This window comes from Myotis nattereri (assembly GCF_964212035.1).
Source record: "Myotis nattereri genome assembly, chromosome: 1".
Taxonomy (NCBI): Eukaryota; Metazoa; Chordata; class Mammalia; order Chiroptera; family Vespertilionidae; genus Myotis; species Myotis nattereri.
Window position 1 is genome coordinate 31,347,110 of NC_138075.1, and position 131,904 is coordinate 31,479,013.

The window sequence follows — 131,904 nt, forward strand, 5'->3', positions numbered from 1 at the left end:
TTCTGATACACACTGAAACCTTCTAACATACCGCTTCTTTTAATGTATTGTCAACTAGAGATATGTATTTTTTAATTTATTTTTTTAGAGAAGAGAGGAAGGGAGAGGGAGAGAGAGAAAGAAGCATCGATGTGAGAGCAAACATTGATCGGTTGTCTCCTGTAGGCCTCCTAGTAGGAATTGGGCCCAAAACCTGGTCATGTGCCCTGACCAGGGTATAGTGCATGATCTTTAAAATAAAAAAGACCTCAACCTGGCCGGTGTGGCTCAGTTGGCTGGGTATAGTCCCATGCACTGAAAGGTTGCCGGTTTGATTCCTGATCAGGGCACATGCCCGATCCCCAGTAGGAGCACGCAGGACGCTGCAAATTGATGTTTCCTTCTCACGTCGATGTTTTTCTCTATCCCCCTCTCCCTTCCTCTCTCTCTAAAATGCAATAAAAAATCTTTAAAAAATAAAACATAAAGAGCATGGACTTTGGAGTCAACCAAACCTGCATTTGAAATTAGGTTCTGCCACTAACTGTGACCTTTGTTAATTAATCTCTACAGGATTCAATTTCCCCATTTGTAACATTGGGCTGATCATGACTACTTTTGAGAGTGCAATGAGAAGCAAATGAAAAATTATTACAGTATCTAGAATAGGTCCAGAACATAACTGTTTCTTTAATGTTACGTCTTTTCATTTTGCTTGCTGGCTTTCTACATAGTTCTGTTTCTAAAAGAGCTTTTGGCACTACCAAGGAGGCACATGACTGGCCTACTTACCACCATCTGTACCTACCTTCCTTTCAGAGCCTGGCAGGCTGTTTAAATTAACTTAGAATAAAAACAAAACATTAACTTAGATAAACTCTTTTTTTCCTTCCTTCCTTCCTTTTTTTTTATGTATAATCTTTCTCAGTGAAGATGGGCCAAAATATAAAATCTAGGGAGCAATAAAATCACCAGGGACTAACACATCAACCCTACTGAAAGTCTTTTTAATACAGTCATTATTTTAATCGGGTTAAATGACCCTCTTCCTCTAACAACTTCTTACTTGTTCATTTATTTATCATACTTTCCCTGAAGGTACTGCAGAGGAAACTTCAGTTTGTTCAGCGCTGTTGATCCCACACGCTGAATCAGTGAGGTGTAGGGTTTTTTGGCATCTGTGAAACCAGACACCAGAGAAGAGAAGGGGGGGAGAGTAGTTGTTGGCCAGAGGTCAGGGGCAGGGCCGCTGGGCCAGCTCGTCGTGGCTCAGTTTAGAGACTGACACAGGCATGTGATGAGGGTGCGGTGTCTCGTGACGGGCACCAACGATTGCTGCTGGGGCCTCGGGTGGCACTGAGCGAGAATGGACAAAGGACGATCTGTTGGCTGCTTTGAAAAAAGCCTTGACCTAGTGCCATAGGAAAGCACTGAACACTCCTCACTCAGCTGCTTCTCCCCAGCTCGGCCCTGAAAGTCGAGACGTCCCATCAGGGGTGCCGAGGCCGTTCGCTATGCCCAGAGTTGGTGCCCAGGAACACACAGGCAACTCTGTCCCCTCGGGATCCCGAGCCTGCTGGGCAGGGGTGGCTTGGTCAATGGTGCCAGCGCTGCCTTCCCTGTAAACCCAGGGGTGGGGGTGATTTATAACAGAATTCTGCTTCTTATTATTTAGAAAAACAGAGAGAACAGTTCTGCTGCCAAAAGAGAGATTAAAAGAGAGCCCTTCACCGGCGCTGGGCCGGAATCTGCAGGGACACTGCGTCCTCCTCCCGGCCGCCCTTGTTCGTTTCTCCTCCTTGTTCCTGTCTTGGAAACCGTCACGGCAGCATTCAGGGGGTGGGATCCCTTGAACTCTCCCACAGCACTTGTGGAGTATTGCACACTTCCAGCATTTTGGAACAGAGACATAAAGTGGGATGAGTGCCTCCTTCTCACATATGTCTGTGATTTGGGCGGATAAGACCAGAATCCCTAGACACAGATGGGAGGAAAGAGTCCTTTCTATTCCACTGCTCACAGATAGGACATCTTGTTCTGGCATTTACTGTTTTACTATTTAGATGATGTTTAAGAATTATTGAAAATAGATAGATACTTCCCCCCCCACACACACACACACATACACATACATAGGATTCTTACTGAGTTGTCAGTGGTGCTTTGGAAATCTCTCTGTAAGGCAGAGGTGCAGTTCAAACCCACGGCTTCTGACTTCTTGTTGCCTCCAATACTGCTTCATGTTCGTGTTCGCCTAGCATGTCACAGCTCCATGCCAACACGCCTAGGCAAAATCATAATGCTAACAATAACATAGACCCCTCAAACATTATTGGAGCCTCTACTCTAAGCTAGCTGCTTTCGTATGCAATCTCTCATTTCATCCTTACCAGGGTCCTCTGAACTGGGCCTATGAAGCCCTTGGCCGGAAAAACTGAGCACCAGTGAGCAGCCACCCAGAGTAACGTAGCTCGTAAGCGGCAGAGCTGAAACTGGAACCCAGGCCTAGAACGTGACTCTAAATCCAGTGCCCGTTCAACCCTTCCTGCTACATAAGGAGGTGCATTACTTCCCTAAGACAACTATGAAGTGTGGGATTTTTCCTCTTGGGGAAGATGGAGTCCCTGTAGCTGACACGACTCTACAGGGAGGGCGGGAGAGGAGCTGGGAGAGACCACCTCGTTCCTTCCCACAATTGCCTACAATAGACATCGAGCTGGGACAGGGCTCTGGCAGCGCCAGGAAGTCACCCAACACTGTCAGCCCCTGGAATCAACAGCCCCATCCCTCCCTGTGCCTCCTCTTCCCTATACCACCATGCTCCTCACTCCGCCACACTGACGCCAGGCCCTGGACCCCGCAGAGTCACTCCCTACTCTCAGCTTCGCCTCAAGGAACGCTCTGCCTTCCCCACTTTCTTCCAGGGCGATGCACGCGTCTGGGCTTCTGTGAGCTCTTGGTGATTCCCAGGCAAAAATCATCAACCAGGCTCTATGCTTCCATGTCAAATTGCACCTGAAATGTGTCATCTGTCACCTGATAGTAAAATGAGCTATTTTTGTTTCTTCTTTTTCTTGTTACGCCTTGAGGCCACTAAAGGCAGGGGACAAGAGTTATTTGTCTTTCTAAGGGCCTAGCAGGAGTACTCAATAACTGTCAGTTGAATTGAGTGGAATTTATTTGAATCCAATGAAATGAGCACACTGACACAAAATTCAGGAATGAATCTATTCCATGGTGAGTTATGAAAATTGTTTGACAATGTCTCTGTAATATCAAATGGCGAAGGAGCAAATATTCTCATCAGCCACATTCAGGCTCACAATCCATGTGATTGCAAGTACATACTGTGTGCAGGGCAGCCACAGCTGGGCGCACAAGATTTATAATTTTCTGACATATGAATGTGATAGGATGAGGCAATTTTGAAATTATGACTACAATGTTGTGTGAGATAGTTAGCATACACATCATGTGTTATTGAAAGAGTTGACTCCAATTAGAACTACGAATTGAACCATAAATTTGAGAGTCTTTTAAATATCTAGGAATAGACTCAAGATCCCACCCAGGAGCCCATTCCAGAAGTTTTACCATCTTTAGTGATCAGCCAATAACCACACACTTCTTGGGGCTTTGCACACGTCATCACATACTCTCCTCCCCATAACCTTATGAGGCAGACACCATTGACCTCTCACTTACATGGGGACAGGGGAATCAGCTTGAGGGTAAGTAACGCACACAAGGCCTCACAGGGCGCAAGTGGGGGAGCTGGGATTAACCCGAGGCAATCTGCTCCGGAGTCCACGCTCTGTACTCCAGGCACTGCACACTAAGTGCCCGGGACATGAGCCTGCCCCAAGCAAACACATCTTTAGACCTAGCTTAATCTGAATTATTACCTACTTACCTCTAGATTTCCAGTTGTGTCCTCTACGGAAGAGAAAAAGAAAAGATATTCAGCACTCTGTCATCACACCATGAATCTTTGAAGACAGTTGTTTCTGAGGGTTTTTTTTTTTCTCTGCAGTTTAAATAATCCCAATTAGGGCCCTGACCAGGTAGCTCAGTTTGTTAGAGCATCATCCCAATACACCAAGGCTGTATCCCAATACACGAAGGCTGAGGGTTTGATCCCCAGTCAGAATCAATTAGTACACAAATAAGTGAAGCAAGAAATCTCTCTCTCTCTCTCTCTCTCTCTCTCTCTCTCTCTCTCTCTCTCAAGTCAATTAAAAAATAATAATTCCAATTAGTTAAAAATTTTCCCCCCAGATATTCCTCCCATCTCATAAGCCACCCGCATTTTTCAGGGCACAGTTTATTTTTTCAGATAGAGTTCGCAAATGATGACGGCCCATTCTGGACAGGCATGTTCTCCAGGGAAGGCCTGCCCAACACCATATGTGGGAAAAGTATTCAGGAGTTTTATTTATCTTTCACTCATTAACGTTCCAGCATCGTGTTCTTGTGTTCTCTCAATCATTTCTCTATTGCTGACTAATTGTGTACTGTCACACAGTTGCTCTTATGAGTCATTTCTCATCTTGTATTTGTGGTATAAATCATCTTTTAAAAATTTGTCAAGGCCAATCTGAAAGGGTCACATTGAGTTTAGTTCTCACAGAGGGGGCTGTTAGCAACTCCCCCTAATCTGGTACCATCCATCAAACACAAGATGCTTATTTTCAACTCTAGCATGTGGGTCACTGAGGAGAGCATTAATATAAACCTCTTTACCTGTAAATACAGTTTTCTGGCTTCCAGATAGCCCTGGAGTGGTGAGCTGAGTTCACATTTTAATCCTCCCCAAGAGCTGCAGTTGACTATCTGAGCTCTATGGCGACTTATGAAGAAACAATCAAGATTCGTTTCCAAATCTGAAGAAATACTGATGTTTGGCCACTGCCCAGTTCCTGGAGAACAACCAAAATGGAACTGATTCTAAATATAGAAGGGACAGCAATGTTCTTTGGAAGCAAAAGCTTGGCCTGGATATCTGGAATCTGCTGAGAGGGCTCTGCCCCTCATCTTGCTTCTAGACTGGCGTGCCTTTTAGTTATTGCTAAACAGAAAATTTGCAGTCTGGTAGCAAGCCAGGGCAACTATAAACTGAAGTATTGGAAGTCCTTAAGCACAGGTTTTTATATCGTTTATTTTATATCTGGTGTCCTAGAAAGGAGAAGTTGGGCCTTTTTAAAAAACAGAAGTTTTGTGGCTTTTTGTTTGCTTTTATATTTGTAGGGTGAACCAATGCATTGCTTACGCCAATAAATTCCAGACCTGGCCAATAATCAGAACCACCTGGAGGGTTTGGAAAATCCATATGGTCAAACTCTCCCTAAACTCCTGCATCTTCATCTTGTAGGTGGTGTTGACACATGGGGGCAAGGCATCTCTATTTTTTAAAACCTCCCTAAATTGGTTACATCATTTATGGTTAAATCCATGGAATGGGACACCAAGCAGCCACTTGTCAGGGGAAGTAAATCTACATGTGCTAACATGGGAGGATCTCACATTAGCCATACAGAATGTGTAGTAAGTTCCCATTTGTGAAGAAGTTGTCATAAATACAGTGGAACCTTGGTTCTTGGACTTAATTCATTCCACAAGGCTGTTTGAGAAGTGATTTGTTTGAAAACCAAAACACTTTCTCCCGTTAGAAATAATGTAAATTGAATTAATCCATTCCAGACCCCAAAATGATTCCTTGTTTTAACCTTTCTTATATACAGTACATGTCTAATGCACTATTTAATCTATAAATAAACACTTTAAAACATATATTTTTTAAAATTAATTTCATGAACATAGGGGTGCATATATCCTTTCTGATTGATGTTTCTAGTTTCTTGGGAAATATTCCTAGAAGTGGATCATTGGGTCAAATGGGAGTTCCAGTTTTGGTTTTTTGAGGAAACTCCATACTGTTCTCCACAGTGGCTGCATCAGTCTGCATTCCCACCAGCAGTGCAGAAGGGTTCCTTTTTCTCTGCATCCTCGCCAGCACTTGTCGTTTGTTGATAATAGTCATTCTGACAGATGTGAGATGGTACCGCATTGTCATTTTGATTGCACCACTGAGATGATTAGTGACTTTGAACATGTTTTCATATGTCTCTTGGCCTTCCTTATGTCCTTTTTCAAAAAGTATCTTTTTAGGTCCGTTGACCATTTTTTGATTGGGTGGTTTATCTTCCTTTTGTTAAGTTGTATGAGTTCCCTGTAAATGTTGGAGATTAAATCCTTATCAGTGATATCATTGGCAAATATGTTCTCCCATGCAATGGGCTTTCTTGTTGTTTTATTGATGGTTTCTTTTGCTGTGCAGAAGCTTTTTAAAAATATATATATATTATTGATTTTTTACAGAGAGGAAGGGAGAGGGATAGAGAGTTAGAAATATCGATCAGCTGCCTCCTGCACACCCCCCCAACTGGGGATGTGCCCACAACCAAGGTGCATGCCCTTGACTGGAATCGAACCCGGGACCCTTCAGTCCACAGGCCAATGCTCTATCCACTGAGCCAAACCAGTCAGGGCTGTGCAGAAGCTTTTTATTTTGGTGTAGTCCCATTTGTTTATTTTCTCTTTAGTTTCCAATGCCCCAGGAGCTGTATTGGTGAAGAAATTGCTTCAGCATATGTCTGGGATTTTGCTGCCTATGGATTCCTCTAATATTTTTACGGTTGCCCATCTTACATTTAAGTCCTTTATCCATTTTGAGTTTATTTTTGTGTATGGTGTAAGTTGGTGGTCTAGTTTTCATTTTTTGTATCTGTCCAATTTTCCCAACACCATTTATTGAAGAGACTATCTTCTCTCCATTGTATGTTCTTGCCTCCTTTGTCAAATATTAATTGAGCATAATGGTTTGGGTCAATTTCTAGGTTCTCTATTCTATTTCATTGGTCTATATGTCTGTTCTTGTGCCAGTACCAGGCAGTTTTGAGAACAGTGGCTTTGTAATACAGCTTGATATCTGGTATTGAGATCCCTCTTACTTTGTTCTTCTTTCTCAGGATTGCTGTGGCTATTTGTTTTTTGTTTTTATTCCAGATGAGTTTTTAGAGAGTTTGTTCTAGGTCTGTGAAATATGCCGTTGATATTTTAATGGTAAGTGCATTGAATTATAGATTGCTTTGGGTAGTATGGACATTTTAATGATGTTGAGTCTACCAATCATGAACACGGTATGTTCTTCCTTCTGTTTATGTCTTCCTCTATCTCTTTTTTCAGTGTCCTATAGTTTTCCGAGTACAGATCTTTTATGTCCTTAGTTAAGTTTATTCCTAGGTATTTTATTTTTTTGGTGCAATGGTAAATGGGATTGTTTTCTTTTTTTAATCTCCCTTTCTCTTACCTCCACTTATATATGTATACTGTATACATTTAGATGCATCATGAGAGGCACCCAACAATCAGAAAGAATGTCACCTTTAGTACCAGAGCACCTGTGCCTAATCCCTCAAGATGACAGATTATAGGGGAGAGGGTCTGAGGGTAGGGACTAAAAAGGATGGGCAGTGTCTAATTGCCAACTGACATGAAGTATTTCAACATTTTTACAACTGAGTGAGGCTTAGTCCCACATTCTCATGAATCAAACTATTCTGGAATGTTTCCTAAGAACCTGACACTAGTGGCCTATCAATAAACATTCAGTGATTTAAGCAGAAAGAGAGTTTACTGAGATTATATGGGGTAGAAACGCCAGGAAGGCTTAGGAAATAGATAAGAATAAAGGGAGAAATGGACAACCAGCCATAACCAAAGGCTAGGCCACACCACTGATCCCATCCTGTGAGACCCCTGCTGCCACCACCTCTGGTCACTGGAGGTTGGTGCTGGCACCACTGACATGAGCAGATTTGGAATGGCATTTAGTGCATTGTCTCATGACTATTTAGACATTCATACGCCTCTCCCACTGGACTGTGAGCCACTTGGGCACAGGAACAGCATCTTATTAATGTAGTGGTTTTCGTAAGAGCCACATAAAAGCAAGGAATTGAAAACATATATCAGAATTCAGGCTCCTCCGGACCCACAAACAATTGGTGTTCATCTGCATTTCCCCTAGGATCCCTCGATCACGTCGTGGATCATCAAGCATTAAAATTAATAGCACCTGATCTCCGAGCCCACTTCCCCTCTGTAGAACTTTTGTGCCCAGTTCATCTGCTTCCCCCGACCCGCCCCCCCCAGGCCACAAGAGGCATTAGAGACTGGGAAGCTGTGAAGATGAAGGAGAATAGCATGCTAACAATAATCACAATACAGAGAAAGTAGATTGTCTTTGTTTATTTAGGGATTATATACTATCCACTCACAGAAAAAGATGTAATATAATCCTATCTAATAAAAGAGAAACATGGTAATTAGCGTACGACCGCTACTCTTCCCATTGGCTAATCAGGGCAATATGCAAATTAACTGCCAGCCAAGATGGCGGCCGGCAGCCAGGCAGCTTAAAGTGAACATGAGGCTTGCTTGCTTCAGTGATGGAGGACTCCAACGTTCCCTGCCTGCTGTTGCCGGCCTCTGAGCTGTAACTCTAAGCAACTATGTTACAAATATAGAAGCTAAACAAATCCCCAGAAACCTGCTTTAGTCCGCCGGGCTTCAGCCAGCAGGATTGCAACATTATTTCAAATACAGAAGGTAAACAAAGGCCAGAAACCTGCTTTCTGCAGTGGAGGCCTAAGAGCTGGAGCCAGAGCTAAAGCTGGCCCAGAATAAAAAAAAAAGAAAAAAAGGAGCGGTTGGGAGCTTCAGTCACCTGCCAGCCTGAAAACAGTCCTCAGCCCCTCACCCAGACTGGCCAGGCACCCCAGTGGGGACCCCCACCCTGAAGGGTGTGTGACCAGCTGCAAACAGCCATCAGCCCCTCACCCAGGCTGGCCAGGCACCCAAGCGGGACCCCCACCCTGATCCAGGACACCCTTCAGGGCAAACCAGCCGGCCCCCACCCATGCACCAGGCCTCTATTCTATATAGTAAAAGGGTAATATGCCTCCCAGCACCAGGATCAGCGTGACAGGGGGCAGTGCCCAAACCCCCTGATCGCCCTGCAGCTCTGTGTGTGACAGGGGGCGGGGCCACAACCTCCCTGTCGGCCCTGTTCTGTTCGTGACAGGAGAAGGCACCCCAACCCCCTTATCAGCCCTGCTCTGTGCCTGATAGGGGGGAGCTCCCCAACCCCCTGATCGCCCTGCGGCTCTGTGTATGACAGGGTGCAGCACCCCAACCCCCCCCCCACCATGGGCCCTGCTCTGTGTGTGACGGGGTAGAGCCATAACCTCCCCATCGGCCCTGCCCTGAGTGTGACCGTGGCGGCGCCCCAACCCCCTGATCGGCCCTGCTCTGTGTGTGACAGGGGTCGGTGCCCCAACTCCCCTATCGGCCCTACTCTGTGAGTGACAGGGGGGAGCTCCCCAACCCCTGATCGACCCTGCTCTGTGCATGACAGGGTACGGAGCCCCAACCCCCCTGATGGGCCCTGCTTTGTGAGTGACGGGGGAAGCTCCCCAACCCCCTGATTGGCCCTGCTCTGTGTGTGACAGGGGGTGGCGCCGCAACCTGCCCATCGACCCTGCCTTGAGTGTGACATGGGGCGGTGCCCCAACCCCCCAATTGGCCCTACCCTGAGCATGACTGAGGGTGGCATCACAACCTCCTGATCCGCCCTGCTCTGTGCAGGACAGGGGGGAGCTCCCCAACCCCCCCGATTGGCCCTGCTCTGTGCATGACAGGGGGCAGCGCCCCAACTCCCCAATCGGCCCTGCTCTGAGCCCGACCAGGGGCTGCACCTAGGGATTGGGCCTGCCCTCTGCCACCCGGGAGCAGGCCTAAGCCAGCAGGTCGTTATCTCCCGAGGGGTCCCAGACTGCGAGAGGGCACAGGCCGGGCTGAGGGACCCCCCCTTCCCCCCGAGTGCACAAATTTTTGTGCACCCGGCCTCTAGTCTATACCAATAATAGAGAAATATGCAAATTATCTGTTACAGTGTCACATCATGACCAGATCAGCAGGCTGTGTCCCCGCCCTCTGCTCAGGCAGCTGCAAGGCCTGGGGTAGGACAGGATATGATAGGAGGGAATAAGAAAGGAGAGGGAGAAGAATGCAGATAGGCCAAGAGGAGAAACAGAAATACAGAAAGGGAACAAGAAAAAGACACAGGAATGGAAAAAGGAAGGAAATGTGGGGCTGCACATGGGAGGGGGTGGTGACCGCGGGGGGTTGGGGGGGAGCAGGTGCACCCAGCGAGGAAAGAAAAGCTTATAAACGATGAATCAGTAGGAAAAAGTGTTACATAAAGGAGAGAGAAAAATTGTGTGTGAGAGAGAAGCCAATAAGGAAATCAAATACAATTGTATGTGAAGGGGATAAGATTTTAAAAAAAATAGGGGCAACCAGGCCAGCAGGGGAGGGCAGTTGGGGTGACCAGGCCGGCAGGGCAGGGCAGTTAGGGGGATCAGGCAGGTAGGCAGAGTGGTTAGGGCAGGCAGGCAGGTGAGCAGTTAGGAGCCAGAGATCCCAGATTGTGAGAGGGATGTCCAACTGCCAGTTTAGGGGATCGGACATCCCCTGAAGGCTCCTGGATTGGAGAGGGTGCAGGTTGGGCTGAGAGACCTCCCCCGACATGAATTTTGTGCACCAGGCCTCTAGTTCACTATAAAAGGAAAGAAATATATATATAGATAGATGATAGATAGATAGATAGATAGATAGATAGATAGATAGATAGAGATAGAGATATGGATAGATAGATAATATGAAAAGTATCCCCTCAGGAGTTCAACTGGAAGACAGGGAGTTTGATCGCTCACTATGACACATGCTGACCACCAGGGGGCGGTATGGAACGAAGGAAGGCCCTGGCTGGCAGCCGGAAGGCCCCAATAGGCTCTGATCGCCGGCCAGGTGTAGGGACCCTACCCGTGCACAAATTTCATGCGCTAGACCCCTAGTGTGGCTATAAAAGTGCAACATGAGGGATTCTTTTTTTTATATATATATATATTTTATTGATTTTTTACAGAGAGGAAGGGAGAGAGATAGAGAGTTAGAAACATCGATCAGCTGCCTCCTGCACACCTCCCACTGGGGATGTGCCCGCAACCAAGGTACATGCCCTTGACCGGAATTGAACCTGGGACCCTTCAGTCTGCAGGCTGACGCTCTATCCACTGAGCCAAACCGGTTTCGGCAACATGAGGGATTCTTGTGGGAATGAAATTATTGTGGCTGACTCATCCCTACTTGGATGACTATTGGCATTTCTAACTTAACAGTCTAAAACAGAACTCAGCTAGAGATGTTGACTGGATTAATATAAAATCCTGGTTGTGGGGAGAAACTAAGATGGCGGCATAGATAAACACTGGGAAATTGCCGCCTCCCACAACAATTGAAAAATACCGCAAAGGACAGAGCAGACATCATCCAGAACAACAGGAAGCCTGGCTGAGTGTAAATTCTACAACTAGAAGGAAATAAAAGCACGCTGAGAGCCAGAGGAGCTGCTGAGGTGAAGTGCAGAGGTACGGCGGCTCGCGCGTGCGCAGAAAGGGGGTGGCACCTGAAGACGCTGCTGTTTTTTTTTGAATCACAAGCTCCCGACTGCTCTGAACTCCGGTTCCGGGAAGTCTCTGAGGACCCAGGACTCATACGGGGAGAAGCTGGACTGTCGGGCAGCGGGCGAACTTGAGTGCGGCTTTCCCTCAGAGGTGCTTGCAGCAATTACCGGGTCACTGAGACGCGCGACTCCTTAGGAGAATCAGCCATAGCTGCTTTCTCCGCCCTTTGACTCCCTGAGACCCTGCCCCACCCAGGCTGCGGCAGAGGCTTTTGCATGTGAATGTACCTAACTGCAGCCGAGCCAGGCAGACCCGGAACTTCCAAGAGAAGGCCCAAGGCCCCGCAGCGGCTTGCATTGCTTCACAGCTGAGCCTCTTCGTGGCTCCTGCTGTGTGGCCTCACCCAGAGGCTGAATTAGCACCTCCTTAGATCCAGGAGCCACTGTACCCAGTGGTCAGAGGGGGACCATCCAGATTGCAACTCCTCAGAACCATAAGGGACACACTCAGGGAGCAGACTCAGTGAGCACCAAAGCCCCACTGAAGCAAGTCTTGCCCCAGAAGGGTGTCTTCAGCACAGAAGTTCTCCCACTTCAGACACAGCTGATTCTCACAGCCAACTGGCCTGGAGGTCAATTCCTCCCAGTGATCCTACAACAACCAAGGCACCAAGAGTGCACCAAGAGTGTCCACCCCAGGTAACTGGGGAGGCTGAGCCACTGGGCCCTACAGGACACCTGGCGCGCAGGGCCACTCTATCAACACAGGGAAGCAGCCAAAATGCGGAGACAAAGAAACAGGTCACAAATGGCAGAAATGGAGGAAAGCAAATGACTGGATATAGAGTTCAAGGCCACGTTTATAAGGTTTGTCAAGAATTTTATGGAAACCGCCGATAAATTTAATGAATCCCTCAAGGAGTATAGTGAGACCATGGAGGATATGAAAAAGGACCAACTAGAAATTAAGCATACACTGACTGAAATAAAGAATAATTTACAGCCGAAACCAGTTTGGCTCAGTGGATAGAGCATCGGCCTGCGGACTGAAAGGTCCCAGGTTCGATTCCGGTCAAGGGCATGTACCTGGGTTGCGGGCACATCCCCAGCAGGAGATGTGCAGGAGGCAGCTGATCGATGTTCCTCTCTCATCGATGTTTCTAAACTCTCTATCTCTCTCCCTTCCTCTCTGTAAAAAATCAATAAAATATATTTAAAAAAAAAAAAAGAATAATTTACAGAGATCCAACAGCAGACAAGAGGATCCCAAGAATCAAGTCAAAGATTTGAAATACAAAGAAACAAAAAATACCCAACCGAAAAAGAAAAAAGAAAAGAGATTCCAAAAATATGAAGACAGTGTAAGGAACCTCTGGGACAACTTCAAGCGTACCAACATCAGAATTATAGGGGTACCAGAAGGAGAGAGGGGACAAGATATTGAAAACCTTTTTGAAGAAATAATGACAGAAAACTTCCCCTACCTGGTGAAAGAAATGGACTTACAAGTCCAGGAAGCGCAGAGAACCCCAAACAAAAGGAATCCAAAGAGGACCACACCAAGACACATCATAATTAAAATGCCAAGAGCAAAAGATAAAGAGAGAATCTTAAAAGCAGCAAGAGAAAGAGAGTCAGTTACCTACAAGGGAGTACCCATACGACTGTCAGCTGATTTCTCAACAGAAACCATGCAGGCCAGAAGAGAGTGGCAAGAAATATTCAAAGAGATGAATAGCAAGAACCTGCAACCAAGATTACTTTATCCAGCAAAGCTATCATTCAGAATAGAAGGTCAGATAAAGAGCTTCACGGATAAGAAAAAGCTAAAGGAGTTCATCACCACCAAACCAGCATTATATGAAATGCTGAAAGGTATTCTTTAAGAAGAGGAAGAAGAAAAAGGAACTCTTACCATTTGCCACAGCATGGATGGAACTGGAGAGCGGATAAATACCACAGGATCTCACTCATTTGTGGAATATAATGAACAACATAAACTGATGAACAAGGACTGATCCAGAGACGGAGAGGCATTGATTGGACTGTCGGGCTTTGGAGGGAGGGTAGGGGAGGGTAGGGGTAAGGGGGCAAGATCAACCAAAGGACTTATATGCAAGCATATAGGCCTAACCAATGGACACGGACAACGGGGGGGTGAGGGCATGAGCGGGGGTGGGGGTGGGGGATAGAGGGTAACGTGGGGACAAGGACACATATGTAATATCTTAATCAATAAAAAATATATTAAAAAAGAAAGAAAGAAAAAAAAATCCTGGTTGTGAAACTGTGCTATAATTTTGTAAGATGTTACCACTGGGAGAAAATGGGTAAAGGTTTGCAGGATTTCTCTGTGTTCTTTCTTTCCACTGCATGCCAATCTGACATTGTTTCAAAAAATAATAATGATAATAATTTTTAAAAAAGTATTAAAAAAACACAAAGCTGTAAAAATAGAAAGTGAAAGCCTAAGAGGCCAAAGCTCCGAGTTCTCGTGATAGAGCATTAAATGTACTTCTGTGCTTCCCTGCAGCAAACGACAAAGAGGACCATGATAGGTCATATATTCGTGTTCTGTGATTAAAGTCATTACAGTAAATTTTAGGAGAGTCAGTATTTCCCATGGAAGTCAATTCTTTTTTTTTTTTTTTTTAATTAAATCTTTATTGTTCAGATTATTACATTTGTTCCTCTTTTTTCCCCCCCATAACTCCCCTCCTCCCAGTTCCCACCCCACCCTCCGCCCTCACTCCCCACCCACTGTCCTCATCCATAGGTGTACGATTTTTGTCCAGTCTCTTCCCGCATCTCCCACACCCCTTTCCCCCCCAAGAATAGTCAGTCCATTCCCTTTCTATGTCCCTGATTCTATTATAATCAACAGTTCATTCTGTTCATCAGATTATTTATTCACTTGATTCTTAGATTCACTTGTTGATAGATGCATATTTGTTGTTCATAATTTGTATCTTTACCTTTTTCTTCCTCTTACTCTTCTTAAAGGATACCTTTCAGCATTTCATATAATCCTGGTTTGGTGGTGATGAACTCCTTTAGCTTTTCCTTATCTGTGAAGCACTTTATCTGACCTTCAATTCTGAATGATAGCTTTGCTGGATAAAGTAATCTTGGTTGTAGGTTCTTGGTATTCATCACTTTGAATATTTCTTGCCACTCCCTTCTGGCCTGCAAAGTTTCTGTTGAGAAATCAGCTGACAGTCGTATGGGTATTCCCTTGTAGGTAACTGAGTTTCTTTCTCTTGCTGTTTTTAAGATTCTCTCTTTGTCTTTTGCTCTTGGCATTTTAATTATGATGTGTCTTGGTGTGGTCCTCTTTGGATTCCTTTTGTTTGGGGTTCTCCGCGCTTCTTGGACCTGTAAGTCCATTTCTTTCACCAGGTGGGGGAAGTTTTCTGTCATTATTTCTTCAAATAGGTTTTCAATATCTTGCTCTCTCTCATCTTCTGGCACCCCTATAATTCTGATGTTGGTACGCTTGAAGCTGTCCCAGAGGCTCCTTACACTATCCTCGCATTTTTGGATTCTTTTTTCATTTTGCTTTTCCGGTTGGGTGTTTTTTGCTTCCTCGCATTTCAAATCATTGACTTGATTCTTGCGCTCCTCTGGTCTGCTGTCGGGAGTCTGTATAATATTCGTTATTTCAGTCCGTGTATGCTTAATTTCTAGGTGGTTCCCCAATATACGATCGAGGGTCTCATTAGTTTTCTTGTAGATCTCATTAAGTTTATCGGCGGCTTCTAAACAGTTCTTGAGAGACCTTAAAAGTGTGGTTCTGAACTCTATATCTTCCATTGACAATTTTGTCCTGTTTCTTTGTCTCCGCATTTTGTTATGCTTCCTTGGTGCACCCCCTAGTGGTCTTTGTGCGCAGTCTTATAAACCTTGATTGTTGTAGCTAATACCAGGGAGGGTTTGACCTCCAGGCCAAGTGGCTATGAGAATCAGCTGTGCCTGCAGTGAGAGAACGTCTGTCCTCTAGGGAGGTGCTAATCTAGCCTTTGCCTGAGGCTATCCGGCAAATGCCTCTGTGCAGGGCTTGGGCGGGGCAGGTCGCACAGTATCAATAGGGTGGGCCGGAGAGAGCAGTGATGGCGGCTCTCAGTCCTGTCCCCAGGGGCTCTGCCTCTCTGAGTCCCAGCAATGGCTGCAAACCTCGGAGAGAAAGCTGCACTCGCTCTGACCGAAGCCAGACAGTCCCACTTCTCCCGTTTGAGTCCGGGTCCCTAAAGACTCGCCGGGATCTGGAGCTCAGAGTCTGCGACTCCCTCCCGATTGAAAACGCCAACCGCGCCCTCCGCCGCCAGCCCGCTCGGCGCACTCCGCACCTCAGAATTTGACTTCAGCACTGCGCCTCCTCTGAGTGTCCGTATGCGTTTCTCTTTCCTCCTAGTTGTAGGACTTCCACTCAGCCAGCGTTCCTGTGGTTCTGGGTGATGTCCCTTCCGTTTTTTCGTTTCACTTTTGAAGTAGTTGTTCAAGGCAGCAAACTCCGGCGTTAACCTATGCCGCCATCTTGGTTCCCTCTCTCGGAAGTCAATTCTGAAAGAGAAAATACCTTCCTCTTAAAATGTGACCCATAGGGCACAAAACTTCTACAGAGGAAAAGTGAGCTCAAAGATCAGGTGCTATTAATTTTAATGCTTGATGATCCACGACTTGGTTGAGGGATCCTAGGGGAAAAAAACAATACAACTTTCATGGCTGTACTTATACGTGGAGCAGATGACCACCCCCAAAAATGTGGTTTCCAGAAAACCAAAGAACACTTCACAACACAGCTATGTCTTTCCCACGTGGTGCTGAGGGCCCACCGTTAGGAATGCACTTGTTTGGGCTATGCTTTTTGCTATCTGGAATTCTACTGAAAATTCAGAGACTGAGCCTGGTTCAAATGATGCACACTGAGGGGGCCTCTTGGTATCTAAGAGACGCAGAAGAACATCTAAGAGAAAATGGAAAAACTATGACACTCAGGAGAGAAAGAGTGCCATACCCTCTGCTTTCCCTCCGGTAACTGCAGATGCCTTTCCCCATTAAGGGCAACCCCCAACCTGTGCTTCTGGTCCCAGCCCTCTAGCTCTCAGCTCCTACAAGTATCCCTGTTCACCCTACCCACTCACTCCTAGATCCCTGCATACAAGCTCTATTCTAGTAACTCCTGTCTCTAAAAAGCCCCAAACCAAAACAACCCAACCTAGTAGACCCTTGACCCTACATCACCCCCTAGCTACTGCCTTGGACTGATCTCCCAGCCTCCATTCTCCAATCCCCCAACCCCACTTTCCACATAGCAGCCAGAGTAATCCTTTCAAACATAAATTAGATCATGTCACACCTAAAACCCTCCATCTGAATCCAGTCACAATTAGATAAAATCTCAACATTTTACCACCACCTACAAAGCACAAACCATCTGGCCTTCTTTTAAAATTTTTTTATTTTATTTATTTATTTATTTTTCTTTTATTTCAGAGAGAAAGGGAGAGGGAGCAAGAGATAGAAATATCAGTGGTGAGAGAGAATCTTTGATTGGCTGCTTCTGCATGCCCCACACTAGGGATCAAGCCCACAACCTAGACAACTGGGAATCGAACCGTGACCTACTGGCTCATAGGTTGACACTTAAGCACCAAGCCACGCCAGCCAGGCATCTGGCCCCTCTTAATTCCCTCTCATTCCCCCCTCTGCAAGGAGGGGCTCCAGCCATGTGTCTGACTGCATTGTCATGGGGTATTCTCAGGGCCCAGTGCAGCAGGTACACAATAAATATTAGTTTGTGAATCAATAAACCAATGATTTAGTAAGACAAACTTACAATTCTGGACTGGTAACCACAGCTCTGTACCTCAGGGTTCTGACTTGAAAAGCCAGCAACTATAACCACCACTCTTCCTGGTTTGCTCTGAGAACTAGTAGAAAAAAGTTTCTAGTTCTGAAAACCCACCCAATTGCTCTTTAATGGGTACATGTTGTAGTGTGAGTCTTGTGATGACATTTGAGCTCCTCCTCGCTTTATTCTTTGGGGGCAATGACTTAGACTCGTGTCCTCAAGCAAATGCTCATTTTGGGCCTTGTAGGGCTGCATCACTGTGTAATTATCAGCTCAGGATAAAGGGTTTGTGTGCAGGGAGACGGGCATGTGTGGGGAGAGAAGATAATTATTCCCAAATTAAGCAACAGTGTTTGGGGAGGAACCAGCACATTATTCATAGTCAGTGGGCCCAGAGAAGCCACGCAAAAGCACACACTCCCCTGAAGCAGGAATTGTGCCGTAAATCCTCTGCAGGATCCATCTGAGGCCAGACGGCCCTGCTGCTGGCACAGCCTGACCTTGAGTCCAGCTGTCTCAGCATGCGGTGGATTTACTGCATTTTTTTACTGTTTTCTTTCTCTTGCGGGCATGTCCTGTTTGTTTGACATTCTCACGCATGCTCTGGTCTGTGCTTGTTGCAAAGCAAAAGGATTAGAGAAGAGGGTGTGATACATCCGATAGTTTATGGAGAGTTGATAGCTGCTCATTTTTTCTCATTTTCCTTTCGATTGCCTGCCTTTTATTCCCCCTTTTGTAAATATTTACATTTGTGCCTCTAAAGGGGTGGGGGTACAAAACAATAACATTATTACATCTAATAATTTACCAATAATTCTTCATTATCAAATATCCACTTAGTAGTAAATTTTCCTGATATTACCTATGTACATGCTATTATATATATAAAACTATATATATACATATGTATATATGTGTGTGTGTGTGTATATATATATATATATATATATATATATATATACACACACACATATATATATATATTTAACTCTTGAACACAGGATTGAACTGCATGGGTCCACTTATACCTGTATTTTTCTCAATAAATACATAGTCAGCCTTCAATATTCCTGGGTTTCGCATTAGTGGATCCAACAGACCTCAAACCAAAAACAGTATTTTCTATCCATAGTTGGGATTGTGGCTGCAGAGTTATACGGGGATTTTTGACTGCAGGAGGTCAATGCTGTTCAAGGGTCAAATGTATATATCAGGATCCAAGTAAGGCCCACACATTGCATTTGACTGATACGTCCTTTAAGTTTCTCTCTTAACCTGAAGGTTTCCCTTCCCTGTTCCCACCCCCTTATTTTTTGAAGAGTAGGATAATTTTTTTCTTCAGAGTTCTCCCCATTTTGAAATTTCTGATTGAATCCCTGTAGTATTACGTAACGTGTTCCTTCTTCCCTGAATTGCCTACAAATCCAATGTTAGATTTAGAATCGCGATCTGATTTGGGTGTCATTGCTTTTTCCAGGAACACACCATTGGTGTATATTTCCACTGGGGGCACATTATGACTAGATGTCTCTCGCTGCCACCAATGAGCAATACCTAGACCCATTATTCCATTAAGGTTTTGCTAGATGGTAATATCCTAACTCTGCTATTCCTTCTCCATTTATTTATTTTTTAGTATAAAGATAATAAAAAATATTTCCCTGAGGAAACCATGTCTGAATTTGTACACACATACTTGTGACTCAGAATGTATAATGATTAAATGGAAAAAATGACAAATTGATTTGAAAATACATAATTACTATGGGATAATTAAATACATCCTCAGGAAATGACAAAACACCATAACATTTCTTAGCATAAGAGTGGTTGGGACCTTCTACATTTATTACCTGGCATATTTCTACATAGAGAAATTTTCCTTCATCAACTATTTGGGTTCCCCCGAGATACACTTTGAAGGAGAAATCACTGCCTGCCAGGAAAAAGAGGCAAACTCAGATGCACCAGCTGTGCTGCGCAGTAGGTGTTCATCAGAGCGTTGGTGCAGGAGGAGGATGGAGTGACCACTGGAAATGAGATGTGAGCTCCTCCTATCTGGGGAGCTCATTACTTCTGCCTCGATAATTCTGAGCTGGTTGATTGCTGAGCCCTTAGACTCTACTTCACGGAACAGTCTTACCTGCTTGCTCCCTCATTCTGTTACTGAGCTTTGTCCTGACTCCGTAGTTCAGCTCTGAGGGCAGGAACTCCACCTTATACTTCTTGAGTCCGGCATAGACCTAGCAAGGCACTGAGCACGGAGCAGACTATCAATAAATGACTGATGGCTACTTACAAATTCAAGATGATGCATATATATTATTTATTTATCACTCTCATCATCCTCCTCCAAAGCACTTCTGAAATGTCTAGCGGGTCGCAGAGCTGGGTGGAATGACATAGTTTCACCCCTCAATAAGTCTTAAATCAGTAAGTCTAAAATCAATAATGGATAACACCCTTACAGATCAGCATCAAAGAGCCAGATATTTGAACCAGCCCTAAATGAATACACAAATAAGTTCAAAAGGTCATGTGTCACTGCCAAATTGCCTTCCACAAGACTCAAACCAGACCACACTCTCCCATCAGTGTATGAGAATGCCTGCTCCTCACCCACTTGCCCACATTAGACATCATTGTTTCTTGGAATCTTTGCAACTCCACAGGTGAAAATGGAATTGTATGTTCTCATTTATACTTCCAACTAGTAATGACCATGAAAACCTCTTCACATGAGCCATCTGTGTTTCTCCTGTTGTGGCTAATTACCTATTTGCATCTTTTGTTCATAGGCATGAGGTACCTGTGTACTGCTGGGTGGGAGTGGGTACTAGATGTCACCACTATGCAGGAAATCAGGGACACTTAAAAATATGTATATTGTAAAAAAAAATATGTAGGCAAATAAATGTTTTTAAAAATCATTCATAATCCTACTTCTCAGAAAGAAGCATTGTTAATAATTTAGTTATCTCCTTCCAGACTTATTACCCATATATGTGTTTTTACACACATGGGATTTTATTATATTCAACTTTTCTGTAACCTGTTTTTCTCATAGAAACCTTTGCAATTTCTTCAAAGAATGACAAAGCAATAAAAAAAGATAAATATAGAGTATATTACTTGGAAAATAAACAAAGGGTATGAATAAGTTATGCCATTCACAAAAGAAGAACACAAATGGCCAATATAAAGAAGTATTCATCCTTTCTGTTAATTGGAAGTATAAAGTAGAACAAGCATTCGATTCCATTTTTCACTACCATAGAATTGGCAAAGACTCAAAGAAATGATAACGCCCAGGTGAGGAAGCGAGCATTCTCACACACAGGTGGAGGTGGTGTGCCTTGGGGCCAGCCTTCTGGGAGGAAACTGGGCAATAGTAAGCTCTTGAGAATGAGTGTGCTCTGTGACCCAGGCATATTATTTGCAGGGCTTTATCCTAAGAAAATGACCAGTAGTATGAGTGACAATATGTGTGTGACAAGAAAGTAGAGATTGGGCAAGGACACTAATATATTCATACCCTAAATACCACAGAGCAGTTAAAATCATGTTTCAGATGAAGGAGAATGTTCACAACATATTACTATGTGAAGGAGGGAGGCTGCAAACAAGGATACGCGCATGACCCATTTATGTTTGGATGAATATGCACACGAATGACTGAAAGAAGGCTCACAAAACATTAACAATTATAAGTTAGCCTGGTGGTGAGATTGAGCTTTTTTTTCTTCTTCTTCTTTGTACTTTCCTAAGGGTTTTTTACACTGAACAAGGATTACTATATTCAGCTTTTCTGTAACCTGTTTTTTCTCATAGAAACCTTTGCAATTTCTTCAAAGAATGACAAAGCAATAAAAGAAAGAGAAATATAGAGTATATTAATAGGAAAATAAGCAAAGGATATGAATAAGAAACATAAACTGAGAAACTTCGAAACTGTCTTCTAAGGCGGCTGCATCATTTTGATTCTCACCAGTTATGAGTTCCTGTTGCTCAGCATCCTCACTAGCATTTCGTATTGTCAGTTGTTGTTGTTTTTTAAAATAAGTATGTAATATTATCTCATGCTTTTAAAACTTGCATTCCCTGATTACAAAGAATGTTGAACATTTTTTATATGCATATTTGTTATGTGTGTATCTTCTTTGGTAAGGTGTCTGTTCATATCGTTTGCCCATTTTCCATTGGATTGTTTGAATGTTAAGAGTACTTTTTATATTTTTTCATACAAGTTTTCTATCAGCTATGTTTTGTTGAATGTTAAGAGTACTTTTTATATTTTTTCATACAAGTTTTCTATCAGCTATGTTTTGCAAATATTTTCTCCAGCCTGTAGCTTATCTTTTCATTCTCTTAATTGCTGAATATTCTAAATAAAAAGAGAACCCCCCCCCCATAAGCTTTAATGATGCACCTACTTAAAAACCATCAAAGGGTTCCCATTTAAGGCTGTTGATTTGGGAGTTACAAATAGGGACTCCCTCTGAAGAGAACTAGAATCAGGCCGAGATATGGGTTTGGATTTCACCCCATCCATGCCCTTCACTGATGCCTTTGTGCAAGGCACGAACCAAACAATCAAATTGCAGCAAGCCTCATGGATCTATAAATCCTTACTGCATTTATAGAACCTTCCAGGACAGGGCTCTTGCCTATTCTCCAGCCACATGTCCTCCTTCCATCCTTCCTCTCTGCATCACAAAAGCCTTATCCGCAACCTGAAGGAGCTTTGTTTCCAGCCTCAAGATTGCCATGTTTCCTCTGCCAGTGTGGCAGGCTGGCTTTTAGGATGGACCCCAATGATCCTCACTCCTGCTATTCTCAGCCTTGTGTGGTCCCCTCCCCTGGAGGTATGCTTGTGACTTGCTTCTAATGAATAGGACAGAGCAAAAGTGATGGCATCAGTTCTAACATTAGGTTGTGATTGTAACTTCTGTCTTGCTTGCACTCTCTCTCTCCCTCTCGTGTTCCTTCACTCTAATGAAACCAACTGACATGTTATAAGCTCCTTACAGAGAGGCTCCTATGGAAGGAACTGAGGGAGGCCTTGGGCCAATAGCTTATGAGGAGCCAAGGCCTCAGGCCAACAGCCTGCAAGGAACTTAATCCTGCCAACAGCCTCTTCAGTCATGTTGGAAGCAGATCAACCCCAGTTGAGCCTTTAGATGACTTCAGACTGAGTTGACACTTTGAAAGCTTTTGAGAGATGATGAGTCAGAGGATTCAGCTAAGCTGTACCCAGATATCTGATCCCTAGAAACTGTGAGATAACAAATAAATGTTACTGTTTTAAACCACTGTGTTTTGGGGTTATTTGTTATGCAGCAATAGATAGCTAATGCAGTCAGGAATATTCCCCTACTCACTTTCCACCTCTTTAATTGCTGTGTGTCTTCAAGTCTCAGATTTCAATGTCACTTCCTCAGGGATGACTCCCTTTTTCTGACAACCCCCCACATACGAGCAAGTCTTTGGTTATATACTCTCACAGCATTCTCTTCTCTTTTGCCACACTCATCACCACTACAATTAATTCATTATCTGAATATTTGTTTCCTGTTTGTCTTCCCCCAAGACTTGTCCGTTCCAAGTCAGAGCTGACTATATTTTTTCCACAGAGTTCCCAGCACCAAACATGGTGTGTAGCACAGAGTGGGGATATAGTAATTGTAGAGTGAAATAATGAATAAACAAATGAAGGCATTAATAAATGAGGTACACCAAAGTCTTGCAGTTTAGAAAGGAGTCAGAGAAAGCTCAGTGCCCTAGTAAAGACAGCATAAAGTCTCACAATTTCCAGGCTCTATTTGTTAAGATAGCAAAAACAAGAAACAAAAATGAAACCATGTCAACATGTTGTAGATAAAAATGTGTTATGACAGAGTGCCTTATAACCAAATTCTCTACATAAATAAAAACTCCAGCAAGGGTTAACTTATAATCCAGGATTTTGATTAAAACTTGGCAGTTTTAACAGGAGTAACAGAAACTAACCTGGATAATAAAGGATGAGAGAGCGAAGACAGAGTAGGTTTCACAGAAGCTGCCCCACGTGACCAACAGGCTGGAGCTGGTGTTCCTCCGCTCCAGGTATCAAATCTGGGAAAGGTATCAGCTTTTTCTATGAAATGAATGAATTTTTAGCTGAATGCTAAAAGAAGGACTTTAAAGTTGTGGCACAGAAAGGTAAATTCAGTCCAGTTGTTTTACTTGGCTAAACTCCTACAGGACTTTTAAAAGGATAACATTATATAATCAGCAGCTCTGTATTCCACCTAGTGAACTGGTTTCACTAGAGATGCCTAATCTTCACTGCCTACCAAACAGCACCCCTCCTCTCCCTCAGCTGAACCTTCCAGCCTGTTCTTCCACCACACCCTTTCACATACTTCATCCCCGTGCCATTCCTCGGCCACAGGGCACACTCGTCCATCTCTGCCTCTGCATGCATTCTTCCTCTGTGTGGAAGCCCCTCGTTAGTGCCACCTGCTCCTTGCAACACCAAATTCCAACCAGAACACTCGTGGTCCCCCCGGAAGTGATTGCTCTTCTGCTCTGTCCTCTCAGGGCACCAGTGTTGACCTCTTTTCTGGCCTCTGTCATCTTCAATATTGTTTTGTGAACAGGTACGGATTTTACTCACCCTTTCTACTGCCCAGACCTGGAGGATATGGTCTCCGTCTTGATGATCTGCTCTCTCTACATAACCCAACACAAGGCTTTGAATGGCACATGGGCTTAATCCCTATTTGTTGTTAAATGAATAAATAAATTAATGAAACATATATGTTAAAAGGCTTTTAAATGAATCAGATATGCTTTTTATTTTAATGCCAGTAATAATATAGCCATACAAAGAGATTTAATGTTTAAAATATTTAATTTGCCTTTTTATAAAATTTTTTACAAACATACCAAAGACACTTTGTCATAAAGCAAAAATGAACTTAGAAATTAACAAAAAGAATATTTCTTCACTAGTCCACTAGAACACTGGCTAAATGTCCTGATATGTTACTCTAGTCACATAGAAGCCAGGGAGGTAAATAAATGACAAAGCAAACTTAATTACAGAAACGGAATGTACCAGATTATTTAGGGAATGTTGTTGTAGAGGACAGTGTTTTCGTGACCAAGTCCAGTGAATCCCGAATCCTTACGTTATTTTTTTCTATCAGGAAAGACTGTCTCCTGGGCGATTTCATGTTTTCTTCTGGTTCAAGGGGGAGAAGAGTATGGGGGTTGAACAGACATCGAGGCTGCCCCAAGATGCCAACTCTGTGAAAAGAATTATTGGTATAGCTGAAGCAGTAAGGCCAAAGACTAAGGTGTATGGCTCTGTGTGTGTGTGTGTGTGTGTGTGTGTGTGTGTGTGTACACAGAGCTTTTTTTTTTTTGCTTTTTTTTTTATTCCGTTTCCCTGAACCACTGTGGTCTTAAATATGGGTCAAAAACTCAGCCCCAAACCAGATTTTGTACCGGTCCTTCCCACATTTCCCAAAGATGAGTCTTCTAATGGAAAAACCTCAGCCTTATAAAGTCTGCTACTCATGTGTCCAAACTAGAACTAGCTAATGTTCTAGCAACCTTTTCTAGTCTAGATGGGTGTTCCAAGAGCTACTTGGAGAGGAAACAGGGGGAAAGGAGCAGGGGTGGGCAGGAAGATGGTGCTTTCATCTGTGCTCAGCTTTCTGGCAGAGGCATGGTGTCTGAGGCCCTGTCCCTCCTGGCCCAACCTAGGAAATGATACACGGGCCCTCTCTTCTCTTTCCGTGGGCCCTTACATTGGCATGGACACAGACTCCAGGTTTTCCATGTGCTTTTTCATCTGGGCTGGGGATCTCGAACCGACTTGATTCTTTCTCTCAGAGACATTCTGAGCTTTTTCTCTGAGAGACGGCAGCAGAGTAGACATGACTGGAGAGCGCATGTGAATGGCTGTTTTAATTGCTGGGCGTTTTGCCATCATTCTCCTATGAGGAAAAAGGTGACATTTAGTTCATATCATCCTATTTTCTAGAAATATTCTTGAGCTTAGGAATGTCAGAAGGCCATACCTGAACTCTACAAATGTCATGTGTTTCTTTTCCCCTCCTGATTCTTCATCCTCACGCTTCCTTCGTGGAATATTGAACATATTGGTACGAAAGAGCCTCCCTATTTCTTCCTCAATCTCTTGGAAATGTTGACGTCGGAAAACAATCCAAGCTACATATGCACAGAAAGTAAAAAAGGACTACAACGGAAAACAGGCAAGAATCACAACCCACAGCTATGATACGAAAAACTCCCACCTGTCTATATAAAACTGCTAAGTAGATGTAAAACTAGACGATCCAATTTTTCAACATTCCTAAAAAGCTGTGGGAAATTACACATGTACTTTGTAGAAGGAAAATCAGACCAAAAATATATAGTTAGCATCCTTTTGAAAAAGGGCATTCACTATAAATAAGCACCTGGAAAATGGCTATTAGTTACTGCTATACTTCATATTTCACAGCCAAGAGAAAAGCCCCCGAACATAAATGACTCACCTCAAAGAATTTCCAGTCTTTTTGTGTATTTGATATTTTCTCCCTGGAATATAACAGATCACAACTCTAGGTTGAGAGGAAAGTTCAAATATTCAGTGATCTACGCAAACCCTTATCTTCAAAAGGTCCCTTTGCAGGATCAATACCTGTGGCCCCAAGACTATTTAGGCACATAAATGCTAGCAAGATGCATCGGTAATGAGTCCCAATGAGTTTTTCTCCAACTTCTTAGGTTACGTAGATAAAAATCCCTGGAGTGTTCTATCAAAGGTTAATTACTATAAATTCAGGATAAATAAGCCAAGAAATGTATTCTTCCAAATGCTATGGGTGATGTGAGTGTTGGGGAGGTGGGGGGAGTGGAAAGATGATGAAGAAGCAACATGAGGTGTTAGTAGGAACAGAAATAAAGCAACTAGAGGGTAAGTCTAAAATGAAAAAGGAAAAAATTATAAACAATGGTTATGGTGATGGGGTGCAAAAAGAAGTGGAAATATATCATTATGCCATGCAAATATAATCTATGCCATGCAATCAATACCCTGGGGACAGTAGTGTGCTCTTCCTCCTGAATGAGGCACTGGTGACTAATGGGCAGGGAGCACGTACAGTGTGGAGGTGATGGACAAAGGGACGACTGACATCCCAGGATGGAGCAGGATGGCATGAGATTTCATCACAATACTCAGAACAGAGTGCGACTTAACTTATGAATTGTTTATTTCTTGAATTTTCCATTTAATATTTTCAGACCACAGTTGACCATGGTAATGAAAACCTCAGAAAGTAAAACTGCAGGTAAACTAATGTATAAACAAACAAACAAACAAAAAAACAAAGAAAATGAGCCTGACCTGAAAATATATCAATAAAAACAACAATAAACCCAAGTCCTATTTGAGGAAACCCTCACAGCTGGTGGCAGAAGGAGATTTGACTTTGGGTGGTGGGCGGTGCAATATACAGATCTTGTAACATAGAAACCCACACCTGAAACCTATACGTTCATGTCACCCCAATAAATTTAAATAAATAAATAAATAAGCATAGCTAAAGCAAAAAAAATAATTTAAAACATTTTAATATATTTTTATTGATTTCAGAGAGACGAAGGGAGAGGGAGAGATAGAAACCTCAATGATGAGAGAAAATCACCCATTGGCTGCCTCCTGCACACTCCCTACTGGGCATCGAGGCTGAAATCCTGGCATGTGTTCTGACTGGGAATAGAACTTCGACCTCCTAATTCATGGGTGGATAATGAGCGACACCCGCCAGGCAAGACGCTTTTACATTTTAATTACTGTAGTGTATGAACTGTCATCCTTAGGTAAAAATTGCCTTCCCACAAACAGGATCACCTCACTAGCTTGTACCCACAACTGCTGTTGCATCAAAACAAAACAGGGGACACACCCAATACACTCATCAAACACTGGCCCATCACTCCGTCTCCCTCATAAGGCAGCCAAGTGACCTTTGTGTGGCAGCAAGAAGCCTTCCTGGTTGAGAGCAAGATTCCATTAATCTGATATACGCTGAGAGAAAAGACTTTTTTTTGTTGTTGTTAATCCTCACCTGAGGATATTTTTTCCATTGATTTCTTTTAGAGAAGGGAAAGGGGAAGAAAAGGAGAGGAAGGGGAGCAAGAGAGAAACACTAACGTGAGAGAGAAACATTGATTGACAAACCTGCAACCAAGGTACATGCCCTTGGCTGGGAATCAAACCCAAGACCCTTTGGTCCGCAGGTTGATGCTCTAACTGGAGCAAACCAGTCAGGACTGAGAGAAAAGATATTTAAACCCAAGCAGTTGAGCAGTAGGGAGAAACCAAGATGGCGTCATAGGTAAACACCGGAGTTTGCTGCCTCGAACAACCACTTCAAAAATACAATTAAAAGACGGAACGGACATCATCCGGAACCACAGGAAGGCTGGCTGAGTGGAAATTCTACAACTAGAAGGAAAGAGAAAAGCATACTGAGAGTCAGGAGGCGCAGTGCGGAAGTAAAATACTAAGGTACAGAGGCACACACGGAGCGGGCTGGCGGCTGAGGGCACGGTTGTCGTTTTCAATCAGGAGGGAGTCTCAGGCTCTGAGCTCCAGTTCTGGGTGAGTCTCTGGGGACCCAGACTCATATGGGAGAAGCGAGACTGTCTGGCATCAGTCGGAACTCGAGGGCAGCTTTCTCTCGGAGGGGCTTGCAGCGATTGCCGAGACACTGAGAAGCAGCAGGGCCGCTGAGAGCAGCCATAACTGCTAGCCCCGCCCTGTTGATCCCATGGGACCCGCCCCGCCCAAGCCCGGCAGGGAGTCTTTTGCTGGATAGCCTCAGGCAGAGGCTAGATTAGCACCTCCCTAGAGATCTAGGAGCCAGTGTACCCAGAGGTCAGAGTGGGAGCATCCAGTTTGCAGCTCCGTGGAACCATAAAGGACACACTCAGGGGGCAGACTCAGTGAGCACCAAAGCCCCATTGAAGCAAGTCTTGCCCCGGAGGGGTGTCTCCAGCACAGAAGTTCTCCCGCTGCAGACACAGCTGATTCTCACAGACAATTGGCCTAGAGGTCAATTCCTCCCAGTGATACCTACAACAATCAAGGCTTAACTACAACAAGACTGTGCACAAAGACCACAAGGGGGTGCACCAAGAGTGTCCTCCTCAGGTAATTGGGGAGGCTGAATCACTGGGCCCTAGAGGACACTTAGCACAGAAAACCACTTTATCAACACAGGGAAGCATAAAAAAATGCGGATACAAAGAAACAGGACACAAATGACAGAAATGGAGGAAAGCAAACTACTGGATATAGAGTTCAAAACCACACTTTTAAGGTTTTTAAAGAACTTTCTAGAAACTGCCGATAAACTTAATGAGACCTACAAGAAATCTAATGAGACCCTCGAGGTTGTGATAAAAGACCAACTAGAGCCGAAACTGGTTTGGCTCAGTGGATAGAGTGTCGGCCTGCGGACTGGAGGGTCCCAGGTTCGATTCCGGTCAAGGGCATATACCTAGGTTGCGGGCATATCCCCAGTAGGAGATGTGCAGGAGGCAGCTGATTGATGTTTCTCTCTCATCGATATTTCTAACTCTCTATCTCTCTCCCTTCCTCTCTGTAAAAAATCAATAAAATATATATTTAAAAAAAAAAAAAGACCAACTAGAAATTAAGCATACACTGACTGAAATAAAGAATATTATACAGACTCCCAACAGCAGACTAGAGGATCACAAGAATCAAGTCAACGATTTGATTTGAAATACGAAGAATCAAAAAACACCCAACCGGAAAAGCAAAATGAAAAAAGAATCCAAAAATATGAAGATAGTGTAAGGAGCCTCTGGGACAGCTTCAAGCTTACCACCATCCAAATTATAGGGGTGCCAGAAGAAGAGAGAGAGCAAGATATTGAAAACCTATTTGAAGAAATAATGACAGAAAACTTCCCCTACCTGGTGAAATAAATAGATTTACAAGTCCAGAAAGCACTGAGAACCCCAAACAAAAGGAATCCAAAGAGGACCACACCAAGACACATCATAATTAAAATGCCAAGAGAAAAGACAAAGAGAGAATCCTAAAAGCAGCAAGAGAAAAGAAGTCAGTTACCTACAAGGGAATACCCATACGACTGTCAGCTGATTTCTCAACAGAAACTTTGCAGGCCAGAAGGGAGTGGCAAGAAATATTCAAAGTGATGAATAGCAAGAACCTGCAACCAAGATTACTTTATCCAGCAAAGCTATCATTCAGAATTGAAGGTCAGATAAAGAGCTTCACAGATAAGGAAAAGCTAAAGGAGTTCATCACCACCAAACCAGGATTATATGAAATGCTGAAAGGTATCCTTTAAGAAGAGGAAGAAGAAGAAAAAGGTAAAGATACAAATTATGAATAACAAATACACATCTATCAACAAGTGAATCTGAAAATCAAGTGAATAAATAATCTGATGAACAGAATGAACTGGTGATTATAATAGAATCAGGGGCATAGAAAGGGAGTGGACTGACTATTCTTGGGGGGGAAAGGGGTGAGGGGGATGCGTGAAGAGACTGGACAAAAATCGTGCACCTATGGATGAGGACAGTGGGTGGGGAGTGAGGGAGGAGGGTGGGGTGGGAGCTGGGTAGAGGGGAGTTATGGGGGGGAAAAAGAGGAACAAATGTAATAATCTGAACAATGAAGATTTAATAATCAAAAAATAAAAAATTTAAAAAAAAAAACCCAAGCAGTAGATGGTTGTTAAAATATCAGCAAAGATTCTGGGATTCTTCCCATACTTTCTTGGCTTTCTCAAAAGAAATATCACATGTTTTGGGGACAGAGCCTCAGATGATTTCAATTATTCTGTACAACAAAAAAAGGAACCTTTCTCCAGGGCACCAAAAGTCAAATTTAAGAGTCTCGAGCATGAGGATATACAAACAAATGAAGATGGAATGAAATCCTAGGTGTGCACTTACTTCCCGCAGGACATGTGATGCTTATCGGGCATTCCCAAGCCCAGGACAAGGACACAGTACTTCTGCGCCAAGTATTTCTGTGCTGCTTCTAACTTACTTAAAACCAGCTCCATCTCTTTTTTCTCCACAAGTCCCCTGAAAAGAAAAACGATAATTTGGATTAATTTTGGAAAATGCCTATATTAATTATTGAAAGCCAGAAGTATAAACTATTTTTAAGGAAATACAAGTGAGTCCACATATCCTTTCATCTGTTTTATTCAAGCTGTGGCAGAGGTCCTCAAAGTCCTTTGATATTTATCATTGTCACCATCATCTCAAGTTGATGGTGAATTTTCACTTTTTTAAAATATATTTTTATTTATTTCAGAGAGGAGAGAGAGAGAGAGGGAGAGAGAAAGAGAGAGAAACATCAATAATGAGAGAGAATCATTGATCAGCTGCCTTCTACACACCCCACACTGGGGATCGAGCCTGCAACGCAGGCATGTGCCCTGATAGGGAATCAAACCATGACCTCCTAGTTCATAGGTCGATTTTCAACCATTAAACCATGTCAGCTAGTTTCACTTTTTTTATAGATTCTTTATACTTTATGCCACATAACCTTAATTTTATATACAGGCAGTCCTAATTTATTACCTATCTTGGTTTCTGAGGCAGCTAGCAGCCCACTTCCCTGCTGTTTTGCTAAAACCCCCACCTGAGCTTTCCCTGGGTTCCTGATGTTACTACTAAGGGCTGGGGCTCAATGTGTGCCGATTCGCACCTCTGTGTTTGCTAAGCAGGCATCCATGGACTACTACTCTCGACACTTTGGCATTAATTACAATAATCTTTCTTCCCCTTGAAAACATACCCCAGTTTGAACTGAATTGCAAATGAACTTTAAGACAGCCTGTTCTTAGGCTACACCAGCGGTTCTCAACCTATGGTTCATGACCCCTTTGGCAGTCGAACGACCCTTTCACAGGGGTTGCCTAAGACCATCCTGCATATCAGATATTTACATTACAATTCATAACAGTAGCAACATTACAGTTATAAAGTAGCAATGAAAATCATTTTATGGTTGGGTCACAACATGAGGAACTGTATTTAAAGGGCCAGAAGGTTGAGAACCACTGGGTTATAGCATGTCTGAAGCCTAATTTTAGAAGTTTTTGCAATGGATGGACCTTCAGAAATTATGCTAAATAAATAAGTCAGTCAGAAACAGCTAAGAACCATATGATTTCATTTATACCTGGGATATAAAATTGAAACTCATGAACATAAACAGCGGTATGGTGGCTGCCAGGGGGGTGGGGGTGGGGGGAGATGGGGGACCTAAAATAAGGTGACAGGAGAAGACTTGACTTTGGGTGGTGGACACACAGTGCAATATACAGATCTTGTAACACAGAAACCCACACCTGAAACCTATATGTTCATGTTGTCTACTGTCACCCCAATCAACTTTAAAATAAAATAAAATAAAATAAAATAAAATAAAATAAAATAAAATAAAATAAAATGTTTTTGCAGTATAGAAGGGAACAATATTGCCCACAATACATTCCAATGACTGCTATGGAAAAGGTGTCACTAACTTTTTTCTTTAAAAAAAATGTTTTTAATTGATTTCAGAGAGGAAGGAAGAGGGAAAGAGAGAAACATCAATGATAAGAGAGAATCATCTATCGGATGCCTCCTGCATGGCCCCTATTAGAGATTGAGCCTGAAACCGGGCATGTGCCCTGACCGGGAATCGAACCAGTGACCTCTTGGTTCATGGGTGGATGCTCAACCATTGAGCCATACCAGCCGGGCAGCATTTTTCTTGCCTTTTAATTTTCAGAAAGATTTAAACCAAAGAAATGCACTCTAAACAACAGGGAAAAATTATTGCCTCTTCTGACATTAGCCACTAGATTAACTACATGAGGATATGCTGTGGGGGGTTGAGAATAATGATAGTTCAAAGCACAAATCATTATCATATGTGATGAGAAGGCTTGTGAGTGGCTGAAAAAATAAGTTTCTGGAATAGACAAATTGGGCTCCAACTTTAAATGCCCAAATTTTGCATAACCCAATACATATCCCCACAAGCACCCCGATGGCCATCACTGGCCTGCCTCCCTGTGTCCTTTATTCTTTTGTTGTTGTAAACAAAACAAAGCAAAGTTGAGAAAAACCTTGAGACTTTTAGGCCAATGGTTCTCAAGTTTTAATATATGTAAGAATCGCCTGAGGTTACTTACTAAAAGAGCAGATTCCCAATGCCACCCCCTCTCAAAGACTCTGGTTCAGTAGGTCGGGGTAGGGTAGAACCTGGCATTTAAAACAAGCCCAGGTATAATTCTCTGGAAAAAAAATTGATAATAATTTCAAGTGCCATACAATTGATCATAAACTTTGATCCAATAATCTCTTCCAGAATTTTTTTTAATCTTCCAAAATTAGGAAAAAATCTAATGCATAAAGATATTCAATACAATCATTATTTACCTTTTATCTATCAGAAAAACTAGAAGTTCCAAAAATATATGTAGCCAGGTACTTAATATAGCATTTAACTTAATGTATGACTCCTGTGGGATTTAAGCCAAGCACCAAAGTCTATACCCTTAACCACTATACTATACTGTCTCTTAATAGGTAAATCAGTAAGTCAATAACATACATTGAATTGATGAAATGTTATGTCACCATTAAAAATTGTAATTATGGCCCAGCCGGAGTGGCTCAGTGGTTGAGCATCGACCCATGAACCAGGGGGTCACTGGTTTGCTTCCCAGTCAGGGCACATGCCCAGGTTTCAGGCACAATCTCCAGTAGGGGGCATGGAGGAGGCAGCCAATCGATGATTCTCTCTCTTCATTGATGTTTATATATCTCTCTCTCCTTCTCCCTTTCTTGCTGAAATCAATAATAATGTATTTTTAAAATTATAATTATAAAGACTGTAATAACAAAAAAGACTTGTGACATGATGTTTCAAATTGCATACATTAAAATAACTGCATACATAAGTGTGCCTTTGTTCAGAAACTGTATGTCTGACAGAGGAGTAGAGGTTCAGTAACCATTGAACCAAAGAGGTATCTTAAGACTAAAAAATGAAGCAGGCAAGTCCATCCACTATAATATAATTTACTATAAGCTAAGTTACTTACAAGGGGCAAAATTGGGGCAGACAGGCAATCCAGTGGTCTAGGTTTGCATAGCAAACCTCTGCCACCAGACAGCTATTACAGCTGAACTCCTAATGACTGACAAGACAAAGAATGTAGTATAAGCCAGGAACCATATCTCCTGGTGGATACTTGCTTAGAATTGATGCCAACACCTAGTTTGATATTTATCTGGGTTGCTATGCCATTCTGGCCATTTACTGACAGGAATCTTTATAATTACACTAGAGGCCCGGTGCACAAAAATTTGTGCACTCGGGGGGCGGGGGGGTCCCTCAGCCCGGCCTATGCCCTCTTGCAGTCTGGGACCCCTCGGAGGATGTCCACCTGCTGGCTTAGGCCCGCTCCCTGGGGGATCGGCCCAAGCTGGCAGTCAGACATCCCTCTGGCAGCCCGGCAGCCCTTGGGGGATGTCCACTTACCAGCAGGGAGCAGACCTAAGCTGCAGTCGGACATCCTTAGTGCTGCTGAGGAGGTGAGAGAGGCTCCCACCACCACCGCTGTACTGGCAGCCATCAGCCTGGCTTGTGGCTGAGCAGGGCTCCCGCTGTGGGAGCGCACTGACTACCAGGGGACATCTCCTGCATTGAGCATCTAACCCCCTGGTGGTCAGTGTGTGTCATAGTGACCAGTCATTCCCAGTCGTTCTGCTGTTAGAGTCAGTTTGCATATTACCCTTTTATTATATAGGATAGAGGCCTAGTGCATGGGTGGGGGTCCCGCTGGGGTGCCTGGCCAGCCTGGGTGAGGGGCTGATGGCTGTTTGCAGGCTGGTCAAGCCCCCCCTACCAGTGGGGACCCTCACCCCATGGAGGTTTGGCCAGTCTGGGTGAGGGGCTGATGGCTGTTTGCAGGCTGGCCACACTCCCTTTAGGGTGGGGGGGTCCCCACTGGGGTTCCTAGCCAGTCTGGGTGAGGCGCTGAGGGCTGTTTTCAGGCTGTCAAGACCCCCGGGCAACGGAAGCTCCCAGCCTCTCCTTTTTTTCTTTTTCTTTTTTTCTTCTGGGATTTATTTACCTTCTATAATTGAAACTTTGTAGCCTTGACAGGAGCTCAGAGCTGGCCAGGGCGGGTGGGAGGGAAGCTTGGCTTCCTCCATCATTGGGGCAACCAAGCCTTCTGCTTGCTCCAGCTCTGTGGCTGCCATCTTGGTTGGGTTAATTTGCATATAGTCACTCTGATTGGCTGGTGGCGTGGCTTAAGGCATAGTGAAGGTACAGTCAATTTGCATGTTTGTCTTTTATTAGTGTAGATTGTGTAAGTTTACAGGACACAGCTAATCATTAACTGAGGCTTTGGTGCTGGTGGAGATTAGTTAGGTCAGAGTTCTCAGCATGGAAACTTAAAGAGAAACAAAAGCAGGGATACAGAGATGGAGTCAGTTTTGTTCACATCAACATCTATAGACTGTAGTTCCTGATTATAAATGGTTGAACTGTGGGAGAGTGAGCAGAGGTGATTGGTAGCAGGTGGTGGGCACCACGCGCAGTGGTTTGGGCACAGACTTTGGAGTCAGACAGACCTGGGTTCTAATGTCAGGGCCAGCAACTGCAGGGTATGCCATCTCCAGCCCACTGTTTGGCCTCTCTGAGCCTTAGTTTCTTCTTCTGTAAAATGGGGATAAGGCTTCTTCTGCTGGAAATAGGGGTTTAATCATCTAAAACCAACAAATGTATCTTTGCTATCCTCCCACCTCCCGTTCTGCTCTTCTCTCACAGTTTGTAGGCCTTCCTCCCAAGTGCCAAGCACTGGGTTAGGTTAATATGCATTATTACTCTGTGAAGCAGGTACTATTATTATGACTATGTTATACCTCACTAGTTCGATTAAAATCAATTTTTTTCCTTAAAGTTATTTATGTCCACATATCTCAATGCAATCTATATTTATTTCTATTATAATAAGTAAACCAACAGACTATTGGAAGCCTGAAAATGAAGTTACCATAATTTTGTTTAGAACCACACCATAGAATCAATGATTTTACGTCTTATTTATTTATTTATTTATTTATTTATTTATTTATGAGTATGTTTATTAAAGCTGGGGACAGTAAAACAGAGGAAAATCTTAAGCTAGAAGAGGCAAGATCATAGCAACAGGAGAAGCCTAGTGGAGCGGCCCTGACCCTTTGGAAACATGAGGAAGGTCGAGCGAGGCGAGGCTGCCTTGGACTTTTGGAAGGAAAGTCACGGAGGCGAAAGAAGTGAGCCAGCTGGGCTGTATGGACTCGGGAAACAAGTTATAGAGGCAAAAGAAGGGCCCTTGGAGACAGGTTCAGGGGGTCAGACCCGGTGAGTTGTCACTGCTTGCTGCTCCCCTGCTTACAAGTCTCCTGAGAACCCTTGGGCTTAGGAGAAAGAAAGCAAAAATACACGCCTGAGAAAAGAAGGTTGGGGGAGGGCACGGGCGTGCTCAAAAGAGAATGCACTTGTTTTTTTCTTTATCATCTGTAACTGATTCCTTCTAAGAAAGCCTACCTTATACCACTGTGTTCTAATAAGTTTTAAAATAACTATGAAACCTTTCTTCTGTTATCTCCTTCCATAAATTAAGAAATGAAACAAATATCTCTGCTAGATTAACAATATTCCTCAGAATTAGGAGAGAAAACACCTTACAACATATAAGCTAACATGCCACCAAAGTCCAATGAGTTTCTTTTTGGGACTAATAAGACTCCTCAACCATTCTGAGCTCACAGTCGACTTGAGCCCCTTTGCTTGCTCCCACAGCAGCACTTTATGATCTCTGGATGCCCTGCTCTGAAATGCAGACCTGAAATAACATGGATGTTGCATATTATGATGGCTTAAATGGAGCAGCAGTGTATGAATTATTTATTTGGTTCTTTACAAAACTGCTGTCCAGATATATTTATCTATCCATAAAATCAGACTGCTTGGTTGTGTACAAGGATTTTGCATTTTGAAAACATTCTGCAGCAGGAGGTTAATGACTCTACCAGCATTCCTAACAGCTAAATCACTGGGGTGGTTCCACATGTACTGGCAAAGGGCAGGCTGGGCACTTGGAAAGTTCCATGGCTTTTGAAAGGTCACCAAGCCTGAGAGGCATTGTTCTGCTCTGGATTTTGAGTTCCAGATTCTTTCCCTGTGTGTTGCTCTGAGTCACCTTTGTCTAAAGCAGTTAAATTCTTCACAAGCAGCCTAAGAAATTTTGTGGGGTTTCTTTTCCTGTGATATGAAATACTATTTTGGTTAAATCTGTTAAACTTTTTAATGCTTAGTTTTTTACTAGACACTTACAAACCTTTTAGCAAGAACTTTGTAAGCACAAAAAAGCATACAAACAATATCTATGTCTTTACTGTCCAATAGGGTATCCATGAAGCTACATGTGGCTAGAGAAAACTTACTGTGGTTAATCTAAATTGAGATATGTTGTAAGTATAAAATAGATAGCAAATTTCAAAGACTTACCAAAAAAAAGTAAATTATTTCACCAATAACTACCTAATGTTGACTGTATATATTATAATGATACTATTTTTGGGTCATTGGGTTCAAAAAATATATTAAAATTAATTTCACTTGTATGTTTTTACATTTTAAAAATATGGCTATTAGAGCCCTAGCCTGTTTGGCTCAGTGGATAGAGTGTCGGGCCTGGGGACTGAAGGGTCCCGGGTTCAATTCCGGTCAAGGGCACATTCAATTCTGGATTGTGGGCTTGCTCACCAGTGGGGGGCATGCAGGAGGCAGCTGACCAATGATTCTCTCTCATCATTGATGTTTCTATCTCTCTCTCCCTCTCTCTTCCTCTCTGAAATCAATAAAAATTTTTATTTATTTAAAAATATAAAAATATGGCTACTAGAAACTTTTAATTACATATATGGCTCTAACTATATTCCTATTGGGCAGTGCTGATCTATATTATTTGGATTTTTTTTTTTTTTACCAGAATACTCATCTGAGTTATTCAGTGAACTTTAAAAACTGGTGAACTCCTCCCATGTAAAAAGTTTTTGTTTGCCGAAACCGGTTTGGCTCAGTGGATAGAGCGTCGGCCTGCGGACTGAAAGGTCCCGGGTTCGATTCCGGTCAAGGGCATGTACCTGGGTTGCGGGCATATCCCCAGTAGGAGATGTGCAGGAGGCAGCTGATCGATGTTTCTCTCTCATGGATGTTTCTAACTCTCTATCTCTCTCCCTTCCTCTCTGTAAAAAATCAATAAAATATATTTTTAAAAAAAAAGTTTTTGTTTACTACAAAGATTTAAAATTTTCCATCATCTCTTCACCACAGACAAAAGTTCATTTTAAACTCTAAAGCATATTACAAAATCCCACTTACACCATATAGCTTTTGGGCTTCTTTTCCAGTGAGCTTTTTTCCAAGTAATGAGATAAATAGTACAACAATGCCATGAGGAAATGATCAAGATTCTTATTCCTTTGGGAGAAGAAAATAAAAGATATTAACACTAACATATTTCAAACCTAAGTTTCTCAAAAACATATATGAACACAACATAATAAGTAGAAATGCATGTCATCATATCTATCATACAATTAATTTCCCATTTAAAATTCTATTAACTGTAAGAAATCTATTGAAGGTGTAAGAAATCTGATTTTTTCAAACAAGACTTTTTGGAAGGTCAGACATGAAATTATAATTCTGCTAATTGATAACTTAAATTGATGCTTTACTTTTCAATTATTTTTAAATTTTAAAAAGTTTTTATTATACAAATAATATTTTCCCATTATTTAAAAAAGATACACAAATGTAGCAAGTAAAAATTTCTCTCCTCTCCTCTTACCCCTCTGTCACCATCCTATTCAAGTTTGTTATGAATCCTTCCCTAACTTCCTACAACGAGCATGTCAAACTCAAAGGCTAACATGGGCCAAATAAACAAGGTTTAAGTTTATGTGGGCCGCAAAAAAACCAAAAGCTTCAATTTTCATAGAAACGTAGGTTTATTTCTATAGAGGCATGCTGAATACAAAGGGCTGAAATAAATGAGTAATCGTTAACATAAAATAATAGAACATTTTAATAAAAATTAATATTTTCCTTGAACAGTAACTTACCAGACACTGAATAATTGCACAAATTAATAAACGTAACGCAAATAAACCTATTTTTCTTGTTCTCCGAAAGCGAAATATTTCCTGTTGTGCACACCAAACAAGTCAGTACAAGACTAATGACGTGGCAATCAGCTGCTAAAATATTCGCTGCTAGTGTTAGTGGGGAGAAATGGTGCGCCTGCGCATACAGCGCGTAAGGGAAATGAATGCAACACGATTATAGTATCAGTCACTAGCGAACATTGTAGTTATTAGTAATTATGTATAACAGGATAGTGTAAAAATTAAGTTACAAAATTTTTATTAAAATGTTTCTTACATACCATTATATTGGCTGGGCTGCAAAAATATTCAATGTGGGCTGCATACGGCCTGTGGGCCATGAGTTTGATATGCTTGTTCTAAAGCATAAACAATCACATATATACCAATACAAATACATATGCATAAATATGCCTTAATATTTTTATAACAGGATAATGCTATATACACAAATTTTTACAACTTGTTTTTGTCACTCGCATCTGTGTAGCAAGGACCTCTTTCCATAATACTATGTATAGATTTTCCTCGCTCTTTTACTTTAAATTTAATCTTTATTGTTGAAAGTATTACATATGCCTCCCTTCTCCCCCATTAGCCCCTTCTAGCCCACCCCCATCCTCACTCTTTTAAACAGCTGAATAAAGTATTCTACGTCTCATAATTTATGTAATTAGCTCTCTATTGATAGATATTTAGACATGCCCTGGGTGGGTTGCTCAGTTAGCTGGAATGTCATTCCATACACCAAAATGGTTGTGGGTTCCATTCCCAGTCAGGGCACATAGCTAGGTTGTGGGTTCAATGCCTGGTCAGGGCATGTACGAGAGGCAAGCAATCAATGTTTCTCTCACACTAATGTTTCTCTTTCTCTCTCCCTTCCTCTCTCTCTAGAAATCAATGAGAAAGCATATCCTCTGGGGAGGATTAAAAATATATATATTACAGACATTACTGCAGTGATTTTCCAAGTAACCATATCTCTGGGTAACTAGATAGGTAAAATTACTAAGGCATACTATATATACATATTAAAGTTTCACAAGTCTTGCTCTCCAAAAAGATTGCACTGATTTACAATCCTTTCTCATTTTCTTTTATACTAGAAGTCGCTGTTTTCTTTCTAAATAGTCTTACAAGACTTTTACTGCCTCCTTTCCAACCCCAAATGGGCATGTTTTCCTTAACTGTATCTTGAGAGCAGGATGAAGGTGAGCATTGCAAACGTTTCACAGGATATTAATAACTACCTGTCTTGGGTTGGGTCCTCCCGGAAACCAACCCTGAGACAGAAAGATCTGAGAGTAAGTAGTTTACTTGGGCAGAGATCTCAGGAAACATCAGCATATTCATCTACCGATATGCTCTCCGCATCCCTTGCCCTTGGACTTTATTGTGGGCTCCTGTGACTTCTGGCGTCCTCTCTTCGGCCTGGTTCCTGAGAGGATGGCATGCATAGAGCTAGCCCCATGGCCTTTCTCCAAAAATCAGATTTGTCATCATTTATCAGATATAATTACTTTACAATAAAGGATAAAAGATCTAAAATGTCTCACAAGCATTACATACCTCATAAATGCTGAAAAAGAACAGAGCCGTTGCATCTCACTCTCTTGTAACAAAAGCAAAGCAACAACTAAAAAAAAAGAAAGAAAGAAAAAAGATGGACAATTGAAAGAAGAACAAAGAGCTGCCTTAGAGGTTCACACCAGATAAGACATAAGGATGAGGAAGCAGTTACTCACATTTAACATCATTCAGTGTAACGTTGCCCTTCTGACCTCGTTTCTCTAAGGCTTGAGGTGACTTAGCCTCTCTTGAAGCAAGTCTTTTATCTGTCAACCTGTTTTAGAATATAACAGTCTCTAGTAGTGCTTTGAAAGGTTTTAGTTGATTTTAATCTATCCTGAGGTACATGAGGCTTTTACTATAAAGTAACAAGAGCTTAAGTCTCATGCTTGGGTTTTGTTTAAGGTAAGATCATTTTCAGATTTTAAAAAAGCTAAAAATTGCCCAGCCGATGTGGCTCAATGGTTGAGTGTCAACCCATGAACCAGGAGGTCACAGTTCGATTCCTGGTCAGGCACATGCCAGGCTGCAGGCTCCATTGCCAGTAGGGAGCATGCAGGAGGCAGCCAATCAATGATTCTCATTATTGCTGTTTCTATCTCTCCCTCCCTTCCTCTCTCTGAAATCAATAAAAATATATTTTTAAATAAAATAAAAAGCTAAAAATCTGCCAATAGGCAAATTATCACAGGGATACATTTATAGGGATTTGTAACTCCCACCATAACTATGAAATAGTGCATGCTCTTTACTTGCTGGGTATTTGCGTTTCAGTGTAGAAGGGGAATCATATTTTCTTCAGGTTTGTAAAGGCCTAACCCATTCTGCTGAGAGGTGCTATCATGGTTGGGAAATGAAGATACCTGTCTGAAGCATCAATTTCAGCAAAGTGAACTGCTTTGCCTCTCCTTCCTTTATCCTTGGGTTCTAAACTTGCAGGTGTAAAACTGTGATAGAAATGAGAAAATTAGGAACTTACCCTTTTCCCAGGGAAAAAAATAATCATATCATGACCATAGCTTATGTAATCTTAGGACTAGGATATGTTATGAGTGGGCCTAAAGGGAATTTGAGGCACAGCAGTACTCAACTTATGCATTTACATATGGAACAATCATCTAGAAAAATATTAAAATTTCAATCTTTATATTCAGCCTCTACGTATCTGCAGCTTCACAATACTGTAACGCGCAAAACATTTCCATATGAAAATGTAGTAACTTCACAAGGAACGAAGCTCAGGATAAGTCTGGAAGAATGTTTTAATTTATTGCGTACCCTTTCTTAGTCTCATCCCTACAATTCAAAGTTTCTTGCCTTGCTAGTTTGCTTGAGATAATTTGAGGCTAGAGAGCCCTAAAATAAGAAATTTTGAAAGAGTACATTTGGGACTATCATGTAGATCAAGCCTATGAACTAAGTCAAACAAACTTAGAATTATAAAATCAAAACTTTGGAGTTAGAGGACATCGAAAAGGTCATCTGGTACATGGCTGGCACTGATGGCGCGGTCAGAGAAGCTGACCCAAGTCTCATGGTTTGAAATGAGTGGCAGGAAGCGCCTGCCCTTAGCCAATAGTCAGCACTAACTGCTAAATCTCTAGTCATTCTCTGATCTCTGGACATGCCTTCCCCACTTCTCACCTGTCCCGAGTGGCTTGTCACCTGACCGAAGTCATTCTCTAGCTCCCCGATGAAATAGATTTCTTTGTGAGGGCCCTGTCTAGCTCTAAAGGCAGCCTCTGCTCTCAGTGCCGTTGGAATCACTAAAAAAATCACTAGTAAGAATTCGTTTTCGTCCTTTGAACTGTACCTCTGATTGACTCCTAAACCACAGTCTGGGGTAGTTCTGTACCCTCCTACGGCCTCCGCACACAGCCTCCCCCTCAGCCTGACAACCCATTTACAATCTGGTCCTTTCACAACTGCATTTTGTTCGTGTGTTTTCCTAATATTACACAATAATCATGTTTTTTCCCTTTGCCCTGAAATAAATGAGAAAAAAAAATCATATTTTCCCTGTAGAACCCGCCCCTAAAATGCAGAGGGCTCTTGGCTTCCATAGGAGTTAGAGCTCGTCAGTGATGAGTTAGCAGTCTTCTCTTAGGCCATAATGACAAACAAGAGCAGTTCGAGGCTTCTGGAGGTGCAGTCTCCTCTGCTGAATGTCCTCAGAGGAGTCAATGACTTTGGCAAAGACGCGTACAGGCTGCTGGTTCTCTCCCAGCTGGGAGTAGGGGCACTTGAGACAAGAGGGATAGGAGTGCGGACACTGTGTCAGAGAGAAGCATGCCTCACGGGCCAGCCTAGATGTGGCCTGTGAATGAAGGTATTCCCTCTTTAACAAATAAGAAATGGGCATGCATGCTGACGAATTATGCAAAGCCATCATCTATTCCTCACGAGGCATAATTATTTCATTTTATAGGTGAGAGACTGATATCAGCAGGACTAAGTAACTTGACAAATGATACTACTCACCTAGTAAGCAGGAGAGCTAGGAACTGAACCCAGGTCTCCCTTCAAACCACTCTTTACTGTCTCTTCCTTGACTGCCTGTTAAGAAATAAAGACCACTCTTTCCCTGCCTGTTTCTGTGTGTCCATTTCTTGCATGGAGGCTCTGGGTATCCTGTTGTATTCTGATAGGTATCTCCCTCAGGGTACAATCTGAAAAGGTAAGGCAAGATCTGCCTGTGAAGAGGGTGCTAGGTCTTCTCTGAAGGGTAAGATTTCCAGTGTCATTCATCCAGGAAAGAGGCCAGGAAATGCAAAGTGGGGAAGAGGATGGGGACCCTCTTCTGATTTGAACTTGAGAATACCTAGAAGTCTGCAAACTCTTGTGGGCCAGCAGGTATAAAAGGTGGCCTGCCCATGTGGAAGGAAGCTAACACCAGATAGAATGTGAATGCCCCTTAGATCAAGCTGTTACTTTGCAAAGCAAATTATCTGGATTCACGAAACTCCAAATTTTCCTCCTCGCTTCTGGCTGCTCTTTTTTAAGTCTCCGAAAGCCTCCTTTCCCAGTTATGTCCCCTGAATGAGGGCCTATCTCAGGGTTCCATTTGGTTACTCCCTTCAATTCCTCTGAGTAATTTCATCTACTCAATACCAATAACTCACAAATTTATATTTACAGTTCAGATCTTTCTGCAGACATATAACCTGATACATCTGCCTATTGCACACCTTTGCTTGGGCATCCTACAGACACCTCAAGCTCAGTATGTCCAAACTGAACTCATTCCCCTTTAACTTGTATTCACTATTGCTATTTCCCCCTTCTCAGCAAAGTGCCACCACCTGCCCAGGTGTCCAGGCAGAAAATGTGTCATTCTTAATTCCTCTATGACTCTTAAGCCCTCACAGTCTACTAATCATGCAATTCTTCAATATCTTTTCAATTTCTCTACTTCCCTCTCTTCCCTCTGCTACCATCTTAATTTTAGCCAGCATCATCTATCAACTAAGTTTCTGCAATTGCTTTTTTTTTTTTAATCCTCACCTGAGGATTTTTTAAAAATTGACTTTTAGACAGAATGAAAGGGAGAGAGACATCTATATGAGAGAGACACATGGATTGGTTGCCTCCCACATGAGCCCTAACTGTAGAGCTGAGGATCCTGAAACCCAGGTACGTGCCCTTGACCAGGAATGGAACCCGAGACCCTTCGGTGCTCAAACCGGTGCTCTGACCACTGAGAACACCAGTCAGGGCAACTGCTTCCTTTTCTAATTTTTTTTTTTAATTTTTAAAATGTTTCTACTGATTTTATTGAGGAAGGGAGAGGGAGAGAGAAACAGATGTGAAACATCAATTGGTTGCCTCCTGTACAAGCCCTGACTGGAGATGAAACCCGAAACCTGGACATGTGCCCTGACCGGGAATGGAACTAGCAACCTTTCAGTGTATGGGATGATGTTCAACCAGCTGAGCCATGCTTGCTGGGCTGCAACTGCTTCTTAATTGATCTCCCTGCCTCCAGTCTTGTCTCCCTCCAAACTATTGTCCATGCTGCAGGCAGAGTCATTTTCCTAAGATGTGGTTCTAATCACAGGCTACTTCCCTGCTTAAAACCCTTTGATGGCTCCCCTGAATCCTCTGAATAAATTTCAACTTCTTCAGGCTGGTATGCAAGACCTTTCCTGATCTTGCCTTGGTCTCCTTATCTCTTAACACTTGGAAATCTCTACCCAGCCTGCTGAACTACCTGCAGTCTCAAACATGCCCCATGCCCTCTCAAGAATGGGCTTTTGCACGTGTTCCTTCTGCCTAGAATGCACTCTCCTCCTCCCCAACCCAATCTCCCTTTGCCTTGTCAACTCCTGCCCCTTCTCAGGCCTTGGCTTGGCTAGCCCCCGCCCCCCCCCCACGCCCCCCCGCCCTGCAAGCCTTCCCTGTGTTCTTGGCTTCAGGAAATGGTCCCAGTCCCCACTTGGGTACTGGGTCAGGGTACTTGGGTGAACGTGGCTTTCCTCTGCCCTAGCCCAGACACGGTGGCAGTGGTAGCAGTCACTGGTGAAGGAGCCCCAGGGGAGCAGCAACCTCAGGGAAGAGTCAGGGTCAGCAGCGGTGCCAACAAAAGATCCTCCTCCTAAGGGCAGCCTGGAAGAGTTTGGTTTATTTTCAGTAAGGAGAGCAGCACAGATATCCCTCCTGCACTTCCAAATTCCAGGCTTTTTTGTATTACCTCCTTCCAACCAGTGGAAAAACTGCTTCTGTCTTTTCCAAGGTAACCTGTGATCTTGATCCTATTCCTACCTTCCTTCTTTTCTCCTCCATTTCTCCTTTCTCCTCCCACCCCCCCCCCCAAAAAAAAACAACAACAACAAACAAATGTCCTACCTTGAATACAAAACCAACAAAAATCCCCTACCCTTAGTACTGGACCCCCTAAAGGGCTTACCATCTCTTTCTTTCCTTTTTCACTAGTAAACATACTGATAAGAGTACTCAATTTTTGCCTTGGCTAGTGTGGCTCATTGATTAGATGTCGTCCTGCCTCCTGCACTGAGAGACAGAGAGGTTGCTGGTTCCATTCCAGTCAGGGCAGAGGAGGTTGTGGACTTGATTCCCAGTCGAGGGCATGCGGGAGCCCTGGAAGGCAGCCTATTGATGTTATACCTCCCATCCATGTTTCTCTCCTCTCCCTTCCTCTCTAAAAATCAATCAACTATTCTTTTAAAAATAAAAGAGTACTCTATTTTTGCTAGTTTCTCATCTTTATCCCAGATTCTCCCATTTAATTTCTCTCCATATCTAGTTCCCACCCTATTGCCCTCCTGAAAATGCTGCTCACCTAGATCCCTAGCAATCCCTAACTTGTTAAATCCAAAGAAAGTCCTCTTTTTAGTATCTGCCCCACCCCAAGTTTCCTTTAGCATCTAACATTGCTGACCAGCTCTCCACTCCAATCCCTTAGAAAATTTTCTTTTGCCTTTGAAGGCCTGTGTGACTCAGGGTTTTTCCTTTGATTCATTCATCTAATCATTTTTCCTCTTTGGCTAACTCTAGAGCAGTGGTTCGCAACCTTGTGGCCCTTTAAATACAGTTCCTCATGTTGTGACCCAACCATAAAATTATTTTCGTTGCTACTTCATAACTGTAATGTTGCTACTGTTATGAATCATAATGTAAATATCTGATATACAGGATGGTCTTAGGTGACCCCTGTGAAAGGGTCGTTCGACTGCCAAGGGGGTCGCGACCCACAGGTTGAGAACCGCTGCTCTAGAGGGAGTCTTTGACTCTCCATTCTCCTGCAAGTCACCCTCCTAACCCCCTCCTTGGTTTGCTGCATAACTGTCTGGTCTCCCTAGTTCTAATCTCACCCCTCCATGCTACCTGGGAGAGGGCTAGAGCATAGATGCAGTGCCGTCCCGTATGCTCAGTAGAGACTTGTGGAGCAATGCCAAACAGAACCAGGTCTGGGAGCAGTGACCTTCTGCCTCTGCAGCACCCGCCCTTGCCACTGCCCCTCTCAGCCTCCTCTGCCTCTGCCCTGTCTCATCACCATGCACTGGGGTGGCCTCTCCCTGCAGCATTGTCTCTGGAAAAAAGAGCCCTCTCATGAGTCCTCTCTAACTTCAAACCTACACTTTAACTTGTGACGGGATATGCATAGACTTTGGAAGAGAATCAGTGTCTGTATTACCATCAAATCCAAGCACTAGCCCTGGCCTAGAACACAGTGTGCTGCTGTCCTCTTCCCTCGGATTGTCACTCGCAGCTGGACTCCCAAGGTGATCCTGACACTCTGAGGTCTGCCACTCAGAGTCGCTTTAACACAAAGCAGCCTCACTACAAAGAGCTGCCCTCCCATCCATCCTTCATGGTGTTCCTTTCCCATCTCTCCTAACTGGCCCCAATTTGTATATTCCACCGAGTCCATAGTTTGGGGTGTTTTTTTTAACTTTTTAAATTGAGGTATAACTTACATGTAGTAAAGTACATCACTCTTAAGTGGACAGATTGATGAATTTTTTACTATGTATATATACCCATGTAACCATCACCCAGATCACTATATCATCCATTTCCAGCCCCTCAGAAGATTCTCTTGTACCTTCTCTCAGGCCCTTGCTAGTTGATAACTCCCCAAAGCTGACGATTATTCTGACCTCTATCATTACAGTTATTTTATTTTTTTAATTAATTTCAGAGAGGAAAGGAAAGAGAGAGAGCGATAGAAACATCAATGATGAGAGAGAATCATTGTTTAGCTGCCTCTGGCACACCCCCAACTGGGGATCCAGCCCAAAACCCTGGCATGTGCCTTGACTGGGAATCAAACCGTGACCTCCTGGTTCATAGAGCAACGCTCAACCATTGAGCCACGCCAGCTGGGCCATTACAGGTTTTTTTTGGTCTATTTTAAACTCATATATAAGTACAAGCATATTTACATTTTTGTGTCTAGCCTTTTTTGTTCAACATTGTGCATGTAATCCCCCTTTCAAAGCAACCATCTCATGTATATTCTTCAAAATTAGTGGAAATCAATCAAGCTATTTTCAAATAATAATTTGGTAATAAATAAAAAGGAACTTTCATTTATGAATATGAATATTTTATGAATAAGGAAGTCGATGTAAAATTGATATCTGTAATTTATCAGTAGGCTTGTATGGAAAATAAGATAAATTAGTTTTTAAAAATAATACTAATTCTGCCCTAGCCAGTTTGGCTCAGTGGATAGAGTGTCAGCCTGTGGACTGAAGGATCCTCGGTTTGACTCTAGTCAAGGGCATGCAACTCGATTGCAGGCTCCATCTCTGGTGCCAGTCAGGGCGCATGTGGAAGACAACAAATCGATGTGTCTCTCTCACATCAATGCTTCTCTCTCTCTCTCTCTCTCTCTCTCTCTCTCTCACTCTTTCTCTCTCACCTCCCACCTTCCCTCCCTCCCTTCCACTCTCTCTAAAATTCAATGGAAAAATATCCTCAGGTGAGGATTAATTTTAAAAAATGTTAAAAACTAATCTTATATGAGAGTTAGTTTTAAAATACTACAAATTTATTTCATTTATAAAGAAGGTAAGTAAGTAAAAAGTATGGCCCACATTTTCATCATAGAAGAGAGGATTGAGATGGCCTTTTAATATATATGAAGTTTGCCCAGCCAGGGTGGCTCAGAGGTTGAGTGTCAACCTATGAACCAGGAGGTCCCTGGTTTCTGGTCAGGGCACATGCCCTAGTTGTGAGCTGATTCCCAGTAGGGGGTGTGCAGGAGGCAGCCAATCAATGCTTCTCTCTCATCATTGATGTTTCCCCCCTCTCCCTTCTTCTCTGAAATCAATAAAAATATACATTAAAATAAATATATATATAAAGTTTGAAACAAAATGTTGGCACTTAAATATTTATATCTACATGCACTTGTGCTGTAAAAATGTATTTTGTCTGTTTAATCCCAAAGCTATCTTGCTGTTTTTCTCATTGTCTATCTCACACTCACTGAGTATGATGTTTCAGGAGCTACCCAACAAAATTTTCTGAGCTATCTGAGAACAAAAACTGAAATCACTGCTTTGGAAATGACTGATTACTCAAATCCTGAAATAAATACTCAATGAAATATAAACTTTTGATTATGATTCTAATGTACTGTTTAGCCTTTAAATTATTTAACATTAAATAGAATGTAACTATAAATTACAATCTGCTTAGCCAACTCCTTTCCTGGCCTCCAGCCTCATTTGTCCAACAGTTTAAAACACGTATCCATGTGAACATGTCATAGCACCCTCAAACACATCACAATTTTACCTTTCAGTCTGTGTGTGGGTATTGGGCAATCCCAGCCCCCAATTACTCAAACCAGATATCTGGGGGTCAGTCTAAACACCTAATTCTCCCTCTCCCTGCACACCCAGGTACCACATTCTATCAATTCTATCCAAATACATTTGAAATATCTCTTAGTCCTGCACCTTCTCTTTATTGCTACCAACATGGACTTAGTCCTGACTCTGTTTCTACCTGTGTAACTATTTGTAATCCTCCTACAACTAACCTTCTAATTGATCCCCTGCCTCTTGTCTTCCTGTGCTCGAATCTAGTTGATTTATTGAAAAATAAATATTTGGTGAATGTCTATTTTGTGAAGTTCTATAAATGGCTCCACGGTCAGGAAGATGAGTTCCTATCACTGAACGGGTTTACATTGGTGGGGTTTCAGCAGGTATTTATTTTACTCTCTATACCCTTTTGTATTGTTTGAATTTTTTTTTTTTTTACTCCAAGCACATGTAATTTTTATAAAGGCTATAATAAAATTTTATTAAAATTTACCTTCTGAATTCAAGACTTTTGGTTTCATCTCTCCAGTACCACATGCCTAATCGTAATCCCATCTGTTGTAAAATGAAATGATTGCAGCAAAAATAATTAAAAGTTCAGTTTACAATCCACATGTCCCAATCAGCATTTCACAGTAATTCCCATTAGCTGCTCTACGGAGAATCTTACAGTGGGGTGTGTGTGTGTGTGTTTTACGTGAAGTCTGGACTTTCTCCCTCCTGCGTGGTTCAATGTGGTTTCAATAGGAAGGATGGGAGTTACTATCTGCACTTTCTCAAGGCCCCTCATGCCAATTAACCGATGAACGGGGATTCGGACCACGATGCACTGATGCCCGCGCCAACCGCGAACGCGTGGAGGAGTCAGACGCACGCCGGGAGGAGCGCCTCCGGCCCGGCCCGACCGCCCCTCGGAGGCCGGCACAGCCCGGGGACCCCGCTCCTCCCCGCCCCGCCCCGCGGGAGGCGCTTCATTCTGGAGGCGGGAGGTGGGGCTTTCAGAACACCCCACATCTGCGCGGGAGCAAGACTCCCCGCTGGCCGTCGGCCGGAACTCTTAGTTTTGTTTCCGTGGGCGCCGTGCCCAGCTCTGGAGGCCGCCCGCCCGGGCCTCGGGGCGGGCCGCTGCGGGAGGGCGCCGGGGGGGAGGGCGCGGCCGCCGCGGGCCGGGAGGGGCGACCGGCCGCTCTTACTTCGTGCCGCAGGGCTCCCGGCGCGTCCAGACGCTTCTTCTTGGGCAAATCCTCCCGCACCTGAGACATGGCCGCGTTCTGTCCGCCGCAGGCGTCGCCCGGGCAACCGGCGGGAGGGCGGGCGCGGGGCCGGACCCTGCTTCCGCCGCGGGCGGGGGGGCCGCCGGGGTCCCGGGCGCCGGGGCACCGCGCCGCCGGGGCCCCTAACGTCAGCCCTTCCGGCGGAGGCTTTACCGGCGCGCCCACCGCAAAGCTGCGATGCCGGGGCGGGGGGCGGGGGGGTGATTGTGAATCCATAAAGAACTGGCTCCTTCACTTTACTGCATTATGTTTAATTGGAATAACTAGACTCACTTCCACTTCTCTTTGTTCCAAACTCTAAGTTCAAACCCGGGGGGGGGGGGAGAGGGGGGGCGGGGAGACGAGGCGGATTGGGGCGGCGGGAGAAGGGGGTGCGGGAGAAGGGGAGGGAGCTTGGGAGTAGAGTGTTCACACTTGGTTCTGCTGCCTAACCAGATGCGAAGCCCAGGGCGGCACAAACGATGACGCTGCTGCAGACACCCCAGCAGGGGTGAAGGGCTGTAAGGAGCGGTGTGTGAAGAGAGCACCGCCATTAGTAAGTACTCAAAATCCGCGTTGCTCAAAGCAACTGGCTTTGCGTCAATGGGTAGTCAACTGATACGTTTACATCTACACTTGGCACTTTTCAAATCATGTTTTTCATTTCTTCTTGCAACTGAGTGGATATGCAGACTGGAGTTCTTTCCTCCCAACACTGATGCGAGCAATGCTAAAGACACAACGTGACTGGGAATGCCTCGTATATTTTGTTTTATCCCCACAGCTTGCTTGGATGGGATGCTCCGTTAATAGTCGGTGACGGTATGCGCCATAAATTTTTAAAATACGGCACTAGACATTCCCACTACTTTCACTCCTCACTACTTGGTAAGAGAACCACTGGTTACAGTAACATAAAATCGTGGTCACTTAGATTTATGTTCCATTCACTTGCGTCCACTGCTGATAGCTGTCCTGGTTGGCTCGGGATATAGAAAAACCCACCTCGCTAGACACGGGCAGAGCTGCTTTGAGGCTGTGGCCTCCAGGCTGGCTTACTGCAGGATGACTCATTTGAAAAGGAGTAGACTATCCCAGTGGCCAAGAGTTTCTCACCAAGCTGCCATACAACTCTGGGGGAGGGGAGGAGGAGAGGAAGAAAAACCTGGAATCTATTCACAACCATTTTCGGGAAGACAGCCCAAACTTCTGTCAACCTCCAGTTTATCCCAATAAGGGAAGAAAAACAAAGATATTGGACACTTAACCATAGTTGAACTTCATGCTAATATACAAAACTAAGGTAAAAATAAGAGAACCCAAAACAATGACCTACATGAAAGATACAAGTTATTTCACATGTGCTGAGGGACATAGTATTTAAAGGAAACCTTCTAGAACTCTGAAGGACCACCTTATACTTCTGTATTAACAAACCCTCACAAAAGAGGGAAGAAAATATTGTCTTCATTGCTAAATCATTTAAAAAGTGACCCACTCATTTCTTAGGTTAGATTTTTCACCAAATAGGTTTTTTTTTTTTTAAATATATTTTATTGATTTTTTACAGAGAGGAAAGGAGAGAGACAGAGAGTCAGAAACATCGATGAGAGAGAAACATGGATCAGCCGCCTCCTGCACATCCCCCACTGGGGATGTGCCCGCAACCCAGGTACATGCCCCTGACCGGAATCGAACCTGGGACCTTTCAGTCCGCAGGCCGACGCTCTATCCACTGAGCCAAACCGGTTTCGGCCAAATAGGTTTTTTAATGCCATTAGAAATTCACAACCTAAAATGGAAATATAATTTTCTCTTTAGGAAAAAAAATTCATGATATTATAGGTAGGGATAAAGGTACTATCTAAATATTAATAATTCCAAGTGTCCTGTGAGGGAAAGGTTTTGTTTTGTATGTATGCGTAGGTTTTTTTCCTAATTAAAAGAACTTCTCAAAGTCATAAAACTAAGAGAACATAACAGAACTAAGTTGCTGGTCTCAGATTTTAGGCGCAAGACATTAAATGAATTACAATGCATGTTTATACTATGAAAAAAGTAATAATGGACAGGTTTATAGTGTTATAAATCTACCTTTAAAAATTAACATGTAAGGACATGACAATGACAGTATTTTAATTAGCAACTCCATTGTTAGTTGCTTATTTCCCCAATCTTGAATTCATAAACAACCTAATTACTTTGGAAAGTGCTGGAAGAGCCCAAACCGGTTTGGCTCAGTGGATAGAGCCTCGGCCTGCGGACTCAGGGGTCCCAGGTTCGATTCCAGTCAAGGGCATGTACCTTGGTTGCAGGCACATCCCCAGTAGGGAGTGTGCAGGAGGCAGCTGATCGATGTTTCTCTCTCATTGATGTTTCTAACTCTCTATCCCTCCCCCTTCCTCTCTGTAAAAAATCAATACAATATATTAAAATATTAAAAAAAAACAAAACAAAAAAACCCTGGGATTTAAAAAAAAAAAGTGGTGGAAGAAAGAGCCTATGGCTTCTTGATTTGTTCTAAAAGACATTTCTCCATTAAATATCACCCTATTAAGTTTCAGAAATGCATATACCCATTCCAAGAGCTATATCAAAATATACACTGGGCTCTTTTTCCAAAGACTCATACTTTTTCTTCAAGGAATGAAATTCTGTATCTAATTTTAATGCTTAAGGATAGCCTTTCAAAAATAGTTTTCACATACCTATTTATTAATTTACAGAAGCAAGTGAATATCCTTGTTGTTCCTTCATATATATATTCCTTTAGCAATTGTCTAATGTATGGGTTTGAGATTCTTTAAAACTTCAATTGCAGTGTTCAAGCAAGAAGATGCCTCACAACACAATTTTTATAAACGGCATTCAATTTAAAGTAGGTGAAGGCCTTATTATGGGCCTACTATTTAAGCTTCATAAAAAGAAATCTTTTTATCTAGATAGCAAGGTTATATTCTCATTTAAGATTATATATAAAGAAATTCTCATTAAGTCTCCCTTGATTATATGATTCATCAAATATCCTATTATGCATGTTAAGTTTAAATATATAGTATTACTATCTCCTAATGTACAATTTTTAGTGAATTTCCACTATACATATCAAATTACTACTACTATAGAAATTTAAGAGTGAGCTTGTTTTGAAATTTCACACATCTCAAATATTGTAAACAACCTATTAAGTCTGAACAGGTGTCTAGTTTTGTTGCCTCAAAACAGGGACAACTATGTTAGACATTCTGATAAGAATTTAAGTGCCTATTCTGAGAAATGTATTTTTTAAAATATATTTTTATTGATTTCAGAGAGGAAGGGAGAGAGAGGTAGAAACATCAATGATGAGAGCTGCCTCCTGCATGCCCCCCACTGGGGATGAGCCTGCAACCCAGGCATGTGCCTTTGACCCTAGTGGAACCTGGGACTCTTCAGTCCATAGGCCAACACTCTATCCACTGAGCCAAACTGGCTAGGGCTGAGAAATGTATTTTTTAATCCCTTAGTATTCTATATGTATTGCATTTGCTTTAGTCATGACCACTAGTCTCTACCATAATACACTACTTTAAAGTTCAAGTGATGCTTAATTAATTCTTAAACTGTAATTTAGCCTTATCCTAAAATCAAGTGCTTTTTCCATTGTCATTTGACTATGGCTGATCTAACATTTGCTAAAGAGTTCCCAGGAGTTACTGGGTTACTAGTTTCAACTGACCCTGGAAACACTAAATGGCTGCTTTGGAGGCTTTATCTTAATAATACTGAGAGCTAGATACATTTGAGAAGACAGGATTAAATTTTTAAAAAACACTCAAGAAGGCTAGGAGCTTTACAAATTACTTTTCAAAATTAGTTTTCAAAATAATAAAATATTAAGTATCTGCATAGATTGAAATTAGTGCTATAGGCAGTTACCAGAGGTCAGGCCACCGGATCAAAGAGACTACTAGTCATTTTTCTGATACTTTAGAAACTAATGTCTTCTAAAGTGAGGTCTAAAATGAGTCATACTAATACCAAATTGCACTCACAGAAAGACTCCATTATATTTTGACGTTAGAGCAAGGGATAAACAATTATAACAAATCAAGAACTACTAGAAGTTTAACAGCATGGGTATTACCTTGGTAAAAAATTAATGCTAAAAGTCACTCTAAGGCTATTAATGACCTGTTCTCCTAGTAACAAGGTAGTTTGTCAAATATTTATGTGATATTATCTCTAGTCATTGAAATACCCTTACTGCCTCCTTGCTAAAAACTTTCCACCAGCTTGACACCAGCATTGAAAAACCCCAAATTATCTTCAGCTTTTCAGTGTAATTTTTTTAAGTTTAATTTGAAGCAATTTCACAATTGCTTTTTTACCTTCCCCCCACCCAAATGAGACTTGCTTTGGAGGAGGAGGGGCGGGGGGTGGCGGGAGGAAATGCAGATGTACATAGGAGTCAGCTCTTGTGTGAGGGTCATTATCAAAGCCCAATATTTTTAGGCTAATTGCTCCCTAGTTTTTATATTCAAAAATTAATCTCTCTGCATGAAAAAGAAGGGTCCACTACTATATTAAAAATATAGCTTCTATAATTCACTGTTATGAACAACATGAAGCAAATCTACATCACTTGGAAAGAGATATCAAAATGTCTATGTGTGGTGAAAACATTAGGTTAACTATGCATTTTCCAATCAGCTTTACAGAATTTCTCCCAAGTTCCCCTTGAAGAGAATAAATCAGAACAAAGCAGAAGTGTAATTTCAATGAAAAATAAACATGAACCCCCTTCTCCCCAAGGTTGTGAATTTTAAGGCCCAGGATAGTAGATCCCAAAGGGTTGCAATTTTCCTATCTGTAACAACCTCAAATCAGATAAGATATATAGGAAAATGGACAAGTTGTATATTAACAAAATACAAGACTATCTTGCAGTTTGCCTTAAAAACATCTATTCTAGTGATTTAAGGCAGATATTGAGAAAGCATTATGATTCTTAAAGCAGGAAAAAATACATATCTCCTCCTATCCCCCTAGAAATTATACCTGCTCAAAACATATCCTTTTGGAATTTGCCTTAAGCTCAGAGGTTGAGCTGTTTCACTAGACAATTAAAACACAGAAAAGCAACTTGTTCCATACTAATTATCAGAACTCCTGCCCCAGCTTTTTTCAGTTTAAAGAATCATCACACTTAACCCCAGAATATAGCTTGTATTTTAATGGAATACTCAGGTGGATTTTCACTTGAACACTTAAGCCAAGCTTTAGGAGTCTGGGTACAGTGGAAGACCCCAGTTTGGTTTCTGTATTAAAAGAGGGGGAAAGGAGTTTACCCAGATCATCTCCCCTTAAGTTGTTGGTAATTAAAGCAGGAAACTCATTTGTGAATTAGACAAGATTGAGTTAGATATATTTCATCTCATATTAAAGACCAACTTGAGTAAAAGAGTACCAAGAGAAAATTGAAAACTCCAAGACAGTAATTTTCAGATCAATTTCAGCTTTACTTTGAATTTGTATGTATGCAATTGTGTGCAAAAATAATGTCTGTTCTTGACTTTACTGCAATGTTGACTTTCCTCTTGTAGTACATAAAAATAAACAATTCAAGCTTCTATGTATTTTATTGTTACCAAGCTTCCACAGAACATGTGTGCAAACTTCAGGTTTCCCATCTCAAACTAAGCTAACCAAAAATGCTCAAGTCAGCAAACAGCAAAATGCATTAAAGAGAAACCTCAAATAATCAAACTTTAGAACTAACTTTTTTATAATTAAACTAAGTTGTTGCTCCTTTCCTTTCATATGCATACACTGGGCTAAAGACTTCCAAAAATAGATCTCATACTTGGCACAGGACATTTAAAACAAGAAACAAAAACCAAGGAAACCAATTAGAGAAAGGAAAAGAGGTTTACGCTGACTGCAGTGCAAGCTTAGTCCACTTCTTCGATGGTGGGTCCCCCGGAGGCTCCGGACCCGCCGCCGCCAGGGCCGCCTTGGTAAAGTTTGCTGATGATGGGGTTGCACACTCTCTCCAGCTCTTTCTGCTTGTGTTCATACTCATCTTTCTCTGCCATCTGGTTTCGGTCGAGCCAGTTGATCACCTCCTGACACTTGTCGAGGATCTTGTTTTTGTCCTGCTCGCTGATCTTGCCCCTCAGTTTCTCGTCTTCCACCGTCTGCTTGATGTTGTAGGCATAGGACTCCACGGCGTTTTTGGCGGCGACACGGTCGCGATTGGCCTCATCTTCCGATTTGTACCGCTCCGCCTCCTGCACCATCCGGTCGATGTCGTCCTTGCTCAGGCGACCCTTGTCGTTGGTGATGGTGATTTTGTTTTCCTTACCCGTGCTCTTGTCGGCGGCGGTGACGTTGAGGATGCCGTTGGCGTCGATGTCGAAGGTGACCTCGATCTGGGGGACCCCGCGGGGCGCCGGGGGGATCCCGGTCAGGTCGAACTTGCCCAGCAGGTTATTGTCCTTGGTCATGGCCCGTTCGCCCTCGTACACCTGCACCAGCACGCTGCTCTGGTTGTCTGAGTAGGTGGTGAAGGTCTGCGTCTGCTTGGTGGGGATCGTGGTGTTCCTCTTGATGAGGGGGGTCATGACGCCGCCGGCCGTCTCGATGCCCAGCGACAGCGGGGTCACGTCGAGCAGCAGCAGGTCCTGCACGTTCTCAGACTTGTCTCCGATGAGGATGGCCGCCTGCACCGCGGCTCCGTAGGCCACCGCCTCGTCGGGGTTGATGCTCTTGTTCAGCTCCTTGCCGTTGAAGAAATCCTGCAGCAGCTTCTGGATCTTGGGGATGCGGGTGGAGCCGCCAACCAGCACAATCTCCTGGATCTGGCCCTTGTCCAGCTTGGCGTCGCGCAGCGCCTTCTCCACCGGCTCCAGGGTCCCGCGGAAGAGGTCGGCGTTGAGCTCCTCGAAGCGGGCGCGGGTGATGGACGTGTAGAAGTCCACGCCCTCGTACAGCGAGTCGATCTCGATGCTGGCCTGCGTGGACGAGCTCAGGGTGCGCTTGGCGCGCTCGCAGGCCGTGCGCAGCCGCCGCACCGCGCGCTTGTTGGGCCCGATGTCCTTCTTGTGCTTGCGCTTAAACTCCTCCGCCAGGTGGCTCACCATGCGGTTGTCGAAGTCCTCGCCGCCCAGGTGGGTGTCGCCGGCCGTGGACTTCACCTCGAAGATGCCGTCCTCGATGGTCAGGATGGACACGTCAAAGGTGCCGCCGCCCAGGTCGAAGATGAGCACGTTCTTCTCGCCGCCCGCGCAGCCCTTCTTGTCCAGGCCGTAGGCGATGGCCGCCGCCGTGGGCTCGTTGATGATGCGGAGCACGTTGAGGCCCGTGATGGTGCCCGCGTCCTTGGTGGCCTGGCGCTGCGAGTCGTTGAAATAGGCCGGCACGGTGATGACCGCGCTCTGCACCTTGCCGCCCAGGTACGCTTCGGCGATCTCCTTCATCTTGGTGAGGACCATGGAGGAGATCTCCTCCGGGAAGAAAGTCTTGATCTCGCCCTTGTACTCCACCTGCACTTTGGGCTTCCCTCCCTCGCTCACCACCCGGAACGGCCAGTGTTTCATGTCCGACTGCACCGTGGCGTCCTCGAACTTACGTCCGATCAGCCTCTTGGCGTCGAAAATGGTGTTGGTGGGGTTCATGGCCACCTGGTTCTTGGCGGCGTCGCCAATGAGGCGCTCGGTGTCGGTGAAGGCCACGTAGCTGGGGGTGGTGCGGTTGCCCTGGTCGTTGGCGATGATCTCCACCTTGCCGTGTTGGAAGACCCCCACGCACGAGTAGGTGGTCCCCAGGTCGATGCCGATAGCCGGGCCGCGGGCAGACATCCTGACTGAGAGGCGAGCGGCGTGAGGCGAGAACACCAGGGAGAGAAAACCCGCGGCGTCAACTAACGGTCGCCGTGCACCTGACCCTGGCCGAGCAGCAGCGCCTCCCGCTCCGCGCCGCTCGGGTCCCGGCTCTTATAGCCGCCGCCCTGCCGCCCTGTGGGGAATCCCAGAGCCAATCGGCTCCCAGGACCGCCCGCCGAGGCTTGCCTTGGTCGGAGTGACCCGCCCGGGGCCCAACAGCTTTCCAGTGAGTGAGGGGCGGGACCGCGGCCCGCGCCAGGCGCCGAGGGGCGGCCGTTATGCAAATGAGGCCCCGCCCTTGTCTCCTAGCGGCCGGGTCCGCGGCTGCTCTCGCGCTGCCCGGCAGCTTGGGGGCGTTAGGCTCGCACACGCCCCCCGCGCCCCCAGGTGTGTGCGCGTTTTCTAGATCTTTGCCTTCCCTAAGGCGGGATTCGTCAACGTCCTTTAGATTGGCAGGGCACGCGGCCAATGGGCAGCGCGGGCTTCCAAGTGGGGCGGGGAAGGAACGGCTGGGGCGTGGTGGGAGCGGGGCGCGGAAGGGGACCGGGAGAGGGGAGTCGCCGGGGCTGTTCGCCCAGTTTCTGGGCCCGAAGTGCAGTTCAGCACCAAGTGAACCGACTACCCGAGCACTCGGGGACAGGGCAGTTCATTGGGTGGGCTGCACCGAGGAAAGAGGGCCAGAACCTGCTTTTTTAATGTTGACGTGGCCTCGGCGTGAAGGCGACTCCCCCTAAGTCGGAGGCGAAAAGGAAATAACCCTGGTGTGCTGGGATCGGGCTGCCGGCCGCCCAACATTTTACTGGGCACTTGGCGTACTTCGCAGCGTCTCAGTAGGTGTGAGCGCTCGGTGTAAACTGCCTGGCGGGCGAGGACAGCAGGAGCCCGGGCGGGAGCCCGAGAGAGAGCCCGAAAAGGCCGACCTTCCTCCCCACGCCCCCACTCCCGCGCCGCGCGCAATAGGAACTGGGGAGTGGCTGCAACTCGCCTCCGCAGCGTTTGAACTTTCTCTACCTCGCTTTCCATTTTTCCCGCTGGCCCTGCCCCTTTAAGCTTCCTGATTTCGTCTCCCACTGCTTCTCTCCACTGCTTGTTTTATTTTGGATTTCAAGGGCTTTATCAGCCACTTTGAGTTAATCATGGGATCAATCTATAATCAGACCCTCACGTTTGCTCCCTAAAATAACCCAGCCTCACGCCCAGCCCCCCCCCCCCCGCCCGATCCTCTCATCCCCAGCCGCCGCGCACGCGCTCGTGTTTGTGACCCGAGTCGTGTTTGTGACAGCTCGCCCGAGTGAGACTTTCTTTAGCTCACGTTACATTAGAGGCATAAACCCTCAGAGAAGGTAGGTGAAAAGAACAATTCGTTTCCTAAGAGGAGCCTGAGACTAGGGTTGGAAGTCCTGCCTGGCACCCGGTGCCGGGGTAGAAGCTGACTCCGATAAATGGGCTCCTGAAGGAAACAGCAACAACATCGCTGGGCTAACACTTCGCATGGCGGGAGGAAGCTGTAGGCATTTCTTCAACAAGCTTTAAGGGGTGCCGTGTGAGAGTAAGAAGACAAATGAGACTGTCTTTGTGAGGTTGAGAGTCTAGTAAAGAGATAAACGTAATTGGAGAGCAGTGCTATGGCAACACAAAGGAGGGGCACATGCAGACGGGAAAGTGTCGGCGAGGGCTTCCTGGGAGAGGTGACATGCCGAGCCAGGCGCGGGAGTTTGCCAGCAGAGCGGGGAGGAAAGGCATTGTTTGCATGGGTTGTAGTAGCTGGGGTACGAGGAAAGCATCGTGTCCTGGGGCAACTACAAATCTTATACAGACTGGTGGTCCTACAGGAGCGGGGATGCAAGCAAGAAAGAGCGTCTTCGGGTGGACAGGATGGGTTCAGGAACTTCATCTGCCAGGATTTCCACCCCCTGGGGCTATGGGAGGTGGGGAACATCCTTTGAAAGAGGGTAGGAACGGATAGCCCATATCCAAGTTGTGTAAGACAGTGCTGGAGCAAAGTTTTTGTCTGGGAAACATAAGTAATCTGTGGCCTAGAAGTAATGTTGCTAGAACCCTATAAAGCAGCGGTTCTCAACCTGTGGGTCCCGACCCCTTTCGGGCCGAAGGACCCTTTCACAGGGGCTGCCTAAGACCATCGGAAAATACATATATAATTACATATTGGTTTTGTGATTAATCACTATGCTTTAATTATGTTCAATTTGTAACAATGAAATTGGGGTCACTACAACATGAGGAACTGTATTAAAGGGTGGCAGCATTAGGAAGGTTGAGAACCGCTGCAAAGCCTATCAATGAACATTTACCTTTCTCTTACCTAGTTGTATATGTAACCTCCAACATTTAAAAACACGTTTCCTACTAATTTGTTCACCTCATTAGTTAAATAGTATGGTTTTAACTACAATTCCCATCTCCTTTTCCATGGAAAAAAAATTAAAGAAAAATATGAACTAGGAAATCTTTTAAAGAAAATATTAGGAAGACAAAGATAAAACCAAAAGTTTTCTACTGAAGCTGCCTTAAATTGTGAGTACATATCTCTTGATTTTATTCTTGCAAATTATTGTCTTTTATGTAGTTATTTAAAAAGGGGGGATTAGAGGGCTGGAGAACCATCCAAATCTTTGTAGAACTAATATGATGTGATTTAGAAACAGACTCTCAGCTACAACTGAAAGCAGAACTGTAAGAAAAACAAACTCTTCAGATCTCTCACACATTTACCCCAGGCAAGGCAAGATTGCAAAAAGCAAACATGCCAATTGGTATACACAAACATTAAAATTAAAACTTCAGGAGGGAGAGGTTCTTAGTAACTATGTACTATCTCTATGTACAGTTATTACAAACAACTCTTGCAATCTAAACGACCACATTCATCTATAACATGGCTTTGTAAAACCACAGTAGCAATTTATCTGTATTTTCATTAGCAATATATCTTTTTTCTGCTCTTTTTACCTAGTAAACATGTTTCACACTTTAGATGGCATCCTGAGCTTTCCCTAAAAAGACGCAGTATTTGCATTTGATCTTATATGAAACTAGAGGCCAGGTGCACAAAATTTGTGCACTGGGGTGGGGGGGCGGTGTCCCTCTACCGGCCTGCACCCTCTCCAATCTGGGCCCCCTTGGGGGATGTCTGCCTGCCTGTTTAGGCCTGATCTCACAGGTCTCACAATCTGGGACCCCAGGCTCCTAACTGCTCGCCTACCTGCCTGCCTGATTGCCCCTAACTGCTCCCCTGCCAGCCTGATTACCCTCAACTGCCCTCCCCTGCTGGCCTGATTGCCCCCAACTGCCTTCCCCTGCCACGACCCGCCTCCTCCGCTGGGACCGTCCTCCTCCACAAGAGGTGGTGGAGATGCCCGGACAGGCTGCCTATGCCCTGCATAGAGCTGCGGGACCCCCAGGCCTCACCGTGTGGATCAGCTGCCGGGACCTGCCTCTGTGCATGTGGCCATCTTGTGACAAAGTCGTGCGAGGGTGTGACAGCACCTAGGCTTTTATTATATAGGATAAACTTTTTTTAGTCCTAGAACATTACCATACACTGAGCATCCTTGGAATTTTTACGTTGTTCTATATTGGTATTGATTTTTTAAAATCTTGTTCTTTTTGATGATTGTGGCTCAGAATTCATTAAAAATGTAGTCTATTAAAATTATCAACTTAGCAAATTTATGATCAAATAATATTCATCACAGCCAGCACAGTGGAGCAAAACAGGTAAACTCTACTAGTGGGAATGTAAATTAGTACAGTCTTTCTGGAAGGCAATGTGATAATATTTTTTCTTTACTTTAAATGCGATCATATCCTTTATTTAGCATTACCATGTGGGATTCATCCAGAAATAATAGAACATTCAGGTAGTATTATTTATGATAACAACATTAAAAAGGAAATGGCTTAAATATCTGACAATAAGAAAATTATTACATCAATTATAGTATATCTATATGATGAATTATTATGTAGCCATAAAAATTGTTTACAAGAATTTTAATGACACAGAAAAATGTTTTTGACATAATTAAGTGGAAAATAAGATACAAGACTTTTGTAACTTCTTATCCCATATGTAGGATAATCTTATGTATATGAAAAATGCATCAAAATTGGTTCTCTCTAGATGGTAGGATCAGTAATTTTTCTAAATACCCTTATGTTTTTACAATTCATTTTTGAAACTTGACTATTAACATTCACTCAAGACAAAGTTTACTAATCCTACTACTTACATAGAAATTACTACTGATTTTCACCAAATGAAATCTGTTTGGCAGATTATAAATATTATGTGTTTCAAAGTATTTTTAAAATCCAAAGGCTGAGGTTCAGCACAGTGTGGAAAAACCAAGAGTTTTAGTATATATCAAACCCTCTTTAATTAATCCTTAACAGCCAGAAAAGTACCTGGAACACAGTAGTGATTCACTAGTTCAATGTTTATTAAAAGTGACCAAAAAAACTGAATATTTTTCCTGTATAAGAGGAAGGTTATCTGCCTACCTCTTATATTTCTGTACTCAAACTGCAAATATCAAAAGATGAAACAAAGTCACATCTGAAAATACTTGTACTAGAGACACAAAGATGAATAAAATAAGGACTAAAACTTTGTACATGGATAGTCAGGCTTGCTCTAGGGAGACTAAGAATAAATTTTTTCCCAAATTACTAGGGGGAAAATTTTATGGATTTTTCTGGCACCCTCTCAGTCCCTACCTACCCAGGTTCAACCTTCATAAAGTTTGTGGATTGATTTGAGGAGGTAATGTTGACCTGAAGAGAAGGTGGAGTAAGTAGCAGCCTATAAGTTGAAAACCTATGAGCAAACTGGTGTCAAACTAATTATTATATTTAAGACCTCTGTACATACTGTCATTTTGTAATTCTTGGAAGTATCCTGTCCCAATATATTTATCCAATCACCTGTCATATAGGAAAAATTTCACTGTTTGCTTCTTTGAGTCTTGGAAAACGGTCTTTAAAAGTTACAATTAAATTATGGATACACGGTAGCCTGGGGTAGGACACTACCATGCCTGGCACTGCCGGCTATCAGAACCAAACCTAGAAAAAAGGTTTTTCCAGGAGAGAAATCTGTGACCACAGCAGATTATAAATACCTACTTCAGTTTTGTAGAGGGCTAACTTGGAGAATAGACTCTTGTGGAGTAGTCTGAAATAATCTGAAAGAAGTCAGACTCAATATGCCATTATTGGTGACACTTACTAAATTAAGTGAAATTAAAATTAACTGAAACGATGACAATCGTCTTTGAGAACTGATCTGAAATGAAGAGAGTACTCATTGCTGATCACTTGAAACAAAATTAATAAGCTCTTTAAGTGAAAAGAAACAAAATGAATTATACTGGTTAGGAAGTTATTTCTATAAATAAATTGTTTGTTATTCTGAAAAACGAATTAACCAACCCTTTGAAAGAGCTAAATACTATGTCAGTGGATTCTTATAAATGTTTATTTTTGTATTATAAAGAAACCTAATTAATGTGTTGCCACCTGTGTTTGCTATGAATTAGTACTTTTGCAGTCATTGTGTATTAAAAAAAAACAGGATTTGGCAGTAATCATTTTAGTAATTCTCTTTGTGTACTTCTGAAGCTTCTCAGGACTACTATAATTAGCTACGTCAGATAGTTTATTATTTTGGTATTACAGAATGGAAGGAATTGATAACATTACAGACAAATAATTTTTTAAAAGTCAGGTTGAAAAGTACAGTATAAATAAAAGTAATATACAAACAGTTTAACTTCTGAACATAGAGGAGGGAATTTTATTAGGTAAAAGCAATGGATTAGAAATGTAACAAAAATTCTCCATGTAACCCAATAAACTCCATTTTGTAGTAATATACAGAAAATAATCAAATTGTAGAATGCATTTAAATCACTTTTTATTCCTTATATTCATATTTTAGTAGTCAAAATTTAAGCATATTTATTTTGTGAATCTAATTCTACCAGTCAATTAAAAATTATTGAATCTCTACTATATTGATCTGGAACCTTTAATTATTGATAATATTTTTTATCTTTTCTGTTTCCTACTTGTTATAAGTCTGTTGTTCTGTAGGCTTTCTCATGCTCCCAAAAGAGATTAACTCTAGTTTTGTTTTTTCAAAAACTAACAGTTTTCTAAACTTATTTGTTTTATTTTAAAGCAATTGAATTCATATGATTTTGAAATCTTTAGTGGCTTTCTCTTCTCCCTTCTTGCTGCTGGACCCACACATTGTAATTAACTTTTTCTGATTTTTTAATCTAATTATTAGAATGAATATTCAAGTTATCTATCTTATAGCTAGAGAGTTTAAATTACTTAACCTCTGCATATACTATTATGAATACTCTAAGTTAGATCTCTTTGTGCAACTCCTTATTAAAATATTTGAATAGGTATGAAAACATAATAAACATTTCTGAAAATATATGACATCTTAATATTGTACAATAAAATAATAACAATAATAATAATGAATTGGGTACACAGTTAACCAAAAGTAAAACTACAAGTATACTCACAATAAGAAAATAATATGGCTAGAAATGTATTTTTTGAAAAGTATTTGTAGCCAGGTTAAAATTTCACCAAACATTTCATTTCCCCATGAAAGGACTTTTAAAATGTTAATCATTATTTTATTCGATACTTAGTTGAATTTTATCTTGAAATTTGAAAACTGAGAAACATTAATACTAAAAACAAGTGTTTAACAGAAACTCATTCTGTCCTATTAAGGTATATTGCTAAGTTCAAAAGAAAATAATGCCTTAAGATACACTCTTTTTGGTTGTCTGTGAATTGTGAAAATCTACCACTATTGAAGAAATAATACCACTTCTGTTTTTTCCTTCAAGTTAACAGACTTAAAAGGAAGCTTCATTAATATTAATAATCAAGTTTGTATCATATATACAGTAAAAAAAGGGTAAATGTTACATTACAGTAATAATGATATTATCTTTTCGTTAAAGTATTGTTCTTGCGTTTTTTTCTCTGTACCCACATTTTTATTTACATTCTACATATTTTTATGTATTTTTAACTGTCTAAAAGCATTTAATAATATGTAAACTCTGATTCAGATTAAGTTTAGAATTATATGTCTACACAGTTATGTGATTACTAGAGGCCCAATGCATGAAATTCGTGCAAGGGGCTCGGCCCTAGTGGCCGTGGTGGCTGCCTCAGCCCTCACAGCCCCAGCTTCATCCGGAAGGTCAAGGTCATCTGGAAGGTTGTTGGCTGCCTGGTCTAATTAGCATATAATGCTTTTATTACTATAGACAGATATTTACAGTAGCCTAGCAAGCCTTTTAGAAGGGACCCTTGAAGATAATCAGCATATAGTTTCATTTTAGTGTAACTTTACCCATTGAAGTCTTAGGAATATTCTACTTTTCTTTATTTAGCAGATTTTCCACAGATACTAAGAGAGTCACCGTGATTCAATTTTGTCACAACAAAGTGATTTCAAAGTGGTCTTTTCTGAGTTTTCTTGGATGCTTGTAACTGGAACATTTGGGGCTGATGAGGTTTGTCAGGAAGACAGAAAAGATGGTGTCACTTCAGATCTGATATTCCTGGGTCTGGATTTAAAGATTATCTGTTGAAGATTGATTCTTCCCCAGGTCCTCTCCAAATTCAGATCTCACTTCTCCAGAGGTTTAGAAGGCCCTATTTCACCACTGCCACACAGAAAAAGACAAAACTCAAGAAAGATAATATTACAAGTTGACTGCAAGATACATGTCTTAGGTCAGAATTTTATGGCTTTTGGCATCAGACCAGCACACTATTAATAGAACAAAGAATGGAAACAAAAGCATAGTTCCTAGAACTTGAATTTATTTAATTTCTTCCCCAGTGTAACTCATTATACCCTTCAAATATAAGGCGTTCTTATCACTCAAATAATTCTCCCAACTATAGGGACACTTTTTCACCCCTTGCATTATCTAAGCTAGAATGGGTAAAGCACATAAATATGTGACATAAAGATAGGATGTCAGCCAGGTAGATGAAAGTAGGGAGGAAGGAAACAGTAAGTGTTTTCCTTCAAATAATTTTACAGTGTACTTTAACTTATTACTGGCAAATCTGTTTGAAACATAGACCTAACAAATTTAAAAGTGAAACATCAAGTTTAACATGGTTTTCTCCAAATATTAAATACTGAATACCCTCTGTAAATGAAAATAAAGTACACACACACAGATTTTTCCTTCAGATTCCTAAATTCACAGCTTCCCTAACCTGCCCCAGTGATTGTGGGTAAAATTATATTTTTTGCAACAACACTTTGCCTTAATTTTTTAACAAAGAAATTGTTTCTTAAAATACTTCTACCCCCCACCCCCACATCAGGGAACATATAAGCATTTGAAAGAAAAGATGACTTTCATAATTTATATGCTTAGAATTATTTCATCTAAAAATGAATTCTGCTAATTCCCATTGGTATAAGCAATTGCTTTAAATAGAATAAAAACATAGTAACTTTTTAAAGTTTAACTGGGGGCTTCATAGGCTGTCTACCTAACTATTCCTTTCTGAATAGGTGAGGATATAGAAATTTTCTCACATAAAGTTAATATTCCTGACTCTGAAATGAAACCATGTCCTTTTTTTTTTGGGGGGGGGGGGAGGTCATCCTTTGATTTCCTGTGATTTCTGACTTATTATAATGCCAATTATACATTGATGCATTCAATTCAGAGCCAAGCACTGAGTTATAATCTTCACAACCATCTTTTCCTATTAACAAATGAGTAAGATAATGAGAAATCATAATGGTTTCCTGCCCCCTAGTGATCTGTGGTGGATTTTGATAGAAAGGATGAACAATTGTCACTAATGAATCTCAATGATTTGGTTTTCCTGAATATAAGGGAACAACTTAAATAGGACTTAAAGTTCTTAAAGCTAAAATCAAGTAAGCAAGTACATATAAATATGTAGGTGGTATTACATTGGTTTAAAATTAGCATGAATTTACAAGCTGCTACAGTCATTTAATTTTTACCAATACAAGTTCTAAATCCTTGCATTTTGCCTCTTGCTAGCATATAGTTTTATAAGTAGCTAGATTTCATCTGGTTTTAGTGAGACTCTTCCCATGTTACCCAGTAAATATGTCCTTGAGTTTGACAGACCATGAAAAGGAGTAACCTAAATTATATAGACATTACCCATTCTTCTAACTTAAAAAATAAAATTTGGCAGATAGATCCTTGAAGTAGTAGATTTAACACAGAAGTAAAACCTATTGTATAGGCTGTAGAAATCTGGCAATAGATGCAGGACATTAAGATCAGTTTCAGTTGGGAGGAAACTCTGACTTAAAACATTAAATAACTGTTCATTTGTTTAAACTTTGCCTCTAGGTTAGGGTGGATATACAGCTGTTTTTTCCTGAAATTATTTTTCATTTCTTTACAAGTACGACTTGTTAAAATTTACACTAGAAAGCCATAGTTGTTTTTTTGTAAATTGAATTACAAATGGCTAGAAAAAAATTTTTAATGTTTTTTATTGACTTTTTTTTTTTTTTAGAGAGGAGGGGAGAGATAGAAATATGGATGAGTAACATCTACATCCACAGGCTGCCTCCTGCACACCCCCTACTGGGGATCGAGCCCAAACCCAGGCATGTGCCTTGACCAGGAATCTAATTGTGGACCTCTTGGTGCTGGGTCAACTTTCAACCAGTGAGCCCCACCAGCTGGACGAAAAGAACAACTTTTGTTTTTAGGCAAATTTTGATTGCTCAATGAACTTTAATCAAATCAGTCACTATATGGTAATTAGGGATTTTGTCTTTTTAGCCAAAGAAATGAAAAATTTCTTATCCACATCTTTTGTTAAGGCAAAAAGAGGAAACTGTTTATTCTAGGGTCCTGATTTTTCTTGGGAATGTTTTCAAATGATTTTGAGTTATTCATCAGTTTCATAATCAGTAAAAGGAAATGAGCGTTGGTGGGGAAAATTAAAACATAAAGGTCAGGAATAAGGAAAAGAGAGGAGGATAGTTCACAAATATAGAAATATGTAAGCTGAATTCAAATTAATTTTTAATTGAGCACCTACCATGGGTCCCAAAAGTGGCTGACAATACCACTGTTTTAAATTTAAATAAAGAAAATGGAAACATATCAGTATTTAGTCTTTATTTCTAAAACATCATCCTGAATGACCCATTCAAATAAAAAGTTTTGTTTTCAACTGATTCTTTTTACATTATTCAGCATGTTCATTAGGTACCCACTATTACCAGCTATGTTACCAGGCACCTCAGCTGAGAGGTGATGAACAAGAAGGACAGTCTCATAGGAGCTTTATCACGTGTTCCTAGACTGAAAAGGCCCTTCTTTGTACTTCTTGGTAGGTGGAGTATGTAGCTTAGTGGTGAAATACAGAAATGTAGAAATCAGATAGGTCTAGGTTCAAATTCCAACACTCGTATCTAGTATTTAGTTTCTGTGTGGTCTCAGGAAAAAAGTCTCTCTGAACCTCAGTCCCCATCTGAAAAATTAGAATAATACTTACCTCATAAGGCTGTAAAGATTAGAATTACACATGTAAAGCATTTAGCAGCGTAAAAAGAGTGCTAACTAAATGGATGCGAGGATTACTAGTGAGAGCCTGGGATGGATGGATCATGGGTTTCCAAATCTGGCCTGCCACTTCAACTTCTTAACACCAAATATAACTCTACTTGCTTCAGTCCCCTGGCATTCATCTGTCACCCTGGCTACTATACCCCAAGTATTAAGGAGAACATACCACAAGGATATGTTCCCACAGAACTTTCCAGTACCTTAGGATCCTAGTAACGCTAGGGTGCCTGCAGAACAGTAGCATTTATCACTGAGAAGCATTTGATGATACACAGGAGGTGGGGATGGTGAGGAAAAATGAGGAACTGACCAAAGTAGATTAATGGAAAAAAAAAAAAAAAGAATTTTAACTCATAAAACCATTTAAAATTAAGAAAAAGAAACCAAATTTCTTTATTCTCAACTATATGTGCACTTACACATTCAGGTTATTTTTCTTTTGGTTGGTACCGATTTAGCTTTTAAAAATAATGACAAGTTTTTGTTTAGCAATTTCACTGTTTTTTTGGGGGGGGGGGATTTCCCAGAGACCTATTAAATATGGAAGTTCCTTAAGTGATTTAGGGAAACAAGTTATTGTTTTAACCAGGGAGAAAGTTGGCAAAAACCACCACCCTCACTTCCCATTCTTTTAGAATATAAAAATTGGTATATTATCTCAAGTATTTAGGCATGTCCTTGGCATGTTCATAATTGTTTTCTTGGGCATTCTATAGCTCTAACTCAATTTTTTAATCTATTCAAATTATTTTTAAAAAGTGTTTTGATTTTTAGAGAGAGGGCGAGGGAGGAAGAGAGAAACATTAATGTGGGATCGAAACATCGATTAGCTGCCTCCTGCACACCCTAAGACCAGGGATTGAGCCCACAACCCAGTCATGTGTACTGATTGGGAATCAAGCAGCAACCTTTCATCGCACAGGATGATGCCCAACCGAGCCACACTGGCCAGGGCATAATCAAATTATTTTAACCTACCAAATTACTTCAGTCTTTACTCAAATCACAGAAAATTTCAAATCTTTAATTTTTTATTCAACTTTTATGACTTGTTCATATTTTTGTCCTCAACCACATTACTTAAATGGGATTTTCCAGGTCAGTCTATTATTTTACCTTTTAATTGGTGCTCTGAGTGCCCTAGCAAACACCTTATTTTAATTCTTTTATTTTTATAACTAGCCCCCGGAATCCTTCTTCTCATTCTTGTCTGTATTCAAACTTCACACATTAAACATTAGCCATGTGCTATTTTACTTTATGTGGTAGGGCATTTCTCTGAATAAATGGGTGATTAAGAGTTCTTGTCCACTGCCCCTTGGTTGTGCTTTATTAATCTCTGAGTTTCTTAGTCGTTTACTACAGAATTATAAACATCTGAGTGGCACTGTAATTGATGGCAAGCTTTTTAGGCACTGACTCAATTACTCTAGAATTTCTTGCTAGAGAACAAAAGTCCTTTTAAGTAAGACTGTGTTTATGAGACAGAAAGAAAAACAAGATTGTGTATTTATCCAGATTTCCCTCTCATTTTTAGATTTGGAGCCCGATCATTCAAATTATAAAGGCAAGAGGAGCACACAGCTTCCATAACCTTGATTCATTGTCTTCACAGCACTAAAGGGCAAGAAGCAATAGTAAGCTCCAAAGCTGTAATTCAACCTCAGGAGAGGTAAACAATGAGGAAACTGGGCTGGTCAGAGGTGGTGGATATTTTTCATTCCTCCTAGTTTTAAAAGGCAAGAAAGTAGCCTTTAAGTGAACTCTGCCTTAACAAGGAAAACTGTACATTATACTTAAAGCCTGTGCTTCCTCTGTAGCTAGTTCCAGAACAAAAGGTGTTGTTTTCTATAACATGAGACAGAGAAAACAACATTGTTGAGGTGTGGTTTTGTGAACATCTCAGTCATGTAAAATTAGATTGTTTATATATATAAAGGCCTAATATGCTGTGTCTGACTGATCAGTCAACCGTTCAGTTGACTGCTCGACCAGTCACTATGATGCACACTGACCACCAGGGGGCAGACACTCTGCCCAGGTTAGCTTGCTGCTGGGGTCCGGCCGATCGGGACTGGGCGAGAAGGGCCGGATACACCTTGGAGCCCTCCCATGGTCCCTCCCCGGCCAGCCAGCCCCGATGGGGACTGGGCGAGATGCCCCCAATCGGGACTGGGCAACATGGGCTGGTCACGCCCTGGAGCCAACCTCACGTGGTCCCTCCCCGGCCTCTAAAATGTTTCTTCTAATTAATTTCCTTTCAATGTGCACAAACTCATGCACCGGGCCTCTAGTATTTATATATTTGGTTGCTAATTGTTGGCTATTAGTACATGTCAAAACACTTAAATTATATCTCCTTTTCTAACAGAATAGAAAATCCATTAGGAAATGGATTGGTAGTATTTAGAAAGAACCCTGTTCTTTTATGATGAAAATGCCATTGCAATACATTTTGATGAGGGTCATGTAAAACAGTGGTCCCAGAGAAAATTGTTTACTATACTAGACAGTTTAGAAATTTGGTTTAAGTTTATCTCTCTACACTATTCTGATTGTCTCTGGGTTTGTTACAGAACTTTTATCAGGTTCCTATCAGTAATGTATATGGCATATTTCATTTTAAGTTGCATTTCAGATTTAATTACTTGCTAAACTACTGTATCCAAAACGAAGATGAATCACTTTTTCTATGTAGCTTTAAAAAAAAAATCCTGATTTCTCATTTATCTTTTTGTGTATTTTCCCCATCTCTACTTTCCATTTTAATATTGCATGGCTCCTGTACTATTCCTATTAACACCTCAATGTCTCCCCACAAATCTCTGACTCACACTGTGCTCTAATACTTCTCTGTCAACTAAGTCTGTGCTAGTCAACAGATCTCTCAATTCTCCTGGCAACTTGTTCTTTAATGAAAGTTGTATTAAAAAATATGACTTGCATATCTTAAAAATCTGATGTAAAAAAAGAGCAATACTATTTATACTCACAAAATTATACTTTTAAATATAGTAGTTATTTAAAATCCCGTTCATTATAATGGTATTACAATGCAAGTAATTCACATTAAAAGGCATTCTATTCAATAATTGTGTTTATTGGCGGGTCAGTTAGCCAGTGTTTTAACTCACACGTAATTCATGTAGACCCTGTGTCAGCAATACCTAACAGTAATACTACTTTAACTAAAAAATGATAAACTATTTCCATTTATATGCTCTGTGATTATTTTATAGTCCTCAAATTTTGTAGTCCTTTACAGAAAAAAAAAAAAAAATAAAGCATGGTGATAAACTGCAATTTGCCAAAGCACATTTTCTCCAAATCTTAATAGTATGAAACACAAGACAGTTTTTTGCACACTCTCCTTTTATAGAACAACCAGATTTGTAATTTTTTTATTTTATTAATTTTATCAATATACATGGCAGCTTTCTCAAATCTCAAAGTTCCAAAAGTATGTACTTTTAAAGGTGAAAATCATTTTCTTTAGATGTCATATTCCTAGAGAACTATTAAAATCTATTTATATAAACAAAAATAACTGATAAACTAACACACTTTAGAAATCAGAATATTTTAAATTATTTTAAATGAATACAAGATATGTCTTTTTAATTAACTATCATAGTTAAATTTAATATCACAAAACAAAATGACTTGTCCTCACAAATTTCTCAAATGGAGTAAAGTCATTGGGTTTTACACTTAATATAAGTTTTAAATGTGATTATTAAATGATAATATTTTATCAATTATAGGAAAATATTCATTTATAGGAATTTTCTTAGGTCTATCAATTCTTTTGGGCCGAGTCTGAGCCCATGTCAACCTTCAAGGTTAGATTCAGTGCACCTAACCTGCCTAATAAGAATATGAATTTCATTGATAAGAAGGGGAATAAACAATGGCTCAATCACTGTTCAACTTACCAAAAAGAAAAGATAAAAAAAGCTAAAAGTGAATAGGATAGCTTCAAATAACTAATTACTTTTTAAAATTTAAATAGGAATGGCCAATGATGTTGTTTAAAATTTCACAGGATAACCGTAAAAAAAACCCAAAAAAACCCCACATAAAAATAGTGAAGTCATCACCTTATTAATAAAAAACTAAAGTTTAATAGTCATTAAAGGGGTAACAACCGCTTGTAGTCTACATTTAAAAGAAATTTTTAATCATAGCTAAAACAAACTAAAAACAAAGAATTCTATTAAGAAAAAACAAAAATGATAAACATTTAATAACACCTAAAATGTAGATACTTAAGATCCTAAACAAAAATATTTAAGGTAAAAGGGCCTTGAAATTTTTTTCCAACAATCTTAAGAAATCAATTTCTAAATAGCTCATATCCTTTGCTTTGGTGTTTTTTCTGCTATCAACTAAACATTAGAACACAGAAAGTGATTTATGTTCTTTTTAAATGCTTGGCATTATAATGTGATCTCATATCTTTTCTCAAATTGAATTTTGCTCCACATATTCCACATGTATACAGATGAACATCCATGTGCTGTTCCAACTGTTCATTATTTGGGAATATCTGAAAGCAGACCTGGCATATTGTCTCACCAGCAGATAAATGAGAAATCATATGCCGTACATGGTCATGCTTTCTGAAGTTTCCTTGATCACAAATGGAACAGACATACCTGGCCATGCCTTTGTGCATATCATTGTGCAGTCGCAACTGACGTTCTCTTAAAAACTGCTTCCCACATGTCTGACACACAAACTGTTTTTCCTTAGTATGAACAGTATAGTGTTCTCTTAGGTGACACCGCTGATAAAATCCTTTTCCACACAGATTACAAAAATGCTTTCGTCTGTGATCTCTTTCATTTTCTTCCATGATAGCATTCTTAAACATATCTTGGTCTAGGCAGCCAGACATATGTTCAACCACTAGATTTTCAGTTTCAAAACGCTGGCCACAATTAGGGCACCGAAAAGGACAGGCAGAATGTTTAAATAACTGCTTTTTTTGGATACTGTTTATCTGGAAATGACTGTCCCTAAAATCATCCAACATTTCAACAAACATATCTCTTATTTCAGACTGCTCATCAGGATTCTCTTCCATGTCCATTTTCTCCTCAGTATTTCCTAACCCATTCATTGTCAGATCTTGGGGTTCTCCACATCTTTGAGCATGTTCCTGAAGTTGTCTACCCTTCACAAGTATTTGTCCACATTTACCACATGCACAGATATTTTCAATGTGCTTGGCTAGGTAATGAGATGACAGGTCCTCCTCGGTTATTGTGAGTCCGCACAGTTCACAAGATGCATTCTCAGTATCTTCTTGTATTGGACTGCTGTTGTTAGGGGGTCGCGTATTTTCTAAACCACCTCTTTCATCAGCATTCATTGACATTCGAGGTTTTAGAGTTTTCCTACCACTTTTTTTAATATTGACGTCTTCTTCAACATAGTATCTGTAAAATGGCTCTTCAGGTTCATCTTCTAATTCATCGTTGTCAGTGGATTCATTACAATCTTTATCAGTAACTTTAATAATGTTAAAGTCTTTCAGTTCATCTGTAGGAATATCTTCTGGCTCCATCTTGATAATGATTCTTTTTCTCTCGGCAGCTCTGCTTTTTTCTTCACTGGCTAGTTCAGACTCCACTGTGCTACTCTTTCTGCTTCCAGTGGTTGAAGTCGAATCATCAGCAGGCTGACTTGTGTCTCCTCTGTATTTGTCTGTCTGTGCAGAATATGTCTTAGAAGAATCCTTTTCACCAAATTCAGCTTTGATATTACTCTCTTTTCCATCTCTAACATCTACTATTCTGTGATAGGATCTCGTGTTTTGATACGAATGTCTGTTAGTACAGGTTAGCACATGCTCATCTAATAATTTTTCACAGCTAAAGCCAAATCCACAACTATCACAGGTAAAACTTCGTCCAAAGCGTCGTGACACACGTTCTTTTGGAGTAGATAATTTGGACACAGAACTTTTTTTACACACGTCAAATAGTGGTTCAGGAAAACTACCCAATTGTAAAGACTCTTCATCAGGCTCTCTGTTATGTGGTGTATTTACTGTTGAACTTGGCTCTGCACACCACCTATTGGCTTCACTGCCATTTCTAGCCACAGTATCTTCATACATTCTCACCCCAAATATCATTTTGCTGTTCTGTTTGCTAGAAGCAGATGATGAACATTTTGAACTAGAACAATCTGCATCCTGTATGTCTTCTAAGCAGTCAGGAACATTGTACAGCTGTAGGTAATTCATGGCCACTTTAAACTGCTCAAAACTGGAGGGAGCTGTCATTATTTTTCCTAAATACATAAATTGCAAAATGAGATCAAAACACTCAGCACTAATTTTCATGTTGCTGAGATTCAGCTGTGCAGTACTATGCTGATGGTTCATGAAAAACATTCTAAAATAGGAGCTACAAGCAGCTAGAACGGCTTTGTGTGCTTGAAAGTAAATGTCATCAATTGCAATACAACAGTCACAGAGAAAACCCCATTCCCTTTGGTTGTTTAGCTGCTGAAGAACGTAGCTGCTGTGGCTGGGCTTTGCCATCTTCTATTAATTAGCGACCTATGTAAAACAAAAATATTACAGTCAGACAAGATATCACAAAAGCACTTGAACAAAAGAATAAATCTGATCATGATTTGTGACTTGTGTCACTTCGCTATTACAGTCAAGGTATGAATCAAGTCTCCCATTCTAATGTAGCAAAATTCAATAATATATATCTGAATCATGTTTTAAATTTGAACATGAAAAATACTCAGCCATTTATTCAAGCTTCTCATTTTGATTTTAAGAAATACAAGCAAAATCAAGCAAAAACCATCATTTTGGTTTCATTACAACTCTACAAGGGAAAATGTATACTAAATTTGAAAGGAAAAAGACATGAGTTTAAAGGATATAAACAATGAAAGTAAATAAATAGTAACAAGTTGAAAATTAGTAACTCAACTGCAAAATATTAAAAACTTATTGGATGGTGGACATACAGGAATTATTGCTCATTTTTAAATGTGATAAGGATATTTTAGTTTTTTTTTTTTATTGCTTAAAGTAATACAAAGGGTATTACATATGTGTCCATTTTTCCCCCCCGCCCTAGACAGTCCCCTAGCCTCCCCTAGTTTTGTTTAAAATGAGTCCTATCTTTTAGATATACATACTCATATTTTATAGATTAAATTATATATCTAAAATATACTTGAAAATAAATACAGTGGGTTGGCTGTGGGACTAGAGATGATACGAGATTGGTCATGTACTGATAACTACTAAAGTTGGGAGACAGGTATAATTCAATTTGTATGTTTGAAAATTTCCTTAGAAAAATTCTATTTCAAAAAACTTATTAAATTACATAGAAATGACACCGAGCAAATAGGTTTGATCACTGCTTTTTTCTTGATTACTGGAGAATCAATAATTCTGTAGAGTCAGAATAGCTGTCTTTTTGCCCTGACTGGTTTTCTCAGTGGTTAGAGCATTGGCCCACAGAGGAAATGGTCGTGGGTTCGATTCCTGATCAAAGGCCTGTACACCTGGGTTGCAGGCTCGATCTTAGCCCCAAGCCGATTCAACCCATCAATGTGCCTCTCTCACCTCTCTCTCTCCCCGCCCTCTCTGTGCCCCTCCTCCCTCCCTCCCACCCTTTCTCTAAAAAAAAAAAAAACAAAACAAAATCAATGGAAAAAATATCTTCATATGAGGATTAAAAAGTAAAATAAAATAGTTGTCTTTTATTGTTCGATATGCACTGTAGGGTATAAGCAGCAGTGGACCTATTTGAGAAGAGGTGTCTATCCACAGATTGTAAATTTTTCTTAATTTTTTGATTGTTTAAAAACATGTATACAAAAGTAATGCATGCTCACTGCAAATAATTCAAACATAAAAGTATATCGAATAAAAACACACTTTAGACTGTATGCCTCTTCCCAGAGGTAACCTCTCCAAACACTCTGGACTGTATCTTCAATTTCTATGGGTAAATACAGAATCAACAGATTTGAGTACCTACCATGTGCCACACATAGTTTTGCTTTTGTTGTATATTTGTTTTTTAAGCCTAATTGGGTTCATACTACATACATTACTTTCTGAAACTAGTTTTTTTCTACTTAACAACATATGGTAGATACTATAAGTGTTTTTTAAAATAATAATTTCCTTTTTAAAATATGTTTTTATTGATTTCAGAGAGAGAAAGGGAGAGGGAGAGAAATAGAGAGAGATAGAAACATCAGTGATGAGAAAGAATCATTGATCAGCTGCCTCCTGCATGTTCCCATTTGGGATCAAACCCGCAACTCAGGCATGTGCCCTGACAGGGAATAGAAAGAACCCCTGGTTCATAAGTCGACGATCAACCACAGAGCCAGGCTGGCTGGGCGACACGTAAGTATTTTTTAGAAATACTTTTTTATTGATTTCAGAGAGAAAAGGAGATGGAGAGAGAAACATCAATGATAAGAGAGAATTATCGCTAGGCCTCCCCCTGGACACTCACCACCAAGGGATTGAGCCCGCAACCTGGGCATGCGCCCTGACTGGGAATCGAATCTCAACCTCCCGTCTCATAGCTTGATGCTTAGGCAAAACTGTAAATATTAATGTAGGGAGTTGACTTTAATAAAAAAAGGAAAGGAAAATAGTAAAAGCACCAGAAGTCCTACTATTATATTACAAAGCTAAAATAAAATCCAATTTTAGCCTCAATTTCTAATCTGTATATAAAACTTCAGAATCTGTTTTCTACTGAAAAAACAAGTTCCTAGGCAATCTATATATATATAAAAGCCTAAGTGACGGACTGACCGGTCAACTGGTTGGTATGATGCGCAGTGACCACCAGGGGGCCGATGCTCAACGCAGGAGCTGCCCCCTGGTGATCAGTGTGCTCTCACAGCCAACCTTCCACCCTGCAGCCGGCCGGCCAACCTCCCGTAGTCCCTACCCCCAGCCGTCCAGCCAACCTCCCATGGTCCCTCCCGATCAGCCCCAATTGCTGGCTAGGCCGAGGGACCCCCCCCCCTGTGCACAAATTCATGCACCAGGCCTCTACTTTGAACATAAAAAGAACATTTAACAATAAATACAGAAATAACATGTTTACTCTTCATCCCCAAACCCTTCAAATCTTGTAGTAATTAAGACAGTATCTGACTTTACTTACTTCACTTGTTTTTTACCTGTTCGTCACAGAACACACGTGGCTCCTTCCCCTTTCCCTACTACTTAAAGACTCATCCAGCCTTCCTTTTCCTGCCTACAGATGGAGTTGTTGCATGGTTAGGGATGCGCATGAAATAGTACTGTTGACATGCACTGGTGAAATGAAGATGGCTCAGGTGAACTACTGCCTTCTGGAAATTGCAACCACTGTGTCTTTTCTATAAACTAGATGAAGTATTTCAAGTAGGTACAGTATTTCAACCTTTTCTGACTCAGATATCTGTGCCCAAACTGTGAGGAATCACATTCAGTATGTACCTAAATACAAAAAGCAATTAATGCACAAGATTTTCACTAATGTGTTATTAATAATTTCAAATGCCTGATAATAAGGGAGTTGTTAGTAAACCAAGATAAATCCACACTCTAAAATTCAGTCATGTGATCTTTAAAAACTATATTTATGAATGAAAACTGTAGAAGAAAATGAGAAAAGTTTGACCTCCCCGCCTAATCCCAAGCCTATTTTCTGTGGGATTCAGAGACCTTTAATGAATAATAAATCAAAGAGAAAGAGGGATAGATATTATCTCAAATTTTTTTCTAGTAATAAGAGTTGTTTAAAATGAAACGAAGTTGTTCAGAGGATAATGAATGCCCTGTGTGGCAGCAGAGACAAAAGTTGCTGAGGACAGTAAGGTACAGTGAAGAGCACAGGCTTTGGATCAGACAGACCTGAACTCTAATCTAGAATTTGCTGCCTTGAGTAACTTGTTTGTTCTCATTGACCCCAAGTTTCCTGAACTGTCAAAGTGGGGAAAAATAATAATTCAAATAATACATCAAACATGAGAATTCATAGAAGCAATGTGTATAGTGTGTACTTGGCATGTAATAATTAATGGAAGTGACAACAGTAGCAGCTGTGTGGTTGTGATGCTTATGTAGATAAGCTTAGCTTCCTTCCAAATAGGAGTCTAGCAGTATGAAAGCCAGCAGTTAATCTGTAAAAACTTTCAGGTTTTAAATATCCTGTGCTTGATATAGTAACATGAAGAGCCTAAAGGTTCCAAGGACTCTTCTAATTAAATGAAAAGCAGTTTTATGGTAACCAAAATTAAAGCAACAACATAGAAGACCAAGATGAAAGGCACACCTATAGCTATTGCTGCAATCAATTAAATTTGTGAAAATGTATACATTCTGTGTTAACACAAACACTAAAACAAGAGCATCGATAGCACTTTAATGTCAACTTATTAATAAATATTTACTGAATACTGTACTGAGAGTCAGCATAGCACAGGTATTCTGTAATCTCAAGCACATATCATGCAGGCGATTTTTGAATTTTTCTAGGTTAGTGACTTCACTTAACATGTACTCAGTAAAGTGCCCACTCTGTAGAAGAAGGCATTATGCTGTGGAGTACCGAAGGGCTCTGGATCAGATAGGCCTGGGTCCACCTGGGTCCCACTGCCTCCAACTCTCTCCTCATAGAGCTAGAAGCTGAACAAGTGCTGACTGTGTCTAAAAATAACGTAATACTACAGCTTTGAGTCTGACCGAGAACTGTAGTTTGATCAGTGTCATTATGCAAATGTCCAAGTTCTGGGTAAAAATAATTTTAGGCACACTGACATAAGAGCAATCATTCACACATTAGTACCAACAACTCTGTTCTTGTTACACCTTATTCAGAAAAGCTTTAAGAAGGCTTAATAACACTAAAAGGGAGAGGGGGACAGTCCAGGGTGAGGGATTTAAATTCCTGATACTTTTAGCTTATCTTGAGAATAATTTTTGCATTAAATTTTTATATTAATTTACTTTTATTAATAACTTTCACTCAAATTCCAAAAGAAGTTTGCTCTCTTTTCAAGTTGATATCCTTAATGCTACCAAAAAAACTTAGTGAACTTTGTTATAGTAAAGCTTGTAAATAGTTTTAAAGAAAAGAACTGCTGTACTTCAGTTGTTTGTTTTTGAAAATTGATTTTAGAGAGAGATAGAGGAAGGGGGGAGATGGAGGGAGGGAGGGAGGGAGGGAGAGAGAAAGAGAGAGAGAGAGAGAGAGAGAGAGAGAGAGAGAGAGAGAGAGAGAGAGAAGAGGTAAGAGATTTGTTGTTCCACATACTTTATGCATTCCTTGTTTCTTTAATGTGCCCTGAGCAGAGATCAAACCTGTAACCTTGGCTGATCAGGACGATGATCTAAACAACTGAGCTACCCAGCCAAGGTCAGTTTTTCTTTTTTTTATAACTGAAACTGGTGGTGGCTTTTGTTTGTTACTAGCTGCATTGCTGGTAGAACAAATGTATTACAGCCAGAAGCCAGGGGCTTAGGGCTGAGAACAGAAACTTCAAATGAGATTTAAAGGCTAGGACACAAAGTGTGCATGCAGTTCTCCAGGAAGGACGAGGAGTTAGGTGATGCAAAAATTGTATACTGAATTTTTAAAAATTTAGTCTGGCCCTGACCAGTTTGGCTCAGTGGCGAGCATCGGCCTGTGGACTGAAGAGTCCCAGGTTCAATTCCGGTCAAGGGCATGTACCTTGGTTTCGGGCACATCCCCAGTAGGGGGTGTGCAGGAGGCAGCTGATCCATGTTTCTCTCTCATGGATGTTTCTAACTCTCTATCCCTCTCCCTGTCTGTAAAAAATCAATAAAATATATTTTTTAAAAATAAAAATAAAATAAAAATTTAGTCTGAAAAAGTTTAGCAGCTCACTTTAAATTAAAAAACCACCACACCAAGCACATTAGGCAATTCAAATATTCAGAGACTTTTATAGCTTAGCGAGATCTAATCTAGTCCAAAATCTTATTTCATATAAGGGCAAAGATCTATGGCTGTTATATAATGTATGAAAGGGTATAGTTAACTGGTAAGGTAGGTATTAGGATTCCTGACCACCCAGATGAGTACTAACCACCACTGTACAGTAGTTACTACATAGTCCTTGGTACTATGCAGTGTGCGCTTCGCAAAGAACACAAGGACGTTGCATGAGTCCTTAATACAGGGCTTATTGCCCAGGTGCTCTTGCACCCGTGACTACCCCATCCGAACTGTATCTGTAATATGATTTTTAAAAAATACGTTATTTTTAGAGAGAGTGGAAGGGAGAGGGATAGAGAGATAGAAACATCAATGAGACAGAAACCTCATCAATTGGCTGCTTCCTGCACGCCCCCTACTGGGAATTGAGCCAGGATATGTGCCCTGACTGGGAATTAAACTGGTGACCTCTTGGATCATGGGTCATCCCTCAATCACTGAACCACACCAGCTGGGCTGTACTATGATTTTATCCATATATTTACATCTAGTTTTATCCAGTAGACATGTTTCCTAAATTATACAGTTTACCAGGTGTACCAGTTAATAATTCGGATTTTGTAATCGAAGAAAACATGATAATTTCAAGAGAAACATCAAAAGTGCTTCATTCAAATAATGTCCATCGCTAGCTATACATTTTCCCCATCTTTCAGGTAATTTGTGGATACTGTCCCAATAGAACTTTTCTTGTTTTGAGGCAAACCATTCAGAGACCCAATTTTCTACTTCTTCGTACATTTTGAAGTGCTGCTCAGAAAGTGTGTGTACCATTGATCGGAACAAGTGGTAATCTAAAGGAGCAAGGCTGGTGAATATGGCGGGTGGGTTAATACTTCCAAGGCAAGATCTTTTAACGTGTCTTTAACTGGTTTTGAAGTGTGTGATGGTGCGTCATCATGAAGCAAAATCACTTTGCTGTGTCTTCTGGCACATCCTGGTTGTTTTAAAATCAAAGCATGGTTCAAATTGGTTATTTGTTGTCGGTAGCGATCAGTATTAACGGTTTCACCAGGTTTTAGAAGCTCTTAATACACCACACCTTTCTGATCCCACCAAATGCAGAGCATTGTCTTCTTTCTGAAGCGATTTGGCCTTGCAGTCGATGTTGATGGTTGACCTGGATCAACCCATGATTTTGTGCATTTGGGATTCTTAAAATAAATCCACTTGTCATCGCCAGGCACAATTCGATGCAAAAAAGACTTTCTTTCATGCCACTGAAGCAACATTTTACTGATGACTTTTCGGTTTTCCATTTGTCTTTCATTCAGTTGATGTGGCACCCATTTTCCTTCCTTTAAAGCCTTTCCCACTGCTTGTAAATGATCAGAAATTGTTTGCTGAGCAATGTTTAATCTTTCTGCAAGTTGTTTTTGAGTTTAACACACATCTTCAACCAATAATGCTTATAATGGTTGATCTTCAAACTTTTTCGGTTGACCTGGATGTTCTTTATCTTTCACATCGAAACCATCACTTTTAAAGCGTTTAAACCAGCGTTCACAAGTATCTTGAGATGGAGCATGTTCACCATAAGCTTCCCGAAGTATACGATTACTTTCAGCAGCACTTTTCTTCAAAATAAAGTAATGAATTAAAACTTCCCGCAAACGCTCTTTTTTTTGGCACGAAATTCGACATTTTTAAGCGTAAAAATATCTATGATGTTAACACCTTCAGCAAATTTGACATATGAAGTTTTGAAGCTTGCAAGCTATTTCAGTAAATTTCTCACTGACAAAACAAGGTTTCAGAAATACTTTTCCTTCACAGTTAAATATCTTAAATTGGAAAAAGTTTGCTGGATGTTCTTTTGCCCTAACCTTAGTCAAATGATAATTTAAGGGTCTATAAATAAGCATATAAAGTAGGTAAAGTAACTTTAAAGGAATTTTGGAATTGATCCTGTCTGTAAGGCAAATAATCACTCTCTAATTTGTATCAGACTTACATTACCAAGGATGCCCCTGAGGACGATTTGCATAGCCTCAGTGAGTCTACAGCAGAGCCCAGCATCAGACTTAATTCAGCATGCTGGTCTCTGAACTACTAATTACCTCTGGATCTCAAAGGACCTTTAAATATGTATTTCCTTGTACCTATTTCTATGTCTTATCTCGTTGAATGTATGTACATGGATTTAATATGAGAGTTACAGGCTAGCTTTTTAAGAAGCCTGAAATGTAATGAAAGGATTCTCTCATGTTTATAAATCAGAGTATCAGAATGTATTGAATACCTACAATATTCCTAATATTGCACAGAGCATTGAGGTAGAGGGTAAAGAAGGATGGTATACAATAGAGCTAATTACAGATAAGGGATTAAATTTTAAACCAAGAAACAATCTGAGAATAATTAAGTACTAAACTATATTGAATAAAGTTCAGGAAGAGTTTAGGAAGAAAAAAGCACAAATTGTACTATAACAGTAGGTATTAGGAAGGATGTCGGATTTAAGTGAAGCCTTAATGAAGGAGTAGAAAAAAAGAGAAAGCAAAGGGAAAGAAAGGCATTTCGTTAATCTGTATAGGTATCCTATCTAATAAAAGAGAAACATGGTAATTGGCGTATGACTGCTACCCTTCCCATTGGCTAATCAGCGAGATATGCAAATTAACTGCCAGTCAAGATGGCGGCCGTCAGCCAGGCAGCTTGAAACTAACATGAGGCTTGCTTGCTTCAGTGACGGAGGACTCCAACATTCCCCGCCTGCCTTGCCGGCCTCTGAGCTTGCAGTTTAAGAAACATTGTAACAAATACAGAAGCTAAACAAAACCCCAGAAACCTGCTTTCAGCGAGCCCGGGATCTCAGAGCTGGAGTTATACATTGTTTCGATTATAGAACCAAAACAAACCAGATACCTTCTTTCAGCAACAGAGGCCTCAGAGCTGGAGCCAGAGCTAAAGCTGGCCCAGAATAAAAAAGAAAAAGAAAAAAGGGAGCAGTTGGGAGCTTCAGTCAGCCTGAAAACAGCCCTCAGCCCCTCACCCAGACTGGCCAGGCACCCCAGTGGGGACCCCCACCCTGAAGGGTGTGTGACCAGCTGCAAACAGCCATCATCCCCTCACCGAGACTGGCCAGTCACCCCAGTGGGGACCCCTACCCGGAAGGGTGTGTGACCAGCTGCAAACAGGCATCATCCCCCCACCCAGGCTAGCCAGGCACCCCAGTGGGGACCCCCACCCTGATCCAGGACACCCTTCAGGGCAAACCAGCCAGCCCCATCCATGCACCAGGCCTCTATCCTATATAGTAAAAGGGTAATATGCCTCCCAGCACCGGGATCAGCGCAGGCAAGAGGCCTCCCAGCACCGGGACCAGCGGAGCCGAGAGGCCTCCCGGCACCGGGATCAGCGGAGCCAAGAGGCCTCCCGGCACCGGGATCAGCGTGACAGGGGGCAGCGCCCAAACCCCCTGATCGCCCTGCGGCTCTGTGTGTGACAGGAGGCAGGGCCATTACCTCCCTATCCGCCCTGCTCTGTTCGTGACGGGAAGGCGCCCCAACCCCCTGATCAGCCCTGCTCTGTGCCTGATACGGGGGGAGCTCCCCAACCCCCTGATCGCCCTGCGGCTCTGTGTGTGACAGGGTGCAGCGCCTCAACCCCCTGATCGGCCCTGCTCTGTGTGTGACAGGGTGCGGCGCCCCAACCACCCCATCCCCCCACGGGCCCTGCTCTGTGTGTGATGGGGTAGAGCCATAACCTCCCCATTGGCCCTGCCCTGAGTGTGACAGTGGCGGCGCCCCAACCCCCTGATCGGCCCTGCTCTGTGGGTGATAGAGGGCGGCACCCCAACCCCCTGATCCGCCCTGGCCTGAGTGTGACAGGGGGCGGTGCCCCAACTCCCCTATCGGCCCTACTCTGTGACAGGGGGGAGCTCCTCAACCCCCTGATTGACCCTGCTCTGTGCGTGACAGGGTACGGAGCCCCAACCCCCCTGATGGGCCCTGCTCTGTGCATGACAGGGGGTGGCGCCACAACCTCCCATCAACCCTGCCTTGAGTGTGACGGGGCGGTGCCCCAACCCCCCAATCGGCCCTACCCTGAGCGTGACTGAGGGTGGCATCGCAACCTCCCAATCTGCCCTGCTCTGTGCATGACAGGGGAAGGCGCCCCAACTCCCCAATCGGCCCTGCTCTGAGCCCGACCAGGGGCTGCACCTAGGGATTGGGCCTGCCCTCTGCCACCCGGGAGCAGGCCTAAGCCAGCAGGTCGTTATCTCCCGAGGGGTCCCAGACTGCGAGAGGGCACAGGTTGGGCTGAGGGACGCCCCCTCCCTCCAGTGCACAAATTTTTGTGCACCGGGCCTCTAGTCTGTGAATAACTGGGGAAAAGTACACAGCAGCATAAACAAAAGCTTGGAAATGTAATGGGAGGGAAGGCATAATTTGTTTTATTGCCTTACTATCAATGGGCCAGGCTCTAGTCTAAGCAAATGTCTGTGTGCACTTTCATATGTATTATAGACATGTATGTATGCATGTAAATATGTATATAATTTTATCATTTAATCCTAACAAACCCTACAAAGTAGGTAATGTTTCAAGACCTATTTTTCAGATAAAACAGAGGCACACAATATTATATAACCTTCCTAAGGCTACAGAGGACTTGGTGAGATTAGAACACAAGCAGTATGACTCTTCGACCTGAGATTATGGTCTTGACAATTTTGCCACCTATAAAAATAAGGTCAGCCCTGGCCACTGTGGCTCAGTTGGTTGAGCGTCAACCAGTGCACCAAAAGGTTGCCATTTCAATTCCCCATCAGGGCACATGCCCAGGTTTCGAGTTCAGTCCCGGTTGGGGTACTTACAGGAGGCAACCAATATTTCGCTCATTCTCTCTCTCTCCCTTCTCTCTCAAATCAATAAAAAAAATCATATTAAAAAAAATAAGGTCACCTCAGTAAAATTCTTTCATAGAATACCATTTTCCAGGGCATACAGTACAATTTTTAAACTTAATCAAACTTTTTAGGTTTTTCCCTAGAAATTTCTAGGAAGAACCAGCTGTATAGGCTTCCAAAGATAAAAGGTTTCACTTCAAGACACTTAAATGACAGACATGATCAAGTTTAGAAAATTTTGTTCACTTTTTAGAGCACATTCTGGCTGGTTATTAGACTGTACTCTCGATAGTACAGGAAGTTCTGAAATTATAATTGAGTTATGTTCTAAAACTTTATTTTTAAGCTAGTTATTTGAAGCTTGAAGCATATTGCCATAGAAACAATGCTATAAATGGTGGCTGAGTTCTATGCTTACACCCTAAAATCTTAAAAAAAAAATTTTTTTTAAATATTTTTACTGATTTAGAGACAGAGGGAAAGGGACAGAAACATCAATGGGGCTGCCTTCTTCATGCTTCCTACTGGGGATCAAGCCTGAAATACCAACACGTGCCTTGACCAGTAATCAAACCTGCGCTGCGACAGATGTTTAACCAACTGAGCCACACTGGCCAGGGCTCACACCCTAAAAGCTTTAAAGCCTCTGTGCAGCTAGCTGTGTGTTGGCTGTACCAGCGCTAATGTGTCCCTTATATCATCAGTGATAACGTACGGACCGCACGGCAGTGCCTAACTGAACCCTCAAGGACAAGAGTGAGGCGTGCGGGCCTCTGTGCGCTCTGCACTCCTCCCACATGGCGGCACTGAACGCATGCTTGTTAAATGAAAGCATTCACTAAGAGCCCAGGAAGCAGACACCAACAGATTTGAATACCAGTTCTACCACTAAACGCCTTTTCCTTCCAAGCTTACTTTTCTCATCTATAAAATACAGATAATCATACTCCTCATAGGACTTGAATAAATTAGAGAAGACAAAATTCTGTTGTCTTTTCAACCCAATACCATTTTTCTTAAATATTATTGTCATCATTGTAAACACAGTTCATAGAATTTTATAAAGAGACAAAAAGTTCAACCTACTGCTTTATAGATGAGAAAACAAACTGAGCCCTAGCTGGTTTGGCTCAGTAGATAGAGCGTTGGCCTGTGGACTGAAGGGTCCCGGGTTTCCCGGGTTTGATTCTGGCCAAGGGCACATGCCCAGGTTGTGGGCTCGATCCCCAGTAGGGGGCATGCAGGAAGCAGCTGATCAATGATTCTCCCTCATCATTGATGTTTCTATCTGTCTCTCCCCTCTCCCTTCCTCTCTGAAATCAATAAAAAGAAAACAAACTGAGGTCCTAAGAGGTTAAGTAATATGTTCAAAGTCACATCTAGTTTTAGTGGCTGGCAGGCTAGGACCTTGGTCTCCTTAATCCCAGTGTAGGGCTCTTCTTACTGTTCCAACTGCAGCCCCCCAAGTACAGCATCACTGGCTGCCTGCTTTCTCCTCTGCATCAACTGTTTTACTGAAATATAGAGCTATTCAAATTTCCAAGGGTTGTTTGCACCTACAAAGTGACCTGAGACTGCTGCTTTTGGAGACTGTGGTTTGCTGGTCAGTGTTTTTCTGTCTCCTTGCTTGTCAAGCCAACAGCTGTCTCTTCTAAAAGGTGTGAACTCTTGTTGCCCACCATTTCAATCTGTTATGGGTCATAAAATTAAGACACAAACTCATCGAAACAATCTATGTAAATAATTTTCTATGAGGACCTAGGGAAGTGCGCTATGAGTAATCTAAGGTTTTAATTCCTGCATTTTGTTTCACCTATTTTTAATTGTAGATAAGCAACAAATTGCCTTACTCTTTTGCTTTCAGCCCAGGCCTCCTGATACACTTGTAAGTGAGGTGTTTCTGTAGTTCAGCTGCATTACAGCTCTAGGAAATTAATCCACACAGAAATCAAAGGGAACAGAGTGGCTTCTGGAATATTCCTCTCTCCCCCAAGGGTGGAGTAGAAAAAGTATTTAATCCAAATAGTCTCTGTTTTGATCGGTTCATCCTAAAGAGGCAACATGGCATCTTCTGACCACCAGAGGGCATTGTGTGAACAGTAAGCTTCTCAGCAAAAAAACAGCTTGACCAGAAAGTCCCTTTTTGCACGTGGCATTCATATTCTTAGAGTTCGTTCTGTGGATTTTCTATTCCAAGTACTCACTCTGTGCCTGTGACTGCTCCTCCACCTGCATTCTCTATCTTAGCTGGCAACATTACGCACTAATCATGCAGACTACTTGGAAGTCACCTGGGACTGCTCACTCATAATTACTAGGGAAGTCTTGCCCATTTTTCTCACTAAATATTTCTCTATTCTGCCCCTCTATTCCATCACTACCTCACCTGAACTCCACAGGCCTCTATCATCACTCCTGAGTTATTACAACGGGCTCCTTTACTGACCCCTCACCCTCAGACAACTCATGAAGAAAATAAGACCATACCATTCTTCTGCTTAAACACCTCAACAGTTCCCTTCACATGTCCTCAGGCTGAAGTACAAGCTCCTTAGCTAGGCATACAACGCCCTCCCCATCCACCCATCTAGTCTTGTTTGGCTATTTCCTGCTTCAAACTTCATATTCAAGCAGCATAAAACTGCTTGTCTACCCAGCACCCCCCATTTCTTCATGTATTTTTTTTTACCTCCATTTTTAGTCATACTGATTGGTTCTTCTGCCTCCCATGTATCATTTAATAATCAGTTTACCACCTCCTCCAGAAAGCCTTCTGTAACAACTCCTTCTCCCACTATTTTAGGTTTTGATATTACTGTGTATTATCTCATTTTGCACTTATTACACTTTATTTTTTAATCATCAGAACAGCAACATGAAGTGGATGTTAAAGCACAGACTAGCCAGACTGGGTTCAAATTCTGGTTCTGCCACTTGTTAGTATGGCCCTGAGCAGGTTATTTAACCAACGTGTACCTCAATTCTTTTTTCTTAAATGTTTTTATTGAGTTCAGAGAGACAGACAGAAACATCAATAATGACAGAGTATCACTGATCAGCTGCCTTCTGCACGCTCCCCACTGGGGATCAAACCCACAACCCGAACATGTGGCCTGACTAGGAATAGAACCAGGGACTTCTTAGTTCATGGGTCGATGCTCAGCCACTGAGCCACAATTCTTATTTGAGAATGGGAATGGGAATCTTTTCTACCATTTAGACTTATCATAAGACAGTGCCTGTCACAGATTAAATCAAGGGTCCTCAAACTGCGGCCCACGGGCCACATGCGGCCCGCCGAAAACATTTTTTACTTCAAAATAAGATATGTGCAGTGTGCATAGGAATTTGTTCATAGTTTTTTGTTAAACTATATTCTGGCCCTCCAACGGTCTGAGGGACAGTGAACTGGCCCCGTTTAAAAAGTTTGAGGACCCCTGGATTAAATGGTAAATAAGAATCAGCCACCAAAATTCCCTGTATTGGTGTTCCCTCTAGATTATGAGCAACTTAAAGGCAAAGACTTTGGCTTATTTCTCTGCAACATAACATGTATTCAGTAAAGGCTGCTGAATGAGTAACTGGTGAGGCAGTCTCTGATGATGGGAAGCCCTACCCTGTTTCCTTTTCAGCAGATCCACACATTTTTAAATTGTGTTGTTTCTAATTTCATAGCTGATATTTTAAGTATATTTTTATTGATTTCAGAGAAGAAGGGAGAGGAAGAGAGAGATGGAAACATCAATGATGAGATAGAATCATTGATAAGCTGCCTTCTGCATGCCCGAAATCCGGGTGTGTGCCCTGACCGGGAATCAAACCGTGTCCTCCTGGTTCATAGGTTGAGGCTCAACCACTGAGCCAGGCCAGCTGAGCTAGCTGATATTTTAAATGTCTAACTCTAACCAAAATCCTAAAAACTTTCACACTTTTATGTACCTGAAAGTCAATAAGCCTGACTGGGGTGTCTCAGTTGGTTGAGCATAGTCCCATGCACCAAAAGGTTACCAGTTCGATTTCCGGTCAGGGACACGCCCTGATTGTGGGCTCATTCCCCAGTAGGGAATGTGCAGGAGGCAGCTGATCGATTTTCCGCTTTCACACCCACATTTCTCTCTCTGTTCCTCTCTAAAAATCAATAAAAATACATATTTTAAAAAGTCAATGAAATGAAACCAATAGAGTATCATAAAAAGTGTGTTCATTCCAAGAAGCTTAACTCATTTTTTAATCCTTAAATCTTTTTAAGATCCCCTCATCCTTACAGCACCTAACAACAGTATCATGCTTTCATACATGCTATTCCCTTTGCTTAGAGCTTTTTCTATGTCCAGCTCATTGTCAGACACCTCTCTTCTGTGCTTCTAAAACAGCCTGTACCCACAACTATAGGGAGACAAATCATGCATCATTCAAACTGGGATGCTATATCCATCACCACGCTGATAACAGGGGATTATAATTATGTGGCTCCCCTGCTTTGCTGCAAGCTCCTTGAGATCAGGGCACTGTTTTAGTCATCACTGTATCCCTCCCTGAGCCTGATATTTGGTTGATATTTGATCAGTTTTTGAATAAATAAATGTTAAAGTAGATAAATTTTGCTTATCTTTTTTTTTTTTTTTTTGCACTATTTCAATCATGGCAACTTTTATGTAAAGGGTCAGGCAAAAATAGGTTTACAGTTGTGAGTTTGTGAAACAGAGTTTACTTATATTATTATTTACTAGTGGCCCGGTACACAGGGTCCGGCTGGCCCGCCCTGATGGGGGCCATTGGGGTGGGGGGGGCGGCATGGGAGGTTGCGGGGGGCTGATTGGGGCCCCGATCTGGCTGGTTGGCCACCATAGTGTGCATCATAGCAACTGGTCGTTCTGTCGTTCGACTTTTATATATACTGATTATTGTATTATTCTCCCATACTAACAACTATAAACCTACCTTTTTACAGTGGCCAAAAACTTACAAAGCAATTTCCCATGCATTATACAACTGATTCTCACACCAACCCTGAGGTGGGTATTTTTATTAACTTCATTTTGTAAATAGGAAACAGGTTAAGTGGCTGATATCAAATGCTCATATTATAAGATGTGGCTCAAACTCTTTTTTAAATCTGAGCCCTAAGTCTCAGTTTTTATAAACTAGACAACACTCTGGCAATGACAATGAACTCCAGTGTCCCTTTGGAATGAACATTCTAAGCCTTGCAGAGTCACCCCATTCTCAAAGTGCCCCGTATGGCAAGTAGAATGCCCTGCCTCTTCCATCTGCTGACTCCAAGCCCTCCTGTAACACTAAAGAATTAAAGTGGGGATGGGGCGCTTCAGTTTTCTCTAAAAAGGATTACATACATCTTGGACAATGAATTGAAAATTTGGTTGGTGATTTAATTCTTTAATTTCCCAATTTTGTTTGTGAAAATTATTTTAAACTCAGTGTAAAAAAAAACATGCATGTCTCCAACACACTCAAATAACCGATGTTGTGACTCAATGTGTGTGCGCTATTTTGTTTTCAGAACATCATCTTCGTCACAGCTGCTCCTTCTTAAATATACCAGGCTAAGTAACATGTGACGCTGTACTTGCACTAAGATCACTTGTAGTTACCATGCAAGCCACAATATATAGTTAGCAATCTATCTTAAATATGTACCATCTCCTTCCATGCCACATCTGAAACCACCGTCATTAATCAATCCCCTTCTTTCCTCTAATTTCCTTTCCTTCATGTTTGGCATGCTACCTCTGAATAGAGGAACCCCTCATTCCACAGCAGCACAGGAGATCTTGGCAGTAGTCTTCATGGCAAGTATACCCACTCCTTCCCAACTTATAAATTATGAAATGCCCTACAATGTGAGGGTTTGGTTTTGTTTTAATGAGTTTGGCTGGCATAAATCAATCCGTGAGCAGCTGGACATCAACATTACTATTAAAGTGTGAGAACTAACACTAGCCCACCATGGTACAGTAAGCACTTCATAAGGGCAGACCTAAAATAGAAGCCCTGTTATATTTAAACTCGAATGCTTGTTACTTAATTACAGAATTTCAAATCAGCCCAATGCAAAACATTTCCTTTTCCTCTACCTGGCCAATTCTCACCAATCTGAGTAGTGAACAGAGAACATGAGCCCATGAATCATCTGACAGGCCATCCCTAGGCAGGATGAGGCATACACAGCAGCACAGTTATGATCGAATCTTGTTTCCTCTCATTTTAAACAAGGAATTGACTATTAACAGTGATTATGTCTGGGAGGTGGGAGTCAGAATGACTTTTATTTTTATATTTTATGTACTTCCATGTAGGTTGAATTTTCACAAAGAGCATGGATTTTATAATAAAGTATTTCCATTTTTTTTAATTAAAAAATTTTTTTTATTGCATTCAGAGAGGGAGAGAGAGATGTAAACATCAATGATAAGAGAGTTGTTTGGCCGCTTCCTACATCGAGCCCACAACCCGGGCATGTGCCCTGACCAGGGTATCGAACCGTGACCTCCCAATTCATAGATTGAGCCTCAACCACTGAGCCACACCAGCCGGGCAAAGCACTTCCATTTTGAGAGGAAAAAAAGGGACACGAATCACTTTTAATTTGGTCCATATAAGAATATTAGAATAGACCTGGCTGGAGGGGCTCAGTTGGTTGCAGTGTCATCCGTACACTCTCACATCGGATGTCTCTCTCTCTCCTCTCTCTCTAAAATCAATAAAAGCATGTGCAGTGTGGATTTAAAAATTTTTAAGAGTATTAGAATAAATAATTTTAATATTTTATGGTAAGGGATATTAGCACAAGAAGAAAAATATCAGGAGAAAACATCCTATAGAGATCAGAGTGACCTCTCAAGCAAATGTTTTTCAACTATACCTCGATTTTTGGGGAAGACAACAGATTGTAGCTCAAAAATAAAAATCTATGGAACACTTTCTGCATTTTATCCCAAATGGTTTCCTCCCCATTTTAAGCCAGAAGGTTAATAGCAAAGGCTTAGCACTTTTCCTGGCTGGAGGAGAGGCCTGAAAGCAGGCACTTCTGTTCTCCTACACATTAGAATGGGAAATGGTGCTAAGTACCAAAGTATAGTGGTGTTAACGCAAAATCAAAACACAAGGTCCAGAGCAAGTGGCTGAGGCTGTGTTCATGCCCTGGGAAGGTCCTGGTTTAACATTGTTTCTGTTTTCCCGGACAATGATGCCCCAGCCCCCACCCCAAGGTAGGCCACTACATAGGAGTGGGAAGAATTGAAAGGCTTTAGGAGGACTGCTCAACCCGAGTTATTCTGTGAGATGAAAATTTGGTCATAACAGACAAATGTGCTTTTAAAATAAATATAAGATGTTATCTGAAGGCTCTACTGCGAACTGTCCTTATCAATCTTTGGAGGAGCATTTCTTTGCCACTATGCTTTAACTTTATTTAAGATGATGACGCTCCCATCTGGCTCCCAAAGCCATTCAGTTATTGAGACTTTATCAGGTATCCAGCAAGTGATGTGGAGGAAAGTTTTGAGGTTCTGCTGGCCAGTCCTCAGTCAAGCTCCATCACTTTGTCTCCCAATTCTCCCCATCATACCCATCCAGCTGCAATGACAGAGTTTCACAGACTCTAAATGCACTGTTTCAAGTGAGAAGGCAGTGATTGCTTTGAAATTATAAGAACTGCATCCTTCTCCGAATCTGCTCCAGCATGGCCTGAACTTTCAGCGCAAGAAACTGATTCTAGGTCTCCTCAAAAAGCCTGGACCCACCCTTGGGTGTGAGTGTCAAAGGGAAATCTTTTCCTGGAACAGTTGTCCTGCCGTGATGCACGCTGTAGGTGGGAATACACGTGGGCCAGGGGAGACCGTGCAGGTACCGACCGCGCGGGTGGAGGGATATTATTACACACACACCGATCTCCTACCGCCTCCAGCAAACATCAGGGGCTTTCACCGACAGCTCCCGACGCTCCTCACCCGGGAAATGTCATGTCAACCTCCCCGATCACATGCAGACAGATGCGTGGTTAGACAGAACGGGAGAGTGGGAGGCGGCTGAGCTCAGATCCAAGCCTACACGCCTCAGCGGCGACGACTCCGCTCCCCACCCCGCGCCCTCGGCGAACACGGACACAACTTCTAGAAAGCGCCCACCCTAGAGCGAAAGCACTTCTCCCAGGAAAGAGACCCTTTCCGCTGAAAATCCCCAAACCCGAGACCCGACACTTTCTACCGAACAAAAACCTTGTGTGCCGGCAAGAGGGGGTGGGAAAGAGCGTGGCAAGAATTTGCGCGGCTTTCCGCCTCCTCCTCGGAGCGCGCCCAAGTCTGCGGCCTCGGCGCCCGGACGCTTCCCCTCCCACCCGTCGGGGAGCCGCCGCGGCGAGGAGAGAAGCGGGCTCGGGGCACGTCAATCAGCCGCGTCCGCCCGCCTTCCGTCTACACCTCCCCTCCCTTCCCCCCCTCCTCCAAAAAATAAAGGCAGAGAAAGAAAGGGAGAAGGAGGCGACTGATGCGGGAACTCGTCTCCAAGGGGGCTCCTGCTCCGACCCCGGGAGGCCTCACGTCCCGGACCCGGCGCGCCGGCGGACGGCGGGCGCGGGAGGCGGCCCAGCAGCCGCCCGTCGCCGGGTCCTCACGGCGCGTCCGCCACGCTCCGGCTCCCTGCGAGGGTCGGCGCCGTCCGACCCCGCACTTCGCCAAGGCCCAGCGGCCCGCCGCCCGGAGGCGCGGGCCAAAGTTGCGCAAATTGTCCCACAGCTGGCAAATACTCACCGGCCGCCGCGGGACCCGGGGGTGCGGGGGTTTTCGGGAGTTTAAGGCCAAGAAGCCACGCGAAAGGCGGGCGGAGGCGAAAGGGCCGCGAGCTGCAGTGGCGGCGAAGCGCGGCGCTCGGGCTGGGCTGCGCGGCGAGGTTCTGGCTGCGCCGGGGACTGTGCTGCAACAAAGGACTTCCGCTGCCGCACAGCCGCGCCTGCCGCACCGCACTGAGCCGGCCCCGCTTACGCGGCGACTCCGGGTCTGCCCACCAGCTCGCCGCGGCGTCCGCCAGCCTTCCCCTCCCTCTCGCCCGCCCACCCACTCCGCCGCTGGCTGCTAGGGGCACCCGCGGTCGCCTGTTTGTTGCAACAAGTTTCTGCGTCGGGCGCTGAGACTGGCGCAACCCGCACCGCGGGGGCCGGCGCGGCCGCAGTGGACCACCCCTCCTGCCCCTCTCCCCGGGGTAGGCGTGGGACCTCCTCCTCCCGTTTGCACAGCTGCCTGGGACGGGGCTCCACCCGACTCCCCGAGGGCTGGATGTGGCTTTCCCCCTCCGTCCGCAGTCAGACCCCTGCCCGGGGGGACCAGCAGCTGGGCCCTCCCTCGCGGCGCTTCCCGGGCGTCCCGGCACCCTCGCCCGGTCCCGGACCCGGCCAGTCCGTCCGGGGTCGCCCGTTCCCCACGCTCCCCTCACCCTGCTTTCCACGGGCCCGTCGGCCTCCGGCTTTGAGTCACTTCCCCCGCCATGCCCCACCCCGCCCAGCCCGCCTCCCCCTCCCAGGCTCCCGCGGCTTGGCGTCCCTGGCCCCGCGCCCTCATCACTCTTCCCTCGGACACGCGGGCGCGCCTTTCCCCAGCCCCACTCCCGCTCTGAGGGGGCGCCCATGATTTTGCACAGCCTGGGGAAAGTCCCCGAGTCACGCGGGCGTGTGGGACGCCTGTAACGCTGAGGCTCGCCCCCACGCTTCCGCCTACAGAGTCACGACTGGGGACTGTGGCGGAGGCGCCGAGCGCGGGCCGACCCCCTCCTGGCCACTGGAGCGGGCGGGCGGGCGAGCTGGCACGTAAGCACGCACGCACACTCCGGCCCCGGCGCCCCTCGTTCGCGGCTACCCGGCGCGGGGTCACGTGGGCCCGTCACGGGGCGGCCGGCGCGGGAAGCCGCGCGAGAACCGCCCATGGGGTGCGTGAGCCGGCGCCGCCGCGTGACGTTGGCGGCGCGGGAGCGGCCCCTCCCGCATGGAGGAGCCCGCTGGCCGCCGCGGCGGCGTCTGGGTAAGCGACGCGGCCCGGCCCCCGTGGGCTGCTCCAGGCTCGGTCCCTCCCGCCGCGAGCCGCCCGGGGCGGCGGCGGCCTGCAGCTGCGCCGGTCGCGGGACAGATGCAAGTAGCTGGGGAGACGGGTGTTTTGGGTCCGTTTGACATGTCACTCAGGGCAAAGAGGAAAATGGCAACCGCGAGGGAGCGCTGGGCCGAGGATGCCCGAGCCGCCCTCGCTGCCCGCACGAGGCCGCGGTCGGGGCCTGGCGCAGGCTGGGACGGCGCGCGAGGGCGCCCGCTGCAGACCGGGCTGCGAATCCGCGCGAGCGGCCCGACCTCTCTCGCGAGTGGGCGCGTTTCCAGGTGCAGCCTGCGAGCGGCCAGTGTCTTCCCTCTCCCCCACCTCCTTTGTGATTACTTTGTTTCTCGAGCAGGAAGTACCCCTCCCGACTCATGATTCATTTCTTTCTTTTTTTCATATTAATCTCATTCTGAGCACATTCAGGTTATCTTTTTAAAGCTTGCCCCATGTATCCCTTTCCTCCCCTGGCTCGCGCTCACTGGGAGAAAACAAGCTGCTCCAGCAGCCCCTGGACCGCACCTGGACCTTGACAGCAGCTAACTTGTTTCCTAAATTAACGCCTGGTTCTCCCCAAGGGATTACATCGGGCATGCATTCTCTTGAGATGATATCGAGTCTTTTTGGTAAAGCTGTTCATTCTCACAGGATTTTGCCAAGTGTGTAGAGTACACTTTGCAATCACAGATTTTTTAGCTGCAAGGGGCGGTATAGAACAATCCAGTGCGTCCCTCTTGTTTTACAGATGAGGACACCGGCCTAAAGGGCAAGCGTGCCGCTTGATCGAGGTCCTGCACCTCTTGAGTAAGTGGACGCGAGGGCTCCGGACACCTCTGCCACACCAGGAGTGCAGTGCCAGTGTAATCCACTCATAGAGACCATCTGTCAGAGGTGATTATACTTGGCTTGATCCAGAGTCTTGAGAAATCAGATTTGGCCAGTGTGTGAAGGCTTTGGTATTTTTAAGAAATGGGACTGGCACTATTTCTAGGGGAAATAGAATGGTTGTAATGTACTTTGAAGCTCAAAGCTCTCCCCCCTCCCCCTCCGCCCCCCATTCAGTCCTGTTCACTGCAAGAATAACCAACATGTGCAGCGCTGTTTGCTTCCATAAGGCTAAGGCACCAAAATCCACTTTAGCAATCTGTTATGTTTTAATTAAGAATAAACTGTTAATCCATTATCAGAATCAGCTCTTTAATAGGGACCAAAACAATGATGGGTGGGACATAGAGTAGGTGAGCACTGTGGCTGGGAGGTTATTAGGAAGCAGTGAAACATCACAGGCACGGTCAGCAAAAAGGGAGGGAGGGACCTCACCAGACTTGCTACACCTTTTTGCCCAGCCCTGCCCGGAATGTTTTATGTGGAGGTAGTGGAGATGGATCCTGCTCAGGTCTGGTTGCTTTTTATTAAGTACCTGCAGTGGCTAGCTGCTTTCATAGATGAATTTCTTATACTTACCAAAAGGAGGTAGTATTGTCTCCATTTTTCAAACAAACCAGGAAATAGGCTCAGGGATTTACTTGGCTTCAGTGATAACAGCCATTTGCAGTAGAATTCAAGCCTAGATCACTTATCTCCCCGGTCTAGTCTGTGCTCTTTTGCACAGACTATATCTCACTACCACTTCAAGCCAGGAAGGGGATGAGAGAAATCGCGTGTGGCTGATTTATTGGCGCCTGTGGTTGCCCAGAGAGGCTGAGCAGGACTTTCAGCTGCCCTCTGTGCCTGAGAAAGTGGAGCTGTGTGCTTCCACCCTATCTCCTGAGGGGAATATGAAGGAGCCAGGCTGTCTAGCTCTGGGGAGGAGGGGCCCAAGTGCCTTGGCCGTAAAATATCCTGGTGAAGGCTGTGCTGGGAAGCGTTGCATAATGCCCTCCCCACCACGGAACCAAAGTGATTTATTTGCAGTGGTCTGTAGGTGCTGCTTGACCGTCTTGTTCAAGCAAAACTGGCCCATTTTAGTAATAACAGGGCCAGAAAAGAGTTGGGGGTTTTATATGATTGCAGACTCTTTTTTTTTCTCGTCTTAAAAAAGCAATGCAGGTGCTCTTATCTTGATAAATTAAAAAGTACTTCTACACCACTTCCTGTGCTCCCTTTATGCTCATTTATTACAAATTGCATGTGAACTTCAGTCTTTCGATAAAAGAATACTAAGAAAAACGCTGCTTCAGTTTATAGTTACAAGCACAGACTATGGAGTCAGATCTAACTTTTGATCCCCGCTTTATACCATTTGCTAGTTGTGTGTCCTAAACCTAGGTTTTTCCTCATCTGTAAAATGGAAAGAGAAAGAACACATATAGTCACGGTGAGAATTAAAAGAGATAGTGCTACATAGAGCACTTAGCACGGGCCTTGCTCATGGTACTTACTCATTCTCATAGTAGCGATTGGTAACTTGAACAGTATCATTCCCTCTAGGATAGGAAAGATGACTATTTGAACTTGCTTCGGGAGAGTGGAGGAAGAGGAAATAAAGTGTTTGAAGCAAACATCCGTTTCAGGGTTATTGACTGAATTTATTAATACTTCTTCCCCTTTGCTAGCAGGAATTGTTTTTTTAATCTTATCTTTAGAAAAAGTGTTTAGTGTAGTGTTAGTAGTTATTTTTTGGAATTTTTCTTATTCATTTCTTCCCTGGTTACAAATCAATATACAATGACTTCTTGTTCCTTCTGAAAAACCCTAGACACTTGAAGCAAAGGGTTTCGTTAGCCCATGTGGATAATGTGTTTGTGGAACATTCCATGGCGAACAAAGTGTTGGTTTACCTATATTCAGAAGTTATAATCATTTTTGTTTGCACTGTGTTCTAGATCTGTATGTACTAGCACTGTTGTTTTATAACTTTCTCCTGTCCTTGTAAGTACCTTATTTTTTTCTTTCAGAAATTCAGTCTTCTTCTTTTTTTTTTTTTAGTGGACTAAAAAGAATCTTTTCCTTTTCTTCACAGGTTTCTGATTTTTTTTCAAGGTGCACTAGCACTTTGCACAGACCGGTGTTAGCGTTTTTGTTTGCCTGGTGCTGTGGCTTTATCAGGCATCCCACATGTTGGTCAGATGGGGGTTAGAGATGTGATATAGGCTGGCTGTGTCTGCCAGCAGGTGGTAGGCCCCAAACTAACGTTTCCCTGTTCCGTTAAAGGTTTCTAGAGCGTAACTGATCTTCCTGTGTCATCTACCATGATGGCTTCTTACCCTCTACTGTAATATTCTCAGTGATTTTTACAAGCAGATGCCTAGAATTACTGCAGATCTTATCTCAAACAATATTCTCAGATTTGGAATTTCCACATCAATTTTTAGATATTATGAAAATAGGTGTAATGGTGTATGAGAGTAAATATCTCTTTTTCCTAAATACTTTTTAAAAAGAAGTCTGAAAATGGTGTGTTCCTCCTTTGTTCCCACTGCCCATCCTACTAGCTTGGGAGCATTTTTTTTGCTGTTAATCCTCACCTGACGATATTTTTCCATTGATTTCTTTTTCCTTTCTTTCTTTCTTTTTTTTTTGTTTAGAGAGAGAGGGAGAGACAGAGAGAAACATAGATGTGAGAGAGACACATGCATTGGATCCATTGGTTGCCTCCCTATGCACCCCAACCAGGGCTGGGGATTGAGCCTGCAATTGACCTGCGTGCCCTTGAGCAGAATCTAACCTGGGACCCTTCAGTCCATGGACCGATGCTCTATCCACTGAGCCAAACCTGCTAGGGGTAGGAGTACTTTTGTTTCTTAATGTGGCTAACTGGTTAGTTTAAAGTTACAATTAGAATTATAATTGTTGATTTTTGTTCACTTGATGTAATGGTATTATTCCCACATTTTTAGCACTTCTTACGAAGTTGCTTCTTTTTCTCTGTGAAGTAGTCTCTAAAGCAAGCATGTCAAACTCACAGCCCTCGGGCTGCATGCAGCCCATAACGAATATTTTTGCGGCCCAGCCAATATAACGGTATGTAAGAAACGTTTTAATAAGAATTTCGTAACTTAATTTTTATACTATCCTGTTTTACATAATTATTAATAACAAACTCCAATGTTCGCTAATGACTGATTACTATAATCATGTTGCATTCATTTCCTTTTCGAGCCCGTGCACCATTTCTCTCCACTAACACTAGCAGCAAATATTTTACCAGCCGATTGCCATGTCAAGTCTTGGACTGACTTGTTTGGTGTGTGCAACAGGAAATATTTCGCTTTTGGAAAACAAGAAAAATAGGTTTATTTGCGTTACGCTTATTAATTTGTGCAATTATTCAGAAAAAAATATTAATTTTTATTAAAATGTTCTATTATTTTATGTTAACGATTACTCATTTATTTCAGCCCTTGGTATTCAACATGTCTCTATCGAAATAAACCTATGTTTCTATGAAAATTGAAGCTTTTGTGGTTTTTTTTGTGGCCCACATAAACTTAAACCTTATTTATTTGGCCCATGTAAGCCTTTGAGTTTGACATGCTTGCTCTAAAGCAGTCATTCTCAACCTTGGCTGCACATTAGAATCACCTGGGAATCTTTTTAAAATCCTGATCTCTGGGCCTCATCCTCCGGAAATTCTGTTTCTTTGTTATGGGGTGGGGCCACAACATTAGTAACAAAGAAACAGAATTTCCAGAGGATGAGGCCCAGAAATCAGGATTTTAAAAAGATTCCCAGGTGATTCTAATGTGCAGCCAGGGTTGAGAACCACTGCTCTAAAGTTTCTAATGCCGTGGCTCTTAATTGAGGTATCTTATTAGAATCACCTGCGGAGCTTTTTAAGGACGGCTCAGTGCTTTATCCCCAGCTATTGTGTTTGGGTTAGTCTGGAGTAGAAATTAGACTTCAGTACAACTCTACATGGAAAGTTTTATAATAGTCAGAAATAAAAGCCACTATTCCAGGATAAAATTATTTCTGCAAACATTCTTTGTCTAGGTTACACCTTCACAATCATATGAAAGTACCATTAAAAAGTTTAAATCATTGTATAAAACCTTTTATCATGTGGCAGTTTATCTCTGCTTTTACCTTTTTATTTATAGCCATGAGTGAGTATCTCAAAAAAGCTGTACACATTTCTCTGCCAACTTTCCTGTCTCCTTGCCTTAATTAATAATAAAGTCACAGAGGTAGGAACCACAGAGAAAATATCTAAGACTATTGGTTTTCACAGAAATAAATGTCTTACTCCTTTAGATCCTGTTTTGTTTTGTTTTAAGATTCTTACAGCCTGAGACAATGAAAAGCTATGTATTCCAGGACATTGTTCTGTCTACCCTAGGTCTGAGAGTCATCTAACATACAATAGATTTTTTTTCAATAAATAAAAATCAAAGATACTGAATATCAAGCTAACTTTGAATTAAACAAATGTAAATACTGATATAAAGCTGTTCTAGTTTACTTAGTTTGAACTAATCCAGAGTTAATAAAATCTAGTAAGTAAAGAAGATTTTTGTAGTCTCAAATAATGCTAACCCCATTGTAGTACAAATACCACTTTGATAACAGATAAAGCATTTTAATATGTAGCACTCATATTTTTGGCTCTAGTATTTGTAAATATAATAAAATGATAAATTATTTTTCTGCAACCTCTCTCACATCTTAAAACTTCTACCAAAAATTCTCAAATGTAACTTCTAAGATCTTTCTGTATGCATAAGAAACTTTGGCTATTCCACATACTAGAGAAAATAAAATTGATGATCAAAGAAACTTATGAGCAAAGGCTACATAAAAAGCCTAGCCAATAAATTGCAAAGTGGGTTGTATTAGGAAATGTTTTTAGTAACTTTGTGATGGATTGGCTTTATTGACCTGAGATAAAATCTGGTTATTTTGCCTTCAAATAATCAAAGGTCTATCCTTATGAAAACAAGTTGGAATGAACCTATTATGTACTAGTATATAAGTTGTGGGTTGTTGACTTTTAATACATCTGAATTTGTTTCATTTCATAAACTTGGAAAATTTATCCCTTAATTTCAATCATATTTGTAAAATCTGCCATCAATATATATGTTGAAAGTTCTAGAAGGGGGTTTTGGAGAAAGGGCTTTGAGTTTAAAGTCATACTTGAAGTACTACCAGCATCATCTAATAACTAGTTATCTGACTTTGGGTACCTCTCCCACCTTCTCAGAACCTGTGGTTCCTCAACTATAAAATGGAACTAATTTAGTACCTGCTTTGTTACTGTGTAGAATCAAAATAATATAGTGTAGGGCAGATTTCTCAAAATGTGGTCCTTGGATGCCCTGACTGGTTTGGCTCGGTGGATGGAGCATTGACCTGCGGACTGAAGGGTCCCGAGTTTGATTCCAGTCAAGGGCATGTGCCTTGGTTGCGGGCATGTCCCAGGTGAGGGGTGTGCAGGAGGCAGCTGATTGATGTTTCTCTCTCATCGATGTTTCTGACTCTCTATCCTTCTCCTTTCCTCTCTGTAAAAAATCAATAAAATATATATTTTTTAAAAAATGTGGTCCTTGGAGTTTCCTGAAACCGTTTCAGTGGGTCTACAAGGATCTCTCTTTTGCAAGGCCAAATTCTCTTCATATATGTGAACCAAAACATGGCAACAGATTGAAAGGAGAAGCATAGAAAAGAACCCAGCTATATTTTTTAAAGCCAGGTATTAAAGAAGATTGTAAAATAGCCCTAGCCAGTTTAGCTCAGTGGATAGAGCATTGGCCTGTGGACTCAAGAGTCCCAGGTTTGATTTCGGTCAAGCTCATATGCCTGGTTGCAGGCTTGATCCCCAGTCGGGGGCGTGCAGAAGGCACCCGATCAATGATTCTCTCTCATCATTGATGTTTCTATCTCTCCCTCTCCCTTCCTCTCTGAAATCAATAAAGATATATTTAAAAAATAAAAAAAATAGAAAAGAGGATTGTAAAATATAAAATAATGCCACCCTTCTCACTTTAAAAAATGTTTTAGAAAAAATGTATTGTTTATGTTATATAATGGGTTTATTGTTATAAATAAATTTTAAAATTCTCACCTTTAATTTTTCGTATAGTAACTGTTGATAAAGAACCCACATAAACAACAGCTCTTCCCAGTCTGTAATACTTTTCTTAAGGGTGTAAATGGATGCCTGGCCGGTGTGGCTCAGTGGTTGAGTGTGGACCCGTGTACCAAGAGGTTTCCAGTTCAATTCTGATCAGAGCACATGCCTAGGTTGTGATCGATGTTTCTCTCTCTCTCCCTCTCTCTCTCAAAAAAAATTTATATATATATATATATATATATAAATATAAACATATTGTTTTAAATATAGTTTTATTGATTTCAGAGAGGAAGGGAGAGGGAAAGAGATATAGAAACAATAATGAGAGAATCATTGATCAGCTGTCTCCTTCATGCTCCCTCCTGGCTGGGGGTCGAGCCTGCAACCTGGGCATGTGTCCTTGACCAGAATCAAATCCAGGATCCTTCAGTCCACAGGCCAAGGCTCTATCCACTGAGCCAAACCAGCTAGGGATATATATATAATTTTTTTTAAGTAAAAATGGATTTTGAGACCAGAACCTTTTAGAACTGCTGATCAAGGGTAATAGCTGAACAGTTTCTATTAAGGTTGAGATTTATAAAAGTTTATAGTTTTACTGAGATAAAAACTATAAACTTGAAAAAAAAGTCTTGAAAACTACCAGATGTCATCCACAAGTGACAAAATGCCTGCAGAAACTGGAATGAAGACTATACTTGGAAGAAGGGAACAGCAGTGGATAAATTTCCATTTTTATGGCTTTTATCCTGAGAGAATGCTCCAGTTGGTGACATGAGGGGATGGCTAAAACTGGGATAATAACCGGTAATCTTATTGGCTTGAAGAAAGAGGACAGAGTTCAGAGTGACCACACAGCTGGAAAGTAAGTAGGAAAACCTTAGAAAGGATGAGTGAAAGGGCTGAATACTGCATATAAACTCAGCTCAAATCTCTAGCCAACCCCTAAACTTACACATGTGTTGAACAGCCTTTAAACAGCATACCTAACACTGAAATATCTGAACCATAAGGAGACAGAACTTGGAGTTTAAGTCCAGCCTAGTTAATTGTCTGCAAAAACAAAAACATCAGTACTCTTTGGAAGACTATTATAGAATCTAAAGTCTTTAGTAATCACAGTGCCTAGGACAGTGGTTCTCAACCTTCCTAATGCCGCGACCCTTTAATACAGTTCCTTATGTTGTGGTGACCCCCAACCATAAAATTATTTTCGTTGCTACTTCATAACTGTAATTTTGCTACTGTTATGAATCGTAATGTAAATATCTGATGTGCAGGATGTATTTAGGCGACCCCTGTGCGACCCACAGGTTGAGAACCGCTGGTCTAGGCTATTACCAAAAATGAATACTCATATAAGAAACAGGAACTTATCGCCCTAATTAATGGAGATTAACCCCAAGATGACCCAGAGGTTGGATTTGGCAGAGAAGATCTAGAGCAGCTATTATTACTATGCTTATGGATGTAAAGCAAAATTAGGTAGTAATGTGTGAACAAATAAAAAATCTCAACAGAGAAATAGAAAGTAACAGATGAAAATTTTTGACCTGAAAATACACTGAAAGGTTAAAGTCAGTGGTGCATGGGCAGGCTAAATAGCTCAGATGGTGAATAAAGAAAAATTGAATTTATTTAAGGAAAAGGGGTTGCAGGATGGGGATATCCAAAGGGAAGGGCTACACAGCACTGAGCCTATTATGGCAGCAGAAATGCTTGAGTGGGAAAAGGAAGGGCAAAAAAGCACCAGGAGAGCCTAGACTGGGCTGCTTTGGCTCACTGGGAAGTCAGAGAAAAGGGGGCCTTAGAAATAGGCTCAGGGGATTAACCCAGGATGAGCTGCCCATTGTTCCAGGTTGCTAGTCTCATGGGGTTCCTTAGAGTTTGGGGGAAGGAGAGGGAGAAGGGAATGGCACTGGATGCTCCTTGGAGGGAGAGAGAGCACTGGATCCTTTGTCCTGAGCATCTCTCTCTTTCAGGTGGAAATCCTAGGGGAGGTCCCAGGGACGGGTCTTAATGGAATATTCATCAGCTTTCCAGGTGTGCCCTTTCCAGGTCGTGGTCTCCAGTGATTGGTTGGTGCCAGGGCAGGGTCATTAGTCAGTGTGGCTGGTCCTGAGGCAGCCACTGTGTCACTTGTCTGGTTTTGCTGATCTTCTGGGCCTGGAGCTGAAATACAACTGAGGCCTAGATGTTATCTTTTTTTCTTAATTTTTAAATTTTTTTTTATTGATTTCAGAGAGAGACACACATCAATGATGAGAGAGGATCATTGATCACCTGCCTCCTGCACGCCCCCTACTAGGGATCGAGCCTGCAACGCAGGTATGTGCCCTTGACCAGAATCAAACCTGGGACCCTTCAGTCCACAGGCCGATGCCCAATCCACTGAGCCAAACCGGCTAAGGCTAGATGTTATCTTCAGGGAGGGAAAAGATCAAGGGTCCAAACCACATGACCAGTGATACACTAGGGGAGGATAGGTTACCCTGGGGGCAAGGTTCTTGTTTTCCTAGTTTTGCCCCTTGCTAGGCATCCAGGGCTCTCTGCCCTGTAAGTTTCTGTACCTGGCCCATAGTCCTTGTTCTGCTCATGTCTGAAAATATATACTATCTGCAATAAAAAAATTCACTGAATGGATTTAATAGGTAAGAAATGACAAAGTGAGTGACCTTGAAAATAGAAATTATCTGAAGCAGAAAGAAATAAGTATATGTGAAAGTTCTTTATAAACTTCAATGCTCTATGTTAGCATTAAGGAATTATTATTCTAGGTTCCTTTCAAGGCCCAAACTTAACCTCTTCCCTTTGCATGTGGACTGACTTCTAATTTGTAAATCAATGACATCTAAAAGAATACTTTTGAATACTCTCTCCTCACATTGACCATTTCCTCTCCACTGTCAGAAAAAGAAACCCCTCTTTTCTCCATGGCTAACTGCTATGCTTATACTTTCGATTGCATTCCTTCTGGCTTCTCGAGGTGCCACCCCCTCTTTAGCCTGAAAGTTATCTTCAATCTGCAGCAACCTCAATGACCTATCTTACTTGTACCTACCCTGATGGCTGCTGCTTTCCAGTAGAACCTTGCAGTCAGATATTTTGCTTTTACTGTTTTCCCAAATTGTTTTCATAGGTCACCAGAAACCTTTTGGTCACACACTTAGGGGTGTTGTAACAGGCTTCATCCCGGTGTTACTCTGCAGCATTTTCCGTCATTGCCACCTCCTCTTGCCAAGGTTCTCACCTTTCCCTCACCTCCCTTATCCTCCCCCAATGACAGTGTATTCTCTTATTTGTCCTCTCCCGCTTATTGTATCTTTTCTGTGTTGTTCAAGGATTTATTCTTACCTTATTTTCTCTTCGTTTACACGATAGTCCCATTCACTCTGGCAGCTTCAGCCTTGTCATTTTAGAGGGCCTCCTCTCCCTCTCCAGCCCTGCTCTAGAGCCTCAGACCAGCATGTTGTCCCTGCTCTGATCACTAAACACGTGTACTCGGATGTCCTAAGTGAACACTTGAACTCAGTGTGTCCAAAGTGAAACTTGACTCTTACCAAGCCAGTTTCTGTGTCTCTTCTTTGACATTCCGAGACCCTGCCTTTATATCAACTCCTGCACATGGCAGTGACTCTGCAAATATGACCTGAAGGAATGAACAGTCTTCCAGTTACCCAAGCTGAATTCTGAGACTCACCTTTGACTTGATCTCTGGAGCTGACCACATCCAATCTGCTGCCAAGTCACGTCAGTTCTACATCTGGTGGATCGTATTCTTTCCTTCATTTACACCATTACTTGGATATTGCAGTAGGCTCCTTGTTCTTCATTTCTCCATGCCTTTCATTTACTAATTTTTTAAAATATATTCCAACTAAACTGACTAGTCTTGACTCAGAAGCCAAATGATGGTGGTGGTGATGATGAGTGCTATTTATTGAACACTTCCTATGGGACCACATTTCTAAGTGCTTATATGCATCATCTTAACCTGTGAGGTAGATACCATAATTACCCATATTTGTAACTGAAATGGAGGACTAGAGAGTTGTGTTTTGTGAAGACCACACAACTAAGTGACAGAGCAAGAATTTTAATCCAAGTTGTCTGATTCCAGAGGTCAGGCTTTAACTACTACACTGTTCTCCCTCACAGAAAACATCTTAACAGACACCCTGGAGTACCTTTTAGTTTATATTCAGTGAGCTAGCTGACCCCATCTTGTTATTCACTTCCTTTTGTGCCCTGACTGGGATCTACCTACTTTTGTTTTTTTTCTGTGCCAAACTGAATTCTTCAGTTATCTATATATTTATATCCCTCCCTGTAATTCTACGCATTGTTTTTTCTGCCTGCAGTGCTATGTTCACCTTCTGCCTATTCGTCTAAATCCAGTTAAAATGGCTTATTTTCCTTTGGGTTTCCTGTTATTTATTCTCCCTCACATAACTTGTTCTCTGAGCTGCTCTATGGCACTTGTCACTTCATGTTGTAATTACTATGTTTTATCTCCCCTGTTAGCTTATAATCTTCTTGATTTCAGCATCTATGTATTTTTTTTCTGTCCCTATGCCTTGTGCAGTACATGCTTTCAGATATTTTTCTTTATTAAATTTCTCTTCAATAAATATTTTTTCAATAAGTGAATTTTACTGTTACTCATACACCATTAACCACAATATTTTTTTATATGTGGCTTTTTAGTGTGCCATTTTCATTTCCATATGGTTCAGTAGTTCATTCTATTAATGTACTGTGTGTGTGTGTGTGTGTGTGTGTGTGTGTGTGTGTAGAGAACTGGTGAAAATGTTTATGATCTGGGGGGATTTTTTGGAGACAATTTATAAGGCTAGTTTAAGGTACTTCAATTTGACCCATTTCAGAGAATCTAAAATCCCCAGTAGGGGACATGCAGGAGGCAGCCGGTCAATGATTCTCTCTCATCATTGATGTTCTTCTTTCTCTCTCTCCCCCCCTCCTCTCTGAAATTAGTCTCTCTCTCTCTCTCTCTCTCTCTCTCTCTCTCTCTCTATATATATATATATATATATATATATATATATATATATATGTATATATAGAAGGTAAGCTCTTGTTGGAGCATCATCCTGTACACCAAACAGTCTGGGTTTGATTCCTGGTCAAGGTACATACCCACATTGCAGGTTCAATCCCCAGTCCAAGTGGGTGTGGGAGGCAACCAATTGATGTTTCTCTCTTTCTCTCTCTCTCTCTCAAAATATAAATTAAAATTTTAATTAATTAAAAAAAATCCTCAGGTGAGGATTTAAAAATTTTTTTTAAATAAAATAATGCAAAATAAAAAATCAAGGCCTGGAGTGGGGTGAGGGTAGGGTGGAAGGGTCAAAAAGGGAGAAAATGAGAGACACCTGTAATACTTTCAACAATAAAATAAAAATTTTAAAAATAATAAAATTAAAAATTAGGGAAAAGGGATTACATGTAGGTACAGTGGGGCCTTGACTTACGAGTTTAGTTCGTTCCGTGATGGAGCTCATAACTCAAGTTACTCGTATGTCAAATCAATTTTCACCATTACAATGAATTGAATGCTGGGCTGATGTTGCATTCACTGTGACGTTCGCTGCGCCAACTAGCCGTGGGGTATCTGAAGCTGGCTCGTAACCCGAATTTTAGCTCGCAACTCAAAGCAAAAAATCGGCCGAGAGACGGCTCGTATCTCGAAAAACTCGTTAGTCGGGACACTCATAAGTCAAGGCCCCACTGTATATATTTATGATATAAAATTTGCATAAAAGGTTTTGTTTTACGTTTAAACAGTACGGTTCCCTCCACCCTTAACTCCCTGCTCCCTCGTTTCCCTCCCAGGAGCAAACATTTTACTCCAAATATTGCTGAGACTTCCCAGGGCCCCTTGCTGTCTAATCCCGACTATTCACTCGGCTCCTCTAGTTTGTGTGTCATGTTCTCTGGGAGATAGAGAGGGAGGACATTTGAGTCCTGGAACCCATTGCCTGAGTTTGAATCCTTTGCTCTGCCACTCACTAGCAGTGACCTTGGGTAAATTAACTCTCTGTGCTGATTCAGTTTCTTCATATGTAAGATTCATTGAGTAGTCCCTTTCTCATTGAGTTGTACTGAGAATTAGTGAAATATTGCTTGTCACATAGGAAGCTCTATATAATGTTAGCTATTTTTATTACATTATCAGTCACTCAGCTGTCTGCTGCTCAAGCTATTGCCAATGCCCAGATAGCTAACCCCACAGTCTAATCACTCACTTGCTTATCCCTTGGACTCTCTGGTTAGGAAGGAAACTTCAGTCTCTGTTTAGGTCTGCTTTTTTAGAGGAGGTTCTCCCAGCCCCCCAGTGGTGCCCTCTATACCATAACTGCCTTCTCCCTAAAGCACCGGGGTTCTCTGAACAGTGTGGTGGAGAAGGTGGTCAAGCACAGCCTCCCACCTTTCTGGAGCCACAGCATTCTTGAATGCCCTGGTGCTCACACTAGACTTCTCTGCCAGAATTCTTTTGCATGTTCTTCCTTATGCATGATTTTTCCCTGAGACTAGTGCACCCATCCGGCATTCTACTTCCGTCAGGACTCTCCATACTTATGTGTCTGAATCCAGTTAAGATCAGGGTTTAGGTTCTTTCCCATGAGACTCCCAGACCTCATGTAAATCAGGGGATGTGGCTTGACATCTGTTTTAAGGGCTCCTGACCTTACTGTGACTGATAAGTTTCCCAAACATTGTATGGTAGTTAGGGCACCAGTGGACCCCTACGCACACCGAGGACCCCTACGGAGCAGACACCTCTAGCCCAGCCAGGACACACTGTTACGTTATTAATATTTATAGCTAACATTTGAAGAGCATTTCAGTTACACAGTGCTTTCACCTAGCTTCTCTTAGCTCTGAGGCAAGGATTAGTATCCCATTCCCATTTGTCCGCTGAAGAAACTGAGGACTGAAAACATGGTGGCTGCCTAGATAAAAGAGGACAGGCCTGCCTTCTCCTGTGTCACTCATCCCAGGCCACCTTCTTACCAGACGGAGAAAAGCCATAAATGTTTATGGTTTCAGCAGAGTTGATACCGATTGTCATATTAGGAGGATTTAGTGTTAGTGTTTGGGGTGAAATTAATAGAAAATTGTTGACCAGTATGCTGTACAGCTGAAACTATTACAAAATCACACACACACACACACACACACACACACACACACACGCACGAATGAGAGAGAAAAAGGGATAGAGAGAAATATCAATTTGTTGCTGCACTTATTTATGATTCATTAGTTGATTCTTGTATGCCCTGACTGGGGAATCCAACTGGCAACCTTGGTGTATCAGGACGACACTAACCAACTGAGCTACTCAGCCAGGGCGATATAAAATAATATGTAGTATAAACTGTAATTAAAAATAAAAGAAAATTGTTGCCCTAGCTGGGTGGCTCAGTTGGTTGGAGCATTATCCAATACACCAAAAGGTTGCTGGTTTAGTTCCAGGTCAGAGCACATACCTAGGTTATGGGTTCCATCCCTGGTTTGGGTGTGTTTGGGAGGCAAGTGATCAATGTTTCTTTCTCACATTGATATTTGTCTCTCCCTCCTTTCCTCCCTTTCTAAAATCAATATCCTCAATGAGGATTAAAATAAATAAAATTATTGAATAATTTTACTTAAATGTAGGTCTCCTTGTACTCAGGCTTATGTGAACTGTAGCCAATTTTGTAATTAAAATCTTTATATTCTCCTTTTTCTTAGAGCCACAATGGACACAGCTAGCCATAGCCTTGTCCTTCTGCAGCAGCTGAACATGCAACGAGAATTTGGTTTTCTGTGTGATTGCACAGTTGCTATTGGAGATGTTTACTTCAAAGCCCACAGAGCAGTGCTTGCTGCTTTTTCTAACTATTTCAAGATGATATTTATTCACCAAACAAGGTAAGGATGTGCTTTTGTAAACTTGAAGAGTTTTAATACTGTGGTATGTCTAAACCTTATTATAACATCATTTGGGGGAGTCTTGTTATGGGGTCACATAAGAAAAAAATTTTGTTATATATTTTTTTATATATCAGTAATTAAATGCAGTGTGAAGGATTCATATTGGAAGATAAGAATAAAAACAATAATAGCTCAAATTTATTGAAGGGTTATTTTATACAAGCACTAAGTATTTACCTGATGTAAATTATACTATTGTCCATACTATTTTAGAGAAAGGAATTCAAGGCTCAGTTGTTAAGTAACTTGCTCATCCAGGATTATACAGCTACTAAGGCTAATAAGTTAGACTCAAACGTAGATCTGTGCTGTTAAAGGTCTGTGCTCTTAATCACTAAGTTGTTGATTTGTATTCCATAACACTTTCATATCAAGGTTTCGATGTCATAATTCTACTCACCTTATATTCCATATTACAGTTCAAAGGTCATTTGTTTCAAATATTTTTTCTAAAAGCTTTTTTGAATTTAGCTTACCCCAATAGAATAGGTATGTAGGCAGAGGGCTGGGAAGTGGTATTCACATTCTGAGGTCTTGGTAAAGAATAGCTTTATTCTATCCTACGTTGAAAGTGATAGAACAGTCTATGATTTTTTTAAAAAGACCTTACACGAAATACTTAGGATTCCAGCCTCAATTATACATTTTTAATTTTATTTATTTGTTTTTTGAAAGTTAATTTTCTCATTTTTTGAAATCCTCACCTGAGGATATGTGTTGTTTTTTAAATTGATTTTTAGAGAGAGAGATAGAAAGAGAGAGAGAAGCGTCAATGTAAGAGAGAAACATCAATCAGTTGCTTCCCGTTTGTGCCCTGATCTGGAATCAAACCCACAACCTCTTGGTGTATGGGATGATGCTCCAAGCAACTGAGCTACCTGGCCAGAGTTCAGTTATACATTTATTTAAATTGTTCATTCATTCAACTATTGATTGAGCACTTACATGTTAGGCACTGTACCAGACCCCAGCAACAATATCAGTTATACTCCCTGCCCTTGAGAAATTTATAGTCTAACTAGAGGCCCGGTACATGAAATTCATGCAAGGGGGTGGGGGGCAGGGGGAAGGAGTCCCTCAGCCTGGCCTGCACCCTCTCTAATCCGGGACCCCTCAGGGGAGGTCCGCTGGCTCCTAACTGCTCCCCTGCCAGCCTGATTGCCCCTAACCACCTCTGTGTCAGCCCCCACCACCATGGCTTTATCCAGAAGGATGACTAGAAGGTGTCCCGTTGACCTGGTCTAATTAGCATATTACCCTTTTATTAGTATAGATAGAAGAGTAATGAATGTAAAGAAAATAATTGCTGTGTAATTGCTCTCTGTACCTCAGTTTCCTTCTCTGTAAAAACACTAGGATAACGTACCTACCCATGGTGTTGATAAAATAAATGGACTAATAAAATTAAAATGGTTAGAACAAGAGCTTTGCACTGTTAGTGTTATTAATAATTAATGTAATAAGTCTATAATAGAAGTATTGCACAAGGTAAAGTGGAGTGTCAGCAGCCCTATTTTGAGAAGATTGGAACAGGTTTTACTGGTACAGAGGCCCTAGATTTTAAAGGATCGAGTTGTTTTACAGATATTGTAGAAGAATGCAAGAATGTTTACTGAAGGTAGAGGAAAGCATGCATGAAAAATGCAGATATGAACCAGTCTAGATCAGAATGATTGGGATGGATGGCACAGAGTGGCGAGGAGGTTAGAGTCAGGGACAAGGAATGGGTGGCCTTTTCTGCCATGCCAAAGAGTTTCCTCTCTGTGTCGATGCAGAAACTAGATTAGAAACACTACCTTCACATCAGTCTAATTTGAGAGCTATGGGTTGGCTCATCTCTTGTACCTGTTGTGTACCAGGTACCTTGCTAAAGTAAATCCAGGAGATACAAAGGTGGCAGCCTGCTGTGTGTTATCTCTTGAGCAGTGAGAATCCTCAGCTAACAGAGCTCTGTGCTGATAGAGAAAACACCTGCCACAGACTGTGAAGTGAGTCAAAGCTAAGAGTGAAGCCCTGAGGGAATCCCAAGATCTCAGGACTAGAAATGGATTGTCGGCATACTGACACCAGTGCTTTCTGATGCACTCACACAGACTTTTGCTTCAGGGGAGTCCATGGACTGATTCCATGTTCCTTGACATCCAACACTTCCGTCAGGTTGTCTTTATCCTAATTTTTCAGGGTGTTTCCTGATTCCTTGTTACACGGTTATTTCCATCTGTTATCTGAATTCTAGATTCATATGTAAAAAATTGGCTTGGGACTTATTTTAAAGCTTTTCAAAGTTATCCCTGTATTCACTTGTGATTTAAAGAGTAGATATATTAATATAGTTTGGAAGACAAAATAAGGTTAGCATAACTTAAATTCTAAATATTACCAATTTCAATGTACTCTTTAAATTTTTAAAAATATTTTCATTGTGATAAAATATATGTAACATAAAATTTGTCATTTAACCAGTTTTAATTGTACAATTCAGTGGCATTAATTACATTCCCAATGTTGTGCAACCATCACCACTGTTTATTTCTAAGGCCTTTCGTCACCCCAGAAACTATATCTTTTATTTATTTATTTTTTTGTTTCTTAAAGTATTACAAAGAGTATTACACATGTCTCCTTTTTCCCCCCCTTGACATTCCCCCTGCCCCCCCCCCCAGTGTCTTGTGTCCATTGGTTATTCTCATATGCATGCATACAAGTCCTTCAGTTGATCTCCTACCCCCCACCAACCCTCCCCAGGGTTCCCACTGTAGTTTGACAGTCTGCTCAATGCTGCTTTGCCTCTGTATCCATTTTTGTTCATCAGTCTATAATGGTCCTTATTATCCATAAATGAGTGAGTTCATGTGGTATTTTTCTCAGCTTCCCAGGGGCCGTCTCAGTCTCACAGGGACCATCTCAGCCTCGCAGGGGCCATCCCAGCCTCACAGGGGCCATCCCAGCCTCACAGGGGCCGTTTCAGCCTCACAGGGCCCATCTCAACCTCACAGGGGCCGTTTCAACCTCACCAGGGCCGTTTCAACCTCACCGTGGCCGTTTCAACCTCACCGGGGCCATCTCAGCCTCACCAGGGCCATCCCAGCCTCACGGGGGCCGCCTTGGCCCTATGGGGGCCGTCTCAGCCTCACAGGGGCCGTCTCAGTAACACGAAGTTTGGCATTCTGTCCTTTTTTGGGTGGCTCCTTGCTAGACAAAATCTCCAGGCGTTCCTGGTGGCTGAATATCTAGTATGCTTGCTTGGATTTCGTTTTCTACCAAGTGCACAGACTGCCCATCTGCCGTCTCCCAGCGTCCCATGTGAGACTGGATCTGGTGGACCTGCCTGTGCGTTTGCTGGTACAGCGGTTCCACGTTGCCGGCCCAGTCGGATCCGGCTCCAGCTTCCTCCGAACCTGATTCTGCTTCTTGAGTGTGTCCCTTATGTATGCGAGGAGTTGAAATCTGCATTCTGCTGGGCTGGGCTGCAAAAGCACCGGTGGTTCCCTTTGTGCCACTGGCACAGCTTGGGTGGGGATGTAAATTGAGTAGGGCAGGGTCCCCGGGAATCACCAGGGCAGAGCAAGGGGCAATGGTGTCTCTGTGACTCCTTGCCTCTTCATGACTCCGTGTCTCGCGTCCCCGAGTGCCTGTGAGCAGCTCTGCAAGACAGCCGCTCTCACTCTCCGGCCCATTGCAAGGCTGTCCTGCCTCTCCCCGTAGGTGTCTGGGACCTCAGGATCCCACCCTAAACAAGCTCAGTGGATTTGAGAGTCTGCATCCCCTTCCAATTGAAAAAAACCGCGCATCCAGTTGCAGCCCACCTGACTTGCGACTCCACACCTCTGTTCTTGGTGAATCACCAGGGCGGGGCAAAGGGCAATGGCATCTCTGCGACTCCTCGCCTCTCCGCAACTCCATGTCCCCGCATCCCGAGCGCCAGCGGGCAGCTCCGCGAGCAAGCCACCCTCACTCTCCAGCCCATTGCAAGGCTGTCCTGTCTCTCCCCGTAGGGGTCTAGGACCTCAGAATCCCGCCCCAAACATGCTTAGTGGACTCAAGAGTCTGCAGCCCCTTCTGATCGAAAAAAATACCGTGCATCCAGTTACAGCCCACCTGGTGTGCGACTCCATACCTCCGTTCTTGGAGCCTCTGCACAACCTACTCAGTTTCAGTGCTCTTCTTTCTTTCCTTCTAGTTGTAGAGCTTCCACTGGGCCAGCTTTCCCATGGTTCTGAATGATAGCTGTTTGTCTTATAGTTGGTAGTCTCGATGTTGTGGGAGGCAGCACACACAGGTCTGTACCTTACGCCGCCATCTTGGTTCTCGAGAAATAATCTTACTTGAAAAAAACAAAAGAGGATATGAAAATGTCCAGTCAAAAGATGATAAGCATCTGAAGAGACATGGTTTGTGATTCTAGAAATGAAAAACGCTAATTAATTAAGCCCATACTTCCCACTTCAGAAACTATATCTTTTAAGTAACCATTTCTCACCACCACTCCCACAGCCTCCTGGTAACCTCTAAACTACTTTCTGTCTCTATGAATTTGCCTATTCTAGATATTTCTTATAAGTGGCATCATACAAAACTTGTCCTCTGGTATCTGGCTTATTTCACTTACCATATTTTCAAGGTTCATCCATGTTGTAGCATGTATTAGAACTTCATTCCATTTCATGACTGAGTAATATTCTATTGTATCTGTGTGCCACATTGTGTTAATCCATTCATCTGTTGATGGACCAACTCTTGGGTTGTTTCTACCTTTTGGGTAATGTGAATAATGCTGTACTGAACATGGGTATTTATTTGAGTCCCTATTTTTGGTTATATACTCAATAGATTTTTTTAAGTTCTTCAAGAGCAGGATACCTGTTTTCTTTGTAATTCTTCTACTCCCTGGCAGCTAGTATCACTTAGGAATCACTACATAAACATTGAACTAATCAGGATATCTCTCTTTCATAACTTTCGGTAGTAGATTAGAGACATGAAGACTGGTTGCTCGGCCATAAAACTGGTATCCAATGAAAGTTTAAACTTTTGTTGCTGTGTTTCATCAAGGCAAATTGCTAAGTTTGAACTTCTTAGGAAAAAATTGCTTTAGCCTAAGACTATATACTGTTAACTAAAAGACTAACTAGGTTGTTTCATTTTGTGTGGGTCTGTTTTTTATTTTTAACAGTGAATGCATAAAAATACAACCAACTGACATCCAGCCTGACATATTCAGCTATTTGTTGCACATTATGTACACGGGGAAAGGACCAAAACAGATTGTGGATCATAGTCGTTTGGAGGAAGGGATTCGCTTTCTTCATGCCGACTACCTTTCTCACATTGCAACTGAAATGAATCAAGTGTTCTCACCAGAGACTGTGCAGTCCTCAAATTTGTATGGCATTCAAATCTCAACCACCCAAAAAACAGCTGTCAAAGAAGGGCTGGAGGTCAAAGAAACGCCTTCCAATAACAATGGAAACAGAGCTGCTGTCCAGGGTGACCACCCCCAGTTGCAGCTTTCTCTTGCTATTGGGCTGGATGATGGCACTGACCAGCAGAAGGTCCATCCTGCAGCCCAGGCCTTGGAGGAACACCAGAAGCCTCCAGTGTCCATCAAGCAGGAGAGATGTGACTCAGAATCTGTGATCTCCCAGAGCCACTCCTCATCCTCATCCGAGATGACAGGCCCCACGTTCACCGAAAGTAGCATCAAAATTCACTTATGCCATTACTGTGGAGAACGTTTTGATTCTCGTGGTAACCTAAGACAACATCTCTATACCCATGTGTCTGGATCTCTCCCATTTGGCGTCCCTGCTTCCATTCTGGAAAGTAATGACCTTGGTGAAGTGCACCCACTTAATGAAAATAGCGAAGCTCTTGAATGCCGCAGGCTCAGCTCCTTCATTGTCAAGGAAAATGAGCAACAGCCTGACCACTCAAACCGGGGTACCACAGAGCCTTTGCAGATCAGTCAAGTGTCTTTGATCTCCAAAGACACAGAGCCAGTAGAATTAAACTGTAATTTTTCTTTTTCAAGGAAAAGAAAAATCAGTTGTACCATCTGTGGTCATAAATTTCTCCGAAAGAGCCAATTGCTGGAACACATGTATACACACAAAGGTAAATCTTACAGATATAACCGATGCCAAAGGTTTGGTAACGCATTAACCCAGAGATTTCAGCCATATTGTGAAAGCTGGTCTGATGTCCCCCTGAAAAGTTCTCGCTTGTCGCAAGAACAATTAGACTCATCTTGTGCCTTAGAGTCAGAGCTCACACAAGAAAATGTGGACACTATCCTAGTTGAGTAGCAGTTTCTTCAGAATTTTTATATCAGTTCTGACAATTCACATGCATTTTTTTATTCATAAATTATTTTCCTCCTCAAGTTCTGTTAACTTTTCTTCTTTACTATTTATTGATAGTTTTAACATTGTTGTAATATATTAATTCATGGTTTTTAAAATAACCTTCAATGAGGGCTGTGAATGTCTTATAAATTAATTCACAATTTGGAAATCAAAAATCAATGTAGTAATATGGGACTTTAGAAATAAAGAGTTATTTATAGAATTTCTAAGTTTTTCCAGGTTGTAGAATCAGTAAAATCAAATTAATATGAAGTAAATGAAATATTTTTTACAGAATACTCTACACTGGCACTTTTGGCTAGTGTTTCACATGAATAAACCCCTAAAGAATTATTTTTAAATATTTTCTGCCATATAGAAAATTAATAGTTATTTTAATGCATAACAGTTATAATGTATAAAATGTGTTTTAAGCATAGCTATACCAAATCATGAGTAGTTTTTAAATTATGTTTTACTTACTAGCTCTGCAACATTTTACATGGCTTTTATTTACCTTTTAACATTGTGAGCATACCTCATTCTTAATAGAAAATATTTTGTTAAAAAGAGAGAAAAGGAGCAGGGTCAGACATAAAAAATCCTAAAGAGTAACAGGTACATACACAGAGATGACCATATGAGACAGAGATTCAGATAGATCTGCATTGACTAACACCCCAGTGTTATTACCTTAATCCAATCTTATTTTTTTTTTAATATATTTTTTATTGCCGAAACCGGTTTGGCTCAGTGGATAGAGCGTCGGCCTGCGGACTGAAGGGTCCCGGGTTCGATTCCGGTCAAGGGCATGTACCTGGGTTGTGGGCACTTCCCCAGTGGGGGATGTGCAGGGGGCAGCTGATCGATGTTTCTCTCTCATCGATGTTTCTAACTCTCTCTCTCTCTCTCTTCCTCTCTGTAAAAAATCAATAAAATATATTTTAAAATATATATATATATTTTTTTTTTTTATTGATTTCAGAAAAGAAGGGAAAGCGAGAGGTAGAAACATCAATGATGAGAGAGAATCATTGATCGGCTGCCTCCCGCATGCCCTCTACTGGAAATCGAACCCACAACCCGGGTATGCCTGACCAGGTAGCAACCATGACCTTTGAGGACATTTTCTGACAGCATCAGAGTTCAGTCAGGAGGGACCTCAAAGAATAATCCACCTCATTCTAAGGGTGTAAAGGTTTTCTCTGGGTAAATTGAGGTTAGCTGAATTATGAAGTGGTAAATTTTTCTTGAGGGTTGAATGAAGAAAACCATTGGGCATTGTCTAAAGGAGTCAAGTTTCTACCTTAGACAAGTGAGTAAAGCTTCCTGGGGTCAAGACTGGTATATGCTGAGAGCAAAATCTATCTATGGTATAGGATCAATTGTATTGTGAGTAGTTAAAGTAAATGTGTTGCCCTTTGGGGTCAGAACTTTATCTAATCTTTTATTTATTTTTTTATTGATTTCAGAGAGGAATGGAAAGGGAAAGAGAAAGAGAAACATCAATGATGAGAGAGAGTCATTGATCAGCTGCCTCCTGCACACCCCACACTGGGGATTGAGCTGGCAACCCAGGCATGTGCCTTGACCAGGAATCAAACCATTACCTCCTGGTTCGTAAGTTGACACTCAACCACTGAGCCTCGCAGGCTGGGCCTTTATCAAATGTTAAATTTAAATCACTTAAGTAATTATTCTAACTCATACTGTTCTCAAACATTTCATCTCATAGGATGAACACAAATATTAACATTGATTTTCATGTACAGTGGGGCCTTGACTTATGAGTGTCCCGACTAATGAGTTTTTCGAGATACGAGCCGTCTCTTAGCCGATTTTTTTGCTTTGAGTTGCGAGCTAAAATTCGGGTTACGAGCCAGCTTCAGATACCCCACCGCTAGTTGGCACAGCGAACGTCACAGTGAACATCACAACATCAGCCCGGCATCACGTGTCTCACTCGTTCACTTTAAGCGGTTAGCTCTTAGTTGAAGCATCAGTGTTGTGCTCGCATTTGTGCTTGCAGTTATTTTGCAAAACTTCGTTTTTTCAGCCATGGATCTGAAGAAAGTAAGTGCGAAGGACAGTGCTGAGAAGAAGAAGCGGATGATGTGCATTGAATTAAAGAAAGAAATTATCAAAAAACATGACCAAGGTGTGCGTGTGATCGACTTGGCGAAGCAGTACGAGCGTAGCACTTCTACAATCTGCACCATACTGAAGCAGAAGGAGTTGATACAGGCTACAACTCCAGCCAAGGGCATTAAAATAATTTCTAAACAGCGGACATCTATCCATGAAAATATGGAGAAGCTGCTAATGGTGTGGTTAACGGAAAAGCAGCTCGCAGGAGACACCGTGACGAAGGCTATAATCTGCGAGAAGGCACGAGCTATTTACGCTGATTTGCTGCAGCAGGCCCCAGGCACTTCAGTGGATGAGGCATCGGTCGAGCCGTTTAAAGCCAGTCGGGGCTGGTTCGAAAATTTTAAAAAGAGGACCGGCATTCACTCCGTTGTCAGACATGGTGAGGCAGTGAGCGCGGATATAAAGGAAGGTGACATCAACGAGCTCATCCAGGAGCACTCCGAGGAACTGACAGCGCAGGAGCTAAAGGAGCTACAGACGCAGCAGCACACGGAGGTTTTGCAGAAAATAGATGACACGGAGGAAGAGGAGGAGATTATCTCTGTAAGTGAGATAAAGGAAATGTTGGGAATGTGGGAGAAACTTTCAGATTTTATTCAAAAGAAACACCTAGAAAAAATTGCAACTGGGTGTGCGATGGAGCTATTTAATGACACTTGCCTAACTCATTTCAGAAATATTCTGAAAGGGAGAATGAAACAGATCTCATTGGACAGGTTTTTATCGAAAACTCCTGTAGATGAAAGTGATGAAATCGTGGCGAAAAGGGCAAAAATCAGCAAATAAGATTCAGTTATTCAGTTATTCAGTTCAGCCTTTCTCCTCCAACTCCATCAGCATCTTTAAGTCGTTTGATCTCCAAGGTAAATGCTATACATTAAACTTAATAAAACAAGTTTATTGCACTACATTCTGTTGTTCAGTATTATGTTTTTATACAATACAGTGGGACCTTGACTTACAAGTGTAATTTGTTCCGAGACCGAGCTCGTTAACTCAAATTACTCTATCAACTCAATGCAAAAAATCGGCGGAGAGACAGCTGGTATCTCAAAAAACTCGTTAGTCGGGACACTCGTAAGTCAAGGCCCCACTGTATTCGTTATTTTTTTTTTAAATATGTTTTATTGATTTTCTACAGAGAGGAAGGGAGAGGGATAGAAAGTTAGAAACATCGATGAGAGAGAAACACCGATCAGCCGCCCTCTGCACGCCCCCCACTGGGGATGTGCCCACAACCAAGGTACATGCCCTCGACCAGAATCGAAACCGGGCCCCTTGAGTCCGCAGGCCGACGCTCTATCCACTGAGCCAAACCGGTTCTGGCTGTATTCGTTATTTTTAAATACATTTTTCTTATTTAAAAACATTTAACAAAACAATTGCGGTGTTTTTTGGGTGTCTGGAACAGATTAATGGCATTTCAATTCATTGTAATGGTGAAAATTGATTTGACATACGAGTAATTTGAGTTATGAGCTCCGTCACGGAACGAATTAAACTCGTAAGTCAAGGCCCCACTGTATTTTAGGCTATTTAGGCTATATTCCTTAGCTATCTTCAAGTAAAATTTTATTTTTTTCTCATTTTTATTGTTTCTCATACATTTTCTGACTTTTCTCTGTTCTTTACTACTTCCTCAGTCATTGGTCCTTGACACAAAAAGTTTGTATCTAAAGGATGTGATTAGGGGTGCATATAAGTTGTGGGGTAGGGCAGTAGTTCAGGGCAGGGTCTGGAGAAATGGTAAGAGTTTATTTGGAGTTGATTGACCATGATAGACAAATTTAAAGCAGAAACATATCTACATTTGTGGGGGTTGAGAAAATAGTGGTTAACTGTATTTTTATTCTTATTCACATAGTTCTTTTATTATTAGGAATTCAAAGCAAATGTTCTTTCCTTAGTCTTTATGCTATTCTCTGATTTAGGAAGTGGAAAAATATTAACTCCATTTTATAGAAAAAAAATTTCCAAAGCTGGGTTCTGGAGAACCAGTGAATAGTAGTGTGGGAACTGACCCACTTAATTTTTCATTTGTTCAACAGGCATATCTTTAAAATAACTGGTATGACTAACATTGTGTCCTGAGTGTATTTTTTAAAGATATGATTTCTCACTTAGAAGATTTACTTTGTATAAAAAAAGTTCTTCCAGCTAAACCCTTTAATGTTGACTAATCACCTGTAAAATGTAGCTAATAATTTTAGCCATACATAATGGTTTGCATCATTATTACCAAACTAAAAACTGGAAATGCTATATGCACCTTAATCAATGTATCAGAAAAATATTAAACAGACATTTTCCTCTTGGATTAGGTTAGAATTTTTCCCTCTTTTCCAGATTCTACACATAGTTATTTCCTGGAGAAAAACAGACTATTTTAATAATTGTCCTTATTAGCATATTATAAGAACTCACTATCTGATAAGTGCAGTCTGACTCATAAGAAAACCAGAATTTCTTGATTTATATTGTATCTTTTGAGATTATTATTTCTTGCTCTGATTTTCTGTTTGTAAAATAGATATAAGCTATCCCTACCTCACAGGGGTGTTGTGAGGATTTGTATTAAAACTGTGTTAAGCTCTTATTATTATTGATAAAAACCAGTCATATAAAGAAAACTATATGTATTCTATTAGTATAGCTGAATCTGTTAACTTCAATATTCCAACCCATACATTCTAGAACATCTTAGAAGCAGTCATGTACTATTCAATACTCAATAATTGACAGTATTCCTATTTTTACTTTTTACAATACTCTAGAAACAACAGCGTTGCCAGAATTCCTATTCTACTATAGCTTAATCATTAGTATTTTTCTTTAGACTTTTCCAAGAAGGATATTAGTTCTTTTTCATTTTGGGGAATAAAACCTTATCAATTTCAGCTTTATTGAAAGTTTTTCCAAACATATTGTTTATACCTAGGGGAAAAAAGAAAATAGTGAAAATATTTTTATTTCTTTGATGTAAGTCATTTAAAAAGTAGATGGGGACAAGAAATTGAGTGGTGATTATAACAGTAATTCATTATGTTCTATTAAAATAGGATTGGAAAGGCTTCATTTAAAACAGAAGAAAACACATATAAATCATGGAAAAAGAATCTGAAAATGTATAATTCCACTAATGTTGATTTGCACAGGCATATATAGTCTTGATGGTGTAACTCAAATCATTGATAAGTACTGATTTTTTGTAGTAATTGAAGGAAGAGTAGGCCAAGTGGCGAGTTTTCATAATATAATCTGTGACTTGGTATATTTTAAATTAAGTGTAGTTCTGTGGCATTTTATTATAATTAACTTTTACATTCCTAGAGTGAAATCTGTAAATGAGTATTCTCTGCTGTACTTCTGTGTTTGTATGGCTGGACTTTTTGAAAACTGGTGAGATTACACAGTCCCAAACCTGGATGTCTTAAATACAAGGACTCACACACTATGATCGTTGTCTTCAGGACCTTGAAGAACCCACTGTGCTTCCGGATGTATTTGTGCACGTGATTACTTAGCAGATATTGCCCCAGTGCAGTTCACATTAACTGTCATCAGCGCTTCTGTTTTGTGCCAAATAAAATCATTGGATTAGATCAGATATCAACTTAAATACTTGCACAGAAACTTGGATTTCAAAAACTTATACAAGAAACAAGGCCCACGGAAGAAATCTTCAAATACAAGTAACACATAGCAAGATACAGGAGCCTGAAATCAATAATACATTGTATGCACTGTGAGTTTGCTTCAGAAACATTCTTTTAGAAAGTTTTGTATAGAAGAAAAACACTGGATTTGATGTATTTTATCATGACAAATAAATTAATGTGACTTGATCATAAACATAATCTTTTATTATCTCAGTTTATAGAATGTGTTCTTATTTTATAGTCGTATCTGCCAAGTACCTTCCTAGTGTCAAGGTAAGTAGTCTCTGTACCAGGTAACATTTTGGATGTGTGATGCAAAAATGTACCAGTGAGCAGTTCTTATCAACCACAATCCATTTCTAGAAAGAAAGGTAATACCTACACTTTTCCCAGAAGTTTCTTGCTTTGCTCTTTTCTTTCTTCCCTGTTTGCTCCCTACTGCTTCTCCTCCAGTAACAATAATCTGCAACAGTGATTCTCAACCAGGATGTATTAGGGTTCTTCAGAGAAACAACCCAACAGGATGCAAGTGAGTGAATGTGTATGTGTGTGAATACCCCACGGTCCAGTCAAGTTGACACATGAAAGATTGATTGATTGATTATAAAGAATTGGATCGCCCAAAAATGGAGGCTGAGGAATCCTAAGATCTACATTTGGCAAGTTGGAAACTCAGGAAAGTTGATGGTGCGGTTCCAGTTCAAAAACCAGAAGCCCCACAAAGGCAGGAAAAAGTCAATGTCCCAGCTTATAGTCAAGCAGAAGATCCTTTACTCCAGCAGTTTCCAACCTTTTCATCTCTTGGCACATAAACTAATTACTAACATTCTTTGGCACACTAAAGTATTTTTTGCCAATCTGACCAAAAAAAGTACAATTTTTACTTACATCAGACAACTATTGTGTTGACTGCTGCCTTTTTTCTTTTTATTTATTGATTTTTAGAGAGAGGAAGGGAGAGACAAACAGACAAACATTGATTTATTGTTCCTCTTATTTATCCATTCACTGGTTGCTTCTTGTATGTGCCCTGACCTGGGATCGAACCTGCAACCTTGACGTAATCCAGGTGATGTTCTATCCAACTGAGCTACCGAGTCAGGGCAGCTGTTTTTTTATTTGACAATCTAAGGGAGAAGAGGTCACTGCGCCTGACTAAAATAGTAGGATATTGCATGTTTTAAAAAATTCTTAGCCGAAACCGGTTTGGCTCAGTGGATAGAGCGTCGGCCTGCGGACTGAAGGGTCCCGGGTTCGATTCCGGTCAAGGGCATGTACCTGGGTTGCAGGCACATCCCCAGTAGGAGATGTGCAGGAGGCGGCTGATCGATGTTTCTCTCTCATCGATGTTTCTAACTATCTCTCTCCCTTCCTCTCTGTAAAAAATCAATAAAATATATTTAAAAAAAAAATTCTTGTAGCACCTGGCTGGCATGGCTCAGTGGTTAAGCATCGACCCAGGAATCAGGAGGTCATAGTTTGATTCCCAGTTGGTGCACGTGCCCGGGTTACAGACTCACTCCCCAGTAGGGGGCATGCAGGAGGCAGCTGATCAATGATTCTCTCTCATTGATGTTTCTATGTCTTTATCCCTCTCCCTTTCTCTCTGAAATCAATAAAAATATTTTTAAATAAAATAAAAATTCTTCCAGCACACTGGTTGAAAACCGCTGCCTTACTCTAAGAAAGGTCAGTCTTTTTTTTCTGCTCAGACCTTCGACTTACTGGATTAGGGCCACTCACATTAGAGAGGGCAATCTGCTTTGTCTATTGATTCAAATGTTAATCTCATCTAAATACACTTTCACAGACACACCCAGAATAGTGTTCGTCCAAATATCTGGGCACCCTGTGGCCCAGTCAAGATGACACATGTAAACCATCACAAAGATGGTCCCCCTCCCCATGGGGACATTGGCAATGTGGAGATGTTTTTGCTTGTCAGACTGGGTGGGGGTGGAGGGAAAGTTGCTGCTGGCATCTTGTGGGTAGAGGACTGCTTTACTGAAAAAACATCTCACTATGCAGAGGATAGCCTCCCACAAAGAATTGCCCAGCCCAAAATGCTAGTAGTACCGAGGTTGACTAATCCTGGTCTAAAAGCTTAAAATAAGTTTTATGGTGGTTGTCAAGAGAAATTTTGGGATTTCTATCTCAGTGATCCTTAAAGTTCTTAGTATGAGAGGTGTTAGTTCAGAATTAAATTCTATTTGTATTATCCTTTATCCCAGCCTTTAAAAGCCCTAGCTGGTTTTGCTCAGTGGATAGAGCATCAGCCTGCGGACTGAAAGGTTCCAGGTTCAATTCCAATCAAGAGTATGTACCTCGGTTGCAGGCTTACGCCCTGGTCAGGGCACATGCAGGAGTCAACCAATTGATGTGTCTCTCTTGCATCGATGTTTCTCTCTCTCTTTCCTTCTCTCTTCCAATGGAAGAGAGACACAATGGAAAAAATATTCTTGATTGAAGATTAAAAGGGAAGGAAGGAAGGAAGGAAGGAAGGAAGGAAGGAAGGAAGGAAGGAAGGAAGGAAGGAAGGAAGATAGATTTAAAAATGCCCAAGTGGAGTGGCTCAGTTGGTTGAGAACTGTCCCATGAACTGAAAGGTCACCAACTCAGTTCCTGGTCAGGGCACAGGCCAGGGTTGTGGGCTTGAGCCCCACCCAGTATGAAGTGTGCAGGAGGCAGCCAATGGGTGTTTCTCCCTCTCCCTTTCTCTCTCAATTCAATAAAAAAACGTAAAAAATGCTGTTAATAAAATTCAGAGATGTATTAAGGAGCATGACAGTTTTTAATATATTCATGTAATGTTTGAATTAAGCAGTTGTGTCTCTAACAAGGCCTCTGTGAAATTAAAATGTGATTGTAGGTTGTAATTTGGGTAAATTTTTAATCTGACCCAAAGGTGGCACCAGTGTACCTTTTAAGAATCTATTTTAGCCAAAACTGGTTTGGCTCAGTGGATAGAGCGTCGGCCTGCGGACTGAAGGGTCCCAGGTTCGATTCCGGTCAAGGGCATGTGCCAGGGTTGCGGGCACATCCCCAGTAGGAGATGTGCAGAAGGCAGCTGATTGATGTTTCTCTCTCGTCGATGTTTCTAACTCTCTGTCTCTCTCCCTTCCTCTCTGTAAAAAAATCAATAAAATATATTAAAAAAAAAAAAAAGAATCTATTTTAGCCCTGGCCGGTGTTGCTCAGTTGGTTGGGTGTAGTCCCATGCGCCAAAAGGTTGCTGGTTCGATTCCCCGTTGGGGCACATGCCTGGGTTGCAGGGGCTGGATCCCACAGTGGGAGTTGTGGGGGGGAAGCAGGAGGCAGTCAGCATCAGTGTTTCTCCCCCTTTCCCTTCCTCTCTCTGTGACCCTTCAGTGGCTGGCTAACACCCTATTGAACCACACCAGCCAGGGCTAATTCACTATTTTTTTAAATACTTAGCTTCTCCTGGGTCTTGCTTTACCTTATACAGTCATGACTAATGAGGGTTTTCCTAGAATTCCATAATATATTAGGTACCACAATATCTTGACACTCCTTTGATCAAGGTGTAGCAGATTAACTGTAAAAAGATCACATTTATTATGATTGTTATATCAAGCATTTCTGAGGATTCTTGTGAGCCTTTAACAGTAAGAAGACCTTGGAATTTTAGTCCCAATCAGGTTTGCTTTTCTCGTCAGGATCTATGTCATTACTGAATTTCAGGTCCTTGTTAGACTGTGTGGACCAAGTAGGCCTTTGAAGAATGAGATCTTCATGGCTGGCATGGCTTAGTGCTTGAAGGTCGACCTATGAACCAGGAGGTCACAGTTAGATTCCAGGTTGGGGGCACATGCCAGTGTGTGGGGCGTGCAGGAGGCAGCTGATCAATGATTCTCTCTCATCCTTGATGTTTCTGTCTCCCTCTCCCTCTCTGAAGTCAATAAAAATATATTGAAAAAGAATGAGATCTCATGAATTTAGCGCTGCCACATTTTTCTATAGTGGAAACAGTATGGTAGTTCAAACCATATAGGTAAGTATTAACATTCTTTTTGGTCACTCACTACATTCTTTTTGTAGTAAATGCCTTGCAGGGAGGACAATCTAAAGAACCTGTGGTAGTTCTTTAGAAAAATGGTATTATAACATCTGCAAAGGTAAAAGTGTTTAAAATGCAGACCAAAGCTTCCAGTGGAATGAGTCTCAGAAGTTTGTATCGGACCAATTCTCATTTACCAACGTTACCCTTCTTTCACACGTGCGAAGTCTGATGCCATGAGCTCAGTGGCTCCTGTCCTCTCTTTTTATCTCACTGTGTTAAAGTGGGAAGAAAGGCACGTAAATGGAAGGCTTCTTTTTTACTTGAAACATCTCCTGTCTCACAGTTAACACCACAGGCTTTGCAGATCTCTCAAATTGGTGGCTGTGTTCAGAGCCACTCTTATGACGAAGCCGATTACGCATAGGTAACGCTAGGAGGCACCACTACCAAACGAATGCTTCTCCTGGAGTTGATTTGCACAGCTATGCGTGGCAGCTCTGCCTTTCCTTATTCTGGTTTAAGTGCTGGGTTTAAGAAGCCCTTATTTTGAATTTCTGCAGCAGGAGCAGTTTTCACTGATGCATCCAGGAAATTATATTAAATTAAAATACACAGGTGTATAAAGAACAATGAAAAAATACTCCCTAGGTGACACAACTGTATGTATTTGTCAAAATTTAGAAGTCTGGCCCTAGCTGGTTTGGCTAAATGGATAAAGCGTCGGCAGGCAAACTGAAAGGTCCCAGGTTTGATTCTGGCCAAAGGCACATGCCTGCATTGTGGGCTCGATCCCCAGTAAGGGGTGTGCAGGAGGCAGCCAATCAATTAACTCTCTCATCAGTGATGTTTCTATCTCTTCCTCTCTAAAATCAATAAAATATATTTTTAAATAAATTTTAGAACTCTGGCCCTAGCCAGTTTGGCTCAGTGAATAGAACATTGGCCCACGGACTGAAGAGTCTCAGGTTCAATTCTGGCCAAGGGAACGTGCCTCGGTTGCAGGCTCGATCCCCAGTTCTGGTTGGGGCATGTGTGTTTATTTCTCTTTCTGTCTCTCCCCCTCCCTTCCACTCTCTCTAAAAATCCATGGGAAAATATCGCTGGGTGCAGATTAACAACAACAAAAGATAGAACTCTGCACTAGAAAGGATAGATGTTATATGTGTGTAAATTATATCTTAGTGGAAAAAATTAAGATCACCCAAATATGAAAAAGCCTTAGAACTTAATAAACCATAATGATTATCATTCACTACTCAACCTTTCACAGATCAGAAAAAGCACATTAGTCAGACATTGAGAATATAGAGGCAATCCATAAAACTAAGAATAATTCTAAGCAAATTCACTCCAAAATCAACATTTTTGATAAAGCTGTTTGTGGTATCTCTCTCGATATAAAAGGCTAGTATGCTAAGTGTCCCTCCGACTGTCCCGCTGGTTGCTATGATGTGAGCTGCCATGGCTCGCACTGGCCATTTACAAAGACAAGGCACCACGGACCTGGCGCCAACAAAGCAACACTCGGCTTCCCCCAAGTGGGACACAGGCCCCGCCACCACCCTGGAGTGACAGCCCACCAAATCACAGCCCACACTGCTGAGACCCCATGGTGCAAAATGCGGCCCACAGCCCAGCCCAGCCCTAAATGTTCGCTGTGGGCACTGGGTAATGACGTCACGTAGCAACACCCGGCTTCCTCTCCCTAGGGACTAGCCTCCTTGGAGTTTCTCCAGCCCAGGAACACAACTTGCTTTATAGCCAGGTGCAAACATTTTACACTGTAACCAAATGTCTGCGAAGCATTTTCCCCTGCCTTATCTCATTTGAGCCTCACAGAAGTCCTTGAGTAGTTCAATAGGAGACTCAGTAGAATCCTGATCTTTTATTGAGAAACTGTTGGCTTTTTTTTCACCTAAGTTGAGTAGTTACCAATTGTATGGCATTCCGTATGAGTACAGGACAAGTCTAACCATTCTGGTGAGCAGGAAGGAAGTACTCTGGTTTGGGATGATGTGTAAAGAGAAGCGATATTCTGACTTTATGCTGCAAATAGTATTCCACGTGAAACATCCTCACTGTAGTTTTCAAAGGAGGCTATTTGATCGGAGCATGGATGCCAGTAGCTGCATTAGTTGTGGTTGTGTTTGATAACAGATATGGCCCAGAAGAGACCAACCTGTAGCCATACTGACCAGACCTATGACCTAAAGGTACAGATGTCAAAGTAGGGATTTGGGAATAAAAGGTTTGAGTACAAGTGTACAAATGGCTGCATCTGCTGTTGTGCTCCCCTGTGGCCCCCCATTTCCCAGGAGTGCAGAGTGGAAGGCCTGGGGTTAAGCCCACAAGTATAGCTGTGAGCAGTATATGACAGGTTTAATTCCTGCTTCATAATTACACTGTCATCAAGGTAAGACCTTAAGTCCTATTTGTGTCTAGCCACCAAATGAGTCATGGGGAGATGTGTCTTGTCTGGCAAATGTGCAGAAAATGCTGGACATTGGTACTGTTGCTGTTACAATAGGCTGGCATTTATGGAGACAATTTTCAGTTTGGGAGTTTTCCAAGCTTTGGGCCACTCACTGCACCCTCCTCCTCCCCTCCCCCCGGTTTTCCTTACTTGCTCATGGTGCCCCTGGCCAGCCTTGCTCAGGATTTTCTGTGGATGTGTAGTGCGCTCATGCACAAAGACACATAAGTACTCTCTTTCCTAAGCTCAGGAGCTTAACCCCTGCAGATCTTTTTTGTTTTTTTTTTAATATATTTTATTGGGTTTTTACAGAGAGGAAGAGAGAGGGATAGAGTTAGAAACATCGATGGGAGAGAAACATTGATCAACTGCCTCCTGCACACCCCCTACTGGGGATGTGCCCGCAACCAAGGTACATGCCCTTCACTGGAATTGAACCTGGGACCCTTCGGTCTGCAGGCCGACGCTCTATCCACTGAGCCAAACCGGTTAGGGCAACCCCTGCAGATCTTAAGCCTTCAGGGAGAAAATAAAAAGTTAGATATTCACAAAGGGGCTGGGGACTCCAGACTTCAGCATGAAAGGTAGACCTAAAAAGAAAATTAGAATTGCCTGTGAGGACAAGTTTTGCACAAGGTAGAGTATCTTTTATATTAGAAAAACGAGATTTAAAATTCTACAAAATGTGAAATATTAAATACCTATGTATAGTATTGGTACATTAATGAAATATTTTGCTTTGGTGCAAGATTTAGTTTTAGGACTTTTAAGACACTACCAACTCTATCTCATAGAGTCCAATTATTATTATTGGGCTGTGTTTAAGAAAAAACAGGATTGTCAACAAGAGGGGAATAAAATCAGTGTCTTCATAAACTTCAGAACACTCAGAACTTTTATTTTGTTTTTTGTTAATCCTTACCCAAGGATATTTTTCCCATTGATTTTTAGAGAGAATAGAAGGGAGAGGGGGAGAGAGAGAGAGAGAGAGAGAGAGAGAGAGAGAGAGAGATCAATTGGTTGCCTCCTGCACGAACCCAGGGTTCGAACCTGCAACCCAGGTTCGTTCTCTTGACCTGGCATGGAACCCGAGACCCTGCTCTGTGCGGGCCAACACTCTAACCACTGAGAACATGGGCCAGGGCAACACTCAGAACTTTTGAAACACTCTGCTTTAGCAGGCATCATCTGAATAATTTAAGCATTTTCACGTCAAGATTGCTTAGTTATTTAGAAAGCCATAAAGATTATTAATAATTTGTAGTTTAATATAAAGTAGGAACAATGAATATAGCAAGAGGTGATGAAAACAAGTACACTTCTGTCAAATTCATAGGAGACACCAGTCAGAATTGCCCTTTCCATGGAATCAGGTCAATGAAATTGAATTCAAGGTTTAGGTGTTTGTGTCTTTGCTGGAGGTGGGCTCTTAGGCATGTCATTGTAAAGTCTGTCCCACACCCAATCAGCAGAGTAGAACTTTTTTTGTAGTGTAAATTCAGTATTTTCATCAGTGTGATCTTCACAGTTTTAGGAAATGAAAGTAATATACCATGCTTGTCTTCAAAGACTTGAATAAGTAAAATAAACGTGAGCCAATATAACATTTATTCTATATTAATAGTCAGTACACATATTAATTCAGGTTGAAACTTTTTTCCTAGAGGATTATTTCTCGAATATCAGCATCTGATCCACAGTAATATAGTACTAATTTTAATGAGAAATACAATATGGAACTTTTTATAACAGCTCACCCACTTAACATTTTACAGACAAAGAACTACTATAAATATGTAACATTATGCAGGCATTTTTCTGCACCTGCTCACACACCAGAAGGAATATACTGTTTAACTAGTTAGAAACGGAATGCTTTCAAGCTGCCCCTGTATTTCTATGACCACCTCCCACACCAGATAAAATTGTTTTTCTCTTTATTCTCCCCTCCATGGCACTTGTAATGCTGCATTCATTACCTGGGCCCTCTGCCTTCACTCCTGTCCCAGGGTCTGATGGTACTGCTCTCTTGGATGAGCTCTTGGAGGGCAGGCAGCCTGTCCCCTTTATCAAAGTGTTTGGCATATGTTATACCCCACACACGTTGCATCAAATTGAATTTAATCAGGACACCCAAATTTGGTGTAGTTTCCTTCTGTTACATTTTTATAACTAAATAGAGATCACTACAAAAATTCTTTTAAAAAATGTACCATAAAATCTATGCATTGAAATTTTGAATTCTGTAAAATAAGAAACTTCATGTCCTACAATAAAACATAGGCATTTGTAAAGAATTCTAAACCTTAAATGATGGGCAGGAAAGTCAACTGATGTATTAAGTGTCAGATAAAATTAGAAAGACTTTTACACAGTTGAATAAAGCTGACATTAAAAGGATCTTTTCAAACAATGGGATTCTAAAGTTTAACAATTATTTTAAAAATTCTGCTATTAACCCTGAAAAACGTATTTCTTAACTGCAAAAAATAAGGCAACTTGAAGTTAGAAATTTATGAAGTTAACTCAGAATTGCATGCCCTGTTATGATTCATATCTTTAAAAGCCTTTAGTGGGAAGGCTATTTGCACGTACTGGTGAAAAAACAGCCTCGCAGAAATAAATCAGAGTTTCTAAGACTCCACTAAATAGACCAATTAAGATCATCACAGACTCCGAGCTGTCAAATAGATTACCTTGGAAGAAAATGATGCAGTTTTTCTGAAGAACTCCATATGTGCCACGTGTTCATTATTCTTTGAAGTGGAGGAGGTGGCAGGGAACATGATTTCTGTTGAAAGTTCTTTTGTTTTCTGCTACCTTTATCTAAGTGTTACCAGGTGCTATTTTTATATCCTATAAAGTACTGTAAGAAAGTATTAAGTGAATAA

General features: G+C 42.1%; 4 protein-coding genes across 6 annotated transcripts; 1 reads left to right on the forward strand and 3 right to left on the reverse strand.

Annotated features, from left to right (window-relative positions):
* Positions 1-24,223: 24,223 nt before the first annotated feature.
* PPP1R36 (protein phosphatase 1 regulatory subunit 36) lies at positions 24,224-49,857 on the reverse strand (the record flags this gene model as incomplete). The annotated part of the gene is made up of 11 exons (XM_081086120.1): positions 24,224-24,710; positions 25,217-25,405; positions 25,490-25,668; positions 25,970-26,012; positions 30,441-30,575; positions 37,939-38,037; positions 40,296-40,362; positions 40,472-40,569; positions 41,159-41,242; positions 49,089-49,150; positions 49,789-49,857. 11 exons carry the CDS (start codon positions 49,855-49,857, stop codon positions 24,524-24,526), a joined length of 1,212 nt encoding a protein of 403 aa, XP_080942246.1. The 3' UTR covers positions 24,224-24,523.
* A 5,468-nt stretch (positions 49,858-55,325) lies between these two features.
* Positions 55,326-57,797, reverse strand: HSPA2 (heat shock protein family A (Hsp70) member 2). Its single transcript, XM_081105086.1, has one exon. It carries the CDS (start codon positions 57,687-57,689, stop codon positions 55,782-55,784), a length of 1,908 nt encoding a protein of 635 aa, XP_080961212.1. The 5' UTR covers positions 57,690-57,797; the 3' UTR covers positions 55,326-55,781.
* A 5,838-nt stretch (positions 57,798-63,635) lies between these two features.
* On the reverse strand, positions 63,636-94,763 carry ZBTB1 (zinc finger and BTB domain containing 1). 3 transcript variants are annotated; one of them, XM_081086079.1, is made up of 3 exons: positions 94,027-94,240; positions 73,036-74,951; positions 63,636-65,446 (listed from the first exon to the last, which is right to left on the reverse strand). In XM_081086079.1, exons 2-3 carry the CDS (start codon positions 74,931-74,933, stop codon positions 65,410-65,412), a joined length of 1,935 nt encoding a protein of 644 aa, XP_080942205.1. In that variant the 5' UTR covers positions 74,934-74,951; positions 94,027-94,240; the 3' UTR covers positions 63,636-65,409. The 3 variants fall into 3 exon arrangements, with proteins under 3 accessions (XP_080942205.1, XP_080942204.1, XP_080942203.1); XM_081086078.1 differs by lacking the exons at positions 63,636-65,446; positions 94,027-94,240 and adding an exon at positions 94,706-94,763 and having other exon boundaries at positions 71,759-74,951; XM_081086077.1 differs by lacking the exon at positions 63,636-65,446 and having other exon boundaries at positions 71,759-74,951.
* A 1,331-nt stretch (positions 94,764-96,094) lies between these two features.
* Positions 96,095-120,816, forward strand: ZBTB25 (zinc finger and BTB domain containing 25). The gene is made up of 4 exons (XM_081086097.1): positions 96,095-96,240; positions 110,123-110,302; positions 115,539-116,479; positions 118,766-120,816. Exons 2-4 carry the CDS (start codon positions 110,130-110,132, stop codon positions 119,644-119,646), a joined length of 1,995 nt encoding a protein of 664 aa, XP_080942223.1. The 5' UTR covers positions 96,095-96,240; positions 110,123-110,129; the 3' UTR covers positions 119,647-120,816.
* Positions 120,817-131,904: the final 11,088 nt, after the last annotated feature.

What these genes read in the sequence shown, in the direction of transcription:
- ZBTB25 (XM_081086097.1), top strand. Translation starts at nt 110,130, where the DNA reads ATGGACACAGCTAGCCATAGCCTTGTCCTTCTGCAGCAGCTGAACATG. An exon ending in ATATTTATTCACCAAACAAG is followed by an intron (nt 110,303 to 115,538) that starts GTAAGGATGTGC and finishes TATTTTTAACAG; the next exon opens with TGAATGCATAAAAATACAAC. An exon ending in ACACATGTATACACACAAAG is followed by an intron (nt 116,480 to 118,765) that starts GTAAATCTTACA and finishes TCGTTTTTTCAG; the next exon opens with CCATGGATCTGAAGAAAGTA.
- HSPA2 (XM_081105086.1), bottom strand. Translation starts at nt 57,689, where the DNA reads ATGTCTGCCCGCGGCCCGGCTATCGGCATCGACCTGGGGACCACCTAC.
- ZBTB1 (XM_081086078.1), bottom strand. Translation starts at nt 74,933, where the DNA reads ATGGCAAAGCCCAGCCACAGCAGCTACGTTCTTCAGCAGCTAAACAAC.